This window comes from Lepidochelys kempii, chromosome 23, assembly GCF_965140285.1.
Source record: "Lepidochelys kempii isolate rLepKem1 chromosome 23, rLepKem1.hap1, whole genome shotgun sequence".
Classification (NCBI taxonomy): Eukaryota; Metazoa; Chordata; order Testudines; family Cheloniidae; genus Lepidochelys; species Lepidochelys kempii.
The window spans coordinates 3629466-3767063 of NC_136402.1; the positions used below are offsets into that span (position 1 = coordinate 3629466).

General features: G+C 58.5%; 7 protein-coding genes and 1 long non-coding RNA gene across 10 annotated transcripts; 4 read left to right on the forward strand and 4 right to left on the reverse strand.

Moving 5' to 3' along the window:
- Nucleotides 1-3151: 3151 nt before the first annotated feature.
- On the reverse strand, nucleotides 3152-6464 carry LOC140902168 (suppressor of cytokine signaling 5). Of its 3 annotated transcripts, none has more exons than XM_073321939.2 (2): nucleotides 6402-6464; nucleotides 3152-4811 (listed from the first exon to the last, which is right to left on the reverse strand). In XM_073321939.2, the coding sequence occupies exon 2, from the start codon at nucleotides 4673-4675 to the stop codon at nucleotides 3509-3511; it is 1167 nt and encodes a 388-aa protein (XP_073178040.1). In that variant the 5' UTR covers nucleotides 4676-4811; nucleotides 6402-6464; the 3' UTR covers nucleotides 3152-3508. The 3 variants fall into 3 exon arrangements, with proteins under 3 accessions (XP_073178040.1, XP_073178039.1, XP_073178038.1); XM_073321938.2 differs by lacking the exon at nucleotides 6402-6464 and adding an exon at nucleotides 6107-6367 and having other exon boundaries at nucleotides 3152-4806; XM_073321937.2 differs by lacking the exon at nucleotides 6402-6464 and adding an exon at nucleotides 6107-6367.
- Nucleotides 6465-8041: 1577 nt separating this feature from the next.
- PAF1 (PAF1 component of Paf1/RNA polymerase II complex) lies at nucleotides 8042-18641 on the reverse strand. The gene is made up of 14 exons (XM_073321936.2): nucleotides 18510-18641; nucleotides 16493-16522; nucleotides 15389-15481; nucleotides 15119-15240; nucleotides 14699-14765; nucleotides 14354-14455; nucleotides 13810-13915; nucleotides 13569-13637; nucleotides 13002-13105; nucleotides 12377-12493; nucleotides 11888-12016; nucleotides 11359-11464; nucleotides 10523-10610; nucleotides 8042-9995 (listed from the first exon to the last, which is right to left on the reverse strand). The coding sequence occupies exons 1-14, from the start codon at nucleotides 18557-18559 to the stop codon at nucleotides 9595-9597; spliced, it is 1584 nt and encodes a 527-aa protein (XP_073178037.1). The 5' UTR covers nucleotides 18560-18641; the 3' UTR covers nucleotides 8042-9594.
- A 438-nt stretch (nucleotides 18642-19079) lies between these two features.
- MED29 (mediator complex subunit 29) lies at nucleotides 19080-30016 on the forward strand. Its single transcript, XM_073321940.2, has 4 exons — nucleotides 19080-19366; nucleotides 23730-23788; nucleotides 25792-25876; nucleotides 27063-30016. Exons 1-4 carry the CDS (start codon nucleotides 19133-19135, stop codon nucleotides 27288-27290), a joined length of 606 nt encoding a protein of 201 aa, XP_073178041.1. The 5' UTR covers nucleotides 19080-19132; the 3' UTR covers nucleotides 27291-30016.
- Nucleotides 30017-31460: 1444 nt separating this feature from the next.
- LOC140902376 (calpain-2 catalytic subunit) lies at nucleotides 31461-72325 on the forward strand. The gene is made up of 6 exons (XM_073322394.2): nucleotides 31461-31500; nucleotides 31623-31699; nucleotides 32186-32264; nucleotides 32366-32482; nucleotides 63847-64182; nucleotides 70184-72325. Exons 1-5 carry the CDS (start codon nucleotides 31461-31463, stop codon nucleotides 64107-64109), a joined length of 576 nt encoding a protein of 191 aa, XP_073178495.1. The 3' UTR covers nucleotides 64110-64182; nucleotides 70184-72325.
- A 7153-nt stretch (nucleotides 72326-79478) lies between these two features.
- ZFP36 (ZFP36 zinc finger CCCH-type) lies at nucleotides 79479-84926 on the forward strand. The gene is made up of 2 exons (XM_073321485.2): nucleotides 79479-79658; nucleotides 81424-84926. The coding sequence occupies exons 1-2, from the start codon at nucleotides 79623-79625 to the stop codon at nucleotides 82408-82410; spliced, it is 1023 nt and encodes a 340-aa protein (XP_073177586.1). The 5' UTR covers nucleotides 79479-79622; the 3' UTR covers nucleotides 82411-84926.
- An 8177-nt stretch (nucleotides 84927-93103) lies between these two features.
- LOC140902131 (uncharacterized) lies at nucleotides 93104-95878 on the forward strand. Its single transcript, XR_012156015.2, has 2 exons — nucleotides 93104-94222; nucleotides 95054-95878. It is a non-coding gene; the product is annotated as an uncharacterized LOC140902131 (long non-coding RNA).
- Nucleotides 95879-108983: 13105 nt separating this feature from the next.
- On the reverse strand, nucleotides 108984-113679 carry LOC140902006 (mRNA decay activator protein ZFP36L2-A). Its single transcript, XM_073321566.2, has 2 exons — nucleotides 113516-113679; nucleotides 108984-110656 (listed from the first exon to the last, which is right to left on the reverse strand). The coding sequence occupies exons 1-2, from the start codon at nucleotides 113567-113569 to the stop codon at nucleotides 109826-109828; spliced, it is 885 nt and encodes a 294-aa protein (XP_073177667.1). The 5' UTR covers nucleotides 113570-113679; the 3' UTR covers nucleotides 108984-109825.
- A 12820-nt stretch (nucleotides 113680-126499) lies between these two features.
- Nucleotides 126500-136622, reverse strand: LOC140902019 (transmembrane protein 229B). The gene is made up of 3 exons (XM_073321598.1): nucleotides 136576-136622; nucleotides 128981-129058; nucleotides 126500-127826 (listed from the first exon to the last, which is right to left on the reverse strand). The coding sequence occupies exon 3, from the start codon at nucleotides 127814-127816 to the stop codon at nucleotides 127331-127333; it is 486 nt and encodes a 161-aa protein (XP_073177699.1). The 5' UTR covers nucleotides 127817-127826; nucleotides 128981-129058; nucleotides 136576-136622; the 3' UTR covers nucleotides 126500-127330.
- Between the last annotated feature and the right edge of the window lie 976 nt (nucleotides 136623-137598).

Below are 137598 nucleotides of genomic sequence, written 5' to 3' on the forward strand. Positions count from 1 at the left end.
GGTAGGAGGGACCCAGCTGTTTAGGTGAATCCTGTCTGCTGTGCCTGGCCTTTAGCGTCTCCCCCACCTCGGGGCCTGCCCCCCTTGTGCCAGAGGCTGTTGCTCTGGGCCCCGTGGGGACTGGCTTGGCTTCCCGAGAGGAGAGCCTGGGACGGCAGCATCTCTGCTCATGTGTAAGGCCTGACGGTGGCTTTTTTTCTCCTCTCCGTGCTCCTGAGCGGTTTTGTCTCTGCAGTAGCAGTTGCCAAGGTCCTCCGCTGTGTCCCCCTACTCTGGGCTGCTTCATCCAAACTGTCTTGGGGCGGAAAATGGGGTTTTCAACAGTGATTCTCTTCCCCCCCCCCCCCCAAAAAGTTTGCAGGCAAAATTTAGCTTTGTGGGGCCAGAAAGCTCCGTGTTTTCGGGGGCTCGCTTGCCCTTGGCCCCAGGCGTCATCCTCTGGCAGCTGCCTGTCCCCCTTTCATTCTCCCGGATGAACTACATCTCCCACTGTGCACTGGGGCAGGGACTCTGTGGTGCATTGTGGTAGATGTAGTCTGAGCTGCGGGGACGAACGGGCCCTTGAGACTCCCCCGCAGCCTGTCGGTGCCGAACGATGGGGGGGCTTTCAGCTGCTTTTTGCCAAACAGGCTGGGATTGACGGAGCTAGGCTGTAACGAGGGGTCCTTGGGCAGAACCCCTCTGCTCTCCCCCCCCACCATGCTGTCAAACCCCCTAGGCTGAGCCTTAACCCCCCCCCACCCCCCCAATCCCAGCTCTGCCTCCAGGGGGGCCCCTTGCTGCTGTGGCGCACCTGCTTGCCGGGGTGGGAGCCGTCTCGGGCCAGCCCCGTTCAGCGCACTCGCTGCTCGGTGCCTGGCTCCTAGCTGGCATCGTGTTGAACCCTGGGCCCCGACTCGAGGTTCTTCTCGGTAGGGCCCCCCCGTACCCAGCTGATGCTCGTACTGCCGCACAGGGCAGGACTGTGCCAGCTTGCATGTGTCACGGGGCCCAGCTCCCTGGGCCTTCCAGCCATTGCTCTGGCACTAACCCCTGCTGGGCATAGCGCCACCTGGCCCGAGCCCCGCAAGGCCGGACTGCCCCTTGCCTGGCTCTGCGGGGCTGGAACTGGCCCCGCTCCCCGGGTTGGAGCAGACTCTTGAGGCTGTGGGTGGGAGCCTAGCCCCGGGGGCCTGAGTGCGCTGGCAGAGAGCTCGGCGCTTCAGGAAACCAGGGCAGTGGTTCGCCCCTTGCCCACAAATTCACTCGCTGGTCTGGGAACAGGCCTGTGTCCTACACCACCCTGGCACCTCTCCCTCTCTCCACAGCTCTGCCTTGGCATTGCTCCCTTCTTTCGAAGCTGGGGGTGAGAGACCTTGGGGTGAGGGCTCTGATCCTCATTCCTGGATTGCGGCCCCCACCCCACCCCCTGCCCCCAAGGAGGTGGAACAAACCTGTCCTGGGTCATTAACTTCCCCCCCATAGCTGCCTGCCTGGAAGCGGGTCCCACTTTCCTGTCTGAAGTGTCCCTAAGGCGGGTGGTGGATTGTGGGGCTGCCCTAGAGGAAGATGGGGGGAAGCCGGGTCTTGTCTCACCCCACACCCCCAGGGCCAGGTGGCTCTAGGCCCCACAGTTGAGCTGAGATGGTGCCTGGCCAGGTGCAGAAAAATGGAGGCTTATAAACAACTCAAGGGGTGTCTCTGGAAGGGGGAGACACCCCTGCTCCCCAAACCTAGAGCAGGCTGGGCATCCCATGGTCAAAATCCTCCAGACCCCAATAGCTGCAAGGGTGGGGTGGGCTATGGACCAGCTGCCGGCCGGTGAGTCGTTTGCTGCCCTGGAGATCAGTCCTGGGATCGTTCCCTTGCCAAGGGGCCTGGTTCCCTGCCTGGGAGCAAGTGGTCGAGTGAAAGACGCATGGAGGTTGGGGGGCTGCTGGTGAATTTGCTCCCAGCCACCTCTCAGAATCCACAAAGGGGGCAGTTTTGTCTGTTTTCTCCCAACCCTTTGGAGGAAGGATCTGGCTCCTGCAGGCAGAAACCACCAAGATCCCAAGGCCGGCAGGGGCCAGTGTGAGCAGCTAGTGGGTGACTTCCCATGTAATAGGCCTGAGATCTGCCCCGAATAATTCCCAGTGCAGAGCTGTTAAAAAAACACCCCAGCTTCTTTTAAAAGCGGGCCATGTTGGAGAATCCACCTCAACCCTCGCTCAATTGTGCCAGAGATTAATGACTCTCACCGTTCAAAACTGACCCCTTTCCTGTCTGAAGTTGTCCAGCTTCAACTTGCAGCCAGTGGGTTGTGTTCGACCTTCCTCTGCTGGATTGACGAGCCCTTGATTAAATACTCGTTCCCTGGGCAGGTCACCCCTTCACCTTCTCTTTGTTGAGCTCAGTCATTTCTGCTCCTGGAGTCTCTCACTGCCAGGCAGGTTTGCTAACCCTTTGATCATTCTCATGGCTCTTCTCTGACCCCTCTCCAATTGATCAATGTCTTTCTCCAATTGTGGGCACCAGAACCGGACACCGGATCCCAGCAGCGGCTGCACCAGCAGCAAACACGGAAGGGAAAGAACCCCTCTACTCCCGTGCGAGATGCCCGTTCATGCAGCCCAGGGAATGGTACATAGGATGCTCTTGTATTGCGCGGCCACGGCAGGGGGATCGGTGGCAGGGGACAAAGTGGGAGCAGACCAAGGAATGGGTCTCTTTCCCCCCCCCCGCCCCCTCTTGGAGAGCTGGGATCCCACCACGTGGCCTCCAAAGGAACCGAGCCAGGTGGGTTGCTCCCCTTTACGAGGGGCCAACCTCTGGTGAAAATCCAGGTCGGGGTATGGAGCCCAGGGCTGGAATAGGGGGTGATGGGGAGTGGGTCAGGGTTGAGCATTGCACCAGATCCTAACTGCTGTCCCTATTTTTCTCAGTTGAGGGGTTTCATCCCAGCTGCAGCCAGGGCTGACGAAGGCAGCCTCTCCCTGCCCACTAGCCGGAGCAGACAGCCCAGCGCTGTAGCCCCGGGCGCCCTGCAGCCACAATGTTCCCGTGTGGCTGAGAACCCCCAAATCATCTGGCAGCAGCCCACCCCCCTTTCCCAGCTATCGGCGGGGGCTGAGGGCCAGAGCTGGGCACCCCCATCCCTGCTACAGCCCGGAGACACGACCGCAGGGGCCTCTTACAGTCACAGCAACATGACTTTATTCCAGCAGCCCGGCCCCTTTCAATAAAACAGCTGATTGAGGCTCCGGCTGCCTCTTCCCCCCCAGCCAGGATTGGGGCAGGGGCTCCTTTAACGAAGTTTCCCCCTCCTAGCCCCGTGGGTGGAACGGCAATTGGGACACATGGTTCTGCCCCCCCCCCGCTGAGGCCGACAGTCCCAGAGCACCGGGGGGGGGGGGGCCAGAACCTGCTGTAAAGGCGGAAAGTTTACGGGCAATACGGCCCCGTATCGACCCTGATCCCGGAGCCAAGGGCAGGATCAAGCCAAGGGCAGGATCCCAGAGGCCCAAAGGCAGGGCGTTGGGTGCGGGGCTCAGTTCCAGCAGGTGTCCAGCCGCCGAACCCGCACCTTCTGCTTGTAGTGGTATTCCTTGAGGTACTCCTGGAGCGCGCCGGGGATGGGCAGGCGGCCGATGCCATCGTAGGAGGTGCAGCCGGCCACCACGGCCCGGCACAGGTGCTGCAGGGCGAAGGGGAAGGGCCGGCGCACGGGGCGGGAGAGCAGGGGCTCGAAGAACATGCAGGTGCTGGGGTCCTTGTAGCGCTCCAGCAGGCCCGAGACGGTGGGGGCGTGGAAGACGCCGGGGTCGTGCACGTCGAAGCTGAAGTTATAGTTCCACTGCTCGACGCGGGCGTGGAGCGAGCGGCCGTAGCGCCGGAAGCTGACCGAGAAGAGATAATCCTCCTGGGCCGAATCCCGCAGCAGGAAGGTCCCTTCCGGCTTCCCCTCCAGCAGGGCCTCGGCCTGGTAGCGATCCATCACCCCCCAGTAGCAGGCCAGCCGGGTCAGCTGCAGCAGATCCGGCACCAGGCAGTGGATGTAGTCGATCTGGGTGTGAACGCGGAGCTCCGGTTCGGGGGCCGCCACCACCTCCTCCTCCTCTTCCTCCTGGGGGGCCAGGGTGGCCCGGTTGTCCCCGGCCAGTTCGTTCATGCCGGGGGCCAGCTTGGGCCCCAGTTTGTAGAGCGGGTTGATCTGCGCCCTGGCCTCGAAGGTGTGGATCATGGCGTCCGGGGGGGGCTCCACCCCCTGCTCGATGCTGACGCGCCTCCGCTCCCGCAGCCGGTCGTCCTCGTCCTCTGCCGGCCCCGCCCCGCCGCAAGCCAGGCCCTCCTGGGCCGAGACGGGGGCCGTGTGCTGCTTGATGAGGTTCCACTTCCGGGCCAGCTCCGAGCCGGGCGGGAAGGGGCAGGTCTCCAGCATCAGCTCCCGCAGGTGGATCTTGCGCTGGGAGGGGGAGAACGCCGGGGCGGGGGGCCCGCCGTGCCCCTTGATGGGGAAACACTGGCCCACCGCGTCCCGGATCCTCTGCCGCAGCGAGCGCCCCGCCCCCCGGCCCGGCTCTGCCCCCTCTGGGTCCCGCCCCGCCGGGGTCTCCGGGAGCTTCGCCCGCCTGCGTCCGCTGCGCCGGCCCCCGGCCTCGCCTGACCTTTCCTTGGGCCGGGCCGCTCGGTCCGGCCCCTCTCCGGCCTGGGACATGACGGGGCCGAGGGCTCAGAGGACTCGGGAAGGTGTCAGGGGGCCCGGCTGGGACCGGAAGATGGCTGGGGGGTCTCTGCTGGGGTGGGGCGACCCCAGCTCACTCATGGTGGGGACGGGGAGCATCCGGCCTGCACTGAAGGGAGAGAGTTCATTAAAGCCCAGACCCAGGCTGTATCCCCCACCCCACCACTGGGACCCCAGGACCCCTGCATCCTACCCCAGAAGTGGCTGCGTCTCAGGGCCGAGCAATGGATCCGTGTATAAACAGCCGCCCGCTCCCCACCCCAGAAGTGGCTGCCTCTCAGCACCAGCTGAGGGATCCCTGTAAGACCAGCTGCGCTGCCCAGGCGTGCCCCACCCCAGAGCAAGTTGCAACTCAGTGGCCCAGCTGAGGGGGCACTGGGCTGGCAGAACCTGGGTTCTGTCCCGGCCAGCAGCCGATCCCAGCCAGCCGCAGGTATTTCGCTCAGCGCTAACGGGGAAGTGACAGTCTCCACTCACAAGCCCCCACCCCCACCCCCTCCACATCCTACCCCATCCTAGGGGCCGGCCCTCAGCACTCGGGGTGGGGGCGTGCTCAGAGCATGGGGGGGCACGTTCCCTTCAGCCAGGAAAGAGGCCAGACGATGGCCGTTTTGGGGTCCAGCTCAACCATCCGGCAGCAGCTGTGAGGGTCTGAGCCTAGGTTGCTGCATTTCAGATCCCTGCCCCACAGATCTACTCCCACCCCATAGCCCAGCCCTGCCCCACAGATCTACCCCCACCCCATCCTGTCCCCAGCTCTCCCACCCCATATCCCAGCCCCACAGATCTACCCCACTCCCCCCATATCCCAGCCCTGCCCATTCACCTCCACACCCCACACATTTACCCCCCACCTGTACCCAGCTCCCCCCACACACCCCAACCCCCACTCCCTGCCCATTCACCCCACACATCTACCCCCAGCAACCCACGCCCCATATCCCAGCCCTGCCCCACAGATATACCCCCACCCATCCTGGCCCCAGCTCTCCCACCCCACAAATCTACCCCACTCCCCCCACACCCCAGCCCTGCCCATTCACACCCCACTCCTGCCCCACACATTTACCCCCCGCCTATCCCCAGCACCCCCCACCCCATATCACAGCCCAGCCCCACAGATCTACCCCTCCACACACACCCCAACCCCCACTCTCTGCCCGTTCATCCCACACATCTAACCCCACACCCCATAGCCCAGCCCCGCCCCACAGATCTACCCCCACCCCATAGCCCAGCCCTGCCCCACAGATCTACCCCCACCCCATCCTGTCCCCATCTCCCCCATCCCCATAGCCCAGTTCTGCTCCACAGATCTACCCCCCCCACACACACCCCCCGATCCCCACTCCCTGCCAATTCACCCCACAGTCGCCGCCGCCCGCGGGCCGGGGCCGGACTCACCGCGGAGGGTCCCCACGCGGCCAGGCCGGGGCCGGGGCCGGGGCCGGGCCCGGGCCGGGCTGGGAAGCGGCGACCGAAGACGGAGCCAGCCGGGGAGGCGAGGCCGGGCCCAGCGCCCAGCTCCCCCCCTGCGCCGCCCAGCTGCAGCCGCCGCCGGGGGAAGGGAAGGCCAGGCCGGGAGAGAACCCAGGCGTCCTGCCCTCCACCAAGAGCCGGGAGAGAACCCAGGCGTCCTGCCCTCCACCAAGAGCCGGGAGAGAACCCAGGAGTCCTGCCCCCGCAGCCCCAGCCCCACCTGCACCGGAGCCAGGAGAGAACCCAGGCGTCCTGCCCCCACAATAGCCAGGAGAGAACCCAGGCGTCCTACGCCCCCCCACCACCGGAGCCAGGCGAGAACCCAGGCGTCCTGCCCCCGCAGCCCCAGCCCCACCCCCACACGAGCCAGGAGAGAACCCAGGCATCTTGGCCCCCAACCTTCCCTCACTAGACCCCACTCTTCCCTCCAACCTGGGAAGAGAAAAGAACCCAGGCGTCCTGCTCCCCAGAACCTTCCCCCACCCTGCCCTAACCACTAGACCCCACTCCCCTCTCTGAGCCTGGAGAGAGCACGGGCGCCCTGGCCGCCAGCCCCTCCTGCAGCAGCAGACTCCCCTCCAGACCTAGGGAGAGAACCCAGGCGTCCTGGGCCCTCTCCCCACCCCAGTTCCCCATCTCCCACCCCCGCCCCAACCCAGGGAAAGAACCCAGGCATCCTGGCCTCCAGCCCCTCCCCCCCAGTTCTGACCACCAAGCACAACCCACCACCCTGCCCTAGGGAGAGAACCCAGGCATCCTAGCCCCCCTGCCCCGAACCACTGCACCCTCCCACCCCAGAGCTGGGGAGAGAACCCCCCCACACCTGGCCCCAGGTGTTTTGCACTTTTGTGTGCGTGTTGCACACGACTTAGTGTCTCTCACACACACCCTGCTCGTCCCTCGCTCAGTGACGTGCTTCTGCCCCCATCTGGGCCCCCGTCTGGCTGGGCCCCCGTCTGGCCCTGAGACTCACTCACAGCCGCTTGTGCCAGGCCCACTAACACCTGCATCCACCTCCTTCGCACACATGGGCCTTGGGCACCCACACGCACGTGTCCTTTGCACGCTGGAGTGTGTCTCTCTCTCTCCCCCACCACGTCTCACACTCACAGCCCCCTCGCCCCCCCCACGCACACATAAGTCTCACAGCCGTGCGTGCCACACACTCATCCCGGGCCTGGTTGGCCCCCTCCCTGCAAAGCCCAGGGTTTGGCCCGTGTTGGATTGAGTCGGGGGGTTCCTCTGCAGAATCCTCCCCCCCGTAAATGCCTCCAAGTCCTCTTGGGGTAAAGCACCTGGCCTTGTCCGGGGCCTGCTTGATTATCCCACACCTCCCCCTACACAATCCCTCCCCCAGCAGGATCTGGGGGGGGGAGAAAAGATAAGCACGGCCCCCCCAGCTGATTCTCACCCCCCCAAAACCAGCTCTCCTTGGAAGCAGCAGGCCAAGCTAGCAGACCCTACGGCCCCCACTGAATCCCGGCCCTTCCAGCAGGCGTGGGGTGTAGGTCTGACATCCCCCACGGTACCATCCGGCCTGTGGAAACGTTGGGACCCCTTAACTCTCTAGCTCCAGATACCGCTCACGCTGCTCTGCCTCGCCCAGAAATCAGCACGGGACGGCACGCCCTGTTACATGACGTGAACGATCCCCCAGCCACTCGTGGGCCGTACCCAGGGAGGCACCTGCCAATCGCCCCAGCCTTGCCCCCCAGAAACGTGCGTCCGACACTGCTCGAGCCCCCCTTGGCCAGGGCAAGCGCCTCAAGTCGTCACTGTATCCAAGGAACTGGGAAAGGCACCAGCCGTCGTTAAGCCGGAGCCGAGATTCCCCCAAGCCCTGCAATCAAAAGACACCGGTTTAGATAAAAGAATAAAACTCGTTTATTAACGAGAGAGAGACTCGAGGTGATCGAGGCCTCAAAAGGTCAGAACTGGTCACACAAAGAAAACGATCAAATCGCAAACTGCCTGAACCTCGCCACGCGGACCCCTCTGGCCGTCTAGCGCAGGGTCCTTCCAGCAGAGACCGGGGCACAGAGCTGACGAAGAGGAAATTAATTGCCTCTTACTTTATACCCGCCTCTCCCCTCCTCACTGACCCCCTCATGGGGATAGACAAAGCAGGTGCCTGGGCAGGTGCGATTCGAAGCAGCTCTCCGGTGAATTGCATCCGTGACACTCCGGGCCTTTGTTATTCCCAGCCGTGTGGGAGTAACACACCTACGGCAACACCCCGGCCGTCCTTAGCCGGCGCTTGCCCTGGCCCGTTAACCGGAGAAGGATGCTCAGCAGCTGGCGGGCTGGCAGACGGTACGTTCTGGACGCAGCATGCCTCGGGAGGTGCCATACCCCGAGCAAAGTGGGGGGCTCCAGGGGGCTACGTGGAGGTACAGTGTATCCCAGCAGGGCAGCGGCTGCACCCCCAACCTTCGCCTCAGCCCTGGGCGCCCGAGGCAGCTGCGAGGCAGCGGTGTGCTCGCCTTTGGCCAGGGCCCCCAGGGGAGCAAGGGGGGCGGTTTCCCCAGCCGAGGGAAATGCCGGTCCGTTTCAATGCCCCAGGTGCCAGCATGGCTATGCAAGGTCCTACCCCCACCTCAAAGCCCGTTTGTCCCCAAATGCCCCCTAACCCTCCCCAAGAAGGGCTCCGCCCCGCTCCCCTCCCCATGCAGGGTCCGATCTCCCGCTCACACTTCCAACGGCGGCGAAAGGGCTGGTGAGTCCCAGCCCTGGCCATGCAGAGAGCGGGGAACCCAGCCTGCCTCCCCGGCCCTTCGACTGCAGCTTCGAGCCCAGCCCCTGCAGGGGACAGGGCAGAGTTTGGGGCACAAGGGGATGGGGAATCTAGGGATACACAAGCCCTTTCTTCCCTGGAGTACCTGCCCCCCCACTCCTCCCGGAGTGCCTTCCCGCCCCAGCCCTCTGACTGGGCGCACTGCACCCGCCCCCCGCTCCAGGGAGAATAGACCCTGCTGGCTCAGCACCCCGGCAAAGGAGGGGGCTGGGCAGCGGATGCCGGACCCTCCGCTCGCAGCCTGAGGGAGGCGCTGATGCCAGCAGGGCCGGGGGAGATCCCTGGCAGGGCCAGGGCCGAGCGCGGGTCGGGGGAGAGACGCCCGGGTTTTAGGACGAGACCCTTTTATTGAGGACGGAGAGGGGGCTCTGGTACAGCTTGGTATGTCCAGTGGGCAAAACAAACAGCAGTAAGAATAAAAACACCCCAGTGTCTGGGGGGGGGGGGGAACCCCAGAGGTCCTTGACCAAGCACAGGGATGCCAGGCAGAGCCTGAGTCCTCCCCATCATGCCCACATCCTCCTGGTGGCCGCAGGCTGGAGTGACGGTCCCCCGGGGGGGAGGGGGGGGTTGATCTGGCCCAGGTGGCGGGGGGGGGGGGCAAGGGGCTGCACCCCACTCAGTCGCTGTCGCTCCCCTCCTCGCTCGAGTCCGAGGCAGCCTCGCTGCCGCTCCCGCTGCGCTCTTCCTCGTCCTCCTCCTCCTCGGCGTTGGAGCCCTCGCTGCCACTGAGGAAGGGGCGCCGGCCGCCCCCGTCGCTGCCGCTCTCCTCCTCCCCGGGGCTGCGCCGCCCGCCGCCCCCCTCGCCCTCCGAGTCCTCGTCGTCGCTGCCGAAGATCTCCTCCTTGTCGCGGGCCGCCCGCTCGTCCTCCTCGCTGGCCTCCGGCGAGCCCTCGCTGGCGCTGTGCCCACTGGCCTCCCGCTCGCTCTCGCTGCCCGAGCGTCCTTCTTCCTCCTCCTCTTCCTCCTCCTCCTCGCTGGCCTCCGGCTCGCTCTCGCTGCCCTTCTCCGGCTCCTCGTCTGCGGGGAGAGCCACAGAGTCAGAGGGGCAGGGCCGGGCCCCCCCAGCAGGGAGGGGAGAATCACCCCCTGGAGTGGGGGAGGGGTGATGGCAGAAAGGGGACCATCCCCCCAAGGGAGATGGAGGGCTGATGGAAGAGAGGAAACTGCCCCCCCCATGGGAGGGGGAAGGGAAGAGAGAAGCGATGGCTGCTCACCTCCTATTCTTGGGGGGGGGGGCACAGGAGCCATCCTCAGGGGTGGGGAACAGGACCAGTCCATGAGGGAATGAGGGAGGCAGGGCTCAGGGCTGCCCCCTGTAGTGGGAGCCGCAGCACCATCCCCGGGGGGGTGTGTGTGGGGTCAGAGAGACCGAGGATGAAGTGCCACGGCAGTCCCAAGGGCAGCCACCAGAGGGAGCTGCGAGCCCCGGTGCCGTCAGCAGTGGGTGGGAGGAAGCCGATGGGGGAGGGGACAGGCAGAGGGGCCCCTTTTTCCCATGCCGCCCCCCGACCCCGAGCTGTAACCCCCCCTTCCCTGGCCGCTACCTGAGCCCTGGGCCTCCTTGTCCATCTCCATCTCCTCCTCCTCTTCCTCCTCCGGCTCGTGATTCTCCAGCTGCGCCTTGCGAGCCTCCTGCCGGGGCCAGGGAGCCGGGTTAGCCACGCGGTGGGGGGGCACACCCCACCCACCCTGCCCAGGCTGGGACCCCGACCAGCACCCCTCCTCAGTCAGTGAGAGTGGGTGGCATGGGGCCTTCAGGGCATGGAACCAGACTCCTGGGTTCTCTCCCCAGCACTGGGAGGGGAGCGGGGTCTAGTGGTTAGAGCAGGGGGGTGCTGGGAGTCAGGACCCCTGGGTTCTCTCCCCAGCACTGGGAGGGGAGTGGGGTCTAGTGGTTAGAGCAGGGGGGTGCTGGGAGTCAGGACCCCTGGGTTCTCTCCCCAGCTCTGGGAGGGGAGTGGGGTCTAGTGGTTAGAGCAGGGGGTGCTGGGAGCCAGGACCCCTGGGTTCTCTCCCCAGCACTGGGAGGGGAGCGGGGTCTAGTGGTTAGAGCAGGGGGGGCTGGGAGTCAGGACCCCTGGGTTCTCTCCCCAGCACTGGGAGGGGAGCGGGGTCTAGTGGTTAGAGCAGGGGGTGCTGGGAGCCAGGACCCCTGGGTTCTCTCCCCAGCACTGGGAGGGGAGCGGGGTCTAGTGGTTAGAGCAGGGGGGGCTGGGAGTCAGGACCCCTGGGTTCTACTCCCAGATCCCAGCGTAGGGGGTGAGAACAGAAGCTACGTGGGGGGCATGGATGCACTGACTCCCCCCGCCCCGCCCCCCCCCCCCCGAGTGCTCCCCCCCGCCCCCCCAGCACAGAGCCCGGAGAGCAACCCTCGCCATACCTGAGCCTCCAGTTCCTTCTCGTTCATGTCCCGGTGCTTCACCAGCAGCATGGCGTTGGTGCCCGACTGCGCGCCCGCCTTGGCCCTGCGCTTGCTGAGCCGCACCCTGCGGGGGAGAAAACGAAGGGCGATGTCAGGCCCCGCCCCCTCTTCCCAGGCCACAGCTCTGCCCACTCCATGAGCCCCCTAAAGGCACATCCTGGAGCTGGGGATCCCCCCTGGCCCAGCTGCCGGGGGGTCAGGGCTCCCTGGGATGGCCCCAGCTGGGCTCCGTGCGGTTCTTGGCCCCCCACGGCTCTGAGCAGGGGGCCGCTCCGGGTCAGGAACCAGGTAGCTCCAGCCTCAGTTTACCCTCGGCCGGTCAATTCCCATCGGTGCAAGAGCCGACGGGCAGCGGCCACGAACTCCACCCTCTCTTTGCCCTCCCAGACCTGGCCTTGGAGCCGAGATCTGAGCCGGGCCATGGGCACTGGCCCTGACCCACCCCGCGCCCCGGCTGGGGCAGGCCCCGGGCTTCCCCCCGCCTCACCGGGTCTCCAGCTCGTTGTAGTAGACGCCATCACCCTCGCGGAAGATGAAGAAGTAATTCTCCTCGTAGCCCTTGCTGGCTTTGTTCTTCACGTTCCAGTTGTACTCCCGGGCGATCTTGTAGTCGTACCTGGGCGCGGGAAGAGAGGGTCAGCACCCCCACAGCTTTGCCGCCCCCCCTCCTGAGCACAAAGCTGACCCCCCCCCAGCCTCCCTCCATTCCCCAGCACAGCTCCCCCACTTCCCCAGAGCTCCCACTTCCCCCCCCGTTCCCAAGCACAGCCCCCCTCCCCAGCCCCCCCACTTCCCCAGCCCCCCACCCCACCTCTCCCCCATTCCTCAACACAACATCCCCTCCCTTCCCCCCCACTCTCCCATTCCAAAGCACAGCCCCCCCCTCCCCTGCACTACCCCACCTTTTCCCCAGGCCCCCCACACAACTCCCCTTCCCCCCTCCTTCTCCCAGCCCCCCACCTCCCCAGCCACGTACACATCTTCGGGTGCATAGTCCATCTCCTCCTCCTGGTCCCGCTTGCGTTTCCGCAGGGTGTCCTCCACGGGCAGGAAATAGGCCACAAACTGGTTCCCCTCTTCGTCCATCATCCCCCTGAGATGGCCGGGAAAGGGTTAACGAGGAACACTCTCCCCAGCTCCCCACGGCGCTCCCCTCCGCCCCATGGAGCACAGCCCTGACTGCCAGGGAGAGCACCCCCTACTGCCCCCTGCAGCACAGCGCCCCCTAGCGCCGCCCTGGGGCCAGCCCTGACTATGGGAGAGAGCACATAGGGGCCTCCCATCCAAACAGCAGCCTGCCCCCCCTTTAGCTAGGGATCCCCTCCCACGGCCCTACAGCAGCAGTCCATGAGGGCTGAGCCTGGGGGGGGCGAGGAGCCTCCTTCCAGGGCAGGACACCCCCGGCCTTGCTAGAACGCTTGGCGGTGCGGCTCTCTGTGATGGGAGGTGGTTAGCACAGGAACCCAGCGCCGAGCAGGGACGGGGGACGCCCGGCTCTTGGGGCCCACGGGAAGGGCTCTGGCTAGCGGAGTGGGGATATCAGGCCAGGCAGAGGCAGGGTGAATCCCCACCCCACCCAAGGCTGAGGGGTGCGGCGTTACCTGATCATCGCCTGAGACATCATCTCGAGGGCCGCGGCCCCACTGGTGTCCTTGGGGGCTGGGTCCGAGTCGAAGATGACCTGGGCGCAGGGGTTGATCCACATCTAGGGGGGAAGGAGTCGGTTAGCGGGATAATCCCTGCCCCCAACACCACACCACACCGCCCCCCCACCACCACCCCCACTCCACTTCCCTGGCATGGCACTACACCCATGGCCCTTCCCTCAGGCAGACCCTCCTCTAGGCACCAGCGACCCCGGCATTAGCCCCTGGATCTCCCTCAACATGGGGGGAGCTCCCTTCAGGCTACACTTCCATCTGCGGAAGGGGAGTCAGGGCCGATGGGGAAACTGAGGCACAGAGAGGTCACAGGACGGGGTGGGATTAGAAGCCAGGTCTCCTGCCTCCTGACCCGGCGCGCTACCCACTATGCTCACTTAGCCCCAGACCGGGAGGTGCTTAGGACCGGCCCAGCCGCTAACGGAGCCTCGAAGGTCCTTGCGTGCCACGGGCCAGTGCCCCTGGGCCTAGGGAAGCCAATGCCAAGTCCCCCTCCCCCAGCCTTACCTTGAAGTCTGGGAACACGGGCATCACCTCCATGGGGGTGACGCGAGGTTTGCTGTAATGCTGGGAAATCTGGGGATGGAGGAAGCAGAGAGACAGTGAGGCCTCAGGGGAGGGGTAACCCTAAATCCCCTCCTCCTCCCTCTCCTCCCCTGCCCCCCCGCTTTCAACATGGGCCCTTTAAGGCTTAAAGGTACAGTACGTTGTGTGGGGGAGGAGGGAGATATTTAAAAGGGCGACTCACTGATTTCTGGGCATCCTCGAAGGTCTTCTCGATGGCAGCGATCTGGCTGTCCCGGTCCTTGTAGATCTCCTCCTCTGTGAACTGCTGCTTGACAGACACACCGATCCTGATTGGGGGCAGAGTTAGCAGAGTGAGGCCTGCTGGGAAAACACTGCCCCCTGGCTGGATGCAACCAGCAGCGCTGAATGCGACGCTCCCCCTGACCCTCGCCGGCTGGATCGAACCGGATCCAACACCACCCGTGGCTAGGTCCACAAGCACCAGACCTATGCTGCCCCCTGCTGGACGCAACCAGTCCTGTGCCAGGATAGGTCTCCCCCTAGTGGCTGAAAATACTGCACCCCAACACAGGGGCAGCCGAGCAGACTCTCCGACCCCCACGCTCCTTGTGGCAGGGGGCCGTGCAGCATCACAAGAGGAAGCGGAGATCCCAGAGGGAGGGTAACCTCCCTCCCTCCCATAAAGGGGATGGTCCCGTCCCCCCACCCCCGGGATGCTGTCCCTGCCCAGGAGAGTCACCCCAGCTGGCTCCCGGCCCACTCACTTGACCTCCGGCTTCTCGTTGGACACGCCATAGCGGTTGAATTCGGTGGAGATGTATTCTGTCTTCCTCATCCATGGTACCACTTTGGCATGCTGCTGGGATCTAGGGCAGAGAAGGATGGGGGGCTTATAGGCCGTGGGGCAGAGGGAGCTGCTGATTGCCCCCTCCTGATGTGTGTGTGGGGGGGAAGAACCTCCCACTGGGGGACAGGGCTCAATCGGGTGGGACCGAGCAAAGGGACCCCAAGGCCGCACAGCAGGGCGGGGAGAGCTGGCTAGCCAGGGGTTCAGGGCGGGGCTGCTCTCCACAGCCAGGGGATGCCATGTGTTTTGGGGGCTGGGCTACCTCTTCGAGCTGGTGGGAGCCTGGATTTCCTCCTCCAGCAGCTTTTCGTCGGCCGGATCCAGGAGAACTGGAAGAGGCAGAGCAGGATGAGACAGGACCTGCGCCAGCCCCCCCGCCCCCCCATCATGCCCCACCCCCCACCTCCAAAGCTCCTGGGTTCGGCTCTCAGTGGGGCAGGACTGATTGGAGATGGGTGCAATGGAGATTCTTCAGTGAGCAAGATGCTTCGTGGGGGGCACTTTGAAACTAGAACCCAGGATTCGGGGTGCAAGGAGGGACCCCTGAAATGCAAAAGATGCCCCCGCCCGACGTGGGCACGCACAACACACCCACCCACACCCCAGTCAGTGCAAGACACAAACGGTGCCCCAGGATCTGTCGGTGATGCACACGTGGGCGCCCGCCCGGCCCGGCTCTCACCATTGGGGTCGATGCGGTACGTGTCAGGGTTGATGAGGTCGATGGTCACGCCCAGGTCCGGCTCAGTGAGGAGGTCGTGTTTGTGCTGTTTCTCCAGAGAGGTGGCTTTGTACTGCACAAACCTGGGGGAGGGACAGGTGAGACGCCGGCCCGGGGGGGAGCCCCCTGGGCAGAGCCCTCTCCCCTCCCCCAGCCTCCATCCCGGGAGCGGCACTGGTGAGCCTGGGAGGGGGCCCCGATCCCAGCCCGGCTCAGCAGCTGCTCTCTCACCTGTTCTGGTCAAAGGGATATGTGATGAATTTGGGGTCGAAGGGAATATCCGGGAGACTGTTGCAGTATTTCACCCGACACACCACGCCCGATCTGGAAGCACAGGGAGAGACATCAGCACTGGGGGTGGGGGTCTGCCCCTCCCCCGGATTCCTGGGGTCCTTATCCCTCATCCCACCGGCCCAGCCTAGGGTGACAGGGTGAGTCTGGAGCAGGGCACCATGGAGGACAGGGATCCCGGACTCCTGGGTTCCTTATCCTCTGCCAGCAGCGGGGGATGGAAAGAGTGCATGCGGAGGGAGCTATGGGTGGGGGATAGCGGAAGGGGTCATGTGCCAAACACCCCGCCCCCACCGAACTGTGCTGGAATCTCCAATGCCCCACGTCAACGGCAACCTACGATCGTGCCCGGCCGCCGTGAAATGAGTTTGCTGGGACTCTGGGACTCAGACGGAGGTGGGGAGGGATAGCTCAGTGGTTTGAGCATTGGCTTGCTAAACCCAAAGTTGTGAGTTCAATCCTTGAGGGGGCCATTTGGGATCTAGGGCAAAGATTGGGGATTGGTCCTGCTTTGAGCAGGGGTTTGGACTAGATGACTTTCTGAGGTCTCTCCCAACTGTGAGAGTCTATGATTCATTGTGTAAGGTTTAATCTTTCTTGGTCCTACTTTGAGCAGGGGGTTGGACTAGATGATCTCCTGAGGTCCCTTCCAACCCTGATATTCTATGATTCATCCTGAGACACTCCTTTGGGGGGGGGGAGGGATAGCTCAGTGGTTTGAGCGTTGGCCTGCTAAACCCAAAGTTGTGAGTTCAATCCTTGAGGGGGCCATTTAAGGATCTGGGGCAAAAATTGGGGATTGGTCCTGCTTTGAGCAGGGGGTTGGACTAGATGACCTCCTGAGGTCCCTTCCAACCCTGATATTCTATGATTCTGTCCGGTTTGTGAGTGACAAGCAGCCACAGCAATCGCTCCCCCTACCAGCCTTTGCCAGCAAGTCCAAGGGCTGGGCAGGGGAGCAGTAAAAACAGGACTGTTTTCTCCCCACCTCCCAGGGCACAGCGGTGGGGGAACTGTGAGCTGTGGGACGAGGAGGGGTCATACCTCTCAGGCAGGGTCCGGTGAGCGTTGGGCCTGCAAAGACAAGGAAATAAATAACAACATTAAATAATCACAACACTGTGGGCTCTTTTCGTCCAATGCCCTTTACCAAAGAGTGTCGGTAGCATTATCCCCACTCTGCAGATGGGGAAACTGAGGCACAGAGTGGCAGAAAGAGGGTCAACACCAGGGGTGGGGGAGGGGAGGAGAACCTGCCTGTGGGTTTGGTCCCTGGAGGCTGCCCCAAAGTGAGAGCCCTGCCCAGACTCTCCACATAGAGTGAAACCGATTTAAAGCACTTTATCAATATTGATGCGTTGCTCCTCCCCCACAGAAGGCAAGTCAGCAGCATCAGCTCTATTGGCCAGAAGGGGAAACTGAGGCAAGACCAGCAGCAGGGCCAGGATCCACCAAGTGGAACTGCTGTGGACTTTATGTGGCCACGTCTGGGGTGGGATATGGCAGCCACACAGTGACGCTATGCTGGAGTTTAGTGGGGGTTAGGTCAGGCCTCTCAGGGGACTCTGAACAGGCCCTCCCCATGGGGCTCTGGCTGTCCACACACCGGGAGATGGAACCCAGGAGTCTGGGTTCCCAGCACCCTGCCCCGACTCTCCCCATCCCCCCCCCCGGCAGGGAGGGTGAGGTGGTGAAGGGACCCAGGAGTCCAGGACCCTGACTCTCCCCATCACCCCTGCTATGGGGGGGGAATCCCAGAAGTCCGGGCTCCCAGCTCCTCCAACTCTCCCCATCACCCCTGGAGGAAGGGGGGACAGGGAGAGAACCCAAGAGTCTGGGCTCCCAGCCCCCCTCCCCGACTCTCCCCATCCCCCCCGACAGGGAGGGTGGGGTGGTGAAGGGACCCAGACTCTCCCTATCACCCCTGCTATGGGGGGGGAGTGCAGGCTCCCAGCTCCCCCCAACTCTCCCCATCACCCCTGGCGGGAAGGGACCCAGGAGTCCAGGCTCCTAGCTTCCCCCCGCACATACACACTCTCTCCATCACCCCTAGCGGAGGGGAGGGAACCCAGGAGTCCGGGCTCCCAGCTCCCCCACAACACCCCTGGCGGGAAGGGACCCAGGAGTCCGGGTTCCCAGGTTCCCCCCCCCCAACACCCCTGGCGGGAAGGGACCCAGGAGTCCGGGTTCCCAGGTTCCCCCCTCCAACACCCCTGGCGGGAAGGGACCCAGGAGTCCGGGCTCCCAGCTTCCCCCCCACTCCCCCCAGCACCCCTGGTGGGAAGGGACCCAGGCGTCCGGGCTCCCAGCTCCCCCCCATCATCCCTGGCGGGAAGGGACCCAGGAGTCCGGGTTCCCAGGTTCCCCCCCCCCATCATCCCTGGCGGGAAGGGACCCAGGAGTCCGGGCTCCCAGCTCCCCCCCATCATCCCTGGCGGGAAGGGACCCAGGAGTCCGGGCTCCCAGGTTCCCCCGCCCCCCCCATCATCCCTGGCGGGAAGGGACCCAGGAGTCCGGGCTCCCAGCTTCCCCCGCACTCCCACTCTCACTCTCCCCAGCACCCCTGGCGGGAAGGGACCCAGGAGTCCGGGCTCCCAGGTTTCCCCCCCCCCATCATCCCTGGCGGGAAGGGACCCAGGAGTCCGGGTTCCCAGGTTCCCCCGCCCCCCCCCATCATCCCTGGCGGGAAGGGACCCAGGCGTCCGGGTTCCCAGGTTCCCCCGCCCCCCCATCATCCCTGGCGGGAAGGGACCCAGGAGTCCGGGCTCCCAGCTTCCCCCGCACTCCCACTCCCCCCAGCACCCCTGGTGGGAAGGGACCCAGGCGTCCGGGCTCCCAGCTCCCCCCCATCATCCCTGGCGGGAAGGGACCCAGGAGTCCGGGTTCCCAGGTTCCCCCGCCCCCCCCATCATCCCTGGCGGGAAGGGACCCAGGCGTCCGGGTTCCCAGGTTCCCCCGCCCCCCCATCATCCCTGGTGGGAAGGGACCCAGGCGTCCGGGCCCCGTGACGTCACGGGGGTATGAGGTCACGGCTGTGACGTGCGGCCGGGGGCGGCCCTACCTGTGCCCCGGCTCCTCCCGCTGCGCCTGGGTCTGGATGGTCGGGGCCATGGCGGGGCCGCGGCTGCGATCGCTGCTGCCCCGCCGCGGGGCCTGCGGGCGGGGAGGGTGGCCGAGGCCCGCCTGACGGGAAACGCGGCCGCGCCCCGCGGAGCGGCTCCGGGAGAGGGAGCTCGAGGAGGCGGGGAGGCGAGGCGGCGGGACCCTAGGCGGACCGAGACTCCGCCCCGGAGACAGGCACCGGGGTAGACACCTACGGACGGGCTCACAGGGCCCTGCTACCGCGCAGTCTCACGGGAAGCGCGGCTCGGAGAGGTGCACTTCCGGGCAGAGAGCAGGGCGTGCTGGGAGTTGTAGTGCCCGGCACGGCGCTCTCGGAACGTATTGCGCATGAACGCTAGGGGCGCGGTTCATGACGGGAACGGGAGTCTCCAGTCTGCGGGGAGCGATGCATGCCGGGAGCTGTAGTTCCAGGCGTGTGCGGGAGGGGCCAGCTGGGTGAGGAGCGGCGCGCGCAATGCAGGCTGGGAGTTTTAGTCATTGTGCGAGCAGGGAGCGCGTGGTGCACGCTGGGAATCGTAGTTCGCGGTGCACGCCGGGAGGGAGCTGTCGTTGCTAGGGAAGATGGCGGCCCCCTCGCAGCAGCCGCAGCCGCAGCCGGCCCCGTCTCAGGCCCCGCCGCCCGGGCCGCCGCTCACGCTCCAGGCGGGCCCGGGGCAGCAGCCCCAGCTGCAGGCCCAGGCGGCCGCGCAGGCGCAGGCGCAGGCCCAGGCCGCCGCCGCCGCCGCGCAGGCGCAGGATTTCGACCCCGTGCAGCGCTACAAGATGCTGATCCCGCAGCTGAAGGAGAGTCTGCAGGTGGGGGCGGGGCCTGGGGAGGGGGCGGGGCCCACCGCTGGAGGTGAGGGGGAGGGGCTAAGCGGGAGGGGGTGTGGCCTGAAGGGGCGGGGGCGGAGCTTCCAGGGCGGCGGCTGAGGTCTATGGGGGAGCGGGTGGGGCATGGGGGGTGGGGCAGCTGCTGGGGTGGGCAGAGTTAAGGCTGTTTAGTGGGGGGGTTCGCTGATGAGCGCGGCGGGGGCCATTTCTGTGATGCACCGGGTGGGAGCATGGCTGCGGTGCCCTTTAACCTGCCGCGCGGTGCGTTTGGTGAAACGGGAACTCGCTGTTTACTAGGGATGTTACAGTCGCGCCTCGAGTCCCCCTCACTCAGGGCCGAGCCCTCATTGTGCCAGGCGGACCTAGTGAGAGACAGTCTCTGCCCCCCAAGGGCTCCCAGTCCGACCAGAGAGACAACCGGTAGGAGGAGAGAAGCCTCATCCGCTCAATCCAGCAGATGGTGGAGTGAGGCCCACCGAGGTTAACGCTCTGATGCTGCAGGCATGTGCTTCACCATAAGCCTGGGAATAACGCTGTTGATTCCAGTGGCAAGGCTTTTCCTGGGTGCCCAAAATACATGGGGGGGGGGCAGGGGGTGTTTGCCCGATTAGCAGGTAAATGTCTTGTCCACAGGCACACAGGACATCTGTAGCAGAGGCGGGAAGAGAATCCAGATTCATTCCAGTGCCTTAACCAGAAAGCCAGCCGCCTTCTTCAATGCTTAGTTAAACAGCTGATCGGAGCAATCGTTAGCCATTTGGGTCGTTCCTGTGTGGTCACAAGGGCTTAACAGGCTGAAAGTCCAATGTCGGAACAGACTTAATGTTCCCATTTAATAGGGGGTCTGCCTGTGAGCCGCCGCCACCCCTCGGTTGGTGGGATTTTATCATGGATGTTATAAGCCACCAGGAGAACAGCATTCTGGCAACATGTCTGAAAAGCGTAAGACGTTGGCTGTGGACAATGGCCCCAGTAGTCTGTAAACCAGAGCAACTGTAAACATCTGCGTTACAAATGAAGTCATTCCACTTTATGCACAATATACGATGTTGGCATTTTGTGAGGAAAGACTCGAGCTTTGCCCCGTCTGAGCGACATAGTGTCCATGTTTCACAACTGTACAGCAGTACGGAGAGGATACAGCTCGAATAGATCTGAACTTGGCTGTCGTGCCAAGATGATGATGATGCCGTATTTGTTGTAAACAACCCATGGCAGACGCTGCAATGCCAATCTGGTGAAGAACCCCCGGGTGAGAGCTGGAGGGACTGGTGAGTATTGAACCCAAATAGCAAAAGCTGGAGACTGCTTTGGCGGTTTCATTATTCAAAGAGATTGGAGTCACAGCTGGACCTGATCCTAGGTTTTGCATTTTAGTCTTTGACCATGAACATGGAGGCTGACCTTGGCCGACAACTCCTCCGTTTACTGGAGTGCCTCACGAAACCTGTCGGGGCTCTATACTAGGAGAACAACAGCATCAGCAGAGTCAAGGTCTGAGAGCGAGAGATCACCGATTTTAATGCCTATGGATCTGATGGAAGGCTGCATTATGAAATCCATTGCCTGACAAAAGAGTGCAGGGGCCAAGACAAAGCCCTGCCTGACACCAGATACGGATTTAAAAGGTGCCGACATCCGATTCCCCAGACGTACACAAGCAGTGGTTCTGTTATGCAGCTTGCTGATCAAGTCCAATAGAGTGGCTGGGACACCAATGCCCTTTAAGGCCTTCCATAGCCCGACTTGGTCAACTGAATCAAACGCAGGCTTAAGATTGACATACACCATGTGCAGGGGCTTCTTGAATTCGCAGCATATCTCCGACAAGTGGAGGGCCAAAATGGTGTCTAACGTGGACCTGTTCCCCATAAAGCCTGACTGTTTGGGCCGATGCTTCTGATGTAACCGGGGCTCCAAACACGCCGGCAGAATGTGCACACACCCATTCCCCGGCACGGACATCAAGGTGATCGGCCTGTAGCTCTTACGTTTGCTGTGAAGACCCTTGCCCTTATAAAGCGAGATCACAATACCAGGACAGGCGGCTGGCAAGGATTCCGGAAAAAGATGGCCAGAAGTCAGCCTGCCTCTCTTCAATATTGACGTTGGAGGCAGTTGTGCCAGAACTGGTTACACAGTGGAGTGTTCTGTGTTGTAATAATTAAGTGGACTGAGAGTCGGAACAGTCTGTTCCTTATTGCATTGTTTCCAAAGGAGCTGGGTGTGCCCCCTGGAGGGGTATGAAGGACTAGCTGGGGGGTGGGACCTAGAGATCCCTCCCCGTTTTTCTTCAGCTCCTCAATGAGCAGCGGCAGTCAAAAAAGCTAACAATGTTGGGAATCACTAAGAAAGGGATAGATAATAGATAAAATATCATGTCACCTCTATATAAATCTATGGTACACCCACATCTTGAATACTGTGTGCCGATGTGGTCACCACATCTCGAAAAAGATGTATTGGAATTGCAAAAGGTCAAGAAAAGGATGACAAAAATGACAGGGGGTATGGAGCAGCTTCCGTATGAGGAGAAATTAATAGGATTGGGACTTTTCAGCTTGGAAAAGAGATGACTAAGGGGGGATATGATAGAGGTCTATAAAATCATGGCTGGTGTGGAGAAAGTAAATAAGGAAGTGTTGTTTACTGCTTCTCATAACCCAAGATCTAGGGGTTACCAAATGAAATTAATAGGCAGCGGATTTAAAACAAACAAAAGGAAGTATTTCTTCACACATCGCACAGTCAATCTGTGGAACTCTTTCCCAGAGGATGTTGTGAAGGCCAAGACTACAACAGGTTCAAAAAGAGCTAGATAAATTCATGGAGGATAGGTCCATCAATGGCTATTAGCCAGAATGGGCTGGGATGGTGTCCCTAGACTCTGTTTGCCAGAAGCTGAGAATGGGTGACAGGGGATGGATCATTTGATGATGCCCTGTTCTGTTCATTCCCTCTGGGGCACCTGGCATTGGCCACTGTTAGTAGACAGGAGACTGGGCTAGCTGGACCATTCGTCTGGCCACTCTTATGTGGGTGACCTGCCCTGTTAATATCAGTGGCTACTGTCTCTGGTGCTAAGGGGGGTCCTTTAAAACTGCCCATCGGCAACTTCTCGTGCTTTGAGTGAGGAAATGGAAACTCATTTTATGATGCTCTAACCTGTGGATTGGCATCGAGCAACGAGATTGAAAGGGGAGGGTTGAGGTAGCTATTGCTTGCCTGACCAGAGCCTTTGCATGGGAAAACACTCCATGTCACGTTTCAGTTTCCAGGCTTAATCAACATATAGAGGATGGCGTTTTTTAAAACTAAAACCTACCTCAAGATTTCACATCCGTTTCTCAGCCCCCATCTGAGTCAGGGAGTTTGTTGCCCAGACCGATGGGGCTTTTTTAGAAAGGTTCAACTTAAAAAAAGCATTTTTTAAGAACAAAATATTTACTTTTAAAACAAAGTGAGTCACCCTTCTCCAAAAATAGAAACTCAGGAGAATGAAACCGGTACAGAATCTGTGTGTCATGTCATAAGCCACTTGAGACTGAGATTCTGGTAAATGACTCAGCGCTGGGTTAGATAATAATGTCAACATCTCAGAAACTGCAACGTTCAGATAAAATGGAACAGAACTTTAACCCAAATTCCTCTTGTCAATATGCCATCTGACCTGATTTGACTCAGCAAATTCGTGGATTAAGTTTGGTTCCAGTTCCTGTTAGTCTTTCCCGATTTAGAGCCCCTAGATGTAAATTGCATTAAGAAATTCACAAGAGTGGAATAGCTCATATGGTTCCTGCGTGACTGTGCCTTGCTTTTTCAAACAAGGAGATGGATATTCACCACCTGGATGGGGGAGTAAGGTTTAATTATTGTTTGTAAAATGCTTTGATTGGGGTCTAGTGGTTAAAGGAGTCCTGACCCCCAGCTGCCTGCTCTGTTTCTGGCTTTGGGTGGGGAGTGGTGGCTAGTGGTTAAAGCAGCAGACTTTGGCAGTTCAGTCCTTTTCACAGCTCTGGAATGGGTGACCTTGTGTGAATGGCTTCATGGCTCTATGCCTCAGTTTCCCCATCTGTAAGATGGGGAACTGAACGCCAGCCCACAGTTGTGATTTGCTTTGAGATCCCAGAGGACCGCAGTGCAGTGTGGTGTTTAATATTAATGGCTGTTTCTTGCCAAAGCCAGGATTCTTGTGACAGCTGTGAGGGTCTCAAACACGGCCTCTCTGGGCACAGACGGCATCAAGTCCCGACCCCATTCCCAGGGCTAGCCAAGCAAAGGAGGGAGCGCCAGCACCTGTCGCTTACCTTGCACTGTCTGACTCTTGCTTTCTCTCACACTCCAGAACCTGATGAAAATCGCGGCTCAGAATCTCGTCCAGAACACGAACATCGATAACGGGCAGTGAGTATTCTCTCCCCTCCTCCCCGGGCAGGGCTATCTTCTAACCCAGGAGCCAGAAGGCTTTCACCCGTGTCTTAAACTTCTCAGCATCAGAGGACACTGCCGGTCACTCCCCCTGGTGTAAAGCAGGAGTGACTCCAGTGCAGTTCATGGGGCCATCTCGAGATAGGCTGGGGTGAGTGACTAGCTCTGTTGTGTCAGTAAAGATCAGAGCCAGGCCTGCTTTTGGTGCCTTTCTGGAGCCCATGTTGTTCCGGTACCTAGCAACCAAACTTCCCGAAGTGGCTGTGGATGGCAGGTGCACCGGGTTCTGGGCACCCGATGGCTCCTGTCGGTACCGTCTGGGAGAATGAAGCCCTGGGTGACTTGAATAGGGTGCCCCAAATCAGTGCTGATTCGATCCCAGCGCAGCTGAGTAACGGCCAAACGCCACCCCCGCCTGACAACTGCTGGGGGGCCCATGTGAAAGGAGTTGGCTGGGTCTAGTTGGAACGGGCACCCGCATGGCCAAAACCCACTCTTCCCTCCGGCACTCCAGCCCCATCGTGGGCAGGTGTTACAGAGAGGCCAGGGACTGAATGGCGGACAGTGACTGAGCTACCCCTGCTAAAGAGGTGACCCTCTGGGGTGGGGGAGCCATATTGTTGGGAGTGTGGAAGAGGGGAGAGTTTGCCCTGCAGCTGTCCCTTTTGTAGTGGTCACCCCAAGACTCATTAACGTGTCCCCTTTAAAGATGGGGTGGGCTACACCCACTTTCCGGCCCCATTTACCATCCTCTCTGTTTCTGTCCCTGCCCGCTCTGCTGGAGACTCTGCTCCGCTTGCCCCACCCCCTTCACTGTAAATCCTCTGGAATCCGGCGGCATTGCCCCATCTCAGTTGGGATCCCCAGCATCTTGCTGTGCATTGGTGGGGGGCCAATGTTCCCCAGGGGTACCCAGGGTTGGGAGGCACCTCAGCACCACCTGCCCTTAGCGTGAAGCAGCTTGTTTGGCCCTGCTATGGCTCAGCTCCCTGAATCCAGCAGCCTCGGGCAGCACAAGCCCTGCCCTCCTCGAGACGCACGCCAACCTCCAAGTCCTCGGCATGTCCCCTGTGGTGCCCAGGACACTCCCAGAATCCCAGGCCTGTTGTTCCCACAGGAACCGTGCTCATAAAATGCAATTCAGGCCCAGCACTTAGCTCAACACCACCTCGCTCCGCCCTCTTGGTAGGGAAAGCGAGAAGAAGTTTATTACCAAAGCACAGAGGAGGTTGGAAACACGGTTACATAGCAAACAAAATCTTAACGCGCTTCGGAGAGTCTAAACTCAACAGGTTAAACCTTCTGTCTGCAGAAGTTTGATCTCTCTTGAAGTTCTCTGCAGCGTTTTCAACCAAGCTGCCAGAAAAGGCCCCTTTTCATGGAACAAAACTGCCGTCCTTTTTCTTCCTTGGTGAAGGGTGCCTTCCCTCCCCCGGCTCTTTCTCTTCCTGTTAAATCCCCACAAGCCAGTGACGGGAGGCCCACTGTGACTGGAGGCCCACTGTGACTGGGACCCTGCACAATTTACCTGTCAACAGGTGGATGGAGAGAGAGGGCCTGTCTGAGAGAGAACCTGATTTTCACCTTTGCTGGTGACCAGTATCTTGATCCAGACTTGAAGAATGTATTTGGAGTAGATATAGATACATAGAATCTGCACGTACATTTTCCCAATGATATTGCTGAGCACTGAGACACCAGCTTTCGTTTGGGAGCTCACGTGATGCCCTTTCATGAACCAGACTCAAGAAATAATTGTAACCCTTCTGTACCCCTTTCTCAGTTGACACTGAGGTTTGTGGGTCACAGGGGAGACTCCCAGCCTGGGGTCCAGCAGTCCCAGCAGAGGATCAGCCCCATTCTGTCTGCCCTCTCTTGTGGGGCCTAATCCCTGACCCGGGAGGTGCTGCGGTTTGGGTCTGCGTGCCTTTCCCAGAGCAGATGCCTCGGCTGCCGTGTCACAGTACCTGTTATTTCAGGAAGAGCAACGATGGGGTGGTGCAGCGTTTCGACAAGAGCCTGGAGGAGTTCTACGCCCTGTGCGACCAGCTGGAGCTGTGTCTGGTCAGTTAGCCCCTTATCGACAGTGCTTCATGGGAGTTGTAGTTTTGATGGCATCATGTCCCCTGTTCTCCTCCATAGGCCGGGGTCCCCAGCGGGACTTAGTGTCCCATGATGCACCCACGAGGCAATTGCATCACTGCAGTTGCTGGCTGTGGGGCATCATGGGAGATGGAGGCTGTCCGGAAAGCCCGGCCCATAGAGAAGGAGGCTGTGAAGCAACCAAACGGTGTCTCCCATGTTGCCCGCTACTGCAGTGATGCAATCATCTCGCGCCACGAGACATGGTGCCTCTTGGGAGATGTAGTCCTACCCCATCTGAAATGTTTTTTAGTCCAAATGGCTATCTGAAAATTTCCTTTAATTTTACCAAAAGCTGCTTTGTTCGACCCCAGACTAACCTTTTTTAGTTCTTGATTTGCTGAAATTTAAAAAAAAAACCTTCATTTTTGGTTTGACCTACATATTATTTTATTTTATTTTATTTTACTTCTCAGAATTGCCAGAGCTCCAAAAAATCCGTTATTTGCCCTGCTCTGACTGTGTGGCTCTGTCTCCCTCTCGTGGCTGGGTCACGCAGAGCAGTTCGGTCTCCAGGCTAATGGTCCTTTTAGTTCAGACAGTGGAGTCTTCACTGTTAGTTCTAGGCATTGTAGGTTTGGTCCCTACAGGGGACCCAGCCATGGGCATCATTACAGGTCCCTTTAGGGAGTATCGATCTCAGTCATTGACACAGGGGTCTGCAGCCATAAACAAAGACATGGGTCCTGCCCTGGCAAGTTCAGCAGGGAGACTGAGCTCTCTGCCCTCTACTGAAGGGAGCCTTTTCCGGGGCAGCGGGACAAAATGGGCTCAAGGGATGGGGGGCATTGTGGGGACTGCTGGGAGAGGTGGCTTTGAAGGAAGAGGAGCGTCTGTCAGGAGATGATGTGGTAGGACATCCCAGGCATAGGGAGTAGGGTGATGGGAGGGCTCAGAGCAAGGGGAAGGGAGGGGGTGGGAGCTGTGGGGCTTGGAGAAATGAGCACAGATGCACTGTGGGTACAGGCAAGAATGTGAATGCAAAGAGGCTAAATGTGGTGTTGATCTGTCCAGGGGCAGGTTAGAGACTAGAGGGAAGATTGTTCTGCCCAAGGCCGGAGGGCGAGTGGCTGGATCCCATGTGTTAACTGTTTCCCTCCCCTTCCAGCGGCTTGCCTACGAATGCCTGTCCCAGAGCTTCGACAGCACCAAGCATTCCCCCAACCTGGTGCCGACGGCCACCAAACCCGATGCGGTGCAGACCGAGAGCCTGCCCTACACCCAATACCTGAGCATGATCAAATCCCAGATCTCCTGCGCCAAGGACATCCACAACGCCCTGCTGGAGTGCTCCAACAAGATCACCGGCAAGATCCCCGCCCAAGGGGGGCCGTAGCCCACGGTGCTGGCACAGTTATTGTTCCTGCTCTGCGACCAGCGTGGTTTGAAGGAGACTTGGATCGTTTCCAGGCCGGCGCTGTGTCAGACGGTGAAACTTTACAAACTTGCACCTGACCCACGGCCTGTCTCATGTCCTCTGAATTCCCTGCGTGGGTGGATGCTCTCGTTCGTATGGAGAGTGAAACAAATGTTCCTGCTCTGCTTCTTCCTCCCCTCTCATTCTCCTCTAACTCCCTCTGGTCTTACTCCTTCCTCCTGCCCGGGCGTGATCCTCAGCTGTCGTCAGGCCTTCGCCGAGCTCACTGTTGCTACACTAGTCTATACCACCCGATGTCTTGGCCCACGTACATTCAGAACGCATTAAACTGGCTCACCCGGCACGCGATCTACTTGCTGGGTCTGCCATGCCAGGGCCTAAGCACCCTCCACTCCCCTTTGACTTCAGGAGGGGTCGAGGAGACCCGAGATTGTGCTGCTAATGAAGTGAGGAGGATCAGACAGAATCTTTCTCTGCCATCAAATTAAAACTTCCCCAACCCCAGGTGAATGGGCTGGATTGTAGCTTTCCAGGTTGGTGGGTGTATTGTTTATTCTTCTTAAAGAGTAACCAGTTCAGAGAAATGCCATTGAGTTAAAACAACCCCAGGTGTTAATTTCCTCCCGCCAACACACTGCCTTTACCCCATTGTAACCTTTCTGTCCTTTGAGACATTTCTCTCCTGACCAGCAGGAGCGAGAGGGGAGTTGGGCTCCGGCTCATTTAAAGCTCATTTATGATAATGCCTGTGACCGTTTAAAACAGAAGGCTGGACCGTGATTCCATTCACACCAACACAGAGCAGAAGTAATGAACAGAATTATCTCTGCATCAGACTGGCATAAAACCTAGAGGAGAATCCCTTCCAAAGAGTGAATTAAAGCAAAACAGCTTTGATTCAGTTTGTTTCCCTCTATTTGTCAGACTCAATCTAGCCTGGTCAGTTTCACTTTCCATTTCTAATCAGTTTCACCTTCTCTCTCCCTTCCCAGTTTGCTCCAGGAATCTGAATTTTATTCCTAGGGGAATTCTGCATCACTGAGCATGCGCAGAATTCCTGTTCCCCACAGATTTTTTTTTTGTTTCCCTGCAGAACAATTGATTCTGAAAGGGATGCCACAAGAGGGGGGGTCACCTGCCTCTCCTTGGCAGCGGTCCCAAGCGGGCACGTGGGAGCAGCTGGGAGAGATGTAAATCACTGCTGCCGGGCTGGGTGTGCATATAAGACTCTGACTCTATCGCTCACTATTGCGATGCGCCCAGCAGGGAGGGGCGGGGCACTGGGGTGTTTGTGGGGAACGCCTGGCCCTTGATCTGTGTCAGGGTTGGGTGGTGGGGGGAGGGCTGCAGGGTGATCCCCCACCTCTGTGCAGCCCCAGTGTGCACTCCTTGCTGCACATGCCCTGCAGAGGCTGATGCAAGCAGCTGTGGGAAGCTGCAAGGAGCCTGGGCCGGGGTGCCATATAAGGAGGGAGGGGGGGCATAGCCCCCCCGCCAAGTTTCACACCAGAGGTCAGCTCACGGCGCACGCCCCAGTTCCAGGCAGAGCTCTTACCTGCAGCCTTGCACAGGCAGGTCCCTCCTCCAGGACCTGGAATTCTCTGGCTGCGACTCCAGTGGTCAGTTTCCTCCACTGCCCTAGGGCCTCTGGGGGTGGGGCAGGCAAGAAAGGGGGGGGGGCACAAGTCCGCAGAGGTGGTGGTGGGAGGTGAGAAGAAGCAGAGGGAGCACAGGGCTCCCAGTTGCCGGGAGGGTGTTGGAGCCTGGTGGGGCCAGTGGGGTGGGAAATCTCCAGGGGAAGAGAGAGGTGAGGGCATAGGGCTGTGCCCTGAGGGAGAGGGGCAGTGAGCATGGGCAGAGCAATTGAGGGGGCACAGTCCCCGTGGCAAGGATCATGAGGGGGGGGGAGCTGAAGAAGTGTGGGGGACTAGGAGCAGTGAAGTCTTGGGATTTGTTCTCAGAGAATCAGGGAGCACCTTCACCTCTCCCTGGGAAGAGGCTTGGGACAGGACCCCCCCCCCGCCCCCCGAAGATGATGCCTTCGCTCAGCAGACTCATCTGCTCTCTGCCTTCCTCCCCATCTCTCCTACTTCAGGGTAACTTCCACCTTGGTCCTGCAGTGAGGATCCATGTGGGCGCAGGGGTTTCTTTAACTCTACGCCTGGGGGAATCTTTTTTGTGCCCTGTATTGTTACAGACGTACTTCCTGCTGGTTTCAATTATTTGGGGGATTTCTTTCACAATCCTTGGCGGGATTATATTGGGTTATTTTGACGAATAAAATATGCAGAATTTTAATGGATTTGTAGTGCAGCATTTTCCATTTTTGGATGCAGAATTCCCCCAGGAGTTGAGTTTGGGCTTTTCAAATTACAAAGTGCGGTTTAGAATTTATATTCAGAAGGACAAAGAGTTTCACACACACTTTGGCCCTTTGATTTCTTTAAAAAAAAACAAAAACAAAAAACTTTTCCTATTTGGGTTTTTCTAAAACTTTTTTTGCATTCAACCATAAAATGTGTTTGACAGCGGGCTGCGTTCTAAGCCCCAAGGAGTAAATCCGCAGCCTCCCATTGAAAGCACCAGGCACATGGTGGATTTACTCTGGCACTTGACCGATCGGAACCCAGCCCGCAGGTTTCTTGGTGTCGTCATTCTAATAAAAGCTCTGACCTGTCTCTTTGCGATGGTGTGAGGTTTAGTTTCTAAAAGCTGATGCCTAACGCTGCTTCTCTCATTCTGCTCTGTCACTGTTGGGGCAGAGCCCCGGCCTAGTACCCTTCCTTGAAATGCGGGACTGTACTCCAGCTGCCCTAGGCCCTGGAAAACCAGGGGTGAGCTTTCCCACGCACGCTTCCCCGGCTTTCCACCTACCCAGGCGTGCTTTGGTTCACAGTTTAACCCCTGGGGGAGCACATGGCCCATAAAGCAATGGACTTTGCACCTGACGACAGCCTGCAGGAGGGGCCTGTCTGCCTGAGAAGGTGATTGTCTATCCCACGATAGTCCTATCCTGAAAATGGGGATATGAGCGTAGAGTTGCGGGGCAGGGAGAGCAAAGGTGACTGTGGTTAAGAAACCCCATTGCAGCAGCTTGGGGGCTAGATCGTTAAAGGTTTTTAGGACCTTAATTGCCACTGTCACCAGTAGGAGTTAAGCACCTATCTAAAGCTGAGGATCAACTCCCACCGGTGGAGGGCTGAAATACCTTTGGAGGATCTCAGCCCATGTTCCTTGCTTGGCAGGCCATTTGGGGGGGGGGGGGGAGCCAATCCTGTGTTCTTCAAAAGAACGCAGCTCCGGGGCCCTTAATGAGGGATGGAGGGAGGAAGGAGTCTCCCCTGGTCATGAGGGCTCAGGGGAAAATCCACCCGCCAGCCCCAGCGCCCCTCGGCTTCAGCTGCAGCTGGTGCTTTCTGGGAATCTGGTCCAGAGCCACTCGCATTCAGCACCCAAAAATCAGCACCTGCTTTAGAAAGCGCTGCCCTCAGCCCGTTCCAGGAAGTGGGCGTGGGCTAGCCCGAATGGGCCCTGCGGCTAGGGACAATCGGGGATTGGGCCCAGAGCTTAATTAGCTAAGCCAGACTCTTAACAAGCCCGGGACCTGGATCCCTTTGTGGATCTGCTGTAACAAAGGTGTGTTTCAGTTCTCCCTGCCCCGCTGGAGGGAGATGAGTCTCCTTGGGGCGATTGCCCCTGGCTTTTGGCCAGCAGTCACCCAGTCCCCAGCCAACTGTGCTCAGTTCAGGGTCTTCGACACTCTTGCTGTCCCCTGGTGCAAAGGCCCCCAGCTTCCTGCCCATTCACAGCAGCTGGTCTGCCAGAACTAGGCAGGATCATGGGGCACAGGACATAGGCCTAGATGCAAGAGAAGGTTGTGGGGCCCATGCTCAGGTAATGTAGGGGGGCTGGTGATCCACTCCCTAAGGGGCAGAGAACATCCCCAGTGCAGGGCGCTCTGGCCACAGCCCTGATCCGCCCCCTATTGGAGGGCAGAGAATAGCCCCAGCTCAGTGCGCTCCGGCCACGCCCCCGATCCGCCCCCTATGGGCCCTGGGGGGCAGAGAATAGCCACAGCTCAGTGCGCTCCGGCCACGCCCTTATTCCCCCCCTTATGCTGGGGCCCGTATGCCCAGCTCCACGCTGGCTGGGGAGATCCCCTGCACGGGTGAGAGTCTCAGGGGGCCGTTTCCACCCATGTTGAAGGCCCTCGTGCTGCTGGATCCTCTCCCCGCGGCTTGGCAGGGCCCCGGGTGGCTTTGGCTGACGTCTTTGTTCCTTGACCTCGAGCGCTTCAGAGCGACACGACCGGGAAGCTGGGCTTCGAGGAGTTCAAGTATTTGTGGGGGAACATCAAGAAGTGGCAGGTAGAGAGATCGGGGAGAGGGGGGCGGTTATCACGTGTGGCTGAGACCCGACTGTACCCCCCCTCTGGTGTGGGAACAGGAGTGGGAACGAGAGACCTTGGGGCTCCCAGTCTGGGGGGGGCCTTTTCAAGAGCGCTGGACTCCAAGCAGCCTTCCCGGCTGGAATTGACATGCGTTACTTTCAGCCCTGCGTGTGTGGGGGGGGGACCTTGCTGCTGCATTGCCTTCTGGGTACCCAGAATTCCCAGCGCCGCACCCCTGCCTACCTGCCAGAGGTACTGGGGGTGCCCGGCAGGGGGGCAGCTGGGATCCGAGCAGTCCCCTCCTTGGGGGCAGAGTTAAGGGGCTGCGTTGCCTCTGATGTCCCCCTCCCTGCTCCCTCCGTCACCCAGCGCTCTAGGGAGGGGCTGCCGTTTTAGTGGGGGGAGAGCGCTGGGTGACTCTCTTAGCCCATAACCAACTTGTCTCCCCCCCACCCACCCCCAGTGTGTCTACAAACAGTACAACACGGACCGATCCGGCACCATCGGGAGCAACGAGCTGCCAGGCGCCTTCGAGGCAGCGGGTAAGGAGCCACTGAAGGGTGGGATTGGCGGGCGGGGGGGGGGACCCACAAGGGCTGTCTCAGGTCGATGGGGAGTGACTGTCTCTGCCCCCCACCCCCAGGCTTCCGGCTGAACGAGCAGCTGTACCAGATGATCGTGCGCAGGTTCTCGGACGAGAACGGCCACATGGACTGCGACAACTTCATCAGCTGCCTGGTTCGCCTGGACGCCATGTTCCGTAAGTGGCCTGCGGGTCGGTCCTGGGGATGGGGGGGAGGGTTCTGGGGTCCTCTGCCCCCCTTTTGCCTCCGTCCACCCCCACCCCCTGCCTCTAGTGTGAGCTGGGCCCCTCCCATCTGGGTTTAGCTCTGTGTTTGTACAGCTCCTGGCACATGACAGGGGCTCCTAGGTGCTACCGCAATACATCTAATAGCACTAAAATGTACAGCACCTGGCACAATGGGGCCTGGTCCATGACTCAGGCTCCTAGGTGCTACCGTAATATACCTAATAGCACTAAAATGTACAGCGCCAGACACAGTGGGGCCTGGTCCATGACTCGGGTGCCTAGGTGCTACCGTAATCCACCTAATCGCGTTAAACGGTATAGTGCCTAGTGCCATGATGGGCCCCTACGTGCTACCGTAATACAACTAATAGCCATAAAAGTGTGCAGCGCCTGGCACCGGGGGTGTGTGCTCTGCTGCCCCCTGCTGGCTGGGATCAGGACCACTCAGCTGTGTGTACTAGCTCCCTCTGCTGCTCCCAGCCGATGAATATCCTCCTCGAGCAGCTGGGAGGGGAGTTCAAATCCCTCTGGCATCAAGGCCGCCCCTCCCGGGGGGGTTTCCCCCCAAGGGGTTGCGGGGGGAGGGGGGGGGCTGTGCGAATAACCACTCCTGCAATGAAGCGGCAGGGCTGGGAAGAGGACGTCCAGTTCTAGGCAGGTTCCTGCGGTTGGAAAAGGGAGGTTGCATCACTGCAGAATTTTTAGGGCTGAAGCCTCGGAACTGGGACCCCTGCTCCTGCTGTTTGCGGTCAGGGAGGGGGAAGCTGCATCCTGTGGCTGGGGGTGGGAAAGGAGGGACGAGCCCCTCGTAGGGAGGGAACGCTCTGTCCTAGGCCAGCGTGGCCTCCCCTCTCTGCCAAACCCGGGAGCAGCAGTGAGCTCTCGGAAACAGGAACCAGCTGCCAAGCTCCAGCCCAGCAGCAGGGCGGGAACAAGGAGCCAAGCCGCTTCGGACACAGGCCAGGCCAGATTACACAGTCAGTGGTGTAAATCTGGAGTCACTCCCTGACTGGCTTCAGTGCAGCCTGGGCCAGATTCTGATCACAGTGGTGTAAATCTGGAGTCACTCCCCAACTGGCTTCAGTGCAACCCAAGGCAGATTCTGATCTCAGTTGGGTAAACAGGAGTCGCCACATGGATGTCAGTGGCGTGACTATAGCTTCTGATCCTGTTTATGTCAGTGTGAAAGCTGGAGTAACTCCACCAGGGCAGATCCTGATCCGAGGTATACCCGTGTGTAAACCTAGAGGGACTCCACTGGAGCAAAGGCCAGGTGCTGATCTCAGTCACATACCTTCCCCCTGGGTCACTCACTCTCTGTGCTGTATTTTAATAACTAACGAGGCCTGTCACGGCCTCCTGGCATGTGGGCCAGTAGCATTCTCCTCATTTTATAGGTGGGGAAACTGAGACACAGGGATGGGAAAGGTCACACAGCCAGAAGAAGAACCCAGGAGTCCTGACTGTTACCTCTCTGCTCTAAACCACTAGACCATGCTTCACCTCTTTGCTCTAACCATTGGACACCACTCCCATCCCAGAGCTGGGACTGGAATCCAGGAGTCCTGACCCCCAGCCCCCTGCTCTAACCACTCCATTGAGTGTAGCTGGCACTGTGCTGCATGACCTGCATTGCCTGGCAGTGGCGGGGGAGGGGGGGGCCTGTTTGCAAACCCAAAATCAACTCCCCCTCCCCTGAAGTTCCTGCGTGGGCCTCTGAGCTCATTTCCTGGTTCGGATTTTCATCCCTCCAGCTGAGAGCGGAGTGGTGGTGGTGGTGGGTCCGGGGGAGCAGAGGTGGGGGTGGAAAGGGGGGGGGGTGCTTGTGGCCGGGGGGCGGGGAGTGGCTGATCTAGGCTGAGGGATGAACTCACAGAGAACAGCCTGTTCTTTGCATGGCAAGAGGGGAATTCTCTGCATTGTTTCTGATTTACGCAACTTCTTCCCACCCTGGCAGCCCTGCTGCGGGGATGGGCTGGCCGGCGGGGAGGGGCGGCTGGAAGTGGGGGATGGAGAAGCCCCTTGATTCCCCCCTGAAAGTCTGCCTCCCAGCCCCCTACTCTGTCCCCTGCAACCCAGCCCTCTTCCCACAGCCAGATTTGCAGGATTTCCTGTTGTGGCTCACCGGGCTGGCAGGCCAGCCCCCAGCCCCAGGGCTGCCCCGAGTGGCAGAGGACCCCCTGGGGAGGGGAGGGCAGAGAGTGATACAGCTGGGGAGCAGGGGGCAGGGAAAAAGGGAGCCCTCTTAACATGAGCACCCTATGCTGCAACCCTGGCACTCCCCTGTGCCTTGCCTCCCTCCTGGGGTGCATTGGGGCGCGGGCCAGGCCCCCTCTGAGCTCCGGGGAAGCAGGAACTGGGCCGGAGCAGCTCCTTGGTGGGGCACCATACGGGGCCCTGGTAAAGGCCCCAGGGGTTGTTCCCCGGCTCAGTTCAGGCTGATGGGGTGTGTGCACTGTAGCATGTGAGTGTGACAGAGGGGTGTGCACTGTCTGAGTAACAGCCGTGTTAGTCTGTATTCGCAAAAAGAACAGGAGGACTTGGGGCACCCTAGAGACGAACCCATTTATCTGAGCATGAGCTTTCGTGAGCTACAGCTCACTGCATCGGATGCAGGCCGTGGAAAGTGTGGAAGATCTTTTTATATACACACAAAGCATGAAAAAATACCTCCTCCCACCCCACTCTCCTGCTGGTAATAGCTTATCTAAAGTGATCACACACACAGCTCACAAATACTGACACTTATCTAAAGTGATCACTCTCCTTACAGTGTGTATGATAATCAAGGTGGGCCATTTCCATTTCCATATCATACACACTGTAAGGAGAGTGATCACTTTAGATAAGTGTCAGTATTTGTGAGCTGTGTGTGTGATCACTTTAGATAAGCTATTACCAGCAGGAGAGTGGGGTGGGAGGAGGTATTTTTTCATGCTTTGTGTGTATATAAAAAGATCTTCCACACTTTCCACGGCCTGCATCCGATGCAGTGAGCTGTAGCTCACGAAAGCTCATGCTCAGATAAATGGGTTAGTCTCTAGGGTGCCCCAAGTCCTCCTGTTCTTTTCACTGTCTGTGTGTGAGTGCAAGGGGGCATGCACAGGGCAGCAGGAGTGTGAGCAGCACACTGGGTGTGCACGCAGGCGAGAGCAGGTGTGCCGGCGGGTGGGTTTCCGGACGCGCCAGCCAGTGCGTCACTGAGAGGGTTTGTGGGTTAGCGTGTGTGTGGCAGGGCGCTGTGGCAGTCCGGGCAGGGGCGGGGGGGTGGCTGTGTGTTTGCTGTGGGTGAATTGGGTGTGGGTGAGGTGTGAACTCTGCCTTTCCTTGGAAGAGGGGGAGGGATGTGTTGTGTTTGTTTGGTTTGGGGGGGGGGAGAGAGAGAGATCTGTGTCTGGGGAGCTGAGAGTGTCTGAAAGTTGGGCGGGGTTGTTAGCCATGTGTGTGGGGGGGGCAGGGTTGTTAGCTGTGTGCGTTAGCTCAGGGTTTGTGTCAGTGTGTCTTGGTTAGCTGTGTGAGCGCTGTGTGTGTTTGTGATCTTTGCGCGTGTCTGGGTTTTTTAGCTGTGTGTGTGAAGGGTGAGCTCTGTGTGTGTGTTAGAGCTGTGTAGTTGTGTCGGTATTTGTGAGCTGTGTGTGGGTCTGGGGGCGCTGTGCGATTGTGTTAGTGAGGTTTTGTGAGCTCTGTGTTAATGTCAGTGAGCTCTGTGCGGTTGTGTGAGTGTGTAGGTGTGTTTGTGGGAGCTCTGTGCGGTTCTGTAGGTGTGTAGGTGTGTTTGTGGGAGCTCTGTGCGGTTTTGTCGGTGTGTAGATGTGTTTGTGGGAGCTCTGTGCGGTTGTGTCAGTGTGTAGGTGTGTTTGTGGGAGCTCTGTGCGGTTGTGTCGGTGTGTAGATGGGTTTGTGGGAGCTCTGTGCGGTTGTGTCAGTGTGTAGGTGTGTTTGTGGGAGCTCTGTGTGGTTGTGTCAGTGTGTAGGGGTGTGTGTGTGTGTGTGAGCACTATCTCTTCCTTTGCAACTCCGGCCCAGGGCGTCGCACCCCTGGCTGCTGGGGTGGGCAGGCTGGGGGGCTGATACAGGCCCTGCTTGTGCCAGGCTCAGCCTCCTTCCGGATCACCATGTGTGGCTCAGGCCGGCCCAGAAACCAGCCCTGACGCCCCTGGCCCCGAATGCTGCCCCCCCCCTTCCATCCCTGGGCGTCCAGGGCCTTTGTCATACAGAGGCCAGTGCCTCTAACAGCCTGCAGGGGGCAGCATGAGAGCTAGGAATGCGTCCAGGGCACGCCAGGAATGGTGTAAACACCAGACCAAGCAATTGTGAGTGTGAGGCCCAGTCCCCGCTCTAACCAGTGGGCTCCACTCTGCTCCCTGAGCTGCGGATAGACCCCAGGAGTCCTGGCTCCCAGCCCCCTGCTCTAACCACTAGACCCCGCTCCCCTCCTAAAGCTGGGGTTAGAACCCAGGAGTCCTGGCTCCCAGCCCTCCCCTGTACTAACCACTAGACCCCTCTCCCCTCCTAAAGCTGGGGTTAGAACCCAGGAGTCCTGGCTCCCAGCCCTCCCCTGATCTAACCACTAGACCCCACTCCCCTCCTAAAGCTGGGGTTAGAACCCAGGAGTCCTGGCTCCCAGCCCTCCCCTGTACTAACCACTAGACCCCTCTCCCCTCCTAAAGCTGGGGTTAGAACCCAGGAGTCCTGGCTCCCAGCCCTCCCCTGTACTAACCACTAGACCCCTCTCCCCTCCTAAAGCTGGGGTTAGAACCCAGGAGTCCTGGCTCCCAGCCCTCCCCTGATCTAACCACTAGACCCCACTCCCCTCCTAAAGCTGGGGTTAGAACCCAGGAGTCCTGGCTCCCAGCCCTCCCCTGTACTAACCACTAGACCCCTCTCCCCTCCTAAAGCTGGGGTTTGAATCCAGGAGCCCTGGCTCCCAGCCCTCCCCTGCTCTAACCACTAGACCCCACTCCCCTCCTAAAGCTGGGGTTAGAACCCAGGAGTACTGGCTCCCAGCCCCCCCGCCCCCCCCCCGCTCTAACCACTAGACCACACTCCCCTCCCAGAGCTGGGGATAGACCCCAGGAGCCCTGGCTCCCAGCCCCCTGCTCTAACCACTAGACCCCATTCACATCTCGGCTCCCCATGTGTTTTTGTGATTGGGGTCACGGTGAAGGGAAGGCTTAGGCCGAGCTGAGCCCCTGCAGTCCTGGAGACTTGTATCGAACCAGAGCTGAGCGCCGGCTCCTGGGATGAGCACGTGGACGACCACAGGGTGCAGTGCGAGGGCTGGGCCGAGGGGTCCTGGGACGCGGTGGCTGACAGGAGCCAAGTGGCCTTGTATGCTTGGAAACTGAGGTTTGATGCTGGCATTTGGAGGCTGGGGCTATTACATGTCTTGCGGTAGCGTGGAAGAGCCCCAGTCATAGACCGGGGGTCCATGGGGCTGGGGGGTGGGGGGTACATTTTTATTGCGATTATTTTAGCGCTATTACGGTAGCCCCCTCGGTGCTCCAGTCATGGCCCAGATTAGGGGCAACAGGCTTGGAGGGAGTGAGTGTGGGCTTGTCTGTGTACACACACACGTGTGTGTGTATGTGTGTGGCAGCCCAGTTGGCTCAGCCCCATCTCCCTGCAAGACTCCAGCCCCCTTCCAGTGGGGTCGGAGGTCCCAGCAGGCCCATGGCCAGAGACGCACCCGAAGGGTCCCGGGCTTTAAGGGGACATTGGGGCACCTGACAGAGGGTCTCCCAAGCTGGGGGATGTGGAAGGACAGAGGCAGGAGAGTTAGAGAGTGGAGCCCAGGGCTGAGAGCCAGGACTCCTGGGTTCCCATCCCAGCTCGGAGACTGGGAGCCAGGACTCCTGGGTTCTATCCCCAGCTCTGGGTGGGGAGTGGGAGCTAATGGTTAGAGCCGGGAGGCTGGGAGCCAGGACTCCTGGGTTCTATCCCCAGCTTTAGGAGGGTAGTGGGATCTAGTGGTTAGAGAAGGGGCTGGGCTTCAGGATGCCTGGGTTCTCTCCCCAGCTCAGGGAAGCAGTGTACTCTTGTGACCTCAAACAGCACTGGGAACCAGAAATCCCAGCCCTGCCAGTGACTCACCCTGTGCTGTTCCTTCCCTATGCCTCGGTTTCCCGATCTGTCAAGTCAGGGTAATTACTCCAGCGCACACGCTTAATTAGTGTTTGCAAAACACATGGTTATTACTATAGTGACAGTGACGCTGTGTGTGTCCTTGGCACCTTCCGTGTGAGGATTCCAAAGTCCCCTGGCAACACGAGTGAGGCCGGTGTCGTGGCAGATACTCCAGAAGCTGGGTCACCCCCTCATTTCACAGCAGGGGGAGGGTATTTGCCCAAGGTCACTGAGGGCAAAGACAACTCGGGAGTCCTGGCCTCCAGTTACGCTCCCACCGAGAGCCAGAAACACAACCCAAGAGTCCTGACCAACAAGGGCCACCTATAACCCATTACATGCCACACCCCATCCCAGCTGGGGATAGAACCCAGACGTCCTGGTTCCCAGCCCCTGCTCTAACCACTAAGTCCCACTTCCCTCCCAGAGCTGGGGAGAAAACCCAGGAGTCCTGGCTTCCAGCCCCCCTGCTCTAACCATTAGACCCCACTCCCCTCCCGGAGCTGGGGAGAGAATCCAGGAGTCCTGGCTCCCAGTCATCCCCCCCGCTCTAACCACTAGGCTGCACTCCCCTCCCCGATCCAGGAGTCAGCTTTTAATTCCCAAACAGCTGCACTCATCCCAGAAAGTCACCACTGTGTCCTCCTTCGGGCCACATGCCTCCTCCTCCCGGAAGCCCCGGGGTGCAGCATCTTCTCCCTGGGAGCAGCCAAGGGGGGGAAATTCTGAGAGTTTGCCCTGGAGTTGGGCCAAAGGTGGGAGCAGGGAGGGGAGGGCGGCAGGTGGGAGCTGAGGGCAGCCTCTTCTTTCTCTTTCTGTTTCCAAAGTGGTTGTGTTGTCATGGGCTGAGGTGCGGCAGCAGCTGCAAACCCAGTGACCTTGGTTGAGCAATTGACGGGAGGCACGTTTTGTTCCACTCCCTTCCGTGGTGGTTTCTCACTTGCGTTCTCCTTAGATGGTGACGACTGTGGTTGTCATGCCTGATCATTTACTGTTCTGGATGTCGTGGCGTCTCAGAGGCACAGGCCACCACCCCATTGTGCGAGGCGCTGTATGTTTTGATTGCAATTAGGTGTATTATGGTAGAATCTAGGCACCCCAGTCATGGATCCGGCCCCCGTTGTGTCAGGTGCTGTACATTTGCATTTCGGTAGAATCTAGGCACCCTGGTAATGTAGCAGGCCCCTGTTGTGCCAGGTGCTGTGTGTTTGCACTGCTATTAGGTGTATTATGGTAGAATCTAGGCACCCTGGTAATGGACTCAGCCCCCATTGTGCCAGGCGCTGTACATTTGCATTGCTATTGAGTGCCATTCAGCCTCCAGCTCTGATCCTTAAATTCAGACAAGGGTAAGCCCAGATCAGCTTGCTCCATGCAAACTGCTAGCCGACCTGGGGCTTGTCTAGCCACCCGAGCAGGGCCATAGGGATCAGTGAGACCGGGGCCTGTTTGCCCCGGCCTCCTGTCTCCTCCAAGGGCCAGGGCCTGTTGTTTCAGAGAGAGCTGCAAGGACACCCCTGATGGGCAGTGATGGGGTGACCTGCCTCTGGAGGAGGGGTCTTCCCAAATACTGTGTGAGCCACCATACTGGGGGAGTGTGCATGAGAGTGAAGGGGCCAATGCGTGTGGACGGGGTGTGTGTGTGTGTGATGCTGCCCCCTGCTGGAGGGGCTGAGCCCTGCTCTGTGTGTGTATGTGTGTGATGCAAGAGAAGAACTGGGGTGCGTGGGAATAATGAACAATTATCAGCTAATTATGAAGCAGTGATATCTTAACTCCGGGTGCTGCAGGCTGGAGATAGGCGGGTGGGGAGGCTGGGTTCCTGAGGGGATAGGGGGGTGCGTGGGGGGATAGTGGGTAGATGGGGGAGGCTGGGCATGTGGGGGGCAGGCTGGGGTGTGCAGTGGGGGCCGGCCGTGCATTTTCGGGCATAGACCCCTGTTTATCTCACGCCCGTGCGAGGGCCTCCTCCCCCACAGCCCCTTCTGCTGACCCAGAAACTGGGGGGAGGGGCGGGCTGGGCTAGGACTCCTGGGTTCTATTCCCATCTCTGCAGGGGCTGTTGGGCCTGCTGGTTGGCTCAGGTGGAGCTATTTACCGTAAGCCCCAGAGCGGGTGCCCCCGAGGCCCCCCCACCCCAACTGGGCCAGGTTTGTTTTGCTTTGCCTTGTGGGGAATGAGTCACTAGCAAGAAAGTGATTTGCTTACCTCTCCCCTCCCCCACACCTCCCCATTTCCCCTCCCCCACGTTTCCTGGACGGGCCCCGCCCCCAAATGGAGCCTCAAACTACCCAGGGAGCAGGAGCCCTCCCCTGGCCCCTTCTGGGATGGAAAGGGGGGGGGCAGCGGAGCACTCAGCCCCTCCGTCCTATTGGGGTTCTCCCGCCCCGCTCACAGACAGGTCAGGCTGCTCGGGGTTGGCAATGCGGTGGTCCTGTGCACACTAATGTTTGCAGACGTGCAGACGTGTCCACGCACACCTGTGCAAACACATGCATGTAACATGCCTGCACATACAGACAGCTGCACCCGGGGACACACACAGCCAGACACCGTCGAATGCACGCCGGTGCGAATGGACCTGAGTGCAAACCTGGGCGCAGGCCCTCACACACATGCCAACACGTGTGCCCGCACGCAGGTACACGGGGACGTGTGCGCAGACACGGTCAAACACACGTGCAAACGCACAAGCTCACACTGGAACATGCACCAGCTCATATTAAACTAGACACCGGAGATGGAGCAGGGCAAAATGGGCCCTGGGCCTGCTGTCCGCCTGGAGGGTCCTGCCAGGGCTCTCCAGGCTGGGAGGAGCTGGACTGGGGTCTGCACCAGCCCTGAGCCACCTGGGAAGGGGAGGTGACCCCAGCTCCCCATGATCCTGAGTCTGACCCGCAGCCCCCTGCTTTCCCAGCCCCGGGCTCCCCGCCGAAAGCTCTGCCCGTGCCCTGCAACCCCAACCCACAGCCCCCTGCTAGCCCAGCCCGGGGACCCCCCATGGATTTCCCAGTTCACTCCATGACCCTGGCAAGCGCCGATCCCCAGCCAGGGCCAGGGAGTGGCTGAGGTCAGGAGCCCTGGCCCGTGTGAGGTCAGAGCTGGGTTTGGCTGGCTATAACAGACTATTCTGCGGCCCAAGAAAGCCCGAGGCAGGCAGGGCTCGGCCAGCCAGCCCCTTGGGAGGGGAGCCCTTTCCTTCTCCTGTTTTCCATGCTCAAACTTGGCTCCAGCCTGGGAAATCCCTGAGCGACTCAGGCTGAGAACTGCAGAACCCAGGAGAGCGGCTGTTTCCCCGGGCTGTTTCCAGCAGGCTGCATAGGGAATCCCCCCTTTACGCCCATCGCCAGCTCCTCTACCTGCACCCCACCCCCTCTATCTATCTATCCAGCCCCATTCACCCCCTCTATCTATCTATCCATCCCCATTCACCCCCTCTATCTATCTATCTATCTATCTATCTATCTATCTATCTATCCATCCCCATTCACCCCCTCTATCTATCTATCCATCCCCATTCACCCCCTCTATCTATCTATCTATCTATCTATCTATCTATCCATCCCCATTCACCCCCTCTATCTATCTATCCATCCCCATTCACCCCCTCTATCTATCTATCTATCTATCTATCTATCTATCTATCTATCTATCTATCTATCTATCTATCTATCCCCATTCACCCCCTCTATCTATCTATCCAGCCCCATTCACCCCCTCTATCTATCTATCTATCTATCTATCTATCTATCTATCTATCTATCTATCCCCATTCACCCCCTCTATCTATCCATCCCCATTCACCCCCTCCATCCCCATTCACCCCCTCTATCTATCTATCCATCCCCATTCACCCCCTCTATCTATCTATCTATCTATCTATCTATCTATCTATCCCCATTCACCCCATTCACCCCATCTATCTATCTATCTATCTATCTATCTATCTATCTATCTATCTATCTATCTATCTATCTATCTATCTATCTATCCATCCCCATTCACCCCCTCTATCTATCTATCCATCCCCATTCACCCTATCTATCTATCTATCTATCTATCTATCTATCTATCTATCTATCTATCTATCTATCCCCATTCACCCCCTCTATCTATCGATCTATCTATCGGGGGCCATAATGTCCCTTCCTCTACAGCAGCTGGTGCCGTCACCACTGGAGACAGGTTCGATGGACCCCATCCTTTGGTCTGTTCTGTCCCTGCGAGGGTAGATCTGAAGCGAGCGGGTGCAGTTCACACTTGGGGGCACTAGGGAGCAAATCCGGAACGGGCAGTTACGCTTGGCTCAGACAGAAGGGCCCTGTTTTGTTCCAGTAGTCAGAGACCATGCCTATGTGTGTGTATGGGGTGGGATGTCACTGCCCAGCCGCCTGGAGGTTTAAGGATCCAGTCAGGGGCTGGGCCGGAATACACCCCTGCATTCACACTCCCGTATTCACACACACACCCGCATTCACACCCTACACCCTACTGTAATATTCTTTGCACAAAACAGGCCTTGTGAGGGATCATTTGGAAACTAATCACTGGCTGGTCGCCACAATCACAGCGAAATGTGCCTAGCAACCTTACGCGAAATCCCCCGCGCCTCCTCCTGGCTCTTGATGTTAAAGGCACAACCACGAACTCCCGCAGCCCCATTAGGTGGAACTGGTCACGCTGGCCTGGCTTACCCAAAGGGATGTGGGTACAGTTTGCCCGGAAGCTGTAACCTGCAGCCTCAGCCAGCCAGAGGGGGGAGAAAGACGACACGAGAAAACCTGCATTTTAGCGTAGGCAGGTGAAAAGAAGGAGCGGGACCCCGCTTTCCCGCTGGACTCCAGGCCTCCCTGCGCTCGGCTGGGAAGAACTTTCTCCAGGGGATGCGTGCAGGAAGATGCTTTTCAATGGCTGATGTAAAAGCGAGGGGGAAAGCCACCCCCGCCCCATGATCGTGCCCCATCCCAGCTAGGGAGACAGGGGAAAATAGCCACTGGATTGGGGAGCAGCTCCTGGCCTGCGAGTTTGGCCAGCAGGTGGTAAGGACCGTCACCTGGAACCAAGTGGAGAGAGCGTTTTCTGTTTGTTTTTCCCGTAACCCTTTCTGACCTGAGCGCCTCATGGCTGGGCCTCCCACCAAACCTCCCTCTTTGGCCTGAAATAAACTTGGTTTGGTCTTTCATCAGAATGGATCTGGGGCTGGGGACTGGCTGGATCACTCCGTTTAAGGCAGTGAACAGATGTGCATTGATTGCCCCAGAGGGCCAGAAAAGCTAGTATATTTGGGCTGTCTGGGAGGGGCTGGATGCTGCAGAACACGGGACCAGGAGCGTGTTGGGGGTCACGCTGCAAAGAGGAGGCAGGAGGGTGTGTTGCTGGCTGGCTGCTGGGATCAGAGGCGCTGCACTAGGGCTGGCTGTGCCCAGATGCTTTGGGGAAAGGGCCTGCATGCTGGCAGACCGATTGTGAACGACCCCAGTTGGAAGCCACACCAGCAAAGCATTGGGAGGCCCCTCAGGTTGCAGGACAGGGGGTGACACTGCCCTTCACTGGTCTGGATGGTACCCCGGAATTTCACCAGGGCTTCCCCTTCTTCCCAGCATCCTTCCGCTGGATGATTCGTTATTCCTCAGCGCTGAGGTCTGCTGGGACAGGAGGTGTTTTTGCAGGCTGGTTGGCTGGGACATGGGGTGGGGGACTGATGCAGAGATGTGAGGGGGGGTCCAGACTGGCTGATGGGTTAGGCAGGAATATGCTGCATCTTGAGCACAAGATATGCACCAAGTTTCATTCATCACCCCGAAGGGAAACACCTCCCCCTCCCCCGCCGGCTAACAAGATGGAGGGGCATCACCGCTGCTCCCCCTGGCATCCTGTCTTCAGCAGTGACTGGTGCTGGGCACTGTAGAGACAGGACCCATCGCTAACCCCCAGATCAATGGCACCAGCCGTTCTGCATCAGCAGGGAGGCGTTCCTTCCTTCCTGACCACGCCAGTGAACTCACCAGGGGCCCTGAAGCATGGGGGCTGGCTGCACGTGGCGGGATCAGCCAAGGGAGCTTGCAGTGTGGGCGTGCACGGTGGGTGTCTGTAGTGAGTGGGAGTCCGTAGTGTGTGTGTGTGTGTATGCTTGCACAGGGGGCTCTGCAGTTTGGGGGGTGTGTGTGCGGTGGGTGTGCTCACCCACCACACACACACCTGGGACCCAGGCCCAGTGCACACTGGACCCAGGGCCCCCCACCCTGGGTCCCTCGAGCCCCAGCAGGGTTCCACATCTGCTGGCTTGGCTGCCCCCCCCCCCAGGAAGCCTGCACCCCAATTCCTGAGACACCCAGGACATGCAGCCTCTCCGCCCCCAGGCTAAAGGCAGAGGGGACTGAGCGGCTCCAGGGGGGGTCTAGTCTAGCCTGCATAGGTTCTTATGGCGTGCCCATCACCGGAGCGTCTGGTCGGGGATGCTAACCACAGCCAACCGCCGGCAAGGTGTGTGAGGGGGGTCGGGGGGCAAAGTTGTGCCATGAGCCAGGGGAAGGGCTTAGCAGTAACAGCCCCCCCACCCTGCTTCTGCTATGGGGCTGGGAGGACACAGTCCCTTTCGCTTCCCTCCCCCATCCTGTCTCACTTCTTGTTTTGCAGGTTTATCAGTGTCGAAACCAACACAGACGCCCCCATGGCGCACAGGAAACTGCATTGCTCCCACCGGCTGGGGCGGGGCTGCGTCTTTGTCAGGCCTGGCCGGCCCCACTGCCTGAAAAGTCCCCCCTGACTCCACCATAAACCGCCCCGATCAAGGTGTGATGCTGTCTGGACACAGGGGCTGGCCAGGAGCCGCCAGGGGTTCCCCGAGCTCCACCCCACTCGGAAACGGTGACGCGTGTGCTCCACCGCGGGACCGGGGTCTGTTTGTCGACAGGCTGAGCGTGTGCGTACGACAGGGCTTGGGTGTCGCGGCGTATCTAGAAGCCCCTTGCCTCAAGCCGCCGTGACGTGCCTTCCCTCACGCAGGCACCCACACGGATGTGTGCAAACACACACGCGTGCAAACACAGCCGGCATGTACGCACACGTGTGTACACAGGAGCGCACACATGCAGGCAAGCACAAAAAACACAACATGCGTGTACGCGCACTTGAATATTCACACACACAAGTGACCCCCCACACGTACGCACACATCTGTATACACACACGTGCATGCAAACACACACTAACATGCGTGTGCACACGTGTATACACAAGAGCGCATATGCAGACGTGCAATCGCGCACACAACATACATGTATGCATACATCTGTATACACAAACGAATGCAAACATGCACTAACATGCATGTACACACATGTATACAAACACACTGCAGTTAGTCATTTACCCCCTTCCCCCATCAGTCTCTCTCAGACCAGGACATCCCCTGGGAGCCCCACTGGACCTATGTGGCCCTCATGTTGAACACCGGGGATCCCAGTCTGTACCCCAGTCCTCATCCCAGTCCTCTCGGTCACAGTGTGTCTGGGCGGCGCCCGGCCTGACGGGGCCCCGATCTCGGTCACTGCGTGTCTGGGCAGCGCCCGGCCCGACAGGGCCCCGATCTCGGTCACTGTGTGTCTGGGCAGCGCCTGGCCCGACAGGGCCCCGATCTCGGTCACTGTGTGTCTGGGCAGCGCCCGGCCCGACAGGGCCCCGATCTCGGTCACTGTGTGTCTGGGCAGCGCCCGGCCCGACGGGGGCCCCCGATCTCAGTCACTGTGTGTCTGGGCAGCGCCCGGCCTGACGGGGCCCCGATCTCGGTCACTGTGTGTCTGGGCAGCGCCTGGCCTGACGGGGCCCCGATCTCGGTCACTGTGTGTCTGGGCAGCGCCCGGCCCGACAGGGCCCCGATCTCGGTCACTGTGTGTCTGGGCAGCGCCCGGCCCGATGGGGCCCCGATCTCGGTCACTGTGAGTCTGGTCAGCGTCTGGCGCAACGGGGCCCCGATCTCGGTCACTGTGTGTCTGGGCAGCGCCTGGCCCGACGGGGCCCTGATCTCAGTCACTGTGTGTCTGGGCAACGCCCGGCCCGACGGGGCCCCGATCTCGGTCACTGTGTGTCTGGGCAGCGCCCGGCCCGATGGGGCCCCGATCTCGGTCACTGTGAGTCTGGTCAGCGTCTGGCGCAACGGGGCCCCGATCTCGGTCACTGTGTGTCTGGGCAGCGCCTGGCCCGACGGGGCCCTGATCTCAGTCACTGTGTGTCTGGGCAGCGCCCGGCCCGATGGGGCCCCGATCTCGGTCACTGTGAGTCTGGTCAGCGTCTGGCGCAACGGGGCCCCGATCTCGGTCACTGTGTGTCTGGGCAGCGCCCGGCCCGACGGGGCCCCGATCTCAGTCACTGTGTGTCTGGGCAACGCCTGGCCCGACGGGGCCCCGATCTCGGTCACTGTGTGTCTGGGCAGCGCCCGGCCCGACGGGGCCCCGATCTCAGTCACTGTGTGTCTGGGCAGCGCCCGGCCCGATGGGGCCCCGATCTCGGTCACTGTGTGTCTGGGCAGCGCCTGGCCCGACGGGGCCCCGATCTCGGTCACTGTGTGTCTGGGCAGCGTCCGGCGCAACGGGGTCCCGATCTTGGTCACTGTGTGTCTGGTCAGCATCTGGCCCGACGGGGCCCTGATCTTGGTGTCTGTGTGTCTGGGCAGCGCCCGGCCCGACGGGGCCCCGATCTCGGTTACTGTGTGTCTGGGCAGCGTCTGGCCCGACGGGGTCCCGATCTCGGTCACGGTGTGTCTGGGCAGCGCCCGGCCCGACGGGGCCCTGATCTCGGTCACTGTGTGTCTGGGCGGCGCCCGGCCCGACGGGGCCTAAATCTCCGTGACTGTATCTTAATTTGTGTGCTTTGAAATCCACCCAGGAGCAAGCGATTCCGAGGGGGAGGGCTGTGGGTATATGGTCTCCCCTAGGACACTTGGGGGGGGGCTGGGGGCACCAGGGGAAACCCTCCCCGTGTTGCTTCCAGCAGCAGCGGAATGGATGTGACACACTCGGGTGACCAGACAGCAAGCGTGAAAAATCGGGACAGGGAGTGGGGGGTAATAGGAGCCAATATAAAAAAAAAGCCCCAAAGATCAGGACTGTCCCTGTAAAATCAGGACATCTGGTCGCCCTATGACACCCCCCCACCCCCGCCCCCAGAAGCGGGGCTGTCTCCAGAGGGGTATTTCCAGCCCAGCGCGGCTGGTGTGGCTGGATGGGGAGGAATTTCCCCACAGAGGAGCTCACGCTCATGTGGTTAGGGGAGGAGGAGGCCAGGCAAGGTCCCTCCTCCTGCAAGGAAGGGGAAGGAAAGCCGGGCTCCTAGCTGGATTCCTGGAAGGGCCAGGGGTGGAGGGAAAACGCTCCCAGCCTGCCACACCCCACAACCTGGTTTCTCAGCAGGGCCCCCGGGCAGTGGGAAGCCTCAGCCCTAGCAGGGGACAGTCTCGCCTGCCCCCACTGCCCGCCCCTTCCTTCCTGGAAACAGATGGTTCCCGGGCCCCACAGGGGTTCAAAGGGATCCAGGGAAACGGGTCAAGGGATCTGGGGAATCCCCAACCCTCCTGCCGCTGCCAGGACCAAGGGACTTTCCCCCCCTCTATCCCCGGGCCCCCCTCCCACCAGGACTCTTGTGCTGGGTGCTGCCCAGACCCCGGCCAAGATCAGGGACGCGTCGCACCGGGTGCTGCCCAGACCCCAACCGAGATCAGGGCCCTGTCGTGCTGGGCGCTACCCAGACCCAGACCGAGATCAGGGCCCTGTTGTGCCAGGCGCTACCCAGACCCAGACCCAGACCGAGATCAGGGCCCTGCCGTGCCGGGCGCTGCACAGACTCTGAGTGAGATGGGGAAACCGAGGCACAGAGCGATGGCAGGGACTTGCCCGCCGTCCCCCAGGGAGTGGAAGAGGCAGCCACTAAGCCCAGATCCCCCCGAGTCCCGTCCCACAAGGCCCACCTGCCTCACTGCACAAGAGCATCATATGGTTTAACCCCTTAGCCCCCTTTGCAGGCCCCAGTCCCCCAGGCCATTTTCAAAGCACCCCCTTAGCACCCCTTCCTATGCTCCCCCTCCCCCATCACCAGAGCCCCCCCGATCTCCATCCCAGAGCCTTGGGAGAAGCAGAGCAGGGAGCGTTTGGGGATAGCTGCTCCCCAGCCACACAGGTGCCCACGTCACTGCCCCGCATTCCTGGCTTGTGGGGTGGGGCTGAGGGCGGCCGGGCAGCTGTGGCAGCTCGCTGGGATGAAGGCTTCCCATGGGGGAGCAGTTTGGGGGTGGGGGGGTTCTGCAGGATCTTTTGTGCTGTGGCCGAATGTCTCCCCACAGTGCCCTCCCACACACACACCTCAGGGCCGGCCTGGCACCAGCCGGAAGTGCCAGCACCTGGATCAGTCCTTCGGCTCGCATGACTCACCTGCTTCTGCCTCACTTGTGTGGCCAGGGGCGGGGCGGGGGGGGGGAGCTGTTTCAGAGGGGAAGTCTGGCCTCTCAAGTGCTGGGAGGCCCCAGGGTGACTGCCGGGAGCCGAGATCTGGGCCCCCGAGCTCCCCTGCGGGAAGCCACCTTCCCTACCGCTGGGCTAGTTCCCAGCCCCCTCGTGCGGAGACTTGAGATTCCCCGGGTGCGTGCGTGCGTGTGCACATTCGTTCACTCCCCCTCGCCAGCCCCAGGAACCCCGTTGTCAAGCCAGGCACCTCGGCTCGCTAGGTTCAAGGCTGGGGACCCCTCTGTGGGTGCGCAGTCGTGCAAGGCACGATCGGCCGGCCTGTAACGCTCACGTTCCTGTGACACCGTTCACAGATTCCAAGGCCGGAAGACAAAGCGCCAGGCCCCTGGAAAGGAAGGTCTTGCTCGCACGAGTGCACCGGGGGGCCCACTAGTGACCCAGATACACCGGGCTCGCCCCGGCTGACTTGCCTAGAAAGGGAGCTGGAGCTCAGCCCCGGGCAAAGGCATGTGCCCTTTGCTCTCTGTCAAAGGGTCTGTTTGTCGGGTTGCGTAATGGGCGGGGGGACCGACTAGTTTCTTAGAATCAGCAGCTGCCAAAGGACACAGCGGCCTGGGTCAGGGCTACAGACAATGGCAGGGGGCGTGCGAGGGCAGTGCTAGTGGCGGGCGTGCAAAATAGGGAGTGGAGAGAGCATGTGTGGGAGAGGGAGAGGGAGGGTGCAGAAAGACGTGTGGCCTTGGGCCTGTTCCAGGCGGCATGGGGTGCGGGTGTGTGCACTCGTGAGGGGGCGTGCTCGTGAGCGTGGGCAAGAGTCACTGTGCACAATCGTGAAAAGAGAATGGCACGAGCTGGGAGTGATGGTGTAAATGCAGCCCCGGTGACTTGCACCATGGAACAGCTGCACTCATGCGTGTGCGTCCGCTCGTGGGTGTGTGAAACGGGGGTGGGGGTGGGGGTGTGCAAAGCTGTGTGCATGTGTGTGCAGTCGGGCCTGGGCGCAGAACTGAGGGGTTCACGCATGGGCGTGCAACGATGTGCGTGTCCAGTTGGGTTTGTGCGCCGCATTGTGTAGGTTTGTGTGTGCAGAATTGTGTTGCTGCGTGTGTAAGCCATTGTGTGGGCGTGAGCATCATTTCGGTGCGTAATTGTGCCTCTGTAATGGGCGCATCCCCGCTTTTTGGGTGTGCATAACGGTGTCTCGGGGGGGGGGGAGTGTCGACCCGTACAGGTGTGTAATTGTGTGCGTGTAATTGTGCATCTTGTCTGCGTGTAACTGTATTTGTGCGCCTAATTGCGGCTCTCTGTGTGTGCAGTGGTGAGTCTGTGAGTGACAAATCCATTTTCCCTCAAGTGGTTTCCTCCGTGTTTTGGGATCCTCCTCAAAACCCCACGTCCCCCAGGCCAGCCCCATGCCTGTAGCTTCTTCTCAGCCTCTGCGCCCACCAGTGCTGGAGAAACCAGCCCGGCCCGGCTTCCGTGTCCATCCTGTCAGTCCTTGTTGGCTGTATACGGGTTTTCAACTCTGGTAGCCTAGCATCAGTGCCCGGGAGTGGGTGACACAGGGAGGGGCAACCCAGTGGCATGGACCTGAGCCCCCGCTGACCGGTTGCCGGGCACATCTGTGCCACAGATACCATCCCGCTACAGTCGGTGACCTACAGCCACTGGGGCAATGGACAGCCGGCAGCGTAAGAGTCAGCCAGGCCATACAGCCGGCAGCCTCTCTGCTCGTGGCTGGTGGCTGCTTCGCTTGTGCAAATCCTTGCCCGTGGGGCACTGGCGTGCCGATGCTCTCCTGCATCAGCTGGGGGGCACCAGGGCTAAAACAGGGTTCAAGAGAGGCCTGGCTAACCCTGCAGCTCTGAACTGAGATGCCAACATGGGAGGGGTCAAGGTCATGCTCCAGGGCCCCCATTTGTCCTCCACAGAGGTCAGGAAGGAAATCTCTCTCCCAGGAGATTTGCCTCTGACCAACAGCCTGAGCTGGCAAAGCCATTGACTCCGCCTGGCACTGACTGAGGGTCCACAAACCCCACTGTTGCTATTAAGGGGGTACTTTGGAGGCCTCAGCCAAACCTGGGGCTCCCTCGCACCACACAAGAGAGACCCCGCCTCTGAGTCCAATCAGGGGAAGGCAGGGTGACTACCCCACTTCAGAGGCCCAGGAAGACCAGTGACTTCCCCAGGGCTGCCCAGGCAGAGCTGGGGACGGAGCCCAGGAGTCCTGAGTCCCGCCGGGCCAGCCTTGCCTGTGAGGGGCTCTATGAACACGCTTGAGGGGAAGGTTCCAAACCCCGGGAGCAGCCTGGATCCAAAGTCCCAGCTCCCCAGATTCAGGGTTTCAGCAGCAGCCTTATTCCAGAGGCCGGTTCTAGCTCGGTTCCGAGCCGGGGGGTGGGAGAGGAGGTGGAAGGGGTGGATCCACCTGGAACTGTCCACCCCCATCCCCCATGTCGCCGCATGGAGGCTCACGTGCCCTGTTTGCCTTAGGGCATGAGCCATCATCAGCTGACAGGTCTCCAGCCGGGTCCTTCCCTCCAGGCAGCCTTATCGGCTGATGCAAGAGGCAGCTGCCAGGGTGGCGGCTTCGCCCGGTTAGCCGGGCGACTGGGGCCTGGGAAAAATCCCCCCGGGGGTTGGCGCTGGTAGGGCTCGACACCATTAGGGTAGCAGCTGGCATGGGCGTGGTTGGGTAGTGGGGTGGGCGAGCTGGGCGGCTCAGTAGGGGGCGCTCTGCCCGCAGAGTCAGTGCCGAACCCAACGCCCTAGGGGTGCTATCTCTCCCATGCAAGAGAAAACCCCTTGTGGCCATTCAGGAGCCCAGGGCGGTTTCCACCAGAGCAGGGGTGATCCGTCCCCTGCCAGCGCTCAGATGAGGATAAACCTGTCTCAGATCCTTCCGCGCTTTCAGTCGGATGCCGGGGTCACCCTCACTCCTTGTTGTGCTACACAGCAGCCAGGCCTTTCTGAAGACGGGGGCCGCGTCTCAGAAGCAGCTGAGTGATCCCTGCATAAACAGCGGCCACGCTGCACCCCAGAGCTGGCTGTGTTTCAGTGCCGAGGGGGAGATTCCTGTACAAACAGCTGCTGTGCCCCACCCCAGAGGTGGCTGCATTTCATTGCTGAGTGAGCTGTACAAAGAGCTGTGGCTGCGTTTTAGCAGTAGCAAAGTGATCTCCATGCATCGTCTACAAGGATTTTGGCGTGGAAAGTAACAGAGAAATAGACACATCCGCTCAGTAGCCATATGCTGCATGTTCCCTTCATAAATCTGCCCCATCCCCTCCCATCCCAACAGTCCCTAAGGATTGGCTCAGTGGGAAATACCCTCGGTGCAGGCACTGGGGGGCGGAGCTACCTCTGGGGTGACCTCCTTCTGCTGTTGTGGGTTTAGCCAATGGCAGGCCAACTCTGGTATCTGATTAACCCCGCCCCTCCGATGACACATTTCCTGAGTCACTGAGTTCCACAGGTGAGCCGGGGGGCTGGGTTGCTCTGTGATCACTCTGCATAGCTGAGCCAAGGGATCCATCCAGAAGCCAGCCCCAGGGTGGGTCAAGGGTCTGGGCTGGGTCTCGGGTGAGCTGGGTTCTACTCTGGCTCGGCCACTGACTCCATGTGGGACTGTGGGCGAGTCATTTCAGCGCTCTGTGCCTCAGTTTCCCCACCTGTAAAATGGGGCGCATACGCCTGCCTTGGAGAGGACCGGAAGCTCTTGGGGGCAGGGGCTGATTTGTCCTTGGTGTCTGCAGCGCCTGGCAGTTGGGGGCCCTGGGCCTGATCGCAGCTGGGGTCTCTAGGTGATACCGTAATCACCATAATAATTGCTCCATCTATAACCCTAGTGGGGTCTCCCTTCCTCCCTCCCTGTGGGATTTAACTTGCTACGTTTCCCTTCCCCCAAGAGGCTGCCTGGAGCCGGCAGGTAAACAGCTACTCCTGGGCTCACCTGAGTCTTGGCACACAATGAGCTCATTGTTCTCCCTGCCTTTCCTGAGCTCACCTGCAACAGCTGATTCCTTAACCCTCTCCTGCATGCCCTGCCTACCCGCGCCACCCTGAGCCAGGCGAGGGGATCCTGGGGCGGCCAGCTGGCGGGCGCACTGGTTCTCGGGCTCCTCTGGGCTGCAAACAACCCCCTGAGACTCAGTCCCGCCCCGCCACCTGCAAGGGGCTGTCCCTGCAGTGTAGCTATTCTCTGCCCCCCAGGGCCCATAGGGGGTGGAGCGGGGGCGTGTCTGGGGCGCACTGAACTGTGACTATTCTCTGCCCCCGCCCCCCCGGGAGAAAAGCAAGCGTTAGAGCAGCCTTTGGGGGACTCAGTGTCCCTATCTGTACAATGGGAGACTAGCCCTGCCTTTGTGTATTTACACTGGATGTTCTTTGGGGCAGGGACTGTCTCTCGCTCCGCGCCTGGCTTGCGAGGGCCCCTGATCTCAGTCGGGGTCTGTGCAGTGCCTGGCACAATTGGGCCCTGATCTTATTTTGGGGGCTAGCAGATGATAACCAATAAGAGACTGCAGGGCAAGGGTGTTGACCCATCCCATCACTGAAGAGGAAGGCTGGCTCAGTGGTTAGGTGGCTCTGCTACAGGCTTCCTGGATGACCGTGAGCAAATCACTTAGCGGCTCTGTACCTCAGTTTCCCTATCTGCACGGGGGAGGGGATGGGGGCGTGTGCGAGGAGGAACGAGTGCCAGTCTGTGCTGCACACGAGGGTTCCCCGCCGGCGAGGGTTACGTGCCCGGCTCACGGTGCCAGGGGAAGAGAATGAGCTCAGGTGGCGCCCGGCTCTGATCATCTGGCGCCTGGCCTGGCTCAGCCCTGTGCCCGGCTGGGAGGTGACTCAGGAGGCCGGGGCGGGGGACACGGGGGAAGCGCGTGACACTGAGGTCACCCGCGTGAGCCCTTATGTAACCAGAGGGAAGCCCTGTCATCCCTTCCTGGAACTGCCCCCACCACCTCCTGGGCGCTCGGCTGTCTGAGCGCTGCACGCCCCTTTCGGCACCGTTTCTCCCCACCCCCAGGCGGTTTCTGTACACCTGGCAGGACTCCTGGGTTCTCACTGGGAGGGGAGTGTTTAGGGCAGGAGACTGGGGGGCTGGACTCCTGGGTTCCATTCCCGGCTCTGGGAGAGGAGGGGGGTCCAGTGATTAGAGCAGTGGGGGGCTGGCAGCCAGGACTCCTGGGTTCCATTCCCGGCTCTGGGAGAGGAGTGGGGTCCAGTGATTAGAGCAGTGGGGGGCTGGCAGCCAGGACTCCTGGGTTCTATCCCTGGCATGGGAGGGGAGTGGGGTCTAGTGGTGGGAAGGTGGGATTGGGGACCAGGGGTGTTCCTATCTCTGCCACCGATCGGCTCTGTGACCTCAGGCAGGCCCTTCCCCCGCTCTGTGCCTTAGTTTCTCCTCGTCTGTAAAACGGGGGACGTGATGCCGACTGGCCTGCCAGCAGGCTGTGACGTTGCCTCAGTGTTTATAACGGGCTCAGCGATGCCCAGCTCACAGGGGCCATGGCTCACGAAGCAATGAGTCTGGGGGTCTGCGGGGGGAGCTCCCAGGCAGGCTTGGCGAGCAACATCCTTGTTCCCACGACTACCTTCAGTCACGTCCCTCCGGGAGAGGGAGATCTGGAGGGAGAACCGGGGCCTGGCACGAACCAGGAAGCCCTGCGGAATCACCCACGTGTGGCGAGATCTTGCCAGTAGCCTTCCGCACTTCCTGATGGACTTGCCGGGCTTCAGCATTGTTGCTGTCCGGGAAAGCGGGTGGTGCTTCTCAGACCAGATGGCGAAACCGGCTTGGCCTGGGCTCGGTTGGCAGGGGGCGTTGGCCGGAGGAAGGCCAGGTCGGGCTGAGCTGTGGCATCAGGGAGGGGGTGTGGCTACCACCATGCCAGCGCAGGGCGATTGAGAGCCGGCAGGGGCTGTAAACCTGGACAGGGAGTTACCGCAGCGCTCAGCCGGCTCAGGGATGAGAGACGGGCCGGGGCGCCCATTCCAGGCTGGGCTCTGCTTGCTTGTACAAGGGCGCCCCTTGTACATGGGTGAGGGATCTGTGTATAACTAACTGCTGCATCCTACCCCAGAAGTGGCTGCATCTTAGTGCTGGGTGATCTCTCCGGCCCATACACACCCCTCTATCCATCTCTCTGTCCCTACACCCCCCATCATCTGTCCCCCTACACACCCCTCTGTCCCCAAACACTCACCCATCTATCCTTAGATCTCCATACACACCCCTCTGTCCACCCGTCTGTCCCCCCCATCTATCCCCGCTCCACCTTTATGTAACTATCAGCATATTTGGTAGGTAGGAGTTCAGGGTGCGGTGAGGGTTACGGACTTTTAAAGAACCAGGGTGCGATTTTTAATGCTGGTGACTCTGTCTCTGGCACAATGGGGCCCTGATCTCAGGGTCTGGGCAGTGCTTGGCACAACGGGGCCCTGATCTCGGGGTCTGGGCAATGCCTGGCACAATGGGGCCCTGATCTCAGGGTCCAGGCAGTGCTTGGCACAATGGGGCCCTGATCTCGGGGTCTGGGCAGCGCCTGGCACAATGGGGCCCTGATCTCGGGGTCCGGGCAGTGCTTGGCACAATGGGGCCCTGATCTCGGAGTCTGGGCAGTGCTTGGCACAATGGGGCCCTGATCTCGGGGTCTGGGCAACGCCTGGCACAATGGGGCCCTGATCTCAGGGTCCAGGCAGTGCTTGGCACAATGGGGCCCTGATCTCGGGGTCTGGGCAGCGCCTGGCACAATGGGGCCCTGATCTCGGGGTCTGGGCAGTGCTTGGCACAATGGGGCCCTGATCTCGGGGTCTGGGCAATGCCTGGCACAATGGGGCCCTGATCTCAGGGTCTGGGCAGTGCTTGGCACAATGGGGCCCTGATCTCGGAGTCTGGGCAGTGCTTGGCACAATGGGGCCCTGATCTCGGGGTCTGGGCAGTGCTTGGCACAATGGGGCCCTGATCTCGGGGTCTGTGCAGTGTCTGGCACAATGGGGCCCTGATCTCAGGGTCTGGGCAGTGCCTGGCACAATGGGCCCTGATCTCGGAGTCTGGGCAGTGCTTGGCACAATGGGGCCCTGATCTCGGGGTCTGGGCAATGCCTGGCACAATGGGGCCCTGATCTCGGGGTCTGGGCAGTGCCTGGCACAATGGGGCCCTGATCTCGGAGTCTGGGCAGTGCTTGGCACAATGGGGCCCTGATCTCAGGGTCTGGGCAATGCCTGGCACAATGGGGCCCTGATCTCGGGGTCTGGGCAGTGCCTGGCACAATGGGGCCCTGATCTCGGAGTCTGGGCAGTGCTTGGCACAATGGGGCCCTGATCTCGGGGTCTGGGCAATGCCTGGCACAATGGGGCCCTGATCTCGGGGTCTGGGCAATGCCTGGCACAATGGGGCCCTGATCTCGGGGTCTGGGCAGTGCTTGGCACAATGGGGCCCTGATCTCGGGGTCTGGGCAACGCCTGGCACAATGGGGCCCTGATCTCGGGGTCTGGGCAACGCCTGGCACAATGGGGCCCTGATCTCAGAGTCTGGGCAGTGCCTGGCACAATGAGGCCCTGATCTCAGGGTCTGGGCAGTGCTTGGCACAATGGGGCCCTGATCTCGGAGTCTGGGCAGTGCCTGGCACAATGGGGCCCTGATCTCGGGGTCTGGGCAGTGCCTGGCACAATGGGGCCCTGATCTCGGGGTCTGTGCAGTGTCTGGCACAATGGGGCCCTGATCTCAGGGTCTGGGCAGTGCCTGGCACAATGGGCCCTGATCTCGGAGTCTGGGCAGTGCTTGGCACAATGGGGCCCTGATCTCGGGGTCTGGGCAATGCCTGGCACAATGGGGCCCTGATCTCGGGGTCTGGGCAGTGCCTGGCACAATGGGGCCCTGATCTCGGAGTCTGGGCAGTGCTTGGCACAATGGGGCCCTGATCTCGGGGTCTGGGCAATGCCTGGCACAATGGGGCCCTGATCTCGGGGTCTGGGCAGTGCCTGGCACAATGGGGCCCTGATCTCGGAGTCTGGGCAGTGCTTGGCACAATGGGGCCCTGATCTCGGGGTCTGGGCAAAGCCTGGCACAATGGGGCCCTGATCTCGGGGTCTGGGCAATGCCTGGCACAATGGGGCCCTGATCTCGGGGTCTGGGCAGTGCTTGGCACAATGGGGCCCTGATCTCGGGGTCTGGGCAACGCCTGGCACAATGGGGCCCTGATCTCGGGGTCTGGGCAACGCCTGGCACAATGGGGCCCTGATCTCAGAGTCTGGGCAGTGCCTGGCACAATGAGGCCCTGATCTCAGGGTCTGGGCAGTGCTTGGCACAATGGGGCCCTGATCTCGGAGTCTGGGCAGTGCCTGGCACAATGGGGCCCTGATCTCGGGGTCTGGGCAGTGCCTGGCACAATGGGGCCCTGATCTCGGGGTCTGTGCAGTGCCTGGTACAGTGGGGCCCTGATCTCTCTCTGCTGGGGCCTCTAGCCTCTGCCTTTATACAAGCAACAATACAGACAATCAGAGGACGGGACTGAAGCCAAAGGCAGTTGTAACAGAGGCAGGAATTGCCTGCGGGTCTCGGGCGCTGCTGCAGGGTTCGGAGGGCTTAGCCAGCGGCTGCTAGTCCCGGCGACGCGTTTCCAGCCGCCGCCCGCGGGGCTGGGGACGTTGTTCCTGGCGTGGCAGGGCTGCAGCTTGGAGCTGAGCGCCGGGTTTACGTTCCTTCGAGTTGTGCAATTCATCAGCTTCTGCTTTTCTGACGGCCTGCCAGGTCGTCAGAAACACATCTGCAGCCTGCCCGCGTCAGCCTTTTCCCGGCAAAGGCCAGAGGCAGGGCCACACCAGGCAGACCCAAAATGCTCCGGGGGCGCTGGGGAGGGGTGCTGCCCACAGTTATCCACATGGGCTAGGGAGAGTGGGGTCTAGTGGGTGCAGGGGGGAGTCAGGACTCCTGGGTTCTATGGCTCAGTCTGGGAGGGCCGGAGTCCGCAGCTGGTGTGAATCAGGATCACTCCTCGGCTGATTGGCCTGAGTGGGGGATTTGCCCTGTAAGTTTTTAAGGCCATAAGGAGCCAGTCTGATCTCCTAGGGACTGGAGCTGGAAGCCAGGACTCCTGGGTTCCCTTCCCAGCTCTGGGAGGAGAGTGAGGTCTAGTGGGTTAGAGGGAGAAGGGGCTGGGAGTCAGGACTCCTGGGTTCTATCCCTGGCTCTGGAAGGGGAATGGGGGCTGGTGGGTAGAGCTGGGAGTCAGGACTCCTGGGTTCTATCCCAGCTCTGGGAGCGGAGTGGGGTCTAGTGTTTAGAGCAGGGGAGTGGTGTCAGGACTCCTGGGCTCTATGAAACTTAGTTAATGAATTTTCTATAAGTGTCAATTATTGGTCTGTGAGCTCTGCCAGGCGAGTCCAACTGGGACGCCCCTGGCTCTGACGTGTTTATGCTCTTCCCGGACGCTGGCACCTCCGTGAGGATTGGCGATGACCCCAGGCAGCCTTTACCAAACCAAGCAGGGTCTGTCAGCCAGTGGGCTGCACCACAGGGCAGGCCGTGGGCCGCCGGAGAGGAGCAAATGTTCTGATATGGTCCTTCCCGAGCTGCCGTGGGGTCCATCCGTGGCTCAGTCCTATGGGACAGCTGCCAGTCTGTGCTAGGCGTCAGTTGTTCCATCCTCGTCTTTTTGGACTCTCTGCTGCTACAGGTCAGTTTCAGCTAGTCCTTTAAGGCCCCTTTCACACAGACACCCCTCGGACAGTCAGTGGGACACACAGGACTCATGTCTCCTGTTGTGGGCCAGGAGCAGCTTTTTTACCCTTTTTTGCAACCATGGGGGATCAATGCAAAGGGCAGAGGGAAACTGAGGCACACACCCGGATCACCTGGATTGACAGGTCTTCAGCTGTTGTTAAGACTGCGCCGATCACAACACGCCCACCATTCTTTTCACACTCTTGCCTTTTTTCTCCACGTTCGTCCAAAACATTTCACAATGTCATCTTCCCATCTTCTTGGAGGCCGACTGGGTGGTCTTTTCTTTTTCTTGCGGGTCCCATTCAGCAATATTGCTGTCCACCTTTTGTCCGTGAGCCATGCTGTGTGGCCCACCCATCGCATCTTGTTATGTCTGCTTTCCACGATAATATCTTTCACACCGCTGCGTTCTCTGATAATTTCATTTGGGACACGATCCAGAAGGGAAATTCCCAACATAGCTCACTCCATTGCCCTTTCAGCCACCGACAGCCGCTGTTCGCTCTTTGTCAGTGCCCACGTTTCACTGCCATACAGCATGGCTAGCAGCACTGTTGAATTGAAGATATTTGTACGTGTGGTCTTGTCGGTTTTTCCTTTGAGGACGTCCTTGATGGAATTAAACGCACACCATCCTGCCCGAATCCCTCGCGAGAGTTCTCCATTCAGGTATTGGCACATATTAACTTCTTGGCCCAAATATATGTACTGTTCCACTTCTTCGATTTCTTCTCCTGTTACCGTTATTCAGGCTTTTCGTAAGACGTCTGATCACATGTATTTTGTTTTGCAGTGATTCATTTTCAGGCCGACCTGACTGCTTTTCTTGTTGCGTCTTCGTAGCATGCTCTGCAGTTGGTTGGTGCTTTCGGCAATTAGTACGATGTCGTCTGTGAATCTGAGGTGGGATAATCGTTCTCCATTTATGTTGACACCACTTCTCCAATTGATCTTGTTCATAAGCATTTCAAGGCAGGCGGTGAATAGCTTCGGTGAAATCGTTATCTCCTTGTTTTCATGCCTTTTTCGACTGGGATGCGGAGGGGAGTTTCGAGGAGAGTAATGTCTGTTGTACATCCAGTATTCACTTCCTTCAACAAACTGATGTACTGCGCGTTAATGCCCTGCTCTGCGAGCACCTTTAATAGTGCGTTAAACTCGACACTATCGAAAGCCTTTTCATAGTTGATGGAAGCAATGCACAGTGGGAGTTTGTATTCCCTCGCTCTTTCTAGGAGCTGGATAAGGGTAAATATATGGTCGATCATACTGAAATTTCTTTGAAACCCTGCCTGCTCTCTTGGCTGTTGTTCATCCAGAGTCTGTGAGAGTCGGTTTGTTATCACTTTTGTAAAAAGCTTGTAGATGTGAGAAAGCAGGCATATAGGGCGGTAGTTCTTAAGATTTTCTCGATCACCCTTCTTGTGCAGCAAGATGGTATTCGACTCCTTCCAGCTTGATGGTATTTTTCCTTCATCAAGATATAGACTAAATCTTAAAGCGAGGGCCTTCCAAAGTTTTTCACCTCCTGCAGAAATAATTTCTGACGTTATTCCATCTTTGCCTGGAGCTTTTCCCTTCTTCATCTGGTGTAGTGCGCTTCGGACTTCGCTGACGATTACTGGGGGGACGCGTTCTTCTGACTCTTGGAGCGTTGGGAGAGGGACATTGATTCTTGATTTGAACAGTTCTGTATAGAAGTCCTTGCAGACCTCCTCCATCCCTGCTCTGTTGATCACTGTCTATCCGTCCTTGTTCTTCAATGCTGTTATGCTCAGTCGATACTGTGTCAATTCCCACTTGCATGTCCTAAGACTCTTGCGTGATTCGGCTGTTTTGAGGAGCTTTTCTTTCCGGAAATTCTCCACGTCGCCCTTCAGTTTTCGCCGTATAAGCTTGCACAGAATGGAGGACTCGAGGTTGTTATCTGAGCTCCTTTGCCTGTTTCTCCGCTTCTCCAACAAGCTTTTCGTTTCATTCGAGATCCTTCCCTTCGCCTTCTTCAGCTTTTCACTTTCAGCTGCTTTTATGCAATGTCTCAGCTCGTCAGCAAAGATCCTATGGTCCTCATCACGCTTTTCCGTCTGGCTCCTGTCAAACCCAGAAAGCGCTTTCTTCAGCTTTGCTTCATCGAATGTCTTCGGACGATGTTTCCTGTCTGCCGTCTGTAACGCCGCCTTGTTCACCGCTTCCTCGAAAATCAACTTCGCTCCAAGCAGGCGATGGACACTGCCGGTGTTGAAAGCCTGCACCACAGAGACATCTTGAACGATGCGCCTTTTATCGACTAAAATACCGTCCATTTCATTCTTGCTCTTCGCATTTGGCGTGATCCACGTCCACCTTCTTGCGACCTTCTTTTTGTACCAGGTGTTTGCCACGTACAGGTCTTTCGTTTCTGCCATCGCGACCAGCCTTTCTCCTCTTTCATTCCTTTCGCTGCTGCCGTATCCCCCTATGAACTTGTCGCCAGCTTGCCCTCGCCCGACCTTGGCGTTGAAATCGCCCATCGCGACAGTGTGAGTGGACTTTTGCGCGAGGGCTCTTTCGAGCTCTCGGTAGAAATTCTTCCACTTCTTCGTCCTCGCTTGTACTTGTGGGAGTGTAGGCCGGGATGGCCTTGAGGGTAACTTTTGACGCCGTCTGAAGATGAAGCCCACCGATACGTGATGATATTAGCGGGCATGATCTGACTTTCGAAGGCCAATCCTTCCTGACGATAAATCCGACTCCTCCGACATTTCTAGCCCCATCTCCCTTTCCGAGCCCCACAGCGCTTCCATCCTTCCAGCTGACCTCCAACTCCTTCTTTCATCGGGTTTCACAGACACTGAGGAGATAGCATCTTACCCTTTTCTTCTCCTCCATCAGGTGGTTTAACGTTTCCTCCCTTGCCAGTGCCCTACAATTGTAAGTACACACAGCGAGGCTTGTCTTGTCCCATGTTGGCCTAGCGCCTAACATTTTTAGCAACGTCTTGTCGCTCAGTTTTCGCTCCGCCACCGTAGAACGGTTCGACGGCACACAGGGAACTAAGACCTATTTACTCATGGTGTTTTAGCCGTAAACTTCAAGCCATCCCACTGGCTAGGTGGGCAGGTGGGGGCACACATGGGCATCATAAAAATATTACAGGACATTCCTACTTTGTCACGCCTGGGCGGAGGGAACAGCCCCAGTGGACGCGCCGTAGGGATGGTGACGAATGATCGAGAGGCTCTTGGATTCTCCACGACGTGAATCTCACGGCACCAGCCCAGGTCAGCCCACGGGACCCATCTAGTCCGACGTGAAAGGGACAGTTCACCTCGCAGCGCTAGTTTTTCAGGCTCTCTGCAAACTCAGGCGCATGTGACTTCCTCAGCTGAACTCAAGTGACGTTTTTGAGATTTTTATTTTTGGGGGCGACTGTAACTGCTGAAGGCTTCCTGTCTGTTATAAACAAAAGCTGAGACTCTGGGAAACGTTGGCAGGGTCAGTGCATGCCCCAGTTACGCCCCCTCCCCCTTGCTCCCAGAGCTGGGAACAGAACCCACTCAGCCCCCTGCTGCTCCAGCCACTAGACCTCACTCCCTTTCCAGAGCTGGGAATAGAATCCAGGAGTCCTGACACTCAGCCCCCCTCTAACCCACTAGATCCCACCCCCCTCCCAAAGCTGGGAAGAGAACCCAGGAGTCCTGGCTCCCAGATCCCTTCTGCTCTAACCACTAGCCCCCGCTCCCCTTCCAGAGCTGGGAATAGAACCCAGCCGCCGCCCCCCACCCCAGACCTTTCCACTAGTGGGACACAGTCCAGGAATTTCTCAACCGGGAAACTGAGTGGTTGAACCACCCCCACCCCCACCCCCGCGTCTGACTCCCAAGAACTGCATCAAACTCTTGTGAAAGGCCAGCCCTCCCCTACTCAAAGGAGCACATAGGTTCAAATTCACAAGCCGCTGGGGTTTGATTCTTCTGGGCAAATGACCACTGCTGCGGGGGGGAGCTTTCAATTTCCCCGTCTCCCCCCAACTGCGCCCTGGGCCCCAGTCCTGTTCTCACTTGGGAAACGTTTCTGGTTCATCCTGCAAACCGGCCCGTGCAGGGATGCGATCTCCCTGCTCCTTTAACCTCTTCTGAGTTCTCCCGCCCCCCCCCCCCTCCCCGAGCTGGTCCCAACAGCTGGACTGAGAAACTTGGCACCATCGAGGGCATGAAATAACCACAGGGGGCTTCACCAAATGAAGCTGGAGGGGCTGTTTGCTTTGAACAAAACCCCCGTTCTTCACCACTTCTCTTGCCAAGTGGTTTCAGGGGACTGGGATTCCTGGCTGGAGAGAACGGGGCCAGATCCCCGGCCGGCATAAATCAGCATCTCTCCAATGGTGTCAATATGGCCAGATCCCCAGCTGGGGTAAAGCGGAGTCACTCCAATGGCTCCAAATGGAGCCAAATCCCCACATGGGGTAAATCAGCTTCGCTCCAATGGAGTCTTTGGGGCCAGATGCCCAGTTGGGCTAAATCGGTGTCACTCCAGTTGCGTCAATGGGGCCAAATCCCCAGCTGGGGGAAATCGGAATGGCTCCATTGAGCAGAGTGGGGCTGATCTGCACCAGCTGCGGGTCTGACTCGTTGGTTCTACTGTCTGATCCGGCAGTCGGACCTGCCCCAAGTCCCACCCAGCCCTTCCTGGAGGAGAGGGAAGGGTCCTCCCCTGATATATATGTGCCACTAATGAGAGAAGGTGCATTTCTGGGGAGCCCAGAGCTGGAATAACAGAGTGGCTGCGGGTCGGGATTGCAGGGAATGGGGTGAGCCCAGGGTTGGGCTAGCTGGGGGCTGCGGGTCGGGACTGTGGGGAACGGGGGGAGCCCAGGGCCGGGATAGCAGGGGCCTGCGGGTCGGGACTGTGGGGCACCGGCAGGGCTGGGTGCGAGTGGGTGACGCAGGTCGGGGCTGAGGTTACTGACGGTGCCGTCTGACATCCCAGAGGCCTGAACTCATCCCTTCTGCCTCTTTCCCCAGACGTGGGGGATGAGATTGCAGGCAGCAGCGGGGGCCATGCAGCACCAGCAGAAGCTCCCGGGCGGCGGGATGGGCGGGAGGCCCAGCGCATCCGCAGTGCTCAGCGTCTCTGGCCGAGGGAACCCAGCTGGCATCACGCTCCGCTCAGAGTGACTCAGAGAGACCTTCCTGCAACCCAGAGCCCACACGCTCCTCACCGCCCGCCCCCACCGCAGAGCTCCTTCCGGGAATCTCCCTCGGGGGCCAGCCAGAGAGGGGGCTAGGAAACAGCGGAGCGGCTCTGAGTCCATCCAGGAGGAGGCGGCAGGACGCGCGCACGCATCGAGACACAATCAGGTGCAAGGTTGCACAAACTCCCGTGTGCAGAGACACACGCCTGCCCATGCAAAGACACACACCTCGGCGCAGGCAGACCCAGAGACGGATGTGTGCACAACTCCCCCCACCCCCGCTGCAAATGTCACCCCCATGCCCCACTATTAATGTCACACACATACACATTGCTAATGTCACACCACACAACACCCCGTGGCTAATGTCGCACTCACATACACCCACCCACTTATTAATGAAACACACACACACCTCACTATTAATGTCACACACGTACACACCATCAGGCTGTCAATTTCTCACACACCGACAACACCCCACTATTAATGTCACACACGTACACACCATCACGCCGTCAATGTCTCACACACACCGACAACACCCCACTATTGATGTCACACACGTACACACCATCACGCCGTCAATGTCTCACACACACCGACAACACCCCACTATTAATGTCACACACGTACACAACATCACGCCGTCAATGTCTCACACACCGACAACACCCCACTATTGATGTCACACACGTACACAACATCACCCCGTCAATGTCTCACACACACCGACAACACCCCACTATTGATGTCACACACGTACACAACATCACGCCGTCAATTTCTCACACACCGACAACACCCCACTATTAATGTCACACACGTACACACCATCACGCCGTCAATGTCTCACACACACCGACAACACCCCACTATTGATGTCACACACGTACACAACATCACGCCGTCAATGTCTCACACACCGACAACACCCCACTATTAATGTCACACACGTACACAACATCACGCCGTCAATGTCTCACACACCGACAACACCCCACTATTGATGTCACACACGTACACAACATCACCCCGTCAATGTCTCACACACACCGACAACACCCCACTATTAATGTCACACACGTACACAACATCACGCCGTCAATGTCTCACACACCGACAACACCCCACTATTGATGTCACACACGTACACAACATCACCCCGTCAATGTCTCACACACACCGACAACACCCCACTATTAATGTCACACACGTACACACCATCACCCCGTCAATGTCTCACACACACCAACAACACCCCACTATTGATGTCACACACGTACACAACATCACCCCGTCAATGTCTCACACACCGACAACACCCCACTATTAATGTCACACACGTACACACCATCACGCCGTCAATGTCTCACACACACCAACAACACCCCACTATTGATGTCACACACGTACACAACATCACCCCGTCAATGTCTCACACACCGACAACACCCCACTATTGATGTCACACACGTACACAACATCACCCCGTCAATGTCTCACACACACCGACAACACCCCACTATTGATGTCACACACGTACACAACATCACGCCGTCAATGTCTCACACACACCGACAACACCCCACTATTAATGTCACACACGTACACAACATCACGCCGTCAATGTCTCACACACCGACAACACCCCACTATTGATGTCACACACGTACACAACATCACCCCGTCAATGTCTCACACACACCGACAACACCCCACTATTGATGTCACACACGTACACAACATCACCCCGTCAATGTCTCACACACACCGACAACACCCCACTATTAATGTCACACACGTACACAACATCACGCCGTCAATGTCTCACACACCGACAACACCCCACTATTGATGTCACACACGTACACAACATCACCCCGTCAATGTCTCACACACACCGACAACACCCCACTATTAATGTCACACACGTACACACCATCACCCCGTCAATGTCTCACACACACCGACAACACCTCACTATTGATGTCACACACGTACACACCATCACCCCGTCAATGTCTCACACACACCGACAACACCTCACTATTGATGTCACACACGTACACAACATCACCCCGTCAATGTCTCACACACACCAACAACACCCCACTATTGGTGTCACACACGTACACAACATCACCCCATCAATGTCTCACACACACCGACAACACCCCACTATTGGTGTCACACACGTACACAACATCACCCCGTCAATGTCTCACACACACCGACAACACCCCACTATTGGTGTCACACACGTACACAACATCACCCCGTCAATGTCTCACACACACCGACAACACCCCACTATTGGTGTCACACACGTACACAACATCACACTGTCAATGTCTCACACACACCAACAACACCCCACTATTGATGTCACACACGTACACAACATCACCCTGTCAATGTCTCACACACACCGACAACACCCCACTATTAATGACACACCTACACAACATCACCCCGTCAATGTCTCACACACCGACAACACCCCACTATTGATGTCACACACGTACACAACATCACCCCGTCAATGTCTCACACACACCGACAACACCCCACTATTGATGTCACACACGTACACAACATCACCCCGTCAATGTCTCACACACACCGACAACACCCCACTATTAATGTCACACACGTACACAACATCACCCCGTCAATGTCTCACACACCGACAACACCCCACTATTGATGTCACACACGTACACAACATCACCCCGTCAATGTCTCACACACACCGACAACACCCCACTATTGGTGTCACACACGTACACAACATCACACCGTCAATGTCTCACACACACCAACAACACCCCACTATTGATGTCACACATGTACACAACATCACACCGTCAATGTCTCACACACACCGACAACACCCCACTATTGGTGTCACACATGTACACAACATCACGCCGTCAATGTCTCACACACACCGACAACACCCCACTATTAATGTCACACACGTACACAACATCACCCCGTCAATGTCTCACACACCGACAACACCCCACTATTGATGTCAATCACGTACACAACATCACCCCGTCAATGTCTCACACACACCGACAACACCCCACTATTGGTGTCACACATGTACACAACATCACGCCGTCAATGTCTCACACAGACCGACAACACCCCACTATTGGTGTCACACACGTACACAACATCACGCCGTCAATGTCTCACACACACCGACAACACCCCACTATTGGTGTCACACACGTACACAACATCACGCCGTCAATGTCTCACACACACCGACAACACCCTACTATTGGTGTCACACACGTACACAACATCACGCCGTCAATGTCTCACACACCGACAACACCCCACTATTGATGTCACACACATACACAACATCACACCGTCAATGTCTCACACACACCAACAACACCCCACTATTGATGTCACACACGTACACAACATCACCCCGTCAATGTCTCACACACACCGACAACACCCCACTATTGATGTCACACACGTACACAACATCACACCGTCAATGTCTCACACACACCGACAACACCCCACTATTGGTGTCACACACATACACAACATCACACCGTCAATGTCTCACACACACCGACAACACCCCACTATTGATGTCACACACGTACACAACATCACCCCGTCAATGTCTCACACACACCGACAACACCCCACTATTGATGTCACACACGTACACAACATCACCCCGTCAATGTCTCACACACACCGACAACACCCCACTATTGATGTCACACACTCACTTTCTAGTAATGTCATTGAGAGCCCTGAAATTGACAAGGAAACAGACCGGCTCGGGTGCTTTTTCCCCCTCTCTTGCCAGAGGTGGGGGGCTGCTGGGGCGGAGGCCAGCATCCCTGCCAGTGGGGCAGGCTGTGGGGGGAGGGCTGTGTGTGGATGAAGAGGGGCTTGAGAACTGGCTCACCTGGAAGCAGTCTCCGTCCCTGCAGATGAGTGCCCCCCCCAGCCCCCCGCCCTCCACCTGTCACAGATGGAAACCCTCATTACAATTATCCCTAACTGGATGGAGGGGTGAAATGAGGCACGGGGGGGGGGGGGGGAAGGGACTCCACTGTGGTCACCCCGTGAGTCAGTGGAAGAGCCAGGAATGGAACCCAGGAGTCCTGGGCTCCCAGCCCCGACCCTCACTCTTGCCACTAGACTGCACCAGCTTCCCAGAGCTGGGGAATAGAATCCAGGAGTCCTGATCGACAGTCCTGCTTGCTCGATTCTGGCTCAGAGGCAAGAGTGGGTCCTAGTGGTTAGAGCAGACGGGGGCTGGGAGTCAGGACTCCTGGGTCCTAGCCCACCTCGGGGAGGGCAGCGGAGTCTAATGGTTAGTGGGGGGAGTTCTAATGGTTAGTGACAGGTTTCAGAGTAACAGCCGTGTTAGTCTGTATTCGCAAAAAGAAAAGGAGTGCTTGTGGTTAGTGAGTTAGTCTAGTGGGGTCTAATGTAACTTGTGTGGGGGTGGCGAGTCCCCAGCTTTCACTGTGCCTCAGTTTCCCTACCTGAGAGAGAGAGGCACAATGGTGCCAGCTGGGCCGGGTCCATGTTGCAATGTGAGACCCCTGAGGCAGAGGGCCCGGGGCTTGGCAAGGGGCGGGCCATTTCCCCAGCTCTCTTCCTGGTAGGGATGCACATCTGGAGGCCAGCTGTGGAATCAGCCGGATGCTGACTCAGCCCTTGGCGATTGGAAGCTCCTAGAAGCCAGCTGGGGGGCTTGGGGAGGGGTGGGAATCAATACACTCTGTCTCCTGCACTCACACACACACCCTCCCCACAGCTGCCTCTGGTTATCAGCACATTCCTGCCATTCCTGGCTAAAATTAGCCTTCCACGTTGGGGAGGAGGGGCTGAGAGCCCGGAGCCCAGCCTGTGGGGGGATGGGGGCCAGGAGCCTGGCTTCTTGGGGATGAGATGGGGATCAGGGCCTGGAACGGGGTCCATACAGGGTAGGGTGGGGATCAGGGCCTGGAGCCGGGTCCATACAGGGTAGGGTGGGGATCAGGGCCTGGAGCCGGGTCCATACAGGGTAGGGTGGGGATCAGGGCCTGGAGCTGGGCCCATACAGGGTAGGGTGGGGATCAGGGCATAAAGACTGCTAAGGGACTATGGACTGGGGGTGGGGGGAATCGGGGCCTCGGGGCTGCAGGCAAACAACCCTGCACACGCAGGGCCTCCTGCCCCCAAACCCATACACTTGTGCCTACACCCCCCGCCCCCGCCACCCCTGCACTCAGGCCAGCCCCCCCCATCCTGCCACCCCCGCCTCCTCACCCCTAGCCCGGATGTGGCTGATTAGAGCCCTGCGCTCTCCAAACGCTGTTCCAGCCACGGTCGGCCCTGCTACTTTTAGCTGAGTAGCTGACGCTTGGTTTTCTGGCTGCCCTGTTTATGCAACGTCACCCACCGCCCCCCCCCCCCCCGAGCACCCTTTCCCGCCACCCTGGATTGCCCCAGGCTGCAGCTACATGACCTGTCACCCTGCTTCTCACCCACTGCAACCAGGGCTGTATTTTCCACCCTCCCCCCCCACCCACGTAGGGTGACCAGATGACAAGAACAAAATATCGGGACACAGGGGGTCCCCACCGTACATTGGTCAGGACGTGGGATAAACACCTAAATATCGAGACAGTCCCGATTTTACTGGGACGTCTGGTCACCCTGCCCCCCACGGCTTCCATCCACCACGAGCCAGGAATGAACCCGTGCCGTCATGCCACCGAAGGACTGACACAGCGTGAGCCATGGCCAGTCCTCACACGGGTATAGCCCGTACCTGGCCAGCCATTGAGGGGCTCTGTAGGGGCTGCTCTCCCCAGGCAGCCCTGGCCCCAATGCCCCAGCGTGGCACTAGGAGGTGCTGGGCTGTGGGGAGCAGGGCGGAGGGCTGGGCGGGGGGTGCTGGGCTGCCGGAAGCGGGGCGGGGGGGGCTCGGCAGGGGGTGGCGGGGCGGGGGGGGCTCGGCAGGGGGCGCTGGGCTGCAGGGAGCGGGGCGGGGGGACTCGACGGGGGGCGCCGGACTGCAGGGAGCGGGGAAGGGGGGCTCGGCAGGGGGCGCTTTGCCCTCGCAGTCAGTGCTGACCCCACGGTGCTAATCTCTCCTCTCTGCGTTCTGTCACCTCTAGGACAAGCAGGGGTGAAAGCTGGCAAAGGGACAAGGATCGGCCCTGACCCTAGACACGCCTGTGTTCGTACCCAACGCCCAACTGCCGTGCTCCTTATCCCACCCAGGCCTTGTGAGGGAGCATTTGAAAACTATCGCTGCACAGCACAATTGTCTCGCGGTGGGATAAAATGTGGCAACACGGCAGGAGAGGGGCTGGCCTGACCTCCGCCAGTCTGTTTTAACGGCTGCATTTGTGCCCCGTAGGGACGGGGGCTGTCCCAGCCTTAAACCCAAATGCAGTAGGGTGGCCAGTGACAAGGAGACTGCCTTGTACCTATGTGATAAACAGCTCCATCGAAACTCGTGACGGGGTTGCAAACCAAGTGTGAGTCAACAGCGTAGTCCCATGCAAAACACACACACACAAAAGCAAGCATGATTCCGGCCTGCATTAGCAAGCGTGTGGTAAGCAAGCCCTGACTCTGAGAAGTGATTCTTCCGCTCTGCTCAGCACTGATCTGGCCTCAGTGGGCATTCTGGGTCTGGCGCGGGGCGCCAGGCTTCGGGAAGGATGTGGACAAACTGGAGAATGTCCAGAGGAGAGCAACAAATGTGATGAAAGCCCTGGAAGACATGACCCAGGAGGGAAAGATTAAAAAAAGTGGGTTTGTTTAGTCTGGAGAAGAGACGATGGGAGCAGATGTGTGTGTGTGTGTGTGAAATAAGTCACCAAGTACATAAATGAGTATTATAATGAGGAGGGGTGATAAATTGTTCTCATTAACTACCCAGGACAGGACACAAAACAAGGGGCTCAAATCGCAGCAAGGGAGATTTAGGTTGGACATTAGGAAAAACTTCCTGACTGTCACTAGAACAAAATTACCTCGGGAGGTGGTGGAATCTCCATCACTGGAGGTTTTAAGAGCATCCCAGTCTGGGATGGTCTAGATCGGGAGTGGGCAAACTACGGCCCACAGGCCGGCGCTCCACCTGGGGTGCAGGGTTGGGGGCCGTTCCAATGGGAGCTGCAGGGGTGGTGCCTGCAGATAAGGCAGCGCGCAGAGCCGCCTGGCTGTGTCTCCACGTAGGAGCCGGAGAAGGGACATGCCGCTGCTTCTGGGAGCCACTTGAGGTAAGTGCCACCCGGATCCTGCACCCCTGAGCCTCTCCCCATGCCCCAACCCCCTGCCCCAGCCCTGATCCCCCCTCCCACCCTCCGAACCCCTCGGTCCCAGCCTGGAACACCCTCTGACACCCCAAACCCCTCATCCCTAGCCCCACCCCAGAGCCTGCACCCCCAGCCAGAATCTGCACCCCTTTCTGCACCCTTGCCCCACCCTCTGAACCCCTCGGTCCCAGCCCGGAGCACCCTCCAACACCCCAAACCCGTCATCCCCAGCCCCACCCCAGATCCCACAGCCCCAGCCGGAGGCTGCACCCCTTCCCGCACCCCACTCCCGTGCCCCAACCCGGAGCCCCCTCCCACACCACGAACTCCTCATTTCTGGCCCCACTCCGGGGCCCGCATCCTCAACCAGAGCCCTCACCCTCTCTCGCACCCCAACCCCCAATTTATGAGCATTCATGGCCCAACATACAATTTCTATTCACAGATGTGGCCCTTGGGCCAATAAGTTTGCCCACCCCTGGTCTAGATAATACTTAGTCCTGCCTCAGAAGAAGGGACTGGGCTAGATGATCTATCGAGGTCCCTTCCAGCCGGACGATCCTATGACTTGATCATGAAGAATGGTGCCTTTGCTTCTCTAACCAGCTTGGTCCTCTGGCCAGAGACAATGAAGGGATATTTACGTAACAGCTAAACCAAGCTGGACTGGAGTATCAAGGGGGAGTGGAAGCTGAACACTTTGAGAGAGAGAGAGAGGCCAGATTATAAAGAGAGGGGGCAGTGAACCCCTAAGTTATCTTTCATCTAAGGAGACAAGGGGAACCGGCCCCTGGAACTCCTATGGCAGGTCCTGACTGAGAGACAGTCATCTGTGCTGGACCAGGAGTAATTGGAGAGCGAAACCATCGGAAACGACGTTTTAGCCGCGTGCGTCTCACTTTTATTCGCTTGTAACCGTCTCTGCTTTGATTCACGTACTTGGCATCACTTCGCCTCCGCTCTGTTGTTAATAAAGCACACCCAGCACTGTGTCGGAGTGAAAGTCATTTTTAAGGCCCGGGAACAGGGCAAGTTGTCTCTTGAAAGGAGCAAACGAACCTGATTATGTCTCCGAGTCACCAAGGCCTGGACGAATTTGGGGGAAATCTGAGCCCAGGGGACTGTGTTGAGGGCACTTGGTTAATAGTAACCGAGGCTAGTGGATTCCAGAGCATGTCTGTGGTGTATCAAGCCGGCCTTTGGAGCCAGAATTACCACGGCTACTGGACACACAGACATTCGAGGCATGCTGGAGGGCGTCCAGACAACGCCGCTGTGGGAGGAGAGGGTTTCACGGTGCCCAGGGTTACAGGGCGGGTGGTGACGCACTCTCTCACCGGTCTGGATGGCCCCCCGAAACGCGACAGAGGCACAAAAGCGCGTTGGGCTGTGGTCTGATATATATGGGGCAATCTACCGGCACGACTATCATTAAACTGGATTAGTTAAACCGGATTAAGCCCCTGTGTGAACGCTCTCATTCGGAATAAAAGTGGTTCCATTTGCAGACGTGAATCGGGGCCGAGGCAGCTCTTCTGCCTCCTGAATGGGTGCTCCACCCTCCAATCCGACCTTGCGGAGACTAGGAGTGCAGCCGCTGCCGACAATAGCTCCGCCTAGGCGTAGGATACGGGATCCATGTTAAATGGGTGAAGACCACACAACCGCAGATCTCAAAAAGCAGCCGTCCGTGGGGGGCGTTTCTAGCGGGGGTCCCCAGGGCTCGGCACCAGGCCTGACTCTAGTCAGCATTTTCATCAATGATCTGGAAGTAAATAGAAAATCGTGGGCGATGGAATTTGAAAATCAAAGACTGGCAGAAGAGTAAATACCAAGGAGGACGGGTCAGTCACGGGCTCCGTCTACACTGAAACATAAGCCCAGGGTTAGTAGAACCGGGGCAAGCAGACCCTGGGCTTGTTAAGCTCGCACTTGAGCGTCTACACTTATTGTAACCTCAGGATAGGAACTGTCGAACCCTGGGGCCCAACCTGGGGCCCCACCATCTACACTGTGTTATGGGGGCCTGGGTCCAACCAGCCGGATCCCGGGCTTCCTAGCGCCCTCCCCAAATGTGGGTGCTCTAGCCCTTGGCTCGTGGTGCAGCATGAGGAAACTTGAGTGTCCACCAAACTTGACTGTCTGGAGGACAAAGAAATTCGGCCTGTAGGATACTTCTGGGGGACTCCCAGAGCATGAGTCCCCGTGGGGCTGTGTCTACCCTGCCAAGCAATAGGGCTTGAACCCTGGGTCCTGGCTTCACCCTCCTGGGATCCTGGGACCCTGGCTTAGTGCGATTTGTGTGTAGACACAAGTTATTGGGATCCATCCGGGGTACTTAATGGCCTGTGTTATGCAGGAGGTCGGAGCTCTCAGGATTTGGGGCTGTAAAATGGCAATATAGACATTCGGGTTCGCGTGCTGGGACGGTCCGAGAGCCTGAGCCCGAGCGTCTACATGGCAATTTTTAGCCCCCGCATCACACAGCTGACCCGGGCTGTGAGGTTCGGCGCATGCAGCTGGTCTTTTATTGCTGTGTAGACAGGCCCTCTGAATCTGCACCAATCAGATTCTATCCCCATGTTTCAGGCCAGCCAAGCGAACATCTCAGAGCGTCCTTGTCTGCTCCGTGTGGGTTTTTACACCCCACCAATCACCGCAGTATCCAAGCGACCCCCAACAGGGCGTTACGCCAGGGGACCGCACGTGTGCCGTGGGTCATTTGTTCTCTCGTCCGCTCCCCAGAGGGGGGTGTGCGTGGCACGATGGAGGGTCTTGTTTTGGTAGGATCCTTGCTTTGGTTTGCCACCCACTAGACCCGTTGCCGTGTGTGTATATTAGAGAGGGGTCAAAGAAAGAAGATCAGACTTGATTTGAGGCGGGCTGGGAGGCCGATGCAGAGTTGAGCAGCTGAAAATCAGGAAGACAAATCAGCCTCGTAACATCAACCCAGAGCCGCACCCCATCCTGAGTGTGACAGCACTCCCCCCTCACCCCCGCTAGCTGGGAAGTCCCCTCCCTGCGTGGGTTTACCCTCCGGCAAATGACGTGGCTTGGATGCCCCCATCAGCCCCACCATCTCCAGATCATGTCTTCAGGCAACTGAGCGTGTCCAGCAGGACAGACGCCAGCCGGCACTGGCTAAGTGGACCAGTGCCTTGTGTGCGGGGCGGGTGGGGGGGGTGGCTTTTCTCCAAAGCACCAGGAATCGGCCGTGCCCTGGTGCTCGATGTCGGACTTGGTGGAACATTGGCTGGCAAGATGGAGTCGGGACTAGCAGTTAGCAGATGACACCAGGTGTCAGGACTCCTGGGTTCTGTTCCCAGTTCAGGGAATCAGCATGACCTCCTAGTTAGAGCAAGGCCAGGGCTGGGGATCAGGGCTCGGGGTATCTATTCGAGCTCTGGGAGGGGAGTGGGATCTAGAGGTTGGGGCTCAGGTGAGTGGGGTGTGATCGGGAGTCAGGACTCCTGGGTTTAGTTCCTAGCTTTAGAGGGAAGGGGAGTCCCGTGGTTAGAATAGGGGTGGCTGGGTGCCAGGACCCCTGGGTTCTGTTCCCGGCTCTGGGAGGGGAGGGGAGCGGAGTCTAGTGGTTAGAGCAGGGAGGGCTGGGAGTCAGGATTCTTGGGTTCTATCCCTGGCTCTGGGAGGGGAGCGGAGTCTAGTGGTTAGAGCAGGGAGGGCTGGGAGCCAGGACTCGTGGGTTCTCTCTCCGGCTCAGGGAGGGGAATGGAGTCTAGTTTTTCGATTGAGGGAGGGGGGCAGTCTGGGAGTCAGGACTCCCGGGTTCTCTCCCTGGGCCTGGAGACCCACTTCAGGCTAGTGAAGCCGTGTGCAGCCCATCTCCAAAGTGGGACATTTCACCCTGGGGCCTGGCTGAGCGGGGGCCACCCCCATCGCCTCCTGGCACTGGGAGATTCTTGGGAATGTGGGTGGATTGTGCAAGAGCCTGGCTGCAGAAGGTGCAGCAGAGGAAGTGTGTGAGGGCCGCTGGCTTCCCCCACGCTTCCCCTGAACAGGAGCCAGACCCTCCTCCCGGCCCACCCGGCCGCAGGGAGCAAGCGAGTGCCAACCCTTAGAAACCATTCCCCACTGAACGCAGTCATGCTGGTCAACAGAGCCGATTCCCCCGAATGACAGTTCAGTACAGAGGATCTGGACCCCCCACCCCAGAAAAACAAATCAGAACCCACAGAACAGAGGATCTGGACCCCCAGAAAAACGGATCAGAACTGTAGCTGGGAGCTCCCAAAAGTCAGGGGAAGTTAAACGCGAAATTTCAAATGATTTCTGAACACCGTGGTTTAAAATAGAACATTCAAATACACGGCACAGAGAGCTCACAGCTGGGTGGGAGGGGAAACTGAGGCAGGGGACCAGCCTTGTGTAAGGTCATCAACAGAGCAGCTGCGAATAGAACCCAGGCATCCTGGCGCTGCAGCAGGGGCCTGAGCCTCTGGGCCCTGCTACCTGTCTAGTGCTGGGGGAGTTGCCTGAGTGGGATCAGACTCCCGGATGGGCTGGATCCATGCCGGGGGACGAGGTGCCTGCTGGCTCCAGGTTTTGGGACATTCACGAGCCTGTGAGAAGGCAGCAGCCGTGAAGCCCTGCTATCCCTGTCCCGCCCTCCCCGGCAGAGCCGGGGTATCCCCTCCCCGGGGCTGTCTGGTTGCAGCACCTTGTTGTTGTTATTGATCCTTGGACTTTCGCGGCTGATTCAGCAGGGATTTCCCGGCTCATCGGGATGCGTTGCCAGTGAGTCACGGCCCGGAAACCTGGGGTCCTGATGCAGAGCCAAACCGCAAGCCCTAGGCCTGTCAGGGCTCTTTGTCTTTCCAGGGGTGTGAGAGGGCGTGCGGGCTCCTTTCCCAGCCTACTTTGACATGTTGCCCCCTCACTGGTCCCCCTGCAAGATCACCCCCGGTGTCATCTATGCCCGTGCAAAGTGCTAGATCCCAGGGCAGATCCCTGGGGGACCCCTCTATTTACCTCTTTCCACTCTGAAAACCCACCGTTTATTCCTACCCTTTGATTCCTGTCTTTTAACCAGTTACCGAGCCAGGAGAGGACCTTCCCGCTTCTCCCATCTCAGCTTACTTTGCTCAACCGCCTTTGGTGAGGGACCTTGTCAACGGCTTTCTGAAAATCTAAGTACACTATGTCCCCTGGATCCCCCTTGTCCACATGCTTGTTGACCCCCTCAAAAAATTCTAGCAGATTGGCGAGGCATGATTTCCCTTTACAAAAGCCGTGTTGACTCTTCCCCAACGATCATATTCATCCATGTGTCTAATAATTCCGCTCTTTACTATAGTTTCAACCAATTTGACCAGTACTGAAGTTAGGCTTATGGGCCTGTAATTGCCAAGATCGCCTCTGAAGCCCTTTTGAAATATCAGTGTCATGTTAGCTAGTGTCCAGTCATCTGGTACAAAGGCTGATTTCAGTGACAGGTTACATACCACAGCTAATATTTGTGCAATTTCATCTCTGAATTCCTTTAGACCTCTTGGGTGAATGCCATCTGCTCCTGGAGATTTATTACTGTTTAATGTATCTCTTTGTTCCAAACCCGCCTCTGTCGACACTTCAGCCTGAGAAGAATGGCTCAGCTATGGGGATCTCCCCCACATCCGCTACCTAACATAGAGCAGCCCAGTGGCTGCTCTGAGATACGCCCAGTTGCCCGTGGCCCCAAGGGGCTTTCCCAGAATCGAGGAATAGCTGGGGTGCAGCCAGCATAAACACAAGCTGTGGAATGTGCCGTTGGGGATTCCCGGGTAGCCAGTGAAACCAGCTTTCCTGGCCATGTCCTGTCCTCACTCCTCGCTGTTATTCACCTCTGCTACATTCCTCCCCAGAGACAGCTCCACTGTAACACTGCCAGGATGGCTTCTTGTATATACAGAAGGCTAGATTCTGCCTTGATTCTGCCACAAATGAGCGAGGAAGCCAAATAACCCAGGCGTCCTGTCTACCTGCCCACCTCCCACTCTAACCACTAGACTCGACTCCTCTCCCAGTGCCAGGTGCAAAACCTGGGAGTCCCTGTGTTCGAACTAGGGTGACCAGATATCCCAATTTTATAGGGACAGTCTCAATATCTGGGGCTTCGTCTTAGATATTACCCTCCCCACATGCACTCCCGTCCCGATTTTTCCCACGTGCTACCTGGTCATCTTAGCTCAAAGCACCAGACCCCATTCCTCCCCCAGAGCTGGGGATAGAACCCAGGCATCCTGGGATGGTTGCAGTCACCAGTAGGCCATACGCTCCCCTTTCAGAGTCAAGAATAGAACCCAGGAGTTCCGCCTCACAAGCCTGTGCTCTAACCACTAGACCCCACTTCCCCACCCACAGCAGGAATTGTAGCAGGCTGCTCTTGGCTTAGGCCTCTGTTTGAAAGCAGACAGGTGAAAGCCCTGGGGAGAGACATAACACTGCAAGGACTGCACAGGACGGTCTAGGTTCGCCCTGCCGGTTGGCTGAGGTTTGTCATTTCCTGAGGCTCGGGGCCCAGTCAGTTTTGCTGTCTCTCTGCAGAGGGGTGTGCCGGCACGCGAGCGTGTGCGTGGGAAACTTCCCGCTTGCTCGTTTGTTTGTTTCCCAAAAGTGTTACGTTGACAATGCGCCTCGCTGCAAGAAAGGGGAACATGGAGCACTCACTGCGTTGAGCGTGCCGGGCTGCTTCCGGAAACTGCCCGCTTCCCGGGTGCTGACGCAGCCCCGACTTACAGGGCGAGGGGCACCGTGAACAGTCCCTGAGTAGCAAACTGAGAACTGAAAGTCTGACTAGCCCGCAGGGTAGGGGGGTAGGTTGGGGGTGTGGCCAGGGCACACTGTGCTGAGGCTATTCTCTGCTCCCGAGGATCCATAGGTGGCAGATCAGGGGCGTGACTGGAGTGCACTGAGTTGTGGCTGTTCTCTGCCCCCCAGAGTCCATGAACAGAGCAGTGGTGGGCCGGGATGGGGAATGCCACGAGATGGCTCTGGCTGGCCAGCCCAGTCTGGCCCGGTCATCTCTGGGGTACCAGTTTAGCTTCTTGAGGGGTACCGACAACTGGGCGATTAGGCGCCCCGGCCTGGCCCCGCTCCCCAGCAGGTGTGTTTGTGAGCATGTGTGTGTACGTGAGGGGTCCCATTAGCCAGAGGCCGTGACTTTTCCCCTAACAGCGAGGCGGAAGCAGGGGATGCCCTTCCCACTGTTGGCAAAATCACGGCATTGGGCTCATGTCCCAGACTGCCCAGGAATCGTGACATCACGAGTTACACAGAGCCTGACCTGTAGGGCGCAGGGCACAAGTTAGAGCAGCCCAAAGGCCACCCTGGTGCGCGTGTGAGTGGCCAGGGGCCCGGCTCGTACTCTGGTGCCTTCTGGACTGCGTCACCTGCAGCGTGAGCGGGCCCGCTCTCCAGGCCAGCCGCCCTGGGGCCTGCCAGCTGCCCCACAGCCAGCCGGAGCGGGTTGCGGCCTTTGGCTGGGGGCCGAGAGGCAGCTTGAAAGGACGACGCGGTGTGACCTCTGTTGGAAGAAATGAAAACTACCAGTGCTGATGGGGAGACAGGAGATTTTATTCCCCTGACCGGGAAACTCTCTGGAATTTATTCTTCAGCTCAACCAGGCCTCTAAGCTTGCCAGGCTCCCCCGGGGATGATGAGAACAAATCCTATCACCCAGAGGAGCCTGATCTTGCTCCCAGCAGAGCCAAACAGCCCCCCTGACAGCTAACGTTTACCTAGAGTGACCACATTTACCTGGGGTGACCAAGTTGTCGTTGGGTTTTTTGGGGGTTGGGGGGAGGTGTTAGTTGCATCTATAAGACAAAGCCCCTCATGTCCGGATGTCTGGTCACCCTACTTTGACCCCTTCTGGGGCCTGTTTCCCCCCCCTCCCACCATCTGTTCATTCACTCATTCCCTCTCTCTCTCTCCCTCTTTCCTCCCTGGCTTCCCCCGCCCCTCCACCTTTGGTCTGGTCTTTTCCCACGCCCATCCATCCACGCCCGCCTCCGGCTCTTGGCTTTTTGATTTATTTATTTATTAATTTTGTTTCATGAGATGAGCTCATGGGAGGCGGAGCTACAAGAAGCCCCGCCTCCCCCGGCTCGCCTATATAAGGAGCCGGGGAAGCGGCCCCAGCTCAGCTCGGCTACTGCTCAAGCCGTGGAGGCTTTAAAGCAGCTCCCTCCTGGGGGAAGAAAGAAAGACAGACAGACAGACTCACTCAGTCTCTCCTCTCCTCTCCTCTCCTCTCGCCAGCTGCTCCTCACTCCTCTCCTGCTTCGCCATGAGCTCCATGGTGGATGTAAAAACCCTGTACGAGGTAAGAGGCGATCTCCTGTCTTGGGGGCGTGGGCTGAGTTTCCTGGGCTGGCCCGGCTCCCCCTAAGCTAGGCTAAGACTGATTTATGGGCGGGGGGGGGGTGATTTCTCCTGCCAAAGCTCACAGCTGTGGACTCACCCCGCCCTTATAAATTGTTGGTTTGTCGGCTGACCCAGATGGGTCACTCGATTGCACAGAATCGCAGCAAAAATCGGGAGGGGGGGGGGGTTTAAAAAGCAGCCCCCCCCGGAAAGATCTTGGCTCTATCTGGCCTTCCCCCCCCTTTTTTTTTTGAAAAAAGACAGAAAGTTGCTAAAGCGGGTCGGATCTGGAGTTGAGAACTCGGCTCGATTTGCTTCTCCACGGGCGCCGGTCTGGCCGTGTTCTCACCGCGGGGGAACTTCGCGTCGCTTCGTTTTGATTATTTGGGGGGCGGGGTATTTTGTCTCGGGCCCCAGGAAGGAAAGTTTTTGAGGCCGCGGAGCTGGGTGGGCTTGTGTGAGCGACTCCCCAGACCCCCGATTCTCGAGGCCTGGCCCCCAGCTGGGCGCGGGGGGGGGGTGTTTAATGCGAAATCCTCGCTGGAGTGAATTCGTTTTGCTCGGATCTGTTAAGAGCGGAGCGAACAAACCGGGGGCTGATTTTGTGTTTGCGTGCCCCCCAATCACTTCCCCATTCGGTAAATGAAGAGTAGTTGGGGGGCTTCAGGAACTGCTTCCAAAGGCAGGACCCCCCTAAATCCCGCCCCCCCCAAACTCAGCAACCAGGGGCCGCCTCTGCTGGCCTGGGGGGCGACCCGTCTCCCCTCTGCCCGGCGATGGCTTGATTTGGGGGTTGTGGGGGGAGACTCCGCTCCGGTGCTGATTGAGTGTCTGGCCGCTCGGATTAATTTACAAAAAGCATTTCGAGAGACGGCCCGGTCCCTGGGGGGGGTCCCTTACCCCGACTGGGGGTGGGGGGCGGGGAAGAGAAATTCCCAGCGGCCAGGGAAGGGTTAAAGTGACCTAGAATGACGTTCCTCCCTGCCGCCATAGCGAGCTGTGGGGGGCGGGGGGGGTGACTTTCCGCCCCGGGAGGGGGGAAATGCAGAAACTTTGAGTGCAGCAGGAACTTGGGGGGTGCAGCTAGGGGACTGTGTGGGGGGGGTGTTGAGCAGGGCTCCTCTCTGGATCGGTGGAGGATGGAGGACCCCCCTGGGGGGGTGGTAATGGGGGTGAAGTGGAAAGAGTGGAGGAGAAAGGGCAGTTCCCCATTTAGGTTTACACCAGGCTAGGGTACACACCATGGGAATCTGCCCCCTCTTCGGTTCTGTCACTTCTTCCCCACCCCACCCGTGGATTTCTCGGGGGCACCTCGCTTTTTCCACTCCGGGTGCCCTGCAATCGCCCCCCTCTCCTATGCAGCAGGCTGGTGGAAGGCCCCTTGCTTTGGAAGGGGGTGTGTGTGTGTGTTGGGCGGGGGTCCATGCCAGTATAAAATCCTCCCTCCTGGGCCCACAGCTCAGTACTTTATAAATAACCCTGGGCCCTGTGAGTCACCACTGAGCTCAGCCTCGCCCCACCCCCCCCCTCCCCGGAGCGCCTGGTGCTGGGGAGAGCCAGGTGCTGAGTTTGCTGGAGGCAAAGTGGCCGTGGCGGGGGGAGGGGGGGGTCTACCTCGTTGGGGCAGTGCCCAGCTCCAGGGGTATCTCCTATGTGCTTCCACCTTGTTTTGTATGAGAGCCAGGCATTAACCCCCCGCCCTTCCCTCTCTCCCCGCCCCCCAGAACCTCTTGAACCTGAATCTGAGCGAGGAGCGGGATGCTCCGGCCGGCTCCGAGCCCCGGGGGGGCAGCGGCGACTCCCACGTCTGGCCCCTGCGCACGGTCTGGAGCCCCAATGCGGAGCAGGCGCTCTCCCTGCCCGAGCCGGCGGCCCCCCGCCCCTCCTTCCGCACCGACCGGTCCCTCAGCCTGATCGAGGGCCGAACCCTGCCGCCCCCCCCGCCCGGCTTCCCCCCGCTGCAGCCCCCGCCGGCCCCCGCCCTCTCGGCCCGCTACAAGACGGAGCTCTGCCGCACCTACAGCGAGACGGGCCGCTGCCGGTACGGGGCCAAATGCCAGTTCGCCCACGGGGCCGGGGAGCTGCGGACCCTCAGCCGCCACCCCAAGTACAAGACGGAGCTGTGCCACAAATTCTACCTCCATGGCGAATGCCCCTACGGCTCCCGCTGCCACTTCGTTCACTACCCGGAAGAGCGGGGGCTGGCTGCTTCCCCGCAACTTCTGCGCCAGAGTCTCAGCTACACCGGGGTGCCTGCTGGCCGCCAGGCCTCCCCGCCGCCCGGCATCTCCGACCTGGCCTCTTTCGCCCGGGCACCCTCCATCTCCCCGCCTCCTGCCGGTGACCTCCTCTCGCCGTCCTTTACCCGCCTCAACTCGGAGCCTGTGCCTCGCGTGGCCACCCTGGGAGAAGCCCTGGCTGCCGCCTCCTCCGCCCCCGGCGGGCGCTGCACCTGCCGCTGCGGGGGCACCGCCAGGCTGGGCACCTTCGAGAGCCCCCGGGACTACTTCGCCGCCGCCCCGGGGACACCCGTCGCCTCTGGCCTCCCCAGGACCCCATCGTCCAACTCGCTCTCCGACCAGGATTGCTACAGCAGCTCGGGCAGCCTCAGCGGCTCCGAATCGCCCGTCTTCGAGATGCTGCCCGCCAGTGGGACCTGGAATGGGACCCGCCGGCTGCCCATCTTCAACCGCATCTCCGTGTCGGAGTGAGCGGCGGGGGGAGGGCTTGCAATAGGATCCAGGCCATGGGAGGAATCTAATGGGGTGTGGGAGGGGTTAGATGCATCTACGGGGTGGGGTTGCAATCAACTCCTGGGAGCAAAAGGTGACCTCCTGGTCCTGCTTCCAAGGTCCCTCCAGGCACTGCCCCCTGGCCCCTCCAGCTGCTGGTCCAGATGTTTGGGGAAGGACAGCAGCTCCCCAGCCAGATGTTGGCAGGAGCTGCTCCTGTCTGGGGGGTAGGGAGTGGGTGGAAGGGGATTGGGGTGGCCTCCCCTGGTGTGGGATATGAGCTCCCCACAGTGGGGGAGGGAGGGAGCGGGGGAACAGGCATCCAGATGTGCACAATACCAGATACCTGCTGGGCAAGGCAGGCTCCCTGCCTGGCCAGGTGTGGCCACACATTTTAAGTAACCTGCTTCTGCTACCTAACATTGAATGTTGCCACATGTGTGTGGTATCTGCACCATCACCCCGCCTTCCTCCAACCTAGAAGTGCCAGATGACACCGCCAACGTGCCTTGCCCCACCCCTGCGGTCCGTCTGGGAGTGCTCACCTGCTTCAAATCAAGGACTCCACGCCTCCCCCGTGTCAGGCTTTCCAGCGGACTCGCCTGTGTTACGGAGGGTGAGGGGAAAGCCCCGGGGGGCCAGCCTGCATTCCTGAAAACAGACTGACTTGGTGGGGAGGGGTGCAGTTTTATGCCCAATATGTAGCAGATTGTTGGGGTGGACCACATCCGTATGTGGGACAAATTTGGGTCTAATGGTGCTGCTTTCCTCCCCTGCCCTTACCCTAATTTCATGCTGTGAATATTTCTGGAAGGGTTCCCTGAATTGGTTTTTTGGGGGGTGGGATTGGGGGGAGCTCAGATCCATCCTGCTTCACTCCCTTTCATAAGGAGCTGGGGGGGCAAGGAGTGTCCAAGAACAACGAAAGCTTCCTCCACTACCCTTCTGGAATACCGATTTTTAAAAATACAAAATCACCCTCTCTGACTTTAAAAATATACAAACTCCAGTAGCAGCCCCTAACCTTGGAGTAACACTTTAACAAGCAGTGGCCTATTTTGGCTCATTACTGGAGTACTTCCCCTAGGGTTAGTATTTGAGACTGGAGTAATTCTGTTCACTTCATTCAGTGGCTTTCAACTTTTTTTATTTGTGGACCCCTAAATTACCGATGGAGGTGTAGATCCCTTTGGAATTCTTTGACATTGTCTTCTGCAGACCCCCAGGGGTCGGCGGACCACAGGTTGAAAACAACTAGACTTAATTGGTATAAAACAGCTCTGGCTTTAATGTGTGTGTGTGGGGGGGGGGGAGGAGGGCAGGATTAATCTACAAAGACAGTAGTGTTACTACAGTATTTATGCTCTAATGCCTTAAAGGGGAAGATGAGACAATCTGAGCCATCAGTATCTCTGGGTGGAGCAGGAAGGCAGCACTGAAATATCGGGCAGTTTGCAATGAAGATGTGGTGTCCCCCGCCCTTCCAGAATCCAAAAGTCATGGGGAGGGAGGGGTCTTTGTTCCACCCGTTAGCCACCCCATCCAAACGATCAACGTGACAGCAAGGTTGACCTTGATTTCCGGGGAGTTGGTCTCCAAAGCCATAGTGTTAAACCGGTCCGGCCTTGCCATGTAGTGAGCACTTCGTGAAGGGGTGGGAGAGGAGACGCAGTGAGTTTGCCTTGCAAGGCAAGGTGGTGAAGTGCTCCCCAATCCAGCCCAGCCTCTCCTCTCTTGCTTGCAGCTGGTGTAAATCAGGAGGAAATGGACTTGGACCAGTGTTGCCAACCCCACAGGGGCAAACTCATAACCTCCCACCCCCCAAAAATAAAAAAAAAATCTTGAGCGTGGTTTTAAAAGGCTGCAGGTTTTTAAAAAACGACAAATCTATTTGGATTTGCTGTGTTCAGTGTTCCCGTTTCTCCCCCACCCCAAACCCCGCAGGCTAAAAACTTGCTTTTTTTTCCTTGTAAAGGCAAACAAAGGTACAGCTCTGGTCACATGACTCCTGAACCTTGGGGTTTCAGAACTGCTCTAAACCTCACACGGCTTTGGCAACACTGGTATCGAGCTCTGAATCCCACTGTGGTCGCTTGGGACGTCCCCTTTGCAGCTTGGAGGCCTAATGAGATCTTTCACGTTCCGTTTTCTGTGCTAACGATTCCCTGCTTTTGAAGTGTTGCTCTTGGAAACAAAAAACCAAACAAGCTCATGTTTACCTTTGTAATGATAGAAGAGAAACCAAAATTATTTATAGAACCTTATTTATTCAAGACAGAATTTTATATTATATTTATCTTTTTGTAATATTCTGAAATAATATATATTTTTCCCTGTTATTAAAAAGTTAATTCAAGAGAACCCAGTGAGATGTAACCATGGAGTAATAGGAGTGACAAACATGTTTTTTAAAATCATCATTGTGGTGTTTTATTGCTGAATCTTGAGGATTTAAAAAAAGATGTGGAAATAATAAAACAAAGCCAGCCATGAGATTGGACTGTGTATGTGTGTGATGGGTCAGTGTACCCCCACCGCAAGTCTCCACTTATCTGAAGAGTATAGAGCAAAGAACATGCACAGAGGGCCTGAAATTCCATTATAGGACACCATGTGTCAGAGGGCATCTACCTCCCCCCGCACCTGCTGTCTGAGCATCTTACAAAACATGGGGTTTTTAAGAATGGGGGTGGGGGAGGAATCTAGAGGCTGAACGGGAGATGATCTCTGTCCCAAACAGCTTCCAATCAACCCCTCTGAGAGGGGAAACTGAGGCATGGCTCAACAAAGAGGAAGGATGGCCCAGTGGTTATGGGATATCCATTGGGAGTGAGGTGCCTAGATCTATTTGAGGAGCTGGGTGTCAGGACCTAACTCCTTTAGCCTGAAGGGAGAGTTCTAGCTTCCATAAATAAGTTCTGGAAGAACAATCACTGCAGCTGAGCCCATAATTGCCTGCCTCTAAAGCAGCCAGTAGTGGTAAGATATGTGGCTATGTCAATGCATTGTTCTGGAAAGGGATTTTCTTCCCAGCTGCCTTATGGGGATCCAGGAAGCATTTCCTTCATTTTACAGGTGGCAACCCTGGGATTTGAATTTAACCACAAGACTGTCTGGTCTGCCCGGATTGGGGTGGGACATCTCTCTCCATTCCCGTCACCCATTTGCTTGGAGTGCAGTCATGGGCTGATCTCCCCCAGCTCGCTTTAATCAAGCTAGCTGGAGCAGGAGGACCGCAAGTAATTACCATGGGGTCTGGGTGAGCTTGTCAAGTCTTTGCTGAAGCCTGTGGCTTGCTGCTCCGGGCTGGCTAGGTTAAAGCTAGCACAGGTAAGTCTGCTGCAATCTTCCTCCCCAAGAAGCTTGATCAGTTTAGATTTGGCTCAGGCCTGCCCGGGCGGGGGCTGTGAGTGGTGACACGTCCCCAGGTGATGAGCGCAGGTCGCATGCTGTGTTTCCTTCCCCCTTTTCGCTGGCTGCCCTCGTCACAGCTGATGCCAGGGCACGTCAACAAAGCGTTTTGCGCAAGGCCCCGTCCCCGCCCAGACTGGAGGAACCGGCCCGTTGAGTGGCCCCCGCCCAATGCCTTCGCTAAACAAGCTGGCTTGGGAAACCCAGCCGCGCCCTCCAGCACCCAGCCGAGCAAGGCCCAGGCTGAGCTGAGGGTGCGGGGGAGAGCTGGGTAGTTGGGCCTGTGTGAGAAGCCACCCAAGGTGGGGCCCCAAACACTGTGGCACCAGGAGCCAATTCCTTCACGAGCGGTTTCATCCCATGGGCCCCCAGTGCCAAACTTCGCCTGCCCTAGCCGGTTCTTGACCGCCGGGCAGAGGCAGCAATGGGAGTCCTGTACCTGTTAAGGCCAGAAGGGTGTAACACCCAGATCATCTGCTTTGACCTCCCTACAAGGCAGAGAGTGCTGCCCTCCCGGTATCAATGGGAAACAGAGGTGTTCGGGAAGCACCGAGAGGCCCTAGCAGAGATCCAGGCCCCACTTTGCCAGGCGCTGCATGGACCCCGATCGAGCTCAGGGCCCCTGTTTTGCCAGGCACTGCACAGACTGTGATCACGACTGGCTAGAGTAGGGGGCAGCTTCGGGTTGGAATCCCCCTCCACAGCCAGGCTGAAGGGATTCTCCCTCGAGAGAGGGCTGGGTTCTCATGGTTGCTGCATTGCTCCTGCTCAGTGGGGTCAGCTTCCAGGCCGACCACAGGGATCTCCCTCTTGGTAGGGCCTGCCGGAGCTTCTGGGAGCACGGCTGCGTTCAGTGTGTGCCGGGGTGCACTGGTTGGGGGTCCGTTCCGCTGGCTTTGGTTTTGGTTTGTTCTTTGTGGTGTTGGTCCCTGCCAGTTTCCCCTGGTGGAGGGGCTAAGGGGGGTTCTCCATGGGGTTCCCTGCAGCTGGGTTCCTTTGACCCGCAAGCCAGGGGCTTGGAGCCTGACTGCTGCGCTGCGGTGGGTGTGTTGCTGAGTAGAGGTGAGGCTTTCGGCTGTGCGACTGTAAAATCTGCCTCTTGAAGGGGTAAATCTGCAGGGATGTTTCCCGGCCCAGGAGGGACGCCGGAGCATTGTTGGGTTCCTGTTTTTCCCCTTGCCTACTCCTGCAGTTAAGTAGTTTTTTTCCAATGCCCCCCTGCCCTGGCGACTTCCTTCTGTCTCCAGGGCGTGTCCTGGAGGTTGAGGAGCAGAGCCAGGCCCTAGAGATGGGGGTGAACAGCCCGAGGAGCCGCGTGGAGCCAGCGTTGTTTCTAAACAGACTGCGGTGGGGGCTCGGTGGGTCCTGTGAGCCGGTGGAGTTTGAGGGAGGTGATGCGGATGATGCTGGTGTCTCTGACTCCTTGCTCCTTCCTGATGGCCCAGCCCGCCAGCTGGCTAGGAAGGGCGCAGCTGGCGTGCGGAAGATGCGCGACTTCGCGGGTCGCACTAAAGGGACATGGGGGAGTCGAGGCTGAGGCTGACCCCCTGGCTTCCAGCGCTCTGTTCATTCCCTGGCCCTTGTCCCGAGAGAGACCTCAGCGTCGAGGAAGCACGTGGGGCGTGGCCAAGATAGATAGGCCTCCAACGGGGCCCATTGTGTTCGAAGTACTGCTGCTCACCAATGTCTCCCTTGGCCCTCTCCATCTAGCCTCGATGGCCTCTCGAAATATTAACGGCGGCCGTGCGGGTCGTAAAAGGGCACAACTCTTGGAAGTTCTCCACCCGGGAGGGGCTGATCTCGTCCTTCTGCAAGAGGGGCGCTCAGACCCTGCTAAGCCAGGGGGCTGGCTGAAGGCACGGGAAGGGGACGCTGTCTTGGGTCCTGGCTCCGATGTCGACTGGGGAAGCCGTTCTCTTTTCCCGGCGTGCAAGGGCACGGATCCTCTCTGTGCCTTAGATGGACAAGGAGGACTTGGGGCACCTTAGAGACTAACCAATTTATTTGAGCATGAGCTTTCATGAGCGACAGCTCACTTCACAGAATGCATCAATGAAGTGAGCTGTCGCTCACGAAAGCTTATGCTCAAATAAATTGGTTAGTCTCTAAGGTGCCCCAAGTCCTCCTTTTCTTTTTGCGGATACAGACTAACACGGGTGTTACTCTGAAGCTGTAGATTATGTTTTAGACAGGAACCACGCCAGCCGTCAGCCAGGGAACTGTACTGTCTCCTGCAGACCTTTGGGCTAGTAGCTGTTTGGAAGGTGAGGGCTAACCCCGGCCAGGTTTCAGGGGCTAGACTGGATCACTTTTATACCACGAAGGCCAGTGTGGATGTGTCTGTTCACTCTGCCGTGTCTCCCACTCGTTTGTCTGAGCATCGTCCGGGCTCTGCCGGCGTCTCTCCCTCTCCCTGCCGGTGCATCCCACGGGTGCTTTCATACCAAACCGTTACAGGACGTGTTTGGGGAGAGTCGGTGGCAGTGGACGTGGCTGTACAAGTCCCTGAGTCAGTGGTGGGATGTCGGTGAGGTCCAAATCCGCATCCCCAGGCTGCCATCAGGCCCTAGAATGAGAGATCTTAGGCCTTCGTGGCGACTCTGATGTGGGAAACCCGGCGCAGATTCACCAGACCTGCCCGGAGAAGACCCAGCTCCGGAAGTGCTTGCTGGAAGAGATGGTGCCAGGAGCCCTGGCCCGGTTGTCTCCACTGCGTGAAACTGACGCTCCCCCAAGGTTCTTTTTTGGGTTGGAGACAAAGCCTGCGGCCCGGGGGAAAGCAGCGGTTCCCTTGATAGCGCTCTGCCCCTGAAGCCTGGGATGTGCTGGCACGGGGGGAGCTGCACCTGTCTGACCTGTGAGGAACAGAGGTGCCGAGATGCCCCGCCAGCACGGCAGGAGCTCTCTGATGCAGTCCAGCAGCCTTCTACAGGCCAGGCCCCAGGTACTGAAATCGACAAGCCTCTGGCATCTTATCGGTCCTGTTTTTTTTCTAGCCGTGCTGTCTCCAGGAGAAAGAGCTGCTCTCCGTTTTCCTCAGGGCAGCGGCCAAAAAAGGGGGAATCTCTGTGATCTACAGCACGGAAGACCTTTCTCTTTCTCTCCTCTGTTCTGATGATAAAGTTTTGCCCAGGGCCTGCGCCAGCTGAATGCTTTGACGCACCCCGATCTGACACATGGCATTGCTAACCGCCGCCCACCTAATCATTTGTTTTTAATTGGTGATGTCTTAATTGTTAGCAAACCTTGTCATCTGGAGGTGGGACTTGTTTCAGAGGGCCAGGAGAAGGCCTGTGACAGAGCGACTCGTCGTCGTCTTCTGCAGACGTTAGAAGCTTTCGGGACCAGGCCAGCGTTCTCGTCCTATATTTCTTTATTGGACCACAGTGATTTGAATGATTCAAGATTAACCGGAGTCTTAATGCCTGGACAATCCCGGAGGGTTGGCCGCCCTATGCAAGGCAGCCTGCAGAATTGGCTCTGCCTCCTGCCCGGATTCTCCTTTCAGGGACAGGTTTGGATTGCCAACCATCTCGTGACCTCGGAGTCGGGGCACTGGCTAGTGTGGCTGGACCCTCTCCCGGGCCTTTGGCACCGGATTCAGAAGGATAGTAACCATTTTTTTAAATAGTTACTGCTGGTTGCACCCAGCTGTGCTGTTCCTGCCATGAGACGAGGGTGGGGGCACCCGGGGCTCATTGATTTCCGCTGCAGGGTGGCGGCCTCCGGCCCCAGGTCCTGTGTTCTCCTCCCCATTGGCCTGGAAGCCCTTGCCTTCCCTCTCATCCATCGTGCTGGGGGGATGAGCTTTGACGCTCACCCATTTTTGCTGGCCCCGGGTTGATTACAGCGTCTGGATTTGCCACCGTTCCAGTTCAGTGGGCTGCTGAGTATTTGCAGGCAGTTTTTGTGGGGGTTGTTCTCCTGGGGGGCATCCCTTTGTCCCCTTCACTGGCTAGCTTCTCTCCCTCTGGACAAGGTCCTTGTGCAACCAGACTGACTGTTTTCCTGGAAGGGTTTGGTGAATGTGCCTTTCGCCCCCGTGATCAAGAAGCAGGTCTGCAGTTGGGTGCAGTTTGCCACCCTCTCTGATCGCCCTGATACAGCCTGGAGGATGCCCCTGGGTGACTCTCTGTCCCCAGCTCAGATGACATTGTAGAAACCTCCTCCCAAGGCTGCTCTCCGGTGACTTGCAGCGGAGGGCCCTGCATAATATGGCAGCAGCTGATCTCTGCATGCACCCTCTCTCACCCCAGAGGCGTTTGTGCCGGGTTCCCTTTCTAGACGGCTTTCGACACCTACGTGGCCCAGGCCTGATTCCTCTTTTGGTTTATTGCAGCAGCTTCTCAGCCCTTCGCAGACTGAGATGCAGAGCTCGCATTTGCCCATTTTCCTGCCTGGTTCCCTTTTTGCTGGGTCAGGCAAAACTAGCCATTTAGAAATCTCACCAGAACAGACCGGCCTCGGGGTACAGTGACGTGACGTGCTAGGCCCGTTTGTGGCCCAGCTGCTGGTCGATTACCCCTTTTGTAAGTTGACTTGTAACCTGGACACTTTTTGGGGCGTTAACAATCGGTTGGGTGAACTTTGACGCTGCTGCTTTAGTGATCCAGGTTTAATGTTCGCTTAAGCCATGTTGTGCTTTATGTTATGGTTCATATCTTTTGGGGGTATATAGTGTAATTTTATAACATTTGTAATCGTTTTTAATGTGATTTTTATGGGAATAAAGGTGTCTTCTCTCTCTTTCTCTCATCCCAGCCTCTCTGGCAAACAGGGAACGTCTGATCCATTTTCACAAGCTCCGCCCTCTCAGCCTGTTCCTGAGCACGGGGAAGGGGCAGCGCCTGGCATCTGCCCAGCGAGGCAACTTGGCTCAGAGCAATGTGAGCCGCACGGTCAGAGAGTAAAGTAAAGTAAAGAGTAAAGGAAATCAAAGTACAGGGACACCCTTTCCTCCTGCTTCACTCACATGTATTGCACACGCTCCCATCACATTCATGCCACTATTGTCTTGCAGCCATCCACTATCACAACACATCTATCTATTTATCTAATCTCCATACACTACATCTATCTAATCTCCAAACACACTCACCTTTTCCTTTCTTTCTTTTCTTTCTCCCAGGAAGTATTTCTTCACACAACGCACAGTCAACCTGTGGAACTCCTTGCCAGAGGATGTTGTGAAGGCCAAGACCATAACAGGTTTCAAAAAAGAACTAGATAAGTTCATGGAGGATAGGTCCATCAATGGCTATTAGCCAGGATGGGCAGGAATGGTGTGCCTAGCCTCTGTTTGCCAGAAGCTGGGAATGGGCGATAGGGGATGGATCACTTGATGATGACCTGTTCTGTTCATTCCCTCTGGGACACCTGGCATTGGCCACTGTCGGAAGACAGGATACTGGGCTAGATGGACCTTTGGTCTGACCCAGTAGGGCCATTCTTATGTTCCCTCTTGCCCCACATCTCTCTCTCTCTCTCCTTCCATGGTGCCAAAGTGAAGTTACTCAGGGGTACCTCAGCCCCCAGCACTGGGTGAGGCTCAGGAATTCTGGGGGGTTGGGCCCAAGCAGCACTCCCAAAGTCCAGCCCTTTGGGACGGAGCAACGAGCTGCACAGAGGAGGCCCTGGAGTTTGTTGGGGCTCTTTGCTAGGGACGTGTTCGAGTGGCAAATTTCAGCTCCCAGGTGACACGCCCAACACGCCCGCAAGTTTGCGGAGGCTCAGATCCAGCAGTTCTGGGCCACTTTCTTACCTGTCCGGTGAGTTTAACTCTTACCGGGGTGCGTACTTAGGAGTTAAACTTACCTGCCGTCCGGTCACGTTGAGGCCCAGCCTGCTGGTGAGACGGGCTGATCCCACGCTCCAGAAAGAAACCCAGGACTTCTGGGGTTTTGCAATCCCACCCCCGCATCTCTGTTTCAGCCCGTGCTGCAGATATGGCCAGACGGGCTGTGTCAATGGCAGAGGCCCCATCATAAAGTGGCCATGAAGGACGTGAGATATGGGGCACGCACTGAGCTGTCGGATGGGATGCTACACAGACCAGCTGGCAGGGTCCCTGTGGGACTATTGTTTGGAAAACTGGGCCTGAACTGTGCAGGAGCTTTGGAGGTAACAGAACCCAGGAGTTCTGTCTCCCAGCACCTCTCCCATCACCACCACCCTGCTCTAACCACTAGCCCTCACTCTCCTCCCAGAGCTGGGATAGAACCCAGGAGTCCCGGCTTCCAGCCCCCCCCCCCAACCACTAGACCCCACTCCCCTCCCAGAGCTGGGAACAGAACCCAGGCGTCCTGGCTCCCAGCCCCCCGCTCTAACCACTAGCCCCCACTCCCCTCCCAACGTCAGCAATGGAACCCACTGCCCGTGGGGCTCGTGTTTACCACCCGCCGACTCTTTCCAGGCCGGAGAAAGTGACGTGACCTTATGCAAGTCCCCTGTGCGGAGACGTCTGCTGCCCCCCCCCCACCTAGGCGGCCTCCCCAGCTTCCCCTGTGCAACGGAAAGGGGAAGTGGCCCCCAGCTCTCTCTGCAGCAGCTCAGCACATTCAGTTCCTGTGGTGGCGCGACTGTGGGGCCGGGCCAGGGCCGGGGCTGCTGGGGGGCGGCTTCCGCTTTCCTCCTCTCAGGAGGGAAACTGGGCTTGTCAGCGGACAGTAGGGGTGGGGGCGCGGGAGCTGCCGTGGCAAGGGAAGGGGACTGGCTGAGCTGCCGGGCCTTTTTCATGCCAGCCCCACGGCACAGCCGGGGAGTGGGGCGAGGGGGGAGCGCTCCTGGCTAGAGGGCGATCTGTGGTGGGAAACTGCAGCTCCAGTACTGGCCTGGCCAGGGGGAGGCGACGCAGGGACCGGCTGGGCCAGGGGCAGGGGGACACATGGGGACCCGCTGGGCCTGGGGGAGATGGGACACAGGGTCCGGGACTGGTTGGGCCTGGGGGACACACAGAGACCAGCTGGGCCTGGGGGAGACCGGATGCAGGGACCGGCTGGGCCAGGGGGACACACAGAGACCAGCTTTGGCCCGGGGTAGACGAGACGCAGGGACCAGCTGGGCCAGGGGGACGCACGGAGACCAGCTGGGGCTCAGGGGGACGGGATGTAGGGACCGGCTGGGACAGGGACACACACAGAGACCGGCAGGGCCTCAAGGGGACAGGACGCTGGGACCAGCTGGGCTGGGGCAGGGGAAACACAGAGACCGGCTGGGCCAGGGGGTCGGGACGCAGGGACCGGCTGGGCCAGGGGGATGGGACCCCTCCGGCTCAGGGGTCTTGTCCCACGCCAGCCTGGCTGCAGGGGACTCTGCTTTGCAGCATAGCCGAAGGCTGAGTCTTCTGGGGGTGCCTTTAGCCCCCCACCTTGCTCCTGAGCCTATATTGCCTCTACCTCTCTGACCCTGGATGCTACTCAGCGCCGTGGGGCACCTCTAGGTTGCCGGTTTGAACCCCATGGGGTGAGACACATCTAGCTGGGCTCAGCTTGGCTCCGACGCTCCCTCAATTAGGGGTCTCCGAACTGAGGCGCAAATGGGCCATGGTCACTGATCTCCCCTCTCCCAGCTAATTCCATGGACCGTGGTGTCTGGGTGCTTCGCAATCTGGAAGCGGTTTATCCTCCCGCTACCTTGTGGGGCAGGGCAGGGCCACTACCTCCATTGGCCAGATGGGGAAACTGAGGCACCAAGAGGCTAAAGGTCTCTCTGGCCGAACAGGGCGCTGAACCTGAGCCAGATGACTGGACACCCACCCACGGGACACCCACCCAGCCTTCCCTGGTCCCCACTCGCTTCCCAGAGCTGGGGAGAGAACTCAGGACTCGTCACTTGCAGGCCCCCCTGGCCTAAGCGCCCGGGATCCCTCCCCACCCGGAGAGGGCTGAGTCTAACACAAGCCAGCAGCTGGGAGTTGCCGCTGGACAAATTCAGCCTGGAAATAAGGTGTCTGTTTTTAACGGGGAGGGTAATGAACCACTGACCAGGGGGTTGTGGTGGCTTTTCCATCACTGGCAATTATTAAATCAAGATGGGTTGTTTTTTCCTGTGTTATCTGGAGGCTGTTTTCTGACCTGTGTTATCCGGGGGTGGGTGTGTGAGGGTGTGTGCGCGCGCACCCCTCTCTGGCCTTGCAATCTATAAAAATCCGGGTCTTGGCTAGCACCCAAAATGCTAGGCACCCCCCCTTTCTTTCTCCCTGGGGCCGTACCCACGCTGAGGACAGGCTGTGGGGTGTCAAAACCCCAAGAGAAATTCCCTCCTTGCAGGGCCCAGCGTCCCCTCCCTTCCCCCCGGGGCGCAGCTCTTCGCAGTGTCTATATTTGGCTCTGACTGGTGGTTTTTCTATTTTTCTATTGCAGATCAGTGAGTGACGTCCCAGGTAGGAAACTCACGAGAATGTGGGGGGTGGGGGGGTGTTACTGCGCAGCCGCCACGTGCGGCAAGGTGGGGGGCACTGTGGTGGCTGTGGAGGGCATTGTGGGGGGGGCTGTGCCCCACCCCACCCGCTGGGCTGCCTCACCCCCTGGCACACCCTGGTGGGAGCTCAGGGCTGCCCTCCCGTGTGGGGAGGCGGGTAGGGTGACCAGATCTCCCGATTTTATAGGGACAGTCCCGATTTTGGGGTCTTTTTCTTATATAGGCTCCTATTACTCCCCACTCCCGTCCCGATTTTTCGCAGTTGCTGTCCGGTCACCCTAGGAAGGGAGGTGGAGGCTTAGGATGGGGTGGGGGGTGGGGGGTGTCAGAACACGTTGTGTCACTCCGCCCGAACCTGCAGGAGGACCCCCTCCCCCAAACAAACCCACCCCAGTGATGTGACGCAAGCAGCCCTTGGCTTCCCCACTCCTGGCCCACTGCTGAGTAGGATCCTCCCTCCCCGCCCGCCTCCCGCATTTCCCATTCCCACTCTCCTGCCCTCCCTCCCACACAACTCCAGCCAGCCTGCCATAAAAGGCAATTCAAGGAACTGATACCAGCAGAGTCACTGGGGGGGAGGAGGAGGGAGGGGGACCTATGCAGTTCTCAGCAAGCGGGGTGTCCTCCCTGCCCCCGCTGCAGAGACAGCAAGGCCTGGCGCTCACAGGCGTAGCCGGCATGTCAGGGCACCTGGGTTCCATTCCTGGCGCCACTGGCTGACCCCCCCGGCCATTCGCTTCTTCTCTGCCTCAGTTTCCCCATCCTTTGTCTCACTAGACGGTTTGCTCACTAGGGCGGGAGCTGTTCCTGGGCAGCATCGGGCACGACGGGGGTGCTGATCTCGATAAAGGCTGCAGCAACAAAGGGAACGTTACCACGGAGTCAAAGTCCGACTGGCTGCATGGATCTAAGGTGTACGTTCGCCCAGGTTCTGGGGTTCAACGTTCAGAATGGTGTCAGGTTACCTGGTCTAAAGTACCTGTGGATATTCTTATTAGCTGCATATATGCTGCACCCTGCTGAAGTCTGAGCCTCACTCAGCAGCTTGTGGCAGTGAGTTCCACCCACCAATCTGCACTGTGTTTAGTTAAAAAAAGAAGTGGGTCCAATTCTCCGCAGGTTCAAACTGACGCAGCTCCACTGTCTCTGATTTCCACCAGCAGGGGCCCCGTATTTCTCATGATCAGCCCGTGGTCTTGTGTTACGGCAGGAGGGTAAATAAAGAAAGCCATTGTGTCTAAATCCCCTAGACTGGGTTAAAAAGCCCAACCGTGGTAGGTGTAGCCGCCCAGGGATTGCGGCTCCCCTGCGGTGGGGCTCAGCAGCTGACTTAAAAGCCACGTGGCCTGCGCAACCCAGGGGGTGACTGTTCGGCGCTGAGATGCAGCCACCTCTGGTGTGGAACGCAGCACCGGGTTAGCGGCAGACAAGTTTAGGACAGGAAGTGAAGGAGAACCCTATATGCCACTGAAAGAGGACGTTGGGCCCAGCACGAGACTCATGAGAACAGCTCTACCGGAGTAGCGAGTGGCCAGAAGCCAAGCCTGCGCCTCCCTCGCCCCACTGCCCCCTGAGAGGAGCAGGAGGTGGGGAAAGAAAGACAGGAGACGAGGGGAATGGGAAAGAAAGGAAGTAGACGAGGGAGAGGCAGGCGGGGGCCGAGGCCGGGTGTCCAGAAGCGGCTGCAAGCGACTGGCTGCCTGTGCCCGTTGCTGGCTCCGCGCCCCTGGCAGGGACGCGGCCTTGTGGGTCCTGCGTCACGGCCACAGGCTCCCAGCCGCCTGTGGAATGCGGGCCGGGAGTCAAGGGCAGCTGGAGTGGCACAGAGCCGAGCTCCTCAGGCCAGCAAACAGCTGGGGCGCTGATGCAGCCGGGGGCGCTGATGCAGCCGCGGGAGCTGCCGACCCCAGGGGCCCTCTCTCGCCCCACACGCGCTGGCATGGAGGCTGGGCCCTGCCCGCCAGCCCTCAGCTGAACAGGAGAGAGCTGCTGGTTGGGACCGTTTCACAGGAGGTGGAAACCGAGGCACAGAGAGGGGCTGTCCTGGTTCCCAGCCCCCACCCACCCACCGCTGTAACCACTAGGCCCAACTCGAGGCTCCCTGCCCCCCCTGTTCTCACCACTAGGCCCCACCCCCCTCCCTGGCATTAACCCTTTCCTGGCTGTCTCTCGCACTGCACAGGGAGCGAGGACCCTGCCAGCAGGATACTGTAGGGCCTGGAAGCTGAGGCGGGGAAGGAGCTGAACCAGGCCCCCAGCTAAGCCAGCTGGGGAGGGACGCCTGGCCGGTCTCCCGGGCTACAGGCTCCCGTTGCCTGGTTACTGGAGACCGTTGCCCAGTGACACCCGATCTCCATCTCAACCGGCCATCGTAAACCTTCGGGTCAAATAACCGGGTTCCTGGCAAACACCATGTGTCCCCGGCCAACCTGCCTCGCTCTGCTGCCCCAGCCCCGGCCAGGCCTAAGGAAGAACCAGGCAGGGGTTAGACATGGCCCCCCCTCTGCTCCCCACTGCTCCCTAAAGTGTGCCCCGACCTCTGGGGGCTGGGGAAATCTCGCCCTCTCCCCAGCTGTGCATTGTGCCCAGCAGCCCGATGGCTTGGCCAGCCGGGGATGGGGGCTCGTGCCCACCGGTAGCCTAGGGTGGGAGGGGAGGGGTCAGGACAGAGTCCAGGACAGCTCTGGGGGGTATCACCTCTTAGTAGGGAGCTGGGGACATTCCATGGGGAGACCTCATCGTGCCCCACAGACAGACAAAGTCACTGGGGGCCAGCAGAACCCCAGGAACTGGGGATTGGGGCAGTACCTTGGGGGCAGGATAAGGGGAAGGGGGTCTTTCTCCTCTACGGGGCACCAGCTCTCATCTGACCCCAGAGCAAGGGACTGGCTGGCTCAAGGTAACAAGGAATAAGACTGGGGGCCTTTCCCGTCTACGGGGTGCTGACTCCCCTCTGACGGGGGAATTCCCTGCGGGCAGCAAGCGGAAAGGCTGAGCCCTGCGCCCCTCTCAGAAGGACTCCCCTTGGGCTCTGAGCCATTCGCACAGCAGCAATCCATGACTCACTAGCCATCGGCCTGGAGCGGTGCAGAAAGCCCCCCGCCCCCGGTAAAGGGAACGCGAGTGCACCCAAAGGCCCCACGGTGCTGGGTTAGCCGTCCCTGCGTGGCTCAGCCACAGGCTAACCTCATAATGGGCTCCAAGCTCACACCTTCTGCCCCTCTGCCCTGAGAGGCCCCGCTGGGTGCTTGTCTGCGGTGGGGCTATGCTGCACGCAGGAAGCTGGAGCAAAGTTGGCACAAGTAACACCAGCAATGAAGCCAGGGCAGCATGGGCACGGCCGAGCCATGCCCCCTGCCCCCTGGATCCACTGCTACTGTTACTCCACCTAGCTTTGATCTCGTGAGACACCAGGAGTCCTGATTCCCAGCACACATTGCCGCCGTCCCAGAGCTGGGGATAGAACCCAGGAGATCTGGCGCCCAGCCCCCCCTGCTCTAACCACTAGACCCCACTCCCCTCCCAGAGCTGGGATAGAACCCAGGAGATCTGGCGCCCAGCCCCCCCTGCTCTAACCACTAGACCCCACTCCCCTCCCAGAGCTGGGATAGAACCCAGGAGATCTGGTGCCCAGCCCCCCCTGCTCTAACCACTAGACCCCACTCCCCTCCCAAAGTTGGAGATACAACCCAGAAGTCCTGGCTCCCAGCCCCCTGCTCTAACCACTAGACCCTACTCCCCTCCCAGAGCTGGGATAGAACCCAGGAGTCCTGGCTCCCAGCACCTCCCCTGAGCCCTGTGCTAACTCTCTAGACCCCCCTCCCCTCCTAGAATTGGGGCAAGAAGCCAGAAGTCCTGGCTCCCAGCCCCCCTCCTTAAACCACTAGACCCCTCTCCCTCCTGCCGCTGAGGATAGAACCCAGGAGTCCTGCCTGCCAGTCAAGTAGTCTAGTTAGATAGAAGCTAGCTCAAATATGTCTATATCTGGGCTGCAATCAGCACGCTTTGTAGACCAACCTGCCAAGCTTTGACTCATTCAAACCTTTCAAACAAGGGGCACGAGGAAAAGTGCCAGGTTTTAAAAACCCTTTCTTCTGTCCCCACTTTTCTTGCTGCCCAGATCACTGAGCGAATAAGAGTGAGGATTTTTATAATTTATTGTTTTCTGCTGATTCGTTTGGGTCTACCTGTATGCTAATGACTAGAGTCCAATCTCATGCTTCAGGGCTTCATCCAATCACCCACATGAGTCAGGAAGGATTCTCTCCCCACCCCTGCCCCAACGCCATGCACACTTTAAACCTGGGGGCTGTCTCACCTTCCACTAAAGCATCAGAGATTGGCCGCAGTTGGAGACAGGACACAGGGCAAGGTGGGCTGGGGGCAGTACAGAGAATTATTTTTCTTAGATGCCTGGCTGGTGGCTTTAGCTCATGTGCTCAGCATCCAACTGATCCCAGATTTGGGGCCAGGAGGGCATTTCCCCCACCCCCAGGTCAGATTGGCAGAGGCCTTGGGGGGTGAGGGGGTTGTGCTTTCCATCTTCAGGGGCGCAGTTCGCCGGCTGGGATATCTCGCTTGAGCAATTCCTTGCCGTGGCAGGGGCTTTGGGCATCGGCAGCACCGCAGTCTCTCCTGCTCTCTGCTCGTGGCACAGAATAGTTTGATCTCTGGGGGCTTGAAATTCTTGAGCGGAACTGAAGTCCCTGGGCCCAACAGAGGGGGATTTGGGTGAAACCCCGAAGCCTGAGATTCGCTTCAAGTCAGCACGCTCCAGGCGGCAGCGAATGAGTCAAACGAAAACAAGAAATGAATCTCGTCCGAGCCTGAATGAGTCAGCCGGCAAGAAAGGCGAAGAACGAGGTTACCCGCTGTCACTGAAACACCAATGCAGTCTGTGCCGAGTTCTGAGTTAGCTGCCCGGGGGGGGGGGTGGGGGGGTGGAGAGGGGTTGAAATCTAGGGTTGGGGCTACGCTGCAGGTTTCTGTGCCGAGGCGGATGGAGCAGGCCTGATGGAAGCCCCGCGGGCAGATGCCCTTAAAACGGCACTGATGTAAGAATTTCACTAGCTCAGAACTTTTTGGGGGGCATCTAGCACTCGAGATGAGGGGCGCTGACCAGAGACAGCGCTAGTCCGGGGGGGGGGGGGGGTTGGAGGACCGCCCGGGACGCACCACCAACTGCCTTGCAGGGAACACTGTAGCTTAGGGAGTGTTTCCCTATGTAGGGGTGATAGCGGCAGGGGGATGCGGAGGGTGTTAAGGGGAAAACCCCAGGGTTGAGCCTGACAAAGCCACAACCGTCCCTGCCCCAGATAGTTTACCAACTATATTGACTGAGCAAGGACTGGGGGGGGGAACTGAGTGGCAGAGAGGGAAAGTGACTTGGCCAAGGTCGCACAGGGAGGCAGTGGCGGGACTAGAAACCAGCTCACCTGAGCCATACGCCCATGCTGTGACCACAAGGCCAGACAGCATCTTAGCTTAAGCAATGCTCAGTTGGCTGTTTCCTGGGTCCAGACTGCATGTTTCCCCACACAGATATCTGGCATAGCTGCACCATTCCCCATCTAAGCCCGGCCTGGTTTGCAGACTGATATTTTTTCCCGTGAGTGTGCGTGGGCCCAGCGCAGCACCACCTTGAGCTTTGGGCTGGTGGAAACACAAATTCAGATTCAGACTTTATAGATGGCTCTTGTCTTTAAAACCGGCTAGATCCAGAACCCAGGATCTCCGTCGGGGTCTGTACAGCACCCGGCGCAACGGGGCCCTGATCTTCGTCAGGGTCTGTACAGCACCTGGCACAGTTGGAGCCCCGATCTGTTGGGGTCTGTGCAGCGCCTGGCCCAACGGCGGCCTGACCTCAGTCGGCATCTGCCTATCACCCAGCCCAATGTGGCCCTGATCTCAGCCGGGGTCTCTACGCCCCGCATTTTGTCAGACACCCGTAAATAGCCGTGTTAACGCCCCGCTGAGTCTGGCTGGGGGTTTCCCTCTGCCGGAGGGGTTCTGCCCCGGCTGTTTGTGTTCCCAAGCTGTGGGGCTGAGCTGATGCAGGCTGAACCCAGGGACCTCTGTCTCTCATTTCCAAGAAAGACGTGATAGGCATCTTTCAGGGGCGGGAAGGGGGGAGTGCGGGCGTGAATCACCGTCCCGGGCTCCGTGCCAGTGAGACAAGAGCAGCAGGCGAGTGGGGTGGGGCAGGCAGCCCTGAGCGATGAAACGTGCCCCGAGCTAGGGCTGAGACTGGTGTGAACTCACTCCTGGCGTCATGCCATGGAAACCTTCAAGCAAGGAGATGGAGGCCTTTTGCAGCGCGGAAGCCGCCTGACGGTAAAGTGGGCCAAGGGCGCCCCCGGCTGGAGGAAAGGGGGCATCGCACGGCTTTGTCAGTGGTGGTGCATGGAGGGGGGGTCTTCTGTGCTTCATTGACCCTTGTTTGGGGCATCCGGGGAATGCATGGCAAGGGTCCTCACACGCATCTCCCTCCTGGTTTACACCAGGGCGAAGGAAATGGGCCCCGCTGACTCTAGTGGAGTGACTCCTGATTTACACCGGGAGGAGTGCAAGGAGCGATTTGGTTACGTGGGGCTGGGGAGGGAGGGAAGGAGAATCAGAGCCCTCTGTCTGCAGAGCAGTGTCAGCTGGGAGTCACCCCCAATGGGCCTCATTCCCCCCCCCCAGCTGAGAAACACCCGCCCACCCTGGTGCAGGGAGAAGAGGAGGCCAACCCTAGAGCGCTCGCACACCCACACCCACACACGTACACGTGTACACACATCTGATCTCCTGCTGGAAGCTACCTACCTACACACACACACAGACAAACACAGAGTTGATCTGCTGCTGGAATAGACACATGGGCACAATCTCCATCTCCTGCCCTGCTCCTTGGTCCAGGGAAAGCGCGGGGGGGTGGGGGGAGGGCGGGGAGGATGCCACAGCCAGAGCCTCTGTGGTTAATGCTTGTCCCCATCTGCCTCTCCAGCCACAAACACAACCAGCTTCTCCCCCCATCCGCCCCCGCCCCATTGTTATCCTGGATTCCCTCGCATACGGCCTGCTGGTTAGACTGATGAGAGGGGGGTGCAGCTGCCAGCACCTTTGGAGGCCGCAGGGAGAGGGGGAATGGGGGAGAGGAGCAGGGCCTAGTGGTTGGAACGAGGGCTGGGGGAGACCAGGACTGGGAATCAAGACTTCTGGGTTCTCACCTTGGTTCTACTGAGCGACCGTGGGCAAGTCACTGCTGCTGCTCTGTGCCTCAGTTTCCCCTCCCAGCCTTTAAGGGAGCTCTTTGGGGGGCAGGGAGTGCCTCTCACTCTGTGGCTGTGCAGCACCTGGCATAATGGGGCACTTGATGATAATATAACAGCAGTCAGACGGCAGAGCGCCCCAGACCTAGATCCTCTGGCCTGGATCAGGTTGGTCTCTTCAACCAGCAGAAGGTCATTTGGGGACCTGGCTTGGGCCCGGATCGGGTCCAGCATTGCTGGGACCAGCTGCAGGAATTGCTTGGGCAACATCTTTGCCCTCCATACCAACCCCCCCAGCAGAAGCAGCATTCCCCCATAGTGGAAAAGGCAGCTCCTTGCTGCATGGGGACGGGGCCAGCAACTAGAATGCAGGCTAGCCCACCCCGCCCGGCCGTTCCAGCATCCAGCCCATATCTTGTGGCTGAGCTAGAGCAGATGTGAGCGAGGGGCACCCTGTCTTGAGCTAAAGACTCTGAGAGATGGAGAAGCTGCCCCGTCCCTTCGGGAGCTGCTCCAATGGTCAAGCCCCTTCCCGGTGAAAAATGTGGACCTGCCCCCGTTTCTAGTCTGAACATGTCCAGCTTCAGCTCCCAGCCCCTGGATCTTACTGCTGCTGTATGGTTGATTAAAGAGCTCCCAGCTAACAGAAATCTCCTCCTCTAGGCCTCTTAGCCTGAACAGTATAATCAATGACAAGAGCCAAGCTCAGCTCTTCAAATTATTCAGGGTCCTAACTCTCCTTGTCATCTCATCTGGCACTTTTCATCTGCCGATCCCAAAGCGCTTTGCCAAGGAGGCTGGTCTAATTGTCCTCATTTTTTAGATGGGGAAACTGAGGCCCAGAGCAGGGCCGTGACTTGCCAAGGTCACCCAGCAGCAGCGCCGTGACTTGCCAAGGTCACCCAGCAGCAGCGCCAGGCCCAGAACCCAACTCTGCTGAATCCCCACACCTTGCGTGATCCACTGGGCCACACAAAAAGTCCCGTAGCTTATTGCTGGAAGGCAGGTTTCCCAGCCCTTGAATCAGTCCCGCTCCCAGGGCTCTTTCCTGAGCCCCTGGCCACTTTTACAACAGGAGGCCCATGTGTGGCCCAGGACCCTATTGTGCCAGGCGCTGTTCATTCTTATTGCTATTAGGTGTATTACCTAGGTAACACCTAGTTGTAAATCCACAATGGGCTAGACCCCATTGTGCCAGGAGCTGTACAATTTTATTGCTACTAGGTGAATTACAGTAGTACCTAAGAGACTCGCTCAGAGGCCAGGCCCCCATTGTGCCAGGTGCTGTACATTTACATGGCTATTAGGTGTATTACAGTAGGCACCTAGGCACCCCACTTATTGACCCAGCCTCCACTGTGTCAAACCCAGAACACAAAGATGGCCTCTGCCCCGACAGCTTCCAATGGGAGTACCATCCTCTGGGGCCGGGTGCAGCAGCCTGGAGCATTAAGTCCTGAAAACTCAAGGCAGCTAGGCCGAAGCGAGTTGAAATCCAGGCCCTTCCCTGATTCCCAAGGTGCCGGCTGGAAATTTCTCCCGCTGCACTCCCAACTGCGACCTCCAGGGGGCACCCTCCGCTAGCCCCTCCACAGGGGCCTGTGAGCAGATGGGTGAAGGGGGCTGGGTGTGGGGGGAGCAGAAATCGGGATCAACCGTGTGAACGGCTCCAGAATGATGCCCGACTTTGGCTCGCTCAGTGCGGCAGAACTCCACCCCACCCCTGCTAAAACCCATCTCCGCTGAGGGTGCAAACCCCAGATCCCGCCCCAGCTGCCCAGGCACTGGTGCAAACAGCAAAGAGGGCTCCCACCCCCACCCCGCTGCATAAACAGGACAGCTGCTTCCCCCCCCCCCCCCCAAGCTCCCCCTACAGAAAAGCCACGACATAAGCCCTTTAAAACTGAGCCGTTGGCGGGAGGGAACTGATGGCCAGTTATTGGGAGCTGGCAGTTTTGTTTGGCAGATCACAGGGACATATGGGGCCCAAACCTATTCCCCCCGCCCCTTCCCAGCTTGCCTGCCCCTAATCTCTGCTGGGGGAGATGGGGTCACTGCAGGCTGGTGGAGACCTCCCCCCATACCCGCCCTTTCCTGGCAGCCAGGACCCAGCTGGTAAATTCCATCACCTGGCCTGGCTAGGATGATCTGACGAGGTTGAACTTTGCAGAGGCCCTTGAACCGTCATGTGAAAGCTTTGAAGGCTGCTTGGTTTTTAAAGAGATTTTTTTTTAAATGCATCAGTTGAGGGAGGGAGGGAATTTAAGTGCCCTACAGCGCCCCGGTTTTCAAACAAGAAAGGGAGGGGCCCCATTCCCCCTTCAGCCTGCGCCCACGTACATCAGCAGGGCAAAACGCTGGAGCCTGGGCCTTGCTAGGGTATAAAGGGGTGCTATTACCCAGTTGTAGCTTTCTCACGACTTGCTTTGTGTCTGCTAATAACACCCCTTTGACGTGTAGTGAAGACGGCCCTCGCTCTCCTTGGTGACCATGGGCCAATCACGTCCCCACCCTGTGCCTCAGTTTCCCCTCTCATCTGTTTCAGTGGTAAGCTCTTGAGGGCAGCGCCTCGTCAGGCCCCCCCCTTTGGTGTGGCCTCTAGGAGCTACCTGAATCCACAGAATCATCGCTCCACCTGTGACTCCCCAGCTGCCCCCGTCTCTCCCCCAAGGCTGTGCAGAGCCTTGCACACTAGGAGCCCAAACGCCGCTGGGGCCCCTGGCGAATACAAACAAGAGCATTCACGGTTTAGTTTCACGTTGCTCTGCCGTAAATCCCGGCCCAAGGGAAGCAGAGCAGCTTGGAGACTTATTTTGAAGGCTCAGTTCCAGGCCCCAGTCCCACTGGATGTTGCTCCTAGTCAGAGGAATGGTTCTGAGTCCGTTCACAAGAGCCGCTCAGAACCATCGTGGCATGTGAGCTTCCCGGGGGAAGGAGTGACATTTCTATATTATCACACGGACACGGTGCACAGCTGGCTGGGCCCCACGGGCAGCTACATGTGACTGGAAACCACCCCGCTGACGCAATCATCCCTATCCCCCAGCTGTAGGATGATCAGATGCAACCAGGCCCAGCAGGGGCTGAATGCAGGCTAGCTGGCCTTGGGGGCCAATTGACCTGAATGGGCAGGGGAAGGAGAGTGTTTGGAAAGTGAGCCTAGTCATAGGGCAAGCCACTAGTTCTCCCCGTGCCTCAGTTTCCCCATTTGTAAAATGGGAATGGAGTACACTTACTTGAGACCCTAGATAAGAGAGAAGAGGCAGGTTTCCTAGCTACCCTTAGTGGTTGCTTTTCAGAAAGGCTTGGAAATTAGGCTCCTCCTTTTTGGAAACCAAGTCATCATGGGATAAGAGGGAAGGTCTTCTCATGGATCAGTAACTGGATGAAAGCTAGGAAAAGGGTAGGGTTAGGTGGTCCGGTTATACAGTGCAGAGAGGTAAATAGTGGGATTCCCCCACGGCTTTGTACTAGGGCCTGTACTGGTCGACATTCATAAGCGATCTGGAAAAGGGGGCGAATGGCGAGGTAGCAATGGTTGCAGAGGAAATAAAATTATTCAAGCTAGCAAAGGCCAAAGCTGCCTGAGAAGAGTTACAAAGGGATCTCACTAAACTGGGTGCCAAAACGGCAGATGACATTCACTGTTGATAAGTGCAAAGCAACACCCACTGGAAAACAAAATCCCTGCTGTACATACGGCGGCGTCTACATTAGCTCTTACCGCTCAAGATCTTGGAGTCGCTGCGGATAGTTCTTGGAAAACTAGCCCCGAGTATGGTCAAAAAGGCCAGCAGTCTGCTAGGCGCTATTAGGAAAGGGATAGAAAACAGGATAACGCCACTATATAAATTCCTGGTGCACCCACACCTTGACAACTGTGGCCAGTTCTGGTGAGTCCATCAAAAAAAAAAAAAAGACACAGTGGGACTGGAAAGAGGTAGAGAGAAGGGCAAACAAAGATGATTAAGGGTATGGAACAGCTTCTGTACAGGGAGAGACTACAAAGATCAGGGCTGTTCAGCTGGGAAGGGCACTGACTAAGGAGGGAAGATGATAGAGGTCTATAAAATAATGGTGTAGGGGGGAAAACAAAAGTGTTACTGTCACACTATACAAAAATCAGGGGTCACCTAAGAGGCAACAGCTTTAGTACAAACAAGAGGAAGTAATTTCCCCACACAATGCACAACTAACCTGTGGAACTCATTGCCACAGGATGTTATGATGGCCAAAAGTAGGACTGAGTTAAAAAAAACCCACCTCTCCCCCCACCACCACTGGATAAATTCCCAGAGGATAGGCCCATCAATAGCTATTCGCCAAGATGGTCAGGGACACAACCCCCCCCGCTCAGGGCAACTCTAAACCTCTGACTGCCAAAAGCCAGGAGCGGAAGACATGGGTGGGTCACGCCATAATTGTCTTGTCCTGTACACTCCCCCTGAACTCCTGGCAGAGACAGGATTTGGGCAAAACTGGTCTGACCCAGCAGGGCAGCTCTTATCTTTGTGGCCACGTTGCTGGTTGATCACAGAGCAACTTGATTCCAATGCTTCTGCTCTCCGGCAAGATTCCAGACCAAAACAAGGGGCGGGGCAGGGAAGCTGGTTACATCAGAAATAGCATCAGACAAGCTAGTGGCTAAAGGAGAAGGATCAATAATGTGCGTGTCAGAGACATTGCTTGGAAAGAAAACGGGACTGGCAGCCCTGCCCTAGCTTGTGGTGGGGATCAGTGGGGTAGAGATTGGGAGGTACCAGGGCACCGGACAGGTACCCAAGACAAAAAACACAGCACATTGGGTCTGTGACAGGGCAGTGGCCTCATCCTGTTACATCCACACTGGGGTTGCTGAACAGCCAGTTTTTAAATCAGGGGAAATTCTAGAACAGGGGAGGCTATCTGTCAAAGAAAACACTTCACCCCCTGTTTTGAAAACCTCCCCCACGGTAGAATTAAGTCCTTTAGTTGTCGGGGGTGGGGGGAGCAGAGACATGTGCCCCCAAGAAAGTTTACTGAAAGTGGAAAATTTCAGGGGAACCCCCCACCACAAACAAGTTGTTTTTGTTAAAAAGAGGGTTTTCAACATATGGCCACATCCTCACTGTAAACAACCCCTAGCACTTCAGAGCAGATCTGAAAGTGCTTTACAAAGGAGGGTAGCATCAGCATCTCCATTTGACAGGTGGGGAAACTGGGGCAAGCTGACGTGCCCGAGGATCGCCCAGCAGGGCCAGTGGGCATAACTAGGAGCACAGCCCAGGTCTTGGAAGTCCCAGGCCCGGTGCGCCAGACACTGACAGGGAGTTTCACCATCTTTACTTACATCTTTGCTCCGAGAGTGCCACAGGACCTGTTTAAGCTTCAGTGAAGTCAGTGGAACCTAGGAGTCAGGGATTTGCTGAACATCTGCCCTTGAAACACTGAACCAGCCAACACTCTTGCTTAAAGTTCAACATGGGCTTAGTGCCAGAAGCTTGAAGTTAAACACGTGCAAGATCAGGGCCTAGTTTAGTATTATTCTTCCTCCGTAAGTTGCTACCATGATACTAAACAGTCGCTAAAAAACAGAGCCGGCCTTCACCTTAAAGATTAAGCAGAGCACCAGATGCACAAAAAGAGACAGTTTTATTACAGTCAGGAAATAGATACAATCCATAAAAAAAAATAATCACCCATTATATTAATTTTATAGATCTATAAAAAAGCAGAGTGAAACCACTATAAATAAACAAGAAACCAATTTCACAATAAGTTAGATTCAGCATGGTTACAGTCAGATCCTTAAGGCAGGCGCTGGTCCTGAATTTCGGCGTGCAGGATAAACTAAAATAAGTTTATGCTCCTCTAAAAAGATTTGGTTCCCATATCAGAAATAGGATTTTTTAAAAGACAATAAATAGTTTAAAATATAATTTAAAAAAACAGACTAAGGCTTTTCAAACCTACATTTTTGAGGAAGGGCTGGTCGGGGGGGGGGGGGGGAGGAGGGAGAGAAGGGATATTGACTGGAATAACTCTTGCAGAATTACTCCCTATTTCCCTGCTCCATTTCAGAGCAAATTTTGTTCCACAACTATTGCTCTGCTTGGGAAGCCCATGAATTATTCCAGAATAGAGCATCCACACATGCAGAAATTCTGTCACTTTCCACCCCCCTCCTTAGATGCACAGGTCTGATCAGTTGCATGGAAAACAAGCTATTCCCACTGGAGCGGGATTCTCAAATCCACCCCCAAGGCATCTTTGAAAACTCTTTGCCTTAGATACTAGCCCAGCGACGCTAGCCTAGCAGAGGAAGCCTTCTACCTTTGAAAGATTAGTAGCTGTCTTCAAAATAACTGAAGAGGTTTAAACAGGGAAAGACACAGAGAGTAGCCAGCCAGCAGGAGGACGCTGCAGAGCTGAGGGGGGAGTGGGGGGAGGCCGTTGTTTTCTACCTATAGGGTGGGGCTGTGAAATTAAACCATATAGTCTAAACACTGCTCCATTCCCAGCCCAGTGAGGAGGGGCAGAGAATAGCAGATGGATCTGAAACATGAGGGGGTGGGGGAGGAAGAATAATAATTCAGGAGCCTATTTGGGTTTTTAGAATCTGACCCTAAAACAATTCAGCCCATAAGATCCGGCCAACTTTGCTGAAGGTCTCGGCTCCCAAACAAACAGGCAGGTTTGGCCTGTGAGCTTGGCTGTTTGCACAGCTTAGCTCAGAGCAGAGGATTTATGGGAAAAAGTCTGTCCCTTCCTTGGTTTAGAGCCTAGACAGGAACAGAGCGACCTGGAGAAATCTGGCCTGGGGTACAGACAGTGGGTATAGTGAACACCAGCCCTGCCTGCTTGCCAGACATGCCCCCGTCCTGGGTAATTTCCTGCCATCTTCCACCTGCAACTCTGCCTCCGCCCCCCTGAGGATCCAGACCACTAGGGAGGAGATGAGAGGGGCTGGGGGCAGGAATCTGGCAGGCCAGCCAAGTTGGGATGAACTTGGGAGGAGATCCCAGGAGGAGGAATCACTTGCCAAACGGACTCCCAACCTGGGATGCTTAACTTCCCCTTGCTGGAACCTAGCACCCCCTGCTGGTAAGATGAGAGCCAGCCTGCCGCCCCAGCCAGGCTGCATGGAGTTTGCGTGGCAAGTTTAAGTCACAGCAAGCCACACATGGTGGCAACCAACCCCTCCGAGATCAATAGCACTTGGGTGTTTAAGCCTGAGAAAAAGTAGCACCTAGTGGGCAGGCTCAGAGCCTGCCAGCTGCAACGGGAGGCTAGCAAGGCCACATGGCTTGTTCAGGACACCCGGAAGGCTCTCGGGTAGAGTCACGGATCATCTGTATAAAGCTACAACCGTCCTACCACCAGCAGCCTGCCCTGAGGGAGTGAGAAGCCTCTGCTCTAGGCCTGGGGAGACAGGAGGCTGGTCAGTTTCAGTTTCAGCACCTCGTCCGTTTCACTTCACATCCACCCTCCCGCACAGGCGGGGGCACCAGGGGCTCCTCAAAAGGGCTACCGATTCTCACCGGCTCTGCAGCTCACAGCAGCGTCCGGCTCTGGTGGAAATACCTACACCCGATGCAGAGCAGCAGAATCAGACCCAGACATACACACACAAAAAATCCCCTATCACAGGAACTTGCCTGTGTGTGTTAAAAAAAACACTTTCCTTTTTTTTGGTTTGTTTTGGAAGACACAAGGTCACGCATCCGAGTTTCCAGAAGCGGCCTCTGGGTCAGGAGATCTGAACTCAGAATCCACCCACGGACCCGGGCTGCAGAGATCAGGAGGTCTCGTGATGCCTCTGCCTCCCCAGCCCCCCAAGCAAGAATAGCCGAGGCTGTGTTCACCACTGAAAGGCTTTTCCTCCTTGCATGGTGGTTTACACCAGTGCAAGACTCCGACCCCATCCCATCCAGCAGCAGCATACACTGGTATAAGCAATGGTATGAGGCACATGGTGATAGGCGTGGGGGCGGGGGGAAGAGAAGCACCCCCTTCCCAGGCCTAGTTCTCCTCTGCCCTTCTGCAATACAGGGGGGGTCAGACTCCAATAGGAGAGGAATGAGCCCTGATTTATACCAGAAGTAGAAGATCTGGCCCATGGGTTACTGATCACATGATCCCAGAGGGGGGTTTTGCCCCTACACACTGAACCCTGGAACCGATTAACCCCTTCAGCTCTGATCCAATATTGTACCTCCTCCCCCACCCCCCCCAGGTCCCAGCCTCTCGGTGGAGAGGCAGCGATTTAAGCATTTGCCCCAGCAAAGGGCGGGGGGGGGCAGGGCCCGTGCTGGAGGTTCGCTGCACACAGGCTAGTCGGAGACGGACAGGCGACTGAAGATGGGGAGCCGGCGCCCGCCGGGCCCCAGTCCCGGCGACTCGGACCCGCTGCTGCCTCCCGAGTCCTCCTGATCCGAGAGGGAGTCGGAGGAAGGGCTCCTCTGCAGCAACAGCTGCCCGGGGAAGGCGAAGGCGTCGGGGGCAGCCGGGGTCCCCCTTGCTCCGTCCTGGCCCAGAGTGGTGGTGGCCGGAAAGGCCAAAGAGGGGGGATCCCCGGCGGGGTGGCGGCAGCCGCAGGGCCTGGGCGGCCGGAGGGGGACAGGCAGTGAGGCGGAGGGCGGGGGGGACAGGGAGGCGCTGCGGGAGAAGGAGGGGGGGCGCTGCTCCTCCGCGTTGTGGATGAAGTGGCAGCGGGAGCCGTAGGGGCAGAAGCCGGCCGTGTGGAACGTCCGGCACAGCTCCGTCTTGTACTTGGGGTGGCGGCTGAGGGTCCGCAGCTCCCCGGCCCCGTGGGCAAACTGGCACTTGGCCCCGTATTTGCAGGCCCCGCTCTCCTCGTAGGTGCGGCAGAGCTCCGTCTTGTAGCGGGCCGAGGCGGCCGCCCCCTCCCGGCAGCCCTCGATCACGCTGGCCGAGCGCTCCGCCCGGAACGGGAGACGCTGGAGACTGGTGTGGGGCAGCGCTGGGGCCCAGCCCCACTGGCCGTGGAGGGACCAGAGGGCACCCGAGGCACCCGCAGCCTCCTCCAGGGGCTCAGCGCTGCCGGACGGCGCCGCCGGGCAGGCGGAGAAGGTGCGCTGGTATCCCCCCAGGCATCTCGCCGTGGGGCCAGGCTCCTCCGCCACGTTCAGCCTCAGGAAGGCCTGTAAGGGCAGAAGGGGGGGGGGCGTCGGTTAGAGGAGGCAACGTAGCGAGGCTGGGGACGGCCAGCAGCAGAAACAGGCTGAGCTGAAGGGGAGAAACCCTGCCCCCCCCCCCCCGCCAGTAAAACAGAACAGACAGCCCCTGGCCGAGCCCCACATGTCAGGCCGACCACCCGGCTGCAAATAACGAAGCCAAGTCTCAAGCAGTGTCTGAGCATCAGCAGCCAGAACCCTGTTGATTGGGGCGGGGGAGGCAGAAGGCCCCCAAAGTGTGCCACCCACTAGTTTATGCTTCCTTGATGAGGTGCAAGTGGGGGCACTGTGAAGCAGGACAGCTGATCTAGTGGTTAGAGCACAGGCCTGGAAGCAGCATTAGGACACCTGGGTTCCATGTGCCCCCCCGCCTCCCCACCAGCACTGACTCACACAAGGCAAGCCGCTTCCCTCCCTCTCCATGCCTGTGTTTCCCCCCCCTTCACAGCAGGGATGTCTGGTAGCAAAGTGCTTTACAGACATTGGGGGGGCCACACAGGGCATGGGAGGAGGTGAGCATGCTGCCCTCTGCTGGATGGAAGCAGAACGGCGCAGCTGTGTGTCCTAGCCCCCCTAAGCTGCTGGCAGGGATTTCCAAGGGGTTTTGAAACCGGGGGGAGGGGGAGTGGGCGGGGAGAGGAGGAAATCTGGGTTCTTGCCCTGAAGCTGCTCTCAGCAGGCCCTGGGGTGTGGTAGGGAGCCAGCCACACAGAGACCTTAGCAGCCAAACAGTTTAGGGATCGGATCTGACAGCTCGATAAGCCACGGCCAGGGAGCCACACCAGGAGGTCGAGGCACACTTGCCCCAGCTGATTAAGCCCTGGGAGAGGGAGCTGAGCCACACGCCTCCGGCTCAGACATCTGCAGGGGCTCCGTCTGGACTGCCCGGCTCATGCAATTAGCCAATTACTCCGTCTGCGGCCTGCAGGACCGTACGGGGCTGGGAAGGATCACTGACTAGAGAGGTACCAAGGAGCTGCTCCCCTGTCCAGAGTGAGTGGGAAGCTTGGACATCATGGGGACGCCCCCCCGAGTGCTCCTAGCTAATGAAGTGTTAATGCGGGGCCACTGGTGACTGGAGTGGAGGGTGCCAGACTAGGACTCAGGACTCCTGGGTTCTATTCTCAGCTCTGCTGCCAGGATGACCTTGGGCAAGTCACCCCCCGGTGCCTCAGTTTCCCCATCCACACAGGATCTAAATTTTGGTTCAGATTTAGACCACCTTGGCAACTCCCACATTCCAGTAGGAGAGCACCCACCGCCGGAGATGTACTGGTGTAACAGACCTGAGACGGTGACCTTTTCAGGGGCCTTTAGCCGCTACCATATTCCACGTAATACAAGCAGATCCACCTTTTAGGGAGCACGCTAGGCAGCAGAGACAGGCACCAGGCCTTTTTTTTTGGGGGGGGGGGGCAGGGTGTACACAACCTGGCTTCTATCGGGGCTTCGTCCAGAGGGGAGGCCAGATGCTAGCTCACCGTTCCAGGCATGGCACCGATCGAAGTCAGTGGGTGTCGGCCCCATTTGCCCCCGAGCTGGGCTTAGTCCCGGGCCCCAGCAGGGAGCCGGTTTGAACAAAGGGGGCCCCACAGCTTCATCCAGTTCCCATGCTCCTGAACCACTTGTGCCGTGGTAGCGTGTCCTGGAGGAGAAAGCGGCTCCCACTTTCCCAGCTTCCCCATTTGAAACCTTGCAGCAAACACACGCCTGGCCCACGCCGCTGAAGTGCCTGGCTCTGTTCCAGAGCCTCTGGACGGGGCGCGATGGTCTCACACTGGGCGTTTAATAAAGCGCTCGGGTGTTTTATAGCCCCCCAGCAAATAAAGCAGAACCCCTGCTGCTACAAAACTCAACTGCTCGGAGCAGAGGGGCCCTTTTGTCCGGTTGGGTGTGGGGGGGAGGCGGTCTGCTGCAACTCAGAAGCTAGGGGAAAGCCAGAGAGACAGAAGGGGTGGGGTGGGGGTGAATCTCTGAAAGCCAGGGTCAGATGCCCAGCGGGTGTCCTATTTGAGGTGAGGCCCAGCTCACAGCCGCTGAGGGCCCAGCCTCCGGCAGGCAGATTGGGGAGGAAAAAGACCCCCCCCACACACACACCCCACCCCACCCCACCCCATCCCAGCTCAGAGCAGCTGCAAGGAGCCACAGGTAGGAGGGGTGCAGGGACAATCGGTATGGGGGGGATGCTGCGAGCCACTGAACCAAGCTGCAAACCCTGCACTGAAGGGTGTGTGGGTGGGTAGGTGGGGGGGGGGGAGAAGAACAGCACCCATCCAGCTGGAAATCATAGCTTTTCCTAGCTTGGAAGAGACCTCAGGAGGTACCTAGTCCAACCCCCTGCCCAACGCAGCCCCAAGTAAATCTCTCCTTGCGGCCTGGACACCTAGGTGCAAATCCTTCCTGGCTTTTTACAAAACTTTGCACCATTTCCCGCCCCTCTCGCTGGGGCCAATCCTCCCCCCCCCCCCCCCCGTGGAAAGAGCAGCTGCGAAGAGCAAGTCGCCTGCCAGGTCCCCCCCCTCCAGCCCGGCACAGGGCAGCCAGGAGCACATGGAGAACCAGGCCAGGCTGCAAGCCCGCAGAGACTTTATTTGCGGGGGGGGGGGGGGGGGGGGGGCGCGGACACGACTTTCTTGCTTCTGGATCTTCTGCAGCCCGGGGCTCTCACGGGGCCTGTCCTCCCCCAGCCCGGCCAGGCACCGGGGGGGGGGGGCGGGGGTAACAAAAGCCCATCGGAGCAGCATGGCGGGAAAACAGGAGGGAGGCGCAGAGAGTGACCTGCAAGTGGCAAATCCCTCCCCCCCCCCCCAGGTCTCCCCGCCCCACCTGGCACAGAGGATCGTCCAGCTCCACAAAGGGGGTCAGCAGATCGGAGGGCATCGTCTCCGCCCCGGCTCCTCCGGCTCTCGGCAGGGCTGCGCCGGGCCGGGCCAGCGTGGAGGGCTTTTAAAGAGCCAGCTTTTGCAGCCCCGCGCGGCCCTTTGGCCCCGCCCCCCGGGAAAGGGGCGGGGCGGATAGCGGGGTGGGCGGGGCTATGGCGAGCTGGGAGGGGGGAAGCGGGGGGGATTCGCGCAGCAGCATTCCCCAGCATGGCTGCAGCCACAAGGGGAGGCTGAGGCGAGAGGCCAGGACTCCTGGGTTCTCTCCCCAGCTCTGGGAGGGGAGCGGGATCTAGTGGTTAGAGCAGGGGAGGGCTGGGAGCCAGGACTCCTGGGTTCTCTCCCCACCTCTGGGAGGGGAGCGGGGTCTAGTGGTTAGAGCAGGAGGGTTGGGAGTCAGGACTCCTGGGTTCTCTCCCCAGCTCTGGGAGGGGAGCGGGGTCTAGTGGTTAGAGCAGGAGGGTTGGGAGTCAGGACTCCTGGGTTCTCTCCCCAGCTCTGGGAGGGGAGCGGGGTCTAGTGGTTAGAGCAGGAGGGTTGGGAGTCAGGACTCCTGGGTTGTCTCCCTGGAGCTGGAGTGTGACCCTTACCATGTCATTTCCCCACTCTGTGCCTCAGTTTCCCCACCTGTAAATGAGGTGGGTCCCTCTCTTTGTAAAGCGTTTCAGGCTTTTTGGGTGGGAAGCTGCTTGCAGCAAGCTGGCTGGCGTGTCTGTGAACCGTTGCCTTCTACCGGGTGGAACCAGAGCTGTGCTTCTGTGTGCCAGTCCCTCTATACTGCAGATGGAGATTCTCCTTCAGCCGGCACGATGGGGCTGCCTGGACTTGGGGATGGTGTGTTCTCACTCTGCTGTAGCCGGGAAAATTAACTACCCACATCCCCAGTAGAGAGGGGTAGCTGTGCGTTACCCCTCAAAAGCTCTTGGAGCTCTGTATGGGCCCAATATGTCATCCTGCTGGTGTAGATCAGTGTCTCTCCTTTGATGTCCATGCCATGCCGGCTTACCCCAGCTGGGGGTCTGGCCCGGTGACTCCAATGGAGCGACAGCTGATCGACACCAGCTGGGAATCTGGACCCCCTGGGTACATCTACACTGCAAGAGAACGCCCAGGGGTGGCCTGTGTCAGCTGGCGCGGGCCAAGGGGGGCTATAAAATTGCAGTGTCGACATTTTTTGGGGTGGAGCATGGGCTCGGACCCCAGGAAGGGGGTGGGTCCCAAAGCCTGGGCTCCATCCTGAGCCCGAATGCCTACACTGCAATTAAACAGCCCCGGAGCCCGAGTCAGTGGGCACTGGCCAGCGACTGGCATCTAATTGCAATGGAAAAATGCCAGACTCCAGTCTAGCTCTGCCAAGGGCCAGTAATTCAGGCTTTTTCACACCTTGGCAGCTCCTCCTTTCCTGGATCTCGGGCCTGATCCCCAGATCCCGGCGCAGTCATTTACACCAGGGCAAAGCGGGCACAAAACACTTCCGGGTCAAAGCCAGGCATATTTGGTGCCCACTTGCTAGCCATGCCAGCGACTGGATATGGGGCAAGGCAGGAGCAAATTGTATCCCACTGTGCCCCGGAGTCTGGGTGGCCCCCGTCGCTGTCATCTTTATCTTCTCTGTGTGGCAGAGCCATGCTATTACCCCCATTGCACCGCTGGGGGAAACTGAGGCACGGCGCTGCTAAGTGACTTGCTTCAGGACATGGAGAGAGTCTGTGGCAGAGCAGCTGATTGAACCTGGCTCTTCTAAGTCCCCAACTGGCACCCCAAACCCTGGACCATCCTGCCTCTCTGACGTTATAAAAGCGTGAACGGGGTTGAGCGTCCTGCATCAAGCCATTCCCAGCTGGGACACAGTTCTGGGGCTGTTGGGAGGGGAAAGCACACGCGTGTGCACATGCATACACTCCCCCCCAGACTCTTTCTCAAGAGCTAAAATACAGTTGATGATGCAAACCCCAGTGCCCTCTCCCCTGGCATCGGTGGGCAACGTCTCTAGGCAAAATAATTTATTACAACCCATCTATGCCACCGACCCCACATTCCCCCTCCACATAGCTTCTCCCCCCTCCATCCCCTTCCTTCCCTGCCGCTTCCCCTGCTGGCCAACCGCTGCCAGCTCGGGTATTCCTATCCCATGACTCCCTGGCACCCGCCGCTGTAGAATCGCTCAAGCAACGGTCACACACAGCACCCAGCCCTGCCCTGCCACGTCCCCGGTGCAGCTGCTGCTGCAGAGTTGGGAAGAAAGTCTTGAGAGGCAGCGTGGCCCAGTGGTTAGAGCAGGGCATTCTGGGAGTCAGGACTCCTGGGTTCCATCCCCAGCTCTGGAAGGGAAGTTGTGAGGGTCTAGGTGATCTCCTGCTCCAACCACTGGCCCCCACTCCCTTCCCAGAGCTGGGAATAGAACCCAGGAGTCCTGGCTCCCTTCCCAGCCTTGCTCTGACCTCTAGATCCACTCGCTTCCCAGAGCTGGGAATAGATCCCAGGAGTCCTGACCCACACTTACCCCGCAGCTTTAAGCTATTTGGCCCAACTTCCTTCCCAGATCCAGAAGGAGAACCCAGGAGATCTGATCCCAGCCCGCCTTGCTCTAACCACGGGGTATTTTACCCTCCGCTACCACCATTGACGTTCTTCATCCTTTTGTTGTGGGCTTGCCCACCCATAACCCTCCCCCGCTGGTGGTCCCCTGGGAGTGACTGTGAAGTAGACGCCCCTCTGGCTGGAGCCGGGGCAGAAGGGAGGGGGTGATACCAGACTGATGGGCCCATTGGTCTGGAGTTGGGGGTGCCAAGCTAGATGGACCCAGTGTCCCTGTCTCCCTTGCCCACCTAACCCAAGCCTCCTAGCTAGGGGTGACCCCCCCTCAAGACCCAGGGGTCTTGCACAGCCGCTGGGCTCCTGGGCACCCAGAAAGCTGTAGGGGCCAGGAGGAGCTCAGAGCCGGCCGAACGTAAACAGCATGTCATAGTCCCTCTATCTCTCCTGCTCGTCCCCCCGCGACCCGTTGGCCGCCAGCTGGGCTGAGCTGATAGTCACACATGCACCCAAATGGGCCGGAGGAACCAACCCAACCTCGGAGGGTGCGCAGTGAGAGCGTGGGGGGTGTATCCGCAGCTCAGTTTAGCTCAGGTCCAGTCTGGGGGCGCTTGGGGGGGGGGAGAGGAGTGCTGCGTTTTTACACCACTGGCGTGTGGTTGGTCTGTGGGCCGTGAGGTGCGCACCCCCAGCGCTTGGGATCCACACGCCCAGGCCCCTGAGCATGGTGGGATTTGCACACCAGTGCCCCAGTGCCAGGGTTTACACGCCCGGCGAGTGCAATGTGCTAAGGCTAGTCGCAGCGCTCTCAGCCACCAACTGCAGCGGGATTTGCACACTCCCAGGCCCCGAGCACAGTAGCGTTTGCACACTATGGCATTAGTGCCAGGGTTTGCCCACCCACAGTACAAGTGGATTTGCACACCAGGTCCCTAGGGCAGGATGTGTGTTCCCCGCCATGGAGCATAGTAGGATTTGCACACCAGCTCACTAGCACCAGGATTTGCACACCCACAGTGCAGATCAATTTTCACTCCAGGTCACTGGTGCCAGGATGTGCAGGCAGATTTGCACACCAGTTCTCCAGGGCAGGATTTTCACACCCACAGCGCAGGCAGATTTGCACAACTGGCCACTAGTGCCAGGATTTGCACACCCACAGCACAGACAGATTTGCACACCAGTTCTCAGGGCAGGATTTGCGCACCAACCGGCAGATTTGCACACCTGGCCACTAGTGCCAGGATTTGCACGCCCACCATGCAGGCAGGTCTGCACGCCAGGTCTCTGTTTGCAGGATTTGCATTCCCAGCCCTGGAGCATGGTAGGATTGGCACAGCGGGGCACAAGTGCCCAGGGGTACTGGAACAATGTGTATAGTGAGGGAGGGAGCTGAGAGCCATTGAACCAAACTGTAAACCCTGCAGATAATGGAAAGCACTTCAAGCCAGGGGTTGCGGCATCCCCCCTAATTCCAGCACCCATGCAAGTGCCAGGACTCACTCCCGGTCCTGGAGGCCACCGGGGGCCTTTTCCCCCGCACACGTCTCCAGCTGTTGGGCAGATGTGGCAGGGCCAGGCCAAGGCTCCAGGGCCGGTGGGTGCGCGGGATGGGGGACCCGCTCCCAGCCCCTCTGCCTCTGGCTCTGAGCCCGGCGAGCTGCAGAGCAGTTAGAGCCAGCCGTGCCCCTGCGCTTCCTGATTAGAGCAGAGGGCTTCCCGGCTCGACCGCAGAGCCCAACGGCTACAAGCCAACTGCTGCCTCCATGGCACCTGCACCGATAACCCTCCCGCCACCCCGTTTCCCCGGAGGGGGGATTCCGTGTCCTCCCTTCCCCCACCACTCATTCTCCTCCTTCCATCCTCCGCCTGCCCCCTCTCCCCCACATCCTCCGTCAGGATCAGGTTTAAACTAAACTGAATTAGGAGAGTCTACATGGGACTCAGGGCTCCGGGGTTCTGTTGGAGTGTGGGCGAGTGGATAAAAGAAAAAAAAAGGGGTGGGGGGAACGGGGCAGCTCTGAGCCAGGACTCCTGGGTTCTGTATCCAGCTCTGGGAGGGGTGTTGGGATCTAGTGGGTTAGAGTGGGGGCTGGGAGCCAGGACTCCTGGGTTCTATCCCTGCCTCTGGGAAGGGAGTGGGGTCTGGTGGGTTACAGCGGTGAAGCCGGGCTGGGAATCAGGACTCCTAGGTTCTGTTTCCAGGCCTGGTGGTGGCGGGGGCAGGGGTGGAAGCCAGGATGCCTGGGTTCCATCCCCAGCTCTGGGCTGCGAGCATGCCCTGTTCCCTTGTCTGGACTTGAGGAGCCCAGGGGACTGCAGCCAGGCAGTTTCCCTGCACCCGTCTCCAGCGGCTGGTCAGATGTTGCAAGGGCACACGCACCCCACACGTCTCCCGGGCGCTTCATTGGGGCCACATGGGCGGGGCTGATCTGGGATTCTCCCAGGTTTTGCCTTGGGGCTCTGAGCCAATCCCCCGGTGCCGTTCCCCCCACCCCCCATCCCTCTTCATCACCCCAGGCAACAGCAAAGGCTCCGAGTCCCTAGGGCCCCCTCCCAGCAGCACTGAAGGCATGTGCTGGCCTGGCTAATAGCCAACAGCTGGCCAGGAGCTCACCGCCACACATAGGCCCCGGCTCTTTTAAAGGGACGGCGCGCCTATTTCATCTCTTCCTCCACTACCGCTTCCAGCTACTCCCGGAGCGCAGGGCTTTCGCCTTCAGCCTCAGGGAGGGGAGTGGGGTCTAGTGGTTAGAGCAGGGCTTGAGAGCCAGGACTCCTGGGTTCTATTCCCAGGTGAAGCAGGGCAATGGGCTCTAGGGGGCTAGAGCAGGGGGTTCTGGGAGTCAGGTCTCCTGGGTTCTATTCCCAGCTCAGGGAGGGGAACCTTGCGGTGAGAGTAGAGGGGGTGGGTGGGAATCAGAACCTCTTCCCCTCTCACCTCCTGCAGACCTGCTTATGCTTGGGTGGGGGAGGGAGGATCAGCAGACCCCTCCGCCCGCCCCCCCCATACACAGTGGGGATCGATTACCCTCCCAGCTGGGGGTGAGATGGGGAGGGGGGCCTGCAGCCGGGCCCTGACTGGAAGGCTGGAGCTAGTGCGACCCCCCTCCTTTCCTACCAATCTTGTTTATTCCCACTGGCTGCAGCCGTGACCCTGGGGTCCCCTGGGCTCCGGGAGGGGCAACTTCCCCCACCCCGCTGTCCTGTCCCTCCCTCTGAAGTACCATCGCCCTGCCCATCGGATCCCGCAGTTACTGACTGCCAGGGCAGAGCGCCCCCTACTGAGCCAACCACCCCCTGCGCACAGCGCCCCCTAGTGCCACACTGGGGCCAGCCCTGACTGCCAGGGCAGAGCGCCCCCTACTGAGCCAACCACCCCCTGCGCACAGCGCCCCCTAGCGCCACACTGGGGCCAGCCCTGACTGCCAGGGCAGAGCGCCCCCTACTGAGCCAACCACCCCCTGCGCACAGCGCCCCCTAGTGCCGCACTGGGGCCAGCCCTGACTGCCAGGGCAGAGCGCCCCCTACTGAGCCAACCACCCCCTGCGCACAGCGCCCCCTAGTGCCACACTGGGGCCAGCCCTGACTGCCAGGGCAGAGCGCCCCCTACTGAGCCAACCACCCCCTGCGCACAGCGCCCCCTAGCGCCACACTGGGGCCAGCCCTGACTGCCAGGGCAGAGCGCCCCCTACTGAGCCAACCACCCCCTGCGCACAGCGCCCCCTAGTGCCGCACTGGGGCCAGCCCTGACTGCCAGGGCAGAGCGCCCCCTACTGAGCCAACCACCCCCTGCGCACAGCGCCCCCTAGTGCCGCACTGAGTCAATGGAGCCGGCACTGACTACAGGTCAGACTAGCCCAGGCGAGGGGACAGCACAGGGATCCCGGGCCCGGCCCGAGCGTGCTGCCCTGTAATGCACCTGTAACGCCCCGGACCCCTGGATTCGTACCCTCTGCAGCCGGAGCTAGGCGACCCAGCTGTGTCAGGCGGGCGCGCTCATTCGCCACCCGCCACTAGAGGGCGACAGAAGCGCCACGTGGCACTGCGGGGCGTGGGACACACAGGAAACGCCCACCGGTGAACGCACTGGGAGGACACAGCCATTGGCAGCCCCACACCCTGCCTCTCGGCCCAGGGGGAGAACTGGCTGGACAGCGGATTTGTCCAGCCTGCCAAAAAAATCGAAGGCGGGGGGGAGGGATTCATCTCAAATTCGGACAAAAAGCCAACGTTTGGTCACTGGGGGGGAGGGGGGAGTTTCTTCATCATCATCATGGCAAAGGTTTTAGCCTCCTTGTGGCTTACGTGTCACCTGGGTCTCACACACACACACACACACACACAGCTGATCTCCTGCTGAAACACACACACACACTCACACACACACAACTGATCTCCTGCTGAAACACACACACACACTCACACACACACACACAACTGATCTCCTGCTGAAACTCACACACATACACAACTGATCTCCTGCTGAAACACACACACACACACACACACACACACAACTGATCTCCTGCTGAAACACACACACACACACACACACAACTGATCTCCTGCTGAAACACACACACACACTCACACACACACACAATTGATCTCCTGCTGAAACACACACACACACTCACACACACGCACAACTGATCTCCTGCTGAAACACACACACACACTCACACACACACAACTGATCTCCTGCTGAAACACACACACACACTCACACACACACACACACACACAACTGATCTCCTGCTGAAACACACACACACACAGCTGATCTGCTGACACACACACTCACCCCGGTGAGCCCCCTCCTGGTTTTGGTTCCAGCCAATCGAAACCATTTCAAATTTGTCCTTTTTTTTTTTTTTTACAATCTGAAATCAAGGCAATTAAAAAAAAAAAATCCAAGCGGGAGTTCTGGCCATTGACAAAATGGGTTTGAATCGTTCCCCCTCCCCCCTCCAAAAAGCCCCCAAATGCCATCGAACTTGAGACAACTTTGCCCCCCCAAATTAACAGAAAACTGCCGGGGCATCAGATGCTACAGCACAAAGGGGGGGGCAGTTGCCCCCCTCACCCGACTTTGGTTTGCCCTTCCAGACTTTTCATAGCTTCATAGGCCCCTAAATGCCTCCCCTTCCCCGCCCCCCGAGACGGGTATAATACAATAATCCCAGACCAGGCTTTAGATCCTGACACAACTTTGCCCCCCCCCTCCAATTTCCCTCCCCCTGAATTTTTCTGAAATGACTCTCCGGGAAAACAGTGGACAAAACTGTTCTGACCTTCCCTGCTTGGGAGTTGCCCAGCGGGCATGCCCCCAGCTCCTCTGCTTCTGGGGGGGCCAGCCGGGGGCAGGGGGGCGAATAAAGCCGAAGCGGCAGAAGACAGACTCAGATACCCCCGTGGACGGAGGCAGGGAGGGGCCTGGAGATGGGATTTCTGCCGGCCCCCCGCCGAGACGGAACATCTGTCCGGGGCTCAAAGGGGAGGCTGCCTGGTTTGAAAGGGGCTTTGTCTGCTTGTCCTGCTTGCGACTGGTGTGAACGACTTTGGGGTGTGGGCAACGGAGGAGCAAACCCTGGGGGTTCTCTTGGCCCTGGGGCAAGCCACTTTGCATTAATGACTTGGGGGGGGACTGGTTACCAGAGTGGGGGGGGGCAAGTTTCCAAATCAGACCCCCTTTAAAGGGACCCCCCAAGTCACTGCAGTTAGCTCCAGTTATCTACAGTTAAGTTACCCCAGTGCAAATGAGAGCTGCCCCCTGCTGGAGGCCTGGAGTGTGTGCGCATGTCTGGCCCTGCTGGAGGAGTTATGACCTGGGGTTGGGGGTGTGTGTCGGGGGGGTGTCCTCCTGGAGACCTTCTGTCTCTGTCCACCCCTGCTGGAGGCGGGCGTGGGGATGGGTGTGGGGGTATGGAGGGGGGTGGGGCGGTGCACTTGCACGCTGCCCCCTGCTGGAAGGATGGAGACCCACTCTGCGTGTGTTACCACAATACACATGAGTCTAACAACCTGCCACGCCTGTCCCCTGCGGCTCTGATCTGCCTGTTCCCTCCAAATCCAGAGGGGCTGCCCCGGGCTCTGGAAGGGGAATGACATCTGGGAGTTAGAGCCAGGCGGGCCGGGAGTCAGGACTCCTGGGTTCTCTCGCCGCTGCCCAGCCTGGCCACCACAGCAGCCCCGCGCACAAGGAGGGCCCTGATTTCGGTTGGGGTCTGTGTAGCGCCCGGCATAAGGTGGGCCATGATCTCAGTTAGGGTCTGCACAACAGGGGCCCTGCTTTTGATCCATCTCTGTGCAGTGCCTGACACAACAAGGACCTGATCTCGGTCCGGGGCTGTAGGTATAATTACGATACCGCTTCTTGGGAGAGGGATAGCTCAGTGGTTTGAGCATTAGCCTGCTAAACCCAGGGTTGTGAGTTCAATACTTGAAGGGGCCATTTAGGGATCTGGGCCAAAAACTGGGGCTTGGTCTTGCTTTGACCAGGGGGTTGGACTAGATGATCTCCTGAGGTCCCTTCCAAGCCTGATATTCTATGATACTTGACTGTCTCTAGCATCACTGTCCCACCACTTGGGCCAGCAGTCGTGACTTTCCTACGACAAATGGAATTTCAGGCTCCTGCGTGGACTTTCCCAGCTTTGACGACTCTGGAATAAAAAAATCTTATAGGTAATGTTTTTCCCTTTCCACTTCAGGCCCCCTCTTAAAGGGATGGAGAAAATGCAGCAGGGAGGAATCTCTCCTCCAGGAGTAAGGATTTACATATGAAGCACATGGGGAGGGAGGAACCCTTAGAACAGCAGGGGAGGGGGTTTGTGACTATGAATGCCCCCCCCATCCCCCTAAAATCCAGGCCTGCCAACCTCTTTCCGGATAAAGCCATGTCCCCTGCAGCCCCAGCCTTCTTCCCAGCTAATGTGGCGGAAAGTGTCTTTGAAGGGAAGGTTTCCCACTCCCTGGGTTTTATTTCGTAGGCAGAAGAGGCCGTAATTTTAAAGTGGCGGGGATTTGGGCTTTACAAAAGGGCTGGGGGGGACGGGGTCTTGCTCAGCAGATCGCACTGAAACACCGACAAAGACAGGGGTGGCTTTTCTGGGAGCCCTTCTGGGAGCAGCTGCTGCTCTGAGCCCCGAGGATCCGGCTTCCCAGGAGAGGGGCTGCAGGTGGGAAACGCACCAGTTCCCCGTCCCCAGTGCTGTATGTTGCTGATCAATGGGCTGCTATTGGGGGTCTGGCCTTGCTTCCTCCGTTTCTCCCCCCCTCACACCCACCCCGCCAGAGTTTCAGGACATCAGCAAAACACATGGGGGCCGGATCGTCAGCTGATGTAGACTGACGCTGCTCCGCTGACGGGCGGATGAGGGGCTCTGAGCCGGGACTCTACAGACCTAGCTTCTCTTCCCGGCTCTTCCACTGGCCTGCTGGGTGACAAGTCGTGTCACCGCTTGGTGCCTCAGTTTCCCCTCCCCTCCTCTTTCGATTGGAAGCTCTCCAGGGGCAGAGACTGTCTCTCGCTCTGTGGCTGTGCAGTGCAAGCCTCCCCCTCCCCCGGTACAATGGGACCTGGATATCCACTGGGGCTTCTAGGTGCTACTGTAATATACCTAAGAAATAACACTAATAAGTTAAATGGAACAACTTTGATTTATCCAGCTGGGGATCTGGCCCACTGAATCCAAAGGAGCGAGGCCGTTTCACACTGGCCGGGGATCTGGCTGGCACAGTCGTCCGGTTTAGCTAAGGGAAGACAGCGGCCTGTCTCGGACGAACCCTAGCCCCAGTCTTAGCCCGGCTGGTCCTTCCGGGCCCTCACGTCTCGCCGCGTCCCTTTAGCGGGCGTCTGTATGGCGAAACTGTGCTGCTGAACTGCGCCAGCCTATTGCTGGTTGGTACGCTGCTGCCCTCTGCTGGATGGAACTGGGACTGCTGTCTGTGGGTCACAGGCCCCTACCCTGCCCGCAGCTGCTGGGCGAGTCGCCGGTTGCTGGAGGGGGGGCCTGGGGAACAGGAGGGTTTTGGGGTCTAGCCCTGAGGCTGCCAGGCTGGGCAGCAGCATGCGGTATGGAGACACTTGGGGTGTTTGGGAGACGGGGTCTGGGCTACTGGGCAAACGTCCGCTCCGGCCACAAGGAAGGTAAAAGATACAGAGAGCCCCAGAGGTACACGCAGCAAGACACCCAAAGAGAGACTCACACGAAGCCCTACAGCCACCCAGATCGACACACAACCGGACACACACCCACACAGAGACACTGCCACAAAGCCACACACACTTCCAGCTAAACAGACAGACAGACACACACAGAGATATACAAACAAGGGCACAACGAGAGTGACACAAAACCACACACACACACACAGCTAAACAGACCCTTACAAACAGAAACACAAGGACACAAAGAGAGAGAGAGAGACACACACACACACACAACACAAACACAAGGACACACAGACAAATATGCATACACAAACACAAACATGACACAGAGAGAGAGACACACACAGAAAAACAGACACACACGCACAATCCGAGAGGCAAATCAATTCTGGCTGCGTTTCGGGAAGAGACGCTTGAGTCAAACCCCAGTTATTGGGCCCCTGACAGGGGAAAGTGGGGGGAACTGAAAAGGTCCCACTCTATAAAGGAGGCCGATTAGATGTTGTAATGGTCCCTTCTTGTCTTAAATGCAATGATTCCCGACAGAGCATAGCGCTGTCCCTATTGCAGCTTACCCTCCCTGCTGATCATGATAATCCTCTCTAGCTTTTATCGCTGCTAGATCTCAAAGCTCTTTACAGAGGAGTGCCATTAATCCTGTTTTACAGATGGGGAAACTGAGGCAGGGAGCCTTGCCTGAGCAAACTGGGACTAGAACCCTGGCCAGCGCTCCACCCAGTAGGCCACGCTGCTCACGCATTTAGCTCCACAGCCGGTTGCTGGGCTTCTGTCCCTGCACAGGCTGTCATTATCTGGCTCTGCCGGAGCGGGAGTCCCCTGTGCCCTAAAAGCGGGTTGCTCCCCTTACGCCAGGGCCGCTGTTTTGGTCCCTGCGAAGCCGGGGTGTGTGCGCCAACTCGCTGCAAAGGTGTAGCACCTGTGTTTGGGGAGCCCCGGTCCAGATCTGGAGACACCACATTGCACTGGGGAGGGGGCTGAGCTGCCCGGTCTCTGAATGGGGTGTGGGGAGAGATCAGGTCTATGGAGGGGGGCACGGTGGAGAGCCCTGTTCTCCACACAGCTGCGGGGGAAGCTTTCATGGACAAGCTCAGCTGGGCATCCACTGGTGACAGCAGGGGGCTGGGAAATCAGGACTCCTGGGTTCCATTCCTGGCTCAGCAACGGCCTGAATCTCCCTGTGCCTCAGTCTCCCCACCTGTAGAATGGGGTCAATAATTCTGACCTAACGTCCCAGGACGAGCTGTTGGGGTTACAGGGCTTTGGGATCTTCAGGGCACAGGCTCGCGGAAAGGGCAAAGTATCATTAAAGGGGATGTACGATCACAGCCGCCGTGACTCACGCTGCTTTCAGATACCAGGGCTGGGTACAGGGACAGATACCTGCAAGCTGTCACATCCTGTTTGCCACAGCTGAACTGCCAGGTCGCCTCATCAGATAAACACATTGTGAAACCGAATCATTGGGTAAAAGAAGAAAGAATAGTTCATGTTTATTAGGTGTGTTACGGCAGCACCTGGGAGCCCCAGACAGGCACGAAAAATGCTCCAAAAACCTGCTCCCCGCTCCTGGCCGTGGGATTGGAGGAGGAGGATCAGAATAACAGACCCATCTAGCCCGGCGTCCCGTCCCCCCTGCTCTGCTTCAGCCCAACGGGCCCATCTAGCCCCGTGTCCCATTCCCTCTGCTCTGCGTCAGCCCAACGGGCCCATCTAACCTGATCTTGGTGGGGTCTGTGCAGCGCCTGGCACAATGGAGGGCCCTTCTCCGTCAGGGCCCCCAGCTGCCACCATAATGGAACTAACCGATCGGGGCCCATCCCTGCTCCCCTTAGCTGGCTTCCCACCTCCCTGCCAACTTGGGCTGCCTTCAAAGGGTGTCATTTGTCTCTCTTATCCACCCAGCTCTTCCCAGCCCCAAATTCCTCCCGTGACTGGGTGGGTGGGAGCTGAACCTAGCTGCCACCACCGGTTTACCCTGCCGATCTGTTGCAGATCCTGTTTGGGAGCTCCGTACCCTGTCTGTGCGCTCTGTCCCAGGGCCTGATGCTGGTGTATGGTGGGGGGGCGGAGGAATTGGTTTTCAGGGTGGGGGCCAGGGGAAGGAGAAGATTGAGGAAGCGCGTTAATCATGGATTGGTCACTCGGCAATGATAGAGAAACAAAAGAACTTTTTAATGACATGTTGTATCCCCAGCACTTGAGTGAACAGAACTGTGGCCGATTCCTGAGTTGGGGGGGCGGCTCTGGCCCCTGTCAGAGCCACGATCATGAGAAAAAGCTAGCAGCAAAAGGGGACCCCCAGCTTCCAGCAGCGACACCTGAGAAGAGCAGCTGCCCTACCCCCAGGGGGGCAAAGATTAATTATGCAAAGAGTCCTTTATGCAGCCCTGGGGGGAACAGAGCCCCCCGCCCCTGAGATTTCCAACCCCTAAAGAGGGTCTTCCCACCTGGTGTGGAGCACAACCCTCCACCATGTCTGGGGGGATCAGGGGCGTGGCTGGAGCGCAGAGACCCATTCAGAGCAGCCCCAAGGTTGCTCTATCCCAGTGTTTCTCAACCCTTTTGATACCCGGGACCGGTTTGCTGCCCTCCTAAACTGCGGCAGGTGGATCTCAGGGACCGGTGCCGGTGCATAGACCGGCCGCGGAGAAACATAGCTGACCCCGGCCCAGAATGGGCGGGGAAGAGCACCAACGGGGGCTAAAAGCCACCTGCGTCCCATTCTGCCACCAAGCACAGGGATGGGGGCGTGTGGGGCTGAGAACTGGGCCCAGGGTCCATCCTGGCGGACTCGGGGAATCTCCCAGTATTGGCACTGGGGGAGGGACAGAATGCCAGCTGGGTTCCACGCAGCAGGAGTGGTCCGGGCAGCGGGAGGGTCTCGGGGGCGGGAAGCGAGCGAGGACGGGACGATCAGAGCTTCACCCCACCCCGCTGGGCCGCCCCCCCGGCTCTCGCGTCAGGCAGCTCCGGGAGCTGCAGCAGGACGGTCCGGGGAGGGGCGGCCGGCCCCAGCTCGCGTCGCGCTCAGGTGTCCTTGCGGGGTGCGACGTGGGCGGCCGGGGGGCTGGGCTCCTCCAGCCGCAGCCGCAGGGTGTTCCCGATGACCAGCTTCTCCAGCACCAGGGAGCCCAGGAACCAGAAGAGGGCGTACTCCAGCGTCACCAGCCCCATGAGGTGGTAGCGGAAATGGCTGTAGTCCCAGGGGCAGGCATCGAACCGGCGCAGGAGGTAGCCGGTGGCGAACTCCCACAGGTAGATCCAGAGGGTGTAACACAGGCAGCGGCTCAGCAGGGGGCAGCGGTCCCGCAGCAGCAGGTACATCCGCTCCAGCACCAGGCTGGACGTGCCGTAGATGAACAGGGCCCAGACGCTGGTGACGCCCGGGAACTTCCAGTCCCGCTCGGCCACGAAGGCCCAGGTGGCCGTGAACATCACCTCGCAGAAGTACCCGTGGATGGCGTAGATGTACCAGCGGGTCAGGGGGCTCAGGGGCTCAGCCCGGCCGCCCATGGCGCGGGATCTGCGGGGCGGTGGCACATGGAGGGGGGGGCACGTTAGTGGGGCGGGCAAATAAGAGGAGCGCTGCATAAGGGACGTCCCGTCGAGTGTATGGGCTGGAGGGGCTTGGATCCTAGGGAACCTACACGGAACCGGAGTGCTCCAGAGACAGTGAGTGGGAGCTAGGAGTTAGAGCAGGGCAGGGGGAGGGGCGTTCAGGACTCCTGGGTTCCGTTCCCAGCTCTCAGGGGGGAAGAGGGTCCTAATGGTTAGAGCAGAGGGCTTGAGAGCCAGGACTCCTGGGTTCTATCCGCAGCTCTGGGAGGGGCATGGGGTCTAGTGATTAGAGCAGGGGGGCTGGGAGTCAGGACTCCTGGGTTCTAATCTCCACTCCAGAAGGGGAGGGGGGTTGTGTTCCCGGTTGTAGGAAGGGAATAGGGTGGCTAGTGAGTGGGACGGGGTGCCAGCACTCCCAGGCCTGGCAAGGGAGTGGGGTCTAGTAGCTAGAGCCGATAACCTCATCATCTGGATTCCTAGGTCCAATTCTCAGCTCCGCCACTGACACCCTGGGCATGTCCCTTCCATGCGCCCTGCCTTGGTTTCCCCAGCGGTAAAACGAGGGTGGCAGCACGGTGCTATCATCGTGCCGAGCCTTGGCTAGCCGCCCTGGCAAAGAGCGCTGGGTGGCTGGCGTTCGAGCCTGCCACACTGCTTCCAGCCTCGCCTGACTTCCACGCCACTCTTAGCTGGCCCGTTTGGCGACAAGATTTGCCATGCGCAGTCTCAGGCTGCTAGCAAAAGTGGGGGGGAGAGGGGGAAGCTGTTGCAAGCAAAATAGATTTGGCGCAAGAAAAGGGTTAAAGCAACACCCCAGCTTGACAGCTGTGTGCGCAGGGTACCAGGGCTGTGCCCACCTCAGCAGGGGGTTAGTTGGGGTAGGGATGTGGGTGATGCTTCCTGGGGGTACCCAAGCTTGCAAGGCACTTCACTACCCTCTGGCATCAGCAGGAGGAAGCTGAGGTCAGTCCTCGACAGCTACCAGCGTCTGCACACAAGCGGTGCCTTCCGGCCTTGCTCTCCCTTTGCAGGTTCATCATCGTCAAACTCCAACATCCCCCCGCCACTCCCAAGTCCTCTGGGCACCTCCCTAAATCGCCCAGCCCCTGGTTTACTCACCAAATTCCCAACTCTAAAGGCAGAGGACACCCCCACCGTCCCCGTTCCGCCTTGGACCAGGGCTCCGCTCCACCGGCACTTAGATTTGGTTGTCGAGAAAGCAAGGATCCGTTTATTCCCCAAGGAGCAGAGATTCAAAGGGCAGCCAGCAGAAAGGGAAACAAAACGGGAAAACACAGAAAAAAATAAATCACTCACAACACACATCCTAGACCCCACCTACCCTGTGATCTAGACATCAGCTGCCCCGAAGGGCTCGTCCACACCTGGAACACTACAGCTGCCCGCCGTGTAGACACAGCTGACGCCGATGCCAGAATTCTTAGCACTGTCTACACCAGGGGTTAGGTCGCCTTAACTAGATAGCTCGGGGGGGGGGGGTGCGCATGTGTGTGTGTGTATTTTTCACACCCATGAGGAGCGCAGCTGGCTCGATGTACTTTTCTCGTGTAGACCAGCCCATCCACACGTCCACTGTGAGACCCAGACTCTGAATTCTTCCCTGGCGGAGGGCAAGGGGGCAGGGCGCTCGTTTCATGAATGGAGGATCACCGCCATGCGCGGCTTCGGCCATGCCCCTGCTCCGCCCCCTATGGGCTCTGGGGGGCAGAGAATAGCCACACACAGCATGGTGTGCTCCGGCCAGGCCCCTGCTCCGCCCCAGCCCCTGTGGCCCTTATACCCCTTCCACACCAGCCTGGGGAGCTGCTGAGGGGCCCGTTCCCACCCCACCGCAGGGCCGAGGTGGGGTCTGAGTGTGAGCAGGAATCAGGCCCATTGACTTCAACCAAGATCAGGGAGCCAGAGCGTCTCAGCAGCGAGAGAGAGCGGAGGAGCAAAAATGGGGTCTTCCCCCCTTCCCCTGTCCGCGAGACACATCCCCAGCGGGGCTGGCCCTGGCAGCACCATACACAATAACAAAATCTCCGGACGTGGCTTACTGCTTAACTGCCTGGAACCTGAACCCAATTCCAATTGTTTGTTCTGCCGGGCGGGTGGATCTGCCCAAGTGACCAGGTGACTCACGGTGCCCAGCATCCCCTAAATACACTGGATTAGCTGGTAATCTCGGGAGGCCCAGAGTGAGCCGAAAGAGACAATCTTCGCCCCCAGCAAAATCCTGAGAGGGTGTGCGTTTTAATTACCTCCCTGGCTAATCACCACCTGGAATTCTGTCAGGGTGTGTGCAACAGAGGCACAAAAGGGGTATTTCACTGGGAGCACTCAAAGGTCCACCCATCATTGTGGCATCCGGGCGCACGGTCATTTGCCTCATCCTAACTCCGGCAGTCGCACAGTCAGTCGTGGCACAGCCTGGCCGGACACAGCCCCCTGACCCGTTGTGCCCCCTTCCGCCTGGCCGGGCACAGCCCCCTGCCCCTTTGTGCCCCCTTCCGCCTGAGAGGTGGCAGGGGAAAAACCAGCTTCTCCAACAGATGCCAAAGGAGCTCCTGGAGTTTAAAGGTCGGATTGGCGAGTCTGACTCCTGGGTAATCCCTTGATTTGAAGCCATCAAGAGAAGGAAAACCCACCACTGCCCTGGGGAGCTGGTTCCCTTGGTTAGTCCCCTGCAGGGTTAAAAAAATCGGGGCCTGGTTTCCAGTTTGAATTTGTCCAGCTTTAAACTTCTTATTCGGCCTTTCTCCTCTAAATTAAACATCCCAGTAGTACCTGGTATCTTCTTCCTCCGAAGGTCTTAGACCAGTGGTTCTCCACCCATTTACCATTGCGGGCTGCACATACAGCTCTCTCTGTGTTATGTGGGCTGCATCCATACAATATATACACTGCCTTATGGCCCTGAGGATGGCCCATGGGCTGCAGCTGTGTGTTGATTCCAACCCTGATATTCTAGGATTCTATGATTCCATTCACACCCAAATCAGTCTGATTTGGATCAGCAAGCACACGGGGACCCATGTCCTAGGACCCTGCTGGGGATGGTGGGGGTCAGAGCCCAGGTCCTGCTTAGACGTGGATCCAAGCCCTTATTTTGCACTGTGGACACGAGCCGCAGCCCCGCGGCAGAAGGGCTGCATAGCGCCGTACAGATGAGTTACAACGGCCGTGAGATCCCGGGTCCAACGTCTGTAAACAACGCAGTGCGGATGCTCACAAGTGGGCTTGGAAAACACCAAGTCCACAAGCCCTGGTCCCACAGATCCAGGTTTACAGTGCCGCGTAGACGGACCTTGATGAGCTCTTTAATATATCCACAGCACACAGCTCCGCATGGGAGCCGCAGGCGTGGGAGGCAGCTCCAGATTTTCTGCCGGACTCCTTTGCCTTTTGGTAGGTCGGCCACAGCTCCTACCCCTTCGCCCAGCACCCTGGCTTCCTGCATCTCCTTTGCAAGACCCAAATAAACATGCAGTTACCCCATAGCCGGGCTTCCGCGGTCCAATCTAGGACTTTCCGGGCTGAGTTTAGCTGTAGTGTTAGGTGGAGCCAGACCTGTCTGGTTGCAAAGGCGGGCTAGCGAGAAGACCAGCGTATTCAAAAGACGCTGGGGATTTGGGGGGGGGGGGCAGGTTGGGCAGCAGTGTCAGAGTTTTTCACACCGCTGAGCGACGTCATTAAGCCGACCTAATTTCTTAGCAGAGACCGGGCCTGAGTGTGGACTCGACACAAAGACGCGCCGAAACAAGACAAGCCTGACCGGTTAAACTTCGTAGTGCAGACTAAGGCTCTCGCTCCAAAAGGCCTTTTCTCCAGCCCTCAGATAACTTTTGTGGCTCTTCACCCTCAACAAGGCAGCAACATCCTTTTAGAAATGCACACACCAGAACTGGACGTGGGGTTTCAGTATAGTTCTCAAGCAAAGCTGGAGACCCAGGTGAAAATCACTTCCTTGCTCTCAGCCGCTACTCCCCTGTGTATATATCTAAGGACCAAGTCCTATTTGTCCCAGGGTCATGCTGGGAGCTCACGTTGGCTTGTTCGTCCACTAGGAATCCAAAATACTATGCTGGAAAGCTGGTGGGGGGCAGGGGGTGTTAAATGAATCTTGGAGTCACAGCATCTTCCAAGCCGCTTTCCTCCCCAAAGGAGAAAGATTCCAGCATCCAAATGCCATTCTGCCTTCTTAAAATCCCCACCCCCTCTACGAAGGTCCAGTGAGCATGTGTTTCTTCTGCACATCACACCTTAAAGCCTTGCACGGCTTCACCACCCATCAGCTGCCATGCTCCGCTCCAGAGGTGGAAGCATTCTGTTGAATCATGAGGCTTGGCGTCCTGGGCCCTGGCAGAACAGCTTGTTCGTAAGTTCACCCGTCACCCCGAAATCTTCCAAGCTTGATCTCCGTCTGCAGGGGAATATTCCATGTTTTCCTTTTGATCCAAATCCCACCGCTGAGTTACGGAAGAGCCAGCATTTCACCCCGTCAGGTAAAAAATTCTCCAAATACTGTTTTTTCCCCCTGTAAAAGGGATCAATGAGAAGCTTGGTTTGGAGGCTGGGAGATGGAGGCCGGGGGGGGCAGGAGGGACGGGGGAGGAAGGTTTAAAGGGACAGTGGTGGTGTGGAAAGAATTAATTATATTACAGGAGTGCTTGGGGCTCTAATCAAAATCAGGGTCCCACCATGCTACCTGCTGTACATATACACAGAACAAGAGACAGCCCTTGAGGAACGGCTAAATAAAAGCGGGATTATTCTCCCCATTTTACAGATGGGAAAACTGAGGCACCATACAGGCCCAGAGGAAAGGGAGGCCAAAAGCAAACATGGCCCCTTTAAGAAGCCCTCCCAGCAGGCAGACTTCCTAGCTCTCTTTGTATTCTAGGCGGTAGGCGGGCTCTCTCCTTTCCATAGATTCACAGATTCCAAGGCCAGCCTGACCCCCTCCCTTCCTCTGCTTCCTTGTCCCGTTTCTCTAGCCCACTGCCAAGAGCAGGATGTACCTGGAGTGCACGCGGCCGTCTCAGCTCCAAGCACTCATCGTGGAGCGCACAGGAAATAACTTGCCCAAGGCGTCAGGTTGGGACTAGAAACCAGAGCTTCCGAATCCGAGGCTAGTGACTCAGCCATGAAGCATCTTCCTCGCTGAGGCTCTCCAAAGCAGGCCGCGCTTTCCTTAAGCGGCTGGTAACGCCGGGCACCTGAGCTTTTGGGCAAACCCAGTTTTCAGAAGCACTGAGCACCCCCTTCCCACACACACTCCAGCAGCAGCTCGGCATCTCGGGACACCCACCGCCTGGCAGGCACCCAAAACTCAAGGCATCGCAACGTTAGCCCAGTGACTGGATTTCCCACTCCTTTGTAGCATCTTTCCACTTGTCATCACGGCCCAGGTCCCCATTCACAGGACAAACGGACCAACAGTCCCTGCCCCAAGGAGCTGACGGTCGGTCTTATTACTGGATACATGGTTTCAAATGGGAATTAAGCGGCTTCCAGTGGGGATTAATTAACGTGGGTGAGGCGCCAGGGAAACTTATGTGTCTGGGCGCAAGGTAGCTTATCCTGGGAAAACTCAAGGGAGCAATTTTTAGATTAAAATTGGACTTTTTTCCCCAAAAAGAGCTGCCCTCATTGAAACAGGAATTGCTTCGGGGAAGTACCCCAGCCTGGGTTATACCATAGGCTGGGCAGAATTCCATTTTTATTTCTTGTATAATTTCAACAGATAACATTGGTGGTTATTTTAAAGCCTTTTTTCAATTGTTATCAATTTAAATGTTCACAGGTTTGGGAAATTACAGGGAGAGGAGATCAGACAATGGGGTGAGGAGCAGGAGTATGGTCCATCAGTGGCTATTAGCCAGGATGGGCAGGACGGTGTCCCTCGCCTCTGTTTGCCAGAAGCCGGGAATGGGCGACAGGGGATGGATCACTAGATGATGACCTGTTCTGTTCATTCCCTCTGGGGCTCCTGGCGTTGGCCACTGTTGGAAGACAGGACGCTGGGCTAGATGGACCCTTGCTCTGACCCAGTGTGGCTGTTCTTATGGCAGGCAAGACTTATTTAATGACAGCAGAAGTTGAGATTCAAAAGTTAAAAGCTTTACGTGCATTAAAACACCAGCTGTCAACATCACATGCCCCAATCACTCTCCGTTCTCACACAGCATTCTCTCTTTGCCACCTGTCCATTTCGGCTGTGAGTGCAAGAAATATTTTCTCATCGGTTTGGGCGTGTGCGGCGAAATCGACCTGCACCGATGTTTGCCAATAAAATCGCGAATCCTTCCACGCCTTGTTAGACACAAGGTCAGACCAGAGGATCACAGCCATCCCTTCTGGCCTCGGAAATTTGAAAATACCAGCCAGCCTGAATGAAAGGCTTAAAATCTTTTTATGTTTCATTATGGGTGGGGCATGCAGAGAGGATCAAAATGCCCCCTTCCCATCTCACAGCTGCTATAGGGGTTAGTTAAGCCTGATCAAACCCATTCTCCTGATGGGGAAACCGAGGCACAGAACAGAAAGGGACTTATAATGGCTCAGAGAGGCAGGCTGGAAATTGAGAGCACGTCAGACGAAAGGGCCTTTTGAAAGGCTGCGGGGAGGGATATTAGGAATCGCACATGGTCTAGCAAAACGTCTGAGCCCTGCAGGAAACGTAACTCAAGGATCATTGATTTTGCTGTGCCCTGAGCAGGAAAAAGGGTGTTAAAGTAGGGTGACCAGATGTCCCGTTTTTAAAGGGACAGTCCCGTTTTTGGGGACTTTTGCTTATATAGGCACCTATTACCCCCCACCCCCTGCCCCGTTTTTCCAGTTGCGATCTGGTCACCCTATGTTAAAGGAGAAATCACAGCACTGCAGGGTGCCTTCAGGAGAAGTCAAGCTGCTCCTATAGGATGGCTGGGTAGGAGAAGCCCAGGCTCGGAGACAGGACTCCGGGGTTCCATTCCCACTTCTGGACAGGGAGAGCATTTAGTATTAACAGCAAGAGGGGCCGGTGTCAGGATTACTGGGTTCTATCCCTAGCTTTACCTTGAACTCAGTATGTGGCTCTGGGGAAGTCATGTCACCTCTCTCTCTTTCTGCCTCAGTTTCCCCCTCTGTACATTACAGGTACTCCTTCCCCTCACCCCCTGCTGGTAGGCCACACTTGTTAGCATCCGTTTAGCACTTTGGGGCTCCCTGACGGCAAGTGCTGGGAGGGCGGATTAACGCCAGCAGCTACGCGGCCCTATGCTAGCAAGGAATTCGGGCACTTCTCTCCACTCCACCTGGACATGCCTCCGGCCCAGCCATACGAGAGGGCAGTCTCCCGACAGCTCAGTTGTGCTGCTCCCGTCTTGGCTTTGCTGGGCGCGATGCCTCGGGGGCCTCCAACTCCCAGCCCGCGTCTCACAGCAGGGGCAAGGATGGCGCCCCATGCTAGATCCTGCCTCTGGGCGAGAGGGAAGCTCTGTCCTTCAGAGCCCTTTCAGCGCTTGTCTCCTCTGCTGAGACAGCTGTTGAGGGCCGGGCGGTGCCCACGCAGCAGGGGGTCAGGACTCTCGGAGCTGGACGGAGAGCCCTCCAGTTCATCGCATGAGGAGCCATGGAAACAGCTGTCAGTCTGGGGCTGGGATCGAAGCTGGCCCGCTCTAGAGGGGAAAGGCCCCATCCCTCATTAGCCAGCCAGTCCTCTGCTCCAGGGTTGGGTCAGAGCCGACAGCCTCTGGAGGGGAAAGGCCCCATGTCTTCTTCTGATCCCAGCCCAGATGAGCTCAGCTGGCTGGCTCTGAGAGTGGGGGAAGGTGTGGGGTGGCAATGGATACCAAGGCCAGAATTTCTTAGGGCATGGGCACAGGAGAGGTGCCCAGAGAAAGTCCAGCCACCAGACTCAGACCCATGAGCAAGGAACTGACACTTTGGAAACAAGAGAAGGAAGAGATCCCACCACTCGTCCTTCACATTCAGGTGTGTGCTGTAACTTTGCCACCAGCGCCAGCCCGGCTTGAGTTGTTTGTCTGGCAGAGGGGAGGGTTGGGCCCAGGTGAAAGCCAACCAAGTCTCCCCTTCTGCCCCGCCTTGCGTTCTCTGGCTCTCAAGACTTTTCTCTAGCGGCCTCTGATTCTGGCTACCTCAGTTTTGAGGGGCGCTGAGCAGCCACCCCCTCCAGTGGGTGTCCTTGGGGGCTCAGTGCCCAAGATGGGCAGCTCGAATCATCGACCCGCTCTGGGAAGCTTTGGCCCAAAGGAGCATCCAAGCCGGGAGTGGATTTTCCCTTCTAACGTCCCTTTTCTCGGGGGAACCTCACAGCACTTGGCAAAGAGCAGTTCGCATCGCAGATGCCCACCGAGGAGGGCAGCATGAGCAGATTTACAGATAGGGAAACTGAGGCACAAAAAGGGGTATTTCACTGGGAGCACTCAAAGGTCCACCCATCATTGTGGCATCCGGGTGCACGGTAATTTGCCTCATCCTAACTCCTGCGGTCGCACAGTCAGTCGTGGCATAGCCTGGCTGGGCACAGCCCCCTGCCCCTTTGTGCCCCCTTCCGCCTGGCCGGGCACAGCCCCCTGCCCCGTTGTGCCCCCTTCCGCCTGGCCGGGCACAGCCCCCTGCCCCGTTGTGCCCCCTTCCGCCTGGCCGGGCACAGCCCCCTGCCCCGTTGTGCCCCCTTCCGCCTGGCGGGGCACAGCCCTGCTCACCGTGCCCGGTGCCTGGCTGGCGCGCGGTGGGGTCCGGCTCAGCTCCCTGCCGCTCACCTGCCAGCACGCGCTTGCCGCTTTAAGAGACTCCACACCGGCCGGCTCAGCGTCATCGCTAAGCCCCGCCCAGGGCCTCCCCGCCTCCGCCGCCATCTTGGAGAGGCAAGTGGGGCAGCCTGAGCGCAGAGGCCCTTGGCTCGGCGGGGAGCGGGAGTGTATGTGCGCGCACGCGCGCGTGCTGGGTCTGCGCCTGCGCCTGCGCCTCGTCTGTCCGCTCGGCCCCCCCCCTTCTCTGTCTTTCTCGTCCCGTCTTTTTAGCCCCCCCTTCTCTGCCCCCCCTTTGTCAGCCCCCCTTTCTCTGTCTGCTCAGCCCCCCTTTCTCTGTCTGCTCAGCCCCCCTCTCTCTGCCCCCCCTTTGTCAGCCCCCCTTTCTCTCTCCGTCTGCTCAGCCCCCCTCTCTCTGCCCCCCCTTTGTCAGCCCCCCTTTCTCTGTCTGCTCAGCCCCCCTCTCTCTGCCCCCCCTTTGTCAGCCCCCCTTCTCTGCCCCCCCTTGTCAGCCCCCCTTTCTCTGTCTGCTCAGCCCCCCTTTCTCTGTCTGCTCAGCCCCCCTCTCTCTGCCCCCCCTTTGTCAGCCCCCCTTTCTCTCTCCGTCTGCTCAGCCCCCCTCTCTCTGCCCCCCCCTTTGTCAGCCCCCCTTTCTCTGTCTGCTCAGCCCCCCTCTCTCTGCCCCCCCTTTGTCAGCCCCCCTTCTCTGCCCCCCCTTTGTCAGCCCCCCTTTCTCTGTCTGCTCAGCCCCCCTTCTCTGTCCCCCTTTGTCAGCCCCCCTTCTCTGCCCCCCCTTTGTCAGCCCCCCTTTCTCTGTCTGCTCAGCCCCCCTCTCTCTGCCCCCCCTTTGTCAGCCCCCCTTCTCTGCCCCCCCTTTGTCAGCCCCCCTTTCTCTGTCTGCTCAGCCCCCCTTCTCTGTCCCCCTTTGTCAGCCCCCCTTCTCTGCCCCCCCTTTGTCAGCCCCCCTTTCTCTGTCTG

What these genes read in the sequence shown, in the direction of transcription:
- MED29 (XM_073321940.2), top strand. Translation starts at nt 19,133, where the DNA reads ATGGCGGCCCCCTCGCAGCAGCCGCAGCCGCAGCCGGCCCCGTCTCAG. An exon ending in ACGAACATCGATAACGGGCA is followed by an intron (nt 23,789 to 25,791) that starts GTGAGTATTCTC and finishes CTGTTATTTCAG; the next exon opens with GAAGAGCAACGATGGGGTGG. An exon ending in ACCAGCTGGAGCTGTGTCTG is followed by an intron (nt 25,877 to 27,062) that starts GTCAGTTAGCCC and finishes CTCCCCTTCCAG; the next exon opens with CGGCTTGCCTACGAATGCCT.
- LOC140902006 (XM_073321566.2), bottom strand. Translation starts at nt 113,569, where the DNA reads ATGCCCTCCGATCTGCTGACCCCCTTTGTGGAGCTGGACGATCCTCTG. An exon ending in TGGACGATCCTCTGTGCCAG is followed by an intron (nt 110,657 to 113,515) that starts GTGGGGCGGGGA and finishes CTGCCCTTACAG; the next exon opens with GCCTTCCTGAGGCTGAACGT.
- LOC140902168 (XM_073321939.2), bottom strand. Translation starts at nt 4,675, where the DNA reads ATGTCCCAGGCCGGAGAGGGGCCGGACCGAGCGGCCCGGCCCAAGGAA.
- LOC140902376 (XM_073322394.2), top strand. Translation starts at nt 31,461, where the DNA reads ATGCCCAGCTCCACGCTGGCTGGGGAGATCCCCTGCACGG. An exon ending in AGGCGCCTTCGAGGCAGCGG is followed by an intron (nt 32,265 to 32,365) that starts GTAAGGAGCCAC and finishes CCCCACCCCCAG; the next exon opens with GCTTCCGGCTGAACGAGCAG. An exon ending in TCGCCTGGACGCCATGTTCC is followed by an intron (nt 32,483 to 63,846) that starts GTAAGTGGCCTG and finishes CTCTTTCCCCAG; the next exon opens with ACGTGGGGGATGAGATTGCA.
- LOC140902019 (XM_073321598.1), bottom strand. Translation starts at nt 127,816, where the DNA reads ATGGGCGGCCGGGCTGAGCCCCTGAGCCCCCTGACCCGCTGGTACATC.
- ZFP36 (XM_073321485.2), top strand. Translation starts at nt 79,623, where the DNA reads ATGAGCTCCATGGTGGATGTAAAAACCCTGTACGAG. An exon ending in ATGTAAAAACCCTGTACGAG is followed by an intron (nt 79,659 to 81,423) that starts GTAAGAGGCGAT and finishes CCCGCCCCCCAG; the next exon opens with AACCTCTTGAACCTGAATCT.
- PAF1 (XM_073321936.2), bottom strand. Translation starts at nt 18,559, where the DNA reads ATGGCCCCGACCATCCAGACCCAGGCGCAGCGGGAGGAGCCGGGGCAC. An exon ending in AACGAGAAGCCGGAGGTCAA is followed by an intron (nt 13,916 to 14,353) that starts GTGAGTGGGCCG and finishes GCCCCCAATCAG; the next exon opens with GATCGGTGTGTCTGTCAAGC. An exon ending in AGAAGGAACTGGAGGCTCAG is followed by an intron (nt 10,611 to 11,358) that starts GTATGGCGAGGG and finishes TGGCCCCGGCAG; the next exon opens with GAGGCTCGCAAGGCGCAGCT.